The sequence below is a fragment of the Dreissena polymorpha genome, chromosome 7 (genome assembly GCF_020536995.1).
Source record: "Dreissena polymorpha isolate Duluth1 chromosome 7, UMN_Dpol_1.0, whole genome shotgun sequence".
Classification (NCBI taxonomy): domain Eukaryota; kingdom Metazoa; phylum Mollusca; class Bivalvia; order Myida; family Dreissenidae; genus Dreissena; species Dreissena polymorpha.
In genome coordinates this window covers 35,849,683-35,993,861 of record NC_068361.1, presented here as the reverse complement: position 1 = coordinate 35,993,861, position 144,179 = coordinate 35,849,683, and the positions used below count along the sequence as shown (strand labels likewise).

The following is a 144,179-nucleotide window of genomic DNA, read 5'->3' as shown; positions in this document are numbered from 1 at the left end:
TTTAACAGAAGCACACATATTTTTAAAGAAAAGCGTTAAAACCCTTATATTTGTCATACCACTTGGAGAAAAAAAACAACAAAATATTCATATTGGCTTAAGAATATTCGTATAGAAGTACGCATTTTAATGATTCTACTATATACCAGTACCTATTTTAGCTAGTGAATCAAAACAACTTCTATCTATATCAGACCATGAGTTCTTAACCATTTTGTAACAACAAAACAACACACGTTGTCTTCATTTCGGGACCAATACTTCTACGAGATCTTTAGCTGTTTGAAATATGTTATTCACAAGGCCCTTTACCTTCTGGAGATCAATCATTCTGGATCAACATACGATTTGTTTCATAAATCAATCTCTGGGTTAATGGTCGCCATCTTTCGAACTCCTTTTAAACGTACAACAACAACAACAACAGTAGAAGACAATTTTTATTGCGAAAAGTTGAAAAATTGTGTACATATGTCACGAATGTTGAGTGGAATAGTGTTATTTTCATCTGTGTACGAAGCATTTGAACTGGTAGACGAATTGTTGGTGGAAATGGAATGAAGAAATATGTTTAAAAATTCATCATTGTGTAGAATTATCATCAGCATCATTTCTGTGGAACATTGTAATCTTCAAAATACAAGTGTTTCATAGTTATGGTGCTTTTGACATAGTTCACTTACCATCAAGACTGAAATGATTCCTGCAAACAGGTAAAGTAAATAATTTAATTTTTGCAGAATGTTTATTTTTGACAAATTATTATTCATTTTAACCGATTAATTTTAAATAGATTGCACTGAAACTCAAAGTCTAAAGCTTAGTACAACACTTAAGCCAGTTTCCTGAGTAGAAACAATACTTGTTCAGAGTATAGCAGGCTCATGCGGCCTCTGGTCTATTTGGCATCGGCCTTTAACCTGGGTCGCTTTGATTTCAGGTGTTTAGCCCCCATATCAACAAGGCATTCTCGACACCATCTGTACTTATCATAATATTCAAAAATTTTAAGAACCTTCACTCAGTGCCAGTGGGGATAAAACAGGGACCTTCTTATAGCTAGATGAACACATCCAATATGCCAGCAACACTTTATAATCAAGAACTATAATAATTGACGATTCTGTTCTTTTAACTACATCATTAATTTACCAAAACATAGTGAAACACATTTGTATGCCCCTGAAGGATGGCGTATAGTGATCACACTGTCCGTCCGTCAGTCTGCCTGTCCGTCACACTTTGCGTTTAGGTTTCGAAAAATGCTCATAACTTCTATCAAAGCGTTAATCGCGGTCATATGTCATACTATGGAGACAGCTCTTGTTTTTGCTATTGTCATCGGCAAAAACCATGATATACGGTATCTGCATACGCATCCAATCAAATCAGTAAAACTAACTGTAACTTAACTACAGTAACTTTGTTTCATGTAAACTTTTCAACACTACATATATATATATATATATATATATATATATATATATATATATATATATATATATATATATATATATATATATATATATAAATAAATATATAAAACAGATCCTGACAAAAACACACATCAAACTTCACATAGTTTTAGTAAATTATAGGCTTTAATTGGTATTGTGAAATTGACACCACTCATACAAGCGACTATACAATTATACACCTATGGGACACATTATTTATGAGAAATTCCAATACATCACCATATCATCTCAGATTTAAGGCACAAAATCTAGTGCTTTTTGCTGCCATTTTTACTTTTACACATTTTTCATTTTATGTTATGATGCTTTGACATTCTTCCTAAATTAACCAAGCAATCATGTTAAACTTTTGAGGAGAGATGTCTGATAAAAAAATGAAAATATAATTACTACAAAGTGAAAAAATGCCGTTTAATACTGTGATCAACGAAGATTTGCCAAAGAGCAATTCAGATCATGAATTAAATTAAATACAAGTAAGATGAAAGATGCCTATGGGATCCCAGTTAAGATATTTTTTTTCAAATCTGCACATTTGCCCTTGACCATGTAGAATTGAGGACTAAATACCATCAAGCCATGTTAAAAAGGAGCAGGGTGTAGCACGCTGCTATTAGTATTTATCTCTTGAGCTTTCATACGAATTTTACGTGTACTTTTCATATAACAAATGATATTGTTTAGTGTAATGATAAAGCATATGAGCACAAATTATATCTCTTACAGGTGTTATAACTTATAAGTGAAATAGACACGTGCATATAAAAACTGATATTACATCAAAACTTAATGTTTAATTTGATTTTTTAAATACTCAAAAAATGAAACCGTGTCCATGCTTGCATTAACACAGTTTATAAATGCTGTCAGAATGATAATGGGGTTACTGTACGAAAAAGTAGTCATACCCGGACATTTGAACATGGTATATGGCAACTGATTCTTAAAAACATTACAGTTAATGTAATTGGCGTTTACAGACCACAATCATTAGGGACTGAACATCAACTTTTTAACAGAATTTTTCGAATTCATGGAGGAAATTGTTCCCAACTATTCAAATCTTATGACTCTTGAGGATTTCAACTTGCGTGTCAACAAAACTAACAGTGGTGTAACTGAATTTAATAATTCTCTTGTAGCAATGGGTTTAGAACAACATGTTTATTTCAGCACACACACAGAGGGAAATACACTCGGCCTAGTAATCTCTGAGGCTACAAATGGTAGTGAAATCAATTCGTGTGAACCAGGCTCTTTCTTTTCGGACCATTGTGTAGTAAAAGTCGTTACCAAAGCACAAAAAGAAAATATCAAAATTCAAACAATAAAATTTCGAAATTTTAAAAACATAGACCACTCAGCATTTACAAACGACCTCAATGAAATGTCAATTACAGCAGACAAATTAGATACTTTTGTAGAGCGATTTGAAGATGAAATCTGTAGAATTCTTGATAACACGCTCAATACATTGAGAAAAACAAAATTTATCGTGCACCAAAACCATGGTTTAATGAAAACATTATTGAACTAAAACGCAAAACACGCAAACTAGAACGCATGTGGAGAAAATACAAACAACCAGACCAATATGAACTTTTTAAAAATGCCAGAAATAAATACACTTTCGAGTTGAATGCAGAGAAGCAACAATCGCTTAGTGAAAAAGTAATTAATTGTCACGGAGATTCTAAACAACTCTACAAGTTTGTATCAGAATTAACTGGAAAACAACTGATAACCCTTTGCCGGAAGGTGAAAGCGACACCGCGATAGCTGAAAAATTTGCCGACCATTTCCTGGATAAAATTAACAAAATTCGAGATGCCCTTGCAAGTTTAAAAAATTTCACACCCGATCACAAGAAAGCTCCATGGTTCGGTATGTTCGAGGAGCTTAACCAAGATGAAGTGGAGAAGATCATCAATTATCTTCAAACAAAATCATGCGAACTAGATGCATTGCCAACAAGAGTACTAAAATCATTTTTAAACGAGTTACAACCGTTCGTGACAAAATTGGTTAATCAATCTCTCTGAGTCAATGAGTTGTTCCTTCAAAACTTAAACAGGAAATAGTAAGACCACTTCTTACGAAAATTGGACTAGACCTGAGTTATGCCAACAATTGACCAGTGTCGAAAGTGATTGAAAAGGCTGCTCTGTTTAGACTCAAAATACAAGTTAATGAAAACAATCTCCTTCCAAAAATCAGTCAGCCTACAGACAATTCCATTCTTGTGAATCTGCTTTACTTAGACTAGTCAATGATATACTCGAAGGTATGGAGGAACAAGAGATTACAGCACTTATTGCCATTGATTTGAGTGCTGCCATCGATACAGTCGATCATGACATAGTACAAGACGTGTTGCAAAAACAATACGGTGCATGTGGCACGGCACTAAACTGGACAGACTAGTATCTTCGTCCAAGAAGCTGTCGTATAAGTGTTAATTCAGCTTTATCGGCGGCACGTTCTTTGGAGTGTAGTGTCCCCCAGGGTAGTTGACTAAGTCCATGGCTCTACCTAACGTACGCTGGAACACTGTTTGATGTCGTTCCTCCCTCCATCACAGTCTACAGTTTTGCAGACGACCACACCGCAAACAAGCGATTCAAACCTACATCTTCTTCTGTTGAAAGAACTGCCATTCAAGAACTTGAAAGTTGTGCACTCGTTATTAATAACTGGATGAACGAGAATAAACTAAAATTGGACGCTTCAAAAACGGAATTCATTATGTTTGGTAGTAGACCCCAATTAAATAAATTTCAATATAAAGAAATAGATATTGCTGGTGACACTGTTAAAGCAGAAAAATGCATACGGTATTTGGGTGCATATTTAGACGAAACACTGAAGTTTAAAGAACACATCAAAATTAAGTGCCGTACAGCCATGTACAACTACTTTTAAATAAAAAACATAAGGAAATACTTAACAAAAGAAGCAACAGAAATACTCGTTTTGTCTTTGGTAATATCCCATCTGGATTATTGTAATCCCATCTTGTATTGAACAGCTCAATGCGAAAAAAACAACAAAATGCAACGTATCCAAAACATCTGTGCCAAATTGGTACTCGGCCAACAGAAATATGACAGTTCAAAAGATGCCTTGTATGAAACACACTGGCTACTAGTAAAGGCTAGAATAACATTCAAATTACGGACCTTCATGTATAATTGTGTTGTTTGTCACGCGCCAAAATACCTTACAGAACTTTTAAAAGAAAAAGAACCAGCACGTGACCTACGATCTACCGTCTCGTATGCCGGATGTTATGATGTAAAACGCACAAAGAGAAAAACTTTCATGGACAGGAGTTTCGGAGCTGTTGGTCCGAAACTGTGGAATGACCTACCAGCAAGCATTCGGACTTCTGACTCAATAGACATTTTCAAAAGGAATTTGAAAACATTTTATCTTCAGAGACTTTTACAACCTATTTTAATTTAAAAACCTATGATTTCAAAACAAATCAAGGCTCAGTTGTATGGGCTTATTTATCCAACAACCATGACTCGGAGGACTAAGAAATTAAAGAATTGTGCGGGCTTCTTTGCTCGAAATGGATATATATTGTACAAGTGACCGGTAACCAAAAATCATAAGGGCTTCTTTGCTCAATTATTAAATGACATCATCAAGCGGTCTTTTAGTCACGCTTAGCCCCTCTTATTGTGTCTTATAGTCACACTTGGTCAGTCTATTTGTGACTTGTAGTCACAATAGTTCAAATAAGGTTAAAACCCAAAAGAAGTGTCCGTAAGGGTGACAGGCGACCGGTAGCTGTGGGATCCGACAGCCAGAGTGCAGAAATATCCTTTCACGTATCCTTTCAGTAATGAAAAACAGTATCTTTATGTTGCCAAAACTTTGCTCATAATATCATTATGATTATTGTCTTAAACCTAGATATAACAATTTATTACATAATATTTTATTTTCCCCGTGTTTAATTCGTAGCCTGTATTGTTTTATTGCTTATGTTTTTTACAGCATTTTTATTTATATCACACCTTTTTAGATTATTAATCCATTAATTAATGCTGCATAAAAGTATCAATCACTCTTATTTTTATCAATTGTATGTATATTTATATGTTTTGTACAACGTCATTGAATATACTTATATAAATAGGCGTTTAATCAAATTAGCAAGTTTCAAGTTTCAATTGAAATATGCAATTATTATAAATACAAATGCCAGAGAAAAGTGCTTTTTGTACTAAAAAAATCAAATGAATATTACAATAATACATTCTTAATATATAATTAACAGTTTTGTCTGAGAAATACGTCAACAATATATATATTTATTCAAATTCTCATAAATAATATTTCAAAAACACAAAATTACTTCAAATCCTTTCACACAATACTAAAACAATTGCACAGTTTATGATTGTTATTGATTCTTTATTAATTAATACATGTATCATTTTTTAATCTTGACGTATCCTAAATTTAATTATACACATCTTAATCTGTTTAAATAATTATAATATAAAGATAAAGGCTGAATCAGTAAAATAATAATCCCTGATTTCTGCAGTACTTGCAGACAAACAAGGAATACTGCTGTGATATTAATTTATCTAATTGGATATTAATTTGGCTTCACTAGAAAAAAATCAAAGCATAAACATGTATATATATATTAGTTAAACTTAAATTGATTGACCATTGATAAAAAGATATTATAGTATATGTATAAATATACTTGTAAAACTAAAAATTAAATATGTATGTTTCTATTACATCATTTAGGACTTTTATTTTCAGACAAAGTAGAGTGAAGCTTAAAACAGTATCCAATTGTAACAGTCAATTGTGGGAAAATCAACCTTAGAATTATTGTCTGTGTTGGTCAATGTCATAATTGGTATAAAATGTATATTGAACTGGAAGTTTTCTTTATTTTAAATGATAAAATTTGCTTGGTCAGCCATAATTCAATATCAAGTGGTTCTTTTACACTGTAGTTTTCTCACTGACTGTGGGTTTGTTTTTAGAATAAGCCACACAAAGTATCATTGTGAAGATGAGTTGTCAATTTCATGATTATCAGTCTTTCATAATTCAGTATACCTGTAAAAAGTAAATTTGTCACTAATAATCACACAATATACACAATTAAAATTGTATGCATTTAGATTTATTTAGTACTGCACATTAATCATTTTCCAAAATTATGTAGCAACATTATATTATATAATGATGCAATACTAAAATAATCAAAGGATGCTGATGTGTTATGGATGTGGTGTCCACCTAATGATCTGGAGGTCACTGGTTTGATCCCCAGTGTGGGAGCATTCTTAAGAAATCACCAAGAGACAACCAAGTACTGGTTCTACGCCCAGGAAACGACTCAATAGCATTTCAAATACATGTACGTAGTTAGTACGTTAAATGCAATCGAACTAAAAAAAATAGTTAAAACTTAAAAATAAAAGCCTTATTTTGAATCAAGCAAATGTGGAAATTCTTTAATAATAATAAGTAAAATTTAAAAATTCTTCTTTGAAGTAATCATGATAATTTAAGATTTTTTCAATTTTAAGAATATTTAATGATGATAATGATACAATTCTTTATTACCTAAATGATAATAATTAAACACGAATCGTTAATTTATGAAAAAAACGTTTTAATTTATCAATATCATGGTATTTACAACTAGATACAGGCAATTATATCAGAAAAGTGCATTAATTAAATGATCAACCCAGACATTTGTATTGATTTATGGTCACTATTTTGATTAACGTTCTATACATGAACTGTCATCAATGGTATTTTTTAGCAAGTACATAAATCAGCAATGATAGTCTGTTTGCATACATATTCCATCGTCTATGATCGATTCGCTTCCTCAAACTGAACAAATATTTAATGTTTACATCGCGAAACGTAATGCATCCAGCTTCAATTTCGGTTTGGTTTATTTTGTAAACACCGTAATTTCATCTAAAAAATTTGATAAAAGGGTGATTAAATAATAATGGAAAAGTAAATCATCTGGATAATAGGTCAAAATGCAATACACCTGAACGTTAATAGTGCTCTTAATATCAAAGTTTTGGTAAAAAAGTTGGCGCTAGTTCAACGCGCATCGTATACAGCCTCATAACAATAGACTGATAACATTTTGGGTAGTAAAGTAGTAATACAAGGCAAGATGGCGACCGTAAGCCACGAGGCCTATCTTACGGAGGAATCCGAGATAGCCGATGTATCACGATCGGAGATCAATATCACTTCGCGATTATACACCTGTGCTTCATTTAAACCACGAACGAGTTTATATTAAGAGGGGCTGCTAGTTAAAAGTAGTTCATATACAGAACAGGACTATAACTTAAAATTGTTTCAGGTTTAATAACTCGTGAGAAACTTGCGAGAGTCTACCACTAGAATTCATTCGCGTCTCTGTCAGAAGTACAGTAGAACAAGAGGATAAGGAACACGTCGCCCCTGAAACATAGACACATTTACTCTATGTTTACAATTACTTGTTTATTATATCAAACGATACTTTGCATTTCATTTGTTTTCCGCTAAACCTTTTTATCTTGTTTGATGAATTACAAAACTCTTAAATAGCGTCATTTAACTGCTGTGATTGAACATTCCGTATCACACAAATGAGTTGCCTGTTTTAAAATTGAATGTTTCAATTAAATACCGACTTTAGTTATACTGCCACACTAAAATGTATTTTTGTTCTTCAAAATATATAAGTAGCAGTTCATTGTGTTGTCATTAAGAAATTTATCTCATACATAGAAAAGGTACATAATTTCTTAAATATGTTTTAAACGCTCGCGCGAATAGTATCGATAATGTTTCTTAATAAGTGTTGTATATTCATTCAATGCGACGCAATTTAAATATCAAACTAAATATGATTACTTCTATCAAGAATTAACATGGCATGATAGTTCATCATAGTTTTCATACTCTTTTTCATCTAAGGAAGTTTTCGTTTGATTCCACTCCGCACATTGCTGAAAGTATCAAACAAAAAGAGCAGGATTAGTATGCTTTCCCAATGTGAATGTTTAAAGAAGCCCTTGTGCAGGACACGTATTTATCAACCAATTCATAGTGTTCAGAATAAAGAATAGAAGTAGATTCAAGGTAAATATGTTCAGCGTTTGAATATATGCACATAGTTCCTATGTCATAAAACATTTGCTCTACAAAAATAATTGTGTAACAATAATGTTAAATTTGAATTCATAAAGAAATGTATCAAACTTTCACAACATTACAATTTTAATAACAGTTTGTTTTAAGACTTGAGTTTCTGAATTGTTTGGTTAATATGGGCTCAATGTCGTGTTGTGTTAACATGTTTAGATATACTAATGGAATTAAGAGATATCTACGAATGGGACTAGAGAAAAATACGAAGTGCGTTAAGAGATGAAAAAAGTGTATGTGCAGGTCATATAATGCAAATACAAAGGGGTTAGACGCATACAACGCATATTTTTGTTGAATCCAATCGAAGTCCTTAAATCATCTACTTTTTCGCGGCTTGCCTTCTATTCGTAAAAATGTGTCTGTCAGCAATTGTGTTAGTTTTTTTCTTAACTCGTCAAATGCAATAAATGCAAGTTAAAAAATGTGTATACATATCGTATGGATATATATTATTCAGACTCTAGTAAAATTCAGTAAAGGAACGACAGTAGGTTCAAAGACATGCCCGGTATAATGGTATAATAGATTCTGTGTGTGATTATCAATCAAACAAGGCGAAATAAAAATAATGCATTCTTCTTTTTGTTTCAATTTAAATTATCGGTATAACTCTTACAAAGAGTCTTTTATCTCAACTGACGTCGAAAGCTACGAACTTGAATACTGTCATGTGTGGAAGCCCGTTCAAGATAGAAAGTCAAACCGTCAACTGCAATTGCAACAATCGGGTTCCTGCCAAGCCATTCACATTCTTCCAAACTTATAATCATGAACGTTCACTATGTGTCTTTCATTAATCAGAAATATTCCAGCATTGATATTTAATATTAATACTATATGATGCTTAATATCGTGGCTATCGCATTCACCTAGAAAGGTAAGTGTATCCTACAAAGGTATTATTACTCGTTGAACATAATATTTCGTAGATTTCGTGGGTAGAACGATCCTCGATAATAAAATACCAACGAACAATTGACACTCGCCAGATAACCTATGATTTCGCCCACTTATTTACGTGGTCTCGAGAAACCCTACAACCGTAACACACGAAACTCATTTGAAGAATATTTGCCATTTATCGATAATAATAATGGAACATTCTACACACAAAATAAGGGGGACATTTAGTGAAATGAAATAACGTTCTATAACGAGGAATCGCTCGATGCCTTGAACTTATCATTCTGGATACTGTTTGAGTAGCACAAAGGCCATTACACAGGTGTTTATTTTCGTATTTTTCTTAACACAAACCCCATCTCTTTGACAAATAATTTCAACCTCGACATTAATTTTGTCGAGGAAAATGGCGTACATGCCAAAAGCAACTGGCTCTCATATTTATTGAAGGTTTTGACGTTGACTTTGTTACAAAACATTAGTAAAAAGGTAATTAAAAGAACCAGATTTTATTTGCATATGTCATATGGTAAATTTGTTGGAGTTGTTTAAATCTCGAATTCACTTGACTAGCTGGGCGGAGAAATCGGTGGTATATCGAGTGTTTAATTGTTCGCAGGTTTCTTTACATTGTAGATAGGTCTAGCTATGGGATCAGTGACAATTTATGTTACAATATTAATAATGAGTTTGTGGTACCTTTTTCAAAGTAAGCATTGATTGTAGCTAGTTCAGCCAGTTGAACTGTTGTTTAGTCTGTTGGATTTGAGACCAATGACGCCCCACTCCGGAGGTACATTTTTCTGCATGGCAATGAAAGCAAGTATGAAACGTTTATCTTTGTTAATAAACAACAATGTCTAACATCATTTGTTAAAACATCAAACATTTATTCACTACTACGTGTTTAAGACAATGTTTTCAAAATATATAAAATATCACTGATAGCTATGCGAATTAAGACTTTTTGTACTATGGAAAGTTGTGGAGAGCACTATTTCAAATGTACCTATGTTACGTTGTGCATGATTCATCCACATTTTATTTTGTAACAATGCATTAAATATATCTTAAGTTCAAGGGTATTGACATACTCACAAGCATGGCAACAAAATATTGACCAAATGTATACAGAAAGCAATTCACATGTTGAACGTATCAATTGTATTGTTTTTAATTCACGGGATCCGAATGAGCTGAACATGCAATATGAATACACACACTGATCCTATAAAATGTAAACCATATTTTATTTGCATATGTCATATGGTAATATTGTTGGAGTTTTTTAAATCTCGAAGTCACTTGGCTAGCTGGGCGGAGAAATCGGTGGTATATCGAGTGTTTAATTGTTCGCAGGTTTCTTTACATTGTAGATAGGTCTAGCTATGGGATCAGTGACAATTAATGTTACAAGATTAATAATGAGTTTGTGGTACCTTTTCCAAAGTAAGCATTGATTGTAGCTGGTTCAGCCAGTTGAACTGTTGCGCAGTCTGTTAGATTTGAGACCAATGACGCTCCACTCCGGAGGTACATTTTTCTGCATGGCAATGGAAGAAAGTTTCATTGCACACACTGATCCTATAAAATGTTAAATATAAACTCCATGTACTTTTCTAATTTTGCTTGTATTATAAAGTACATTATTTAACAACCTTTAAATATACTTTTATACAGAGACAATAACTAATTTCAATTTTGTTTAATATATGTATGTTCAACATACGCAAATACTTCTTAACGGCACAGAGAAAACTTTTTAAATTGTATGATGATTTCTTATAACGTTTTAAGGCCACCTTTCTTTACACTGCATTTGATTTCAATCAACCGATACACATTAAAAAACCACTTATACATCCACATACTTATCCACATACTTAAAATGTGTTACTATAATAATTCATGATTATATGCAAATGATACACACACTTGTGAGATAAAGAGTCATCTTTGGGGTATGAAAAAATAGGAGCCGTTTTAGTAACTCTCTCATCGATGAAACGGTGATTTATTTATTCAATGATATTGTTTTATATACAACAAGATGGACATCCAAACAAAACCTTGCGCACAAAAAAAAACTGAACTTTTGCAAAACACATACTTTGTAGACCGTTTTGAATGTTAATAGGGCAAGAACGTTTGTATTAATGCATTATACGGTGAGGGGGCACGGAATTTTCTTAAAAGGTAGGATAATACCTGCGTTATTTTTATTATCATGGGAACATGTATTTAAAATGCGTCATTTTAAGATGTTTTCAAAACTTCAATGATTTACATTCCCTACTGGCCTATTGAACAGCATTTCGAGAATAATAATTACGACAAAATCATATATAATTCACTAGCCTTTCACACTGGGTTATTATCGCCAGCCATAGGTGGAAGGATATTGTTTTGGCGTTGTCCGTCCGTCCGTTGGTCTTTCCGTCCGTCCTGCAATTTTGTGTCCGGAGCCATATTTTGGAAGATTTCATTGAAACTTGGACTGAGTTTATATATGGATAAGAGGATGATGCACACAAAATGGCATTGTACATCATCTGTTAATAACGGAGTTATGGCCGTTTGTATTTTGAAACAAGAGATGTGTTTGTCAGAAACACAATGTCCCCTATTGCGCCGCTTTTGAAATAAAATTTCAATATATCATTTGGCAGGTTAAGATATGATCTCCCTTTTAAAGCTTATTACTTCCCGTAGATTGTATTTTTTGACTTTTGACATTGAAGGACGACCTTGACCTTTCATTTTTCAAAATGTGCAGCTTCTTGAGATACACATGCATGCCAAATATCAAGTTGCTATCTTCAATATAGCAAAAGTTATTGCAAAACTTTAATGCATGGTCAAAGTTTTGAAACAGAATGACAGAGTGACAGAATGACATACCGACAGGCCAAAGACAATATACCCCCGATCATTCGATCCGAGGGCATACAAATGCATTTTAATATAAGCTTATAGCTTTTTCTCCATTAATAAATGAGCCAGAGCCATGAAACTTGCCATAGTTGTTCTCAATCATTTGGTGGTGCTTCACATTTAACACCAATAATCATAGGGGCTAACGTAAACGTACACATTGTGGTCAAAGATCACACATTTGATAAACTATTCATTATAAAGTCATTCCTTTATTATGCATCAAGGGATTCTGTAATAACTGTCAACAAATGTTCTCCATTATTTAGTTTAGTGTCAAATATAAGATCCAGAATGCTCAGGTCATGGTCAAAGTCATACACAAAGGTCAAAATCACACATTTTGATTAAATATGCCTTTTTGGATAATAATTCTACCAAACTAAAATGGATTCTCAAAATGGCCTGATGTTATTCTTCTCAATTTTCATGCAGTGCAAGTCAAGGTCACACATCAAAGGTCACACATTTGTAGAAATATTTATTATTTAGCCATTATTTTACTATGCATCAGTGGATTCTGTAATAACCTTCTATAATTCTTCTCCATCTTCTTCCTTGCTGTGTGTCATATGTTAGATTAATGGATAGGGTTAAGGTCATAATTATAATTTTATATACAAAAATACGATATGTTTATGACATATGCAATCAAAGCAGGCTGTGATTGAAACTATGCTTAACTATACAAAAGTGCACCCGCATGTGAAAAATCCCATGAGATAACCCTGCTTGAGATTACATTGCCGACACCAAAATGCTCGGATCCCCTTTTATCTTTATATTCTCTTGCTGAATGGATATCCCTACGCGGGGGTTTAGAAGAATTGCAATACATAATTCATTAAATGACACTGTGTTTATGTATGGAAAATGGGTATTAAATATGTAAATCTCCTATAATATTTGTGATGTGTTTTCGAACATTTTAAACTATGTTTTTAACCTTATAAAACATAATGAAACCACTCAAAGCACCTGATTACTTGACATGTGTATCTGTGTACACTTCACAATTTATCCTATTCGTTTAACTTTATAAATTCTCAACACGATTATTAGTAAACCCGATTTGCATTATGGCAAACATGCATGCGATGTATTGTCATATAAAGCTGAACAGTTCGAGGATCAAATACTGTCAGGCTAGTGTTGCGAAACCTGTGATTGTTTATCCTACTATGGACGAGAATATGCCTAGGTGGTTATCGATGGCAGCGCTTACGAATGCTGCTTTATGCATAGTGCAATATAATGGCGTATTTCTACTTACGATATAATCTTGCAAATATTCAAGGCACTTACAACTAATACGACACATGTCTCCCTAGCAAATAGATTTAATTCGGAACTCGCGCGCTGTGAGTTTTTCAGATTTCTGAGCGCGCGCGGGAGGTACAAACATTGTCATTTATACAATAATGACCAGTAACGTCGATATCCGATTTGCTTCCCATTCAGTAGTGTATAATAAGTATTTAAATGACAGTATTCTTTTAAGAAAATGTCAAATTTCAAGTCTTTGTTGTTATACCTTTTACTTACTATTATTAATAATAATTACACATAACAAATCTAATACTGATACACATGTATGTCATACGTTTAATACAGGATTAAAGTCTAAATACTTCGTGCAGATGTACAGTCGCCTATTCGAATGGGCCCAGTAGCTAACATCCTTAAAAGACAAATGAAAAACAGACTGTCAGCTGTATGGTTAGGAAGGAAAACTATACAAACGGCTTGACATATGCAATATTTGTTCTGAAAGCATTATTCATGTTCTTGTTTTTTCGGCATGCTTTATAAGTATAGGAAATTAAAGTCATGTATGAGAAAGCACGTTAGTGATGTGCCTTCTAATCTTAAGGTCTATAGCGAATAATTTTCTTTACTTTTCAGATTAAAAGCATCACGATAGAGCAATATCAATGGACATGTAAATATCCAACTGATATGGAACGATATATGAGTTCTAGTACTACGAATGGACTGAGGATAGTAAGTTTTTTTGTTTGGTACATGTCTATGTGCTTTTAAATATATTGAATAGTATAATATATAAACGATGGAGTCAATGTCTTGGTAATTTCGTTGACAAACTTCCGTTAAAACTGTATGTCCAGGCTTACGTACAGTTTATGCAATGACATAGTTACGCGACCGAAGCTTTTTACATGTACATGCAGCATTACATCGTATTACATAGTATTCTTACAAATTTAACACGATGGAGATTAGTTCATCTGAAGAAAAATGATTAAATCATGGTATTTTTATCAACTATAACGAACATTTGAGCAGAAAAAGTGGTGTTTACTATTCAGCGATAAGAGAAATTATTTATTCACTCTCTTTTAAAATATGCTAGTCAGCTTTTGTTTGTACCTACCGCGCGTGCTCAAATATCGGAAAAAACTCAGACTGGAGAGTTCCGAATAACAACTATTACTCAAAGCAAGCCGTGCAATTGCATAATTCAACAGGACATTATTGAATTATTAACTTAACATGTAGAGAAGGCATTTCCTGTCAATGCCCAGTATGCAAAGGCCAAAGTTACAATTTGACAACGAAATAATGCAACTTCTTAAATAATTACCAGCATTTTTGAAAATGGGCTTGATATTGTGCAGACGGACATCTATTTCATCATATATGCTACTGACATGTCTTATGTGTGTCTCTTTGATCGGATTGATTTCACTTATAGCGCTGCATACAGCAATCCAAAGAAAATATCTTTATCAATTATCAGTAGACTCTTTAAGTATTATCGTTTACAGATGCATTACATTACATGCATAACATTAAATTAATCAAATAATGTGTGCAGCAGAAAATACCATAAAGGATATCAACACAAATACTCATCAACATAAAACATAAACACCCTAATACTAAAAGATTGTCTAAGTTTAAAGCTCATTATTTGTTGAAACAAATCATCAATAAGTACCGCCATTCGATTTAAACGTAATACAATTTGAAACATTTCACAGCGGCCATTACTTTGCAGTGTGTCTTTTTTGCTAAATGAATTGTTTTTTTTCTGGCTTAAAATCGCTTCTAGACGAAGCTTGTGTGACATTAATTTGCAAATTGTTTTTAAATAAAAACGATTGGTTTAAAATTATGTTATGCATTTCATTTTCATACTATGAATTCATTCAGTTAATAAATGCACATTGCACATTAAGAATATTCGATTTTGAAGCGAGTGCGTTGAAAAAAACTATGTATTAAATGTATGCGTTTATTTCTTTCGGGTTTTCAGTAGCCGGGTAGACGCCTTGCATTCAAGCATAATAGCATGGTACAATTGTATATTTAAATAATACATCTTTTTGAGTATTTCAACATTTATTATATAACTTTTTTATAGTTTTAACTAGCAGTTTTCATGTCGGGTTATAAAACATAAATGGCGCATAGAGGTTCTGTTGACGGCATATTCATTGGTCACGGCATAGTTGGGTTTGTGACATATGAGATATTTTTTGTGTTGATATCTATTTGACGGAAGATCGAATTATCAAGGTGTTTTTGGACCACATTACCAACCACGCGAAAATGATTGTAGATGAATCATCATTAGTGTGATTCGGTTAATTTCGTCACCATACGCTTGAGATTAAATCGGGGTTATGCTAGTAAATATAACAATATGTATGTATATGTTAAACGTATAACATGCAAGTGCACGTTTATGCAGCTCTCTGAAAACGATGGTGTCAGAGCAATTTTAACGAGACACCTTTCACGATATCTACATATATAGATGCACGTGTCTATGTTTGGACAATATGAAGACATGCTTTTTTTTTTTTTTTTTTTTTTTTTTATCTTTTTTTTTTATTCAATATAATACATACAATGTATACATGTATATTATCATACAACATAGTGGTTGTACAAAGCAATTAAGTTTAGACATGTTATACAAGATATGCTAATATATATTTTTTTAAAAGAGAAAAAAAAAACAACAGAAGAATAGTTATGAAAAATGATGAGTTGTATAAAGTCGGAAGAAAGCATACTGGACTTGTGTGTTTTGTTGTATATTCACAATGATCTTATAAGATGGAAAAAATTATATACAAAAATATTTTAGAAATATAAACTAACATTAGAGTGAAATGTATATAAGTGGACAAACATTATAAGAATTTAATCCGATTCCATTTTTGTTCAAAGATTTGTAATGTGTCATTACTGAGGGCTATTTCTTTCTCAATCTGGATTTTTAGTTTAAGACTATTGACAAAACAATTAAAATTTGGTACTTGTTTTTTGTACTTCATGTTAAAGATAAAATATTTCATCAATATAAGAATGAAGACATGCTTGACTACAACCACGTCTATAAGTCCTAGGCGAGTATACCGAGTTGGGAAATACCAAATGCCTTTGTCATCATTTGTAGACGAATTTATTGTGGCAAGGGTAAGACCCCTCATACAACTATACGACTCTCAGTGTTTAAGTGAAGCCCATGCGGTATTGAGGTAAAGGCAGACAGAATGTTGTCTGTGAGTAGAGCAGTAGAGGCAGATAATGAGTTCAAATCATGACACAGTTTTACAAACGATGCTGAGCTGCAGCCAGTCGTATAAACCGTTTTTTAATAATAACTGTAGTAACATGATTACCGCAGAAATTGAAATTGTTATGCTATCGTCGTATATATATTGACGCGGGGGTCAATATGGTATGGGATCAACTTGTCTGTACCTATTTTGTATACAAATACATTTAGTGGAGTAAGCCGGTATTGAACAGTATTAATACCGTCTTTTCGTTTTTCACTTTTAACTCTACACACGAACACATTCGAACATCAACACATATACTTTTCTATTCCTATTTGCAATAACCCAAACTAATACAAAATACAGAAACAATTATTTCGTCAAGTTTTTTATTTGATGGACTAATTATGAAACAAAACACGCTCTTCCTAATAATTATCTTAATATTCAAATTAAAATGGTAATTAAATAGAATGCGTTCTAATTCCCTTTTATTATTGTTTAATTTGAGTAACAATGCTATGAGGTTACATGTTATTACACTTATATGTTTCATGAATATTGTCGGGCCAAGTGTTATGTTGAGCGCTCTTGAACCGGTTTAAACCCCCCAATGCTTTGGATTGACCGTTCCAATGCGGTGGTGACCCCAGCTTTATTCGTATATGTGTAAACGTTGTTTTGTATTGTGCTGTTTTGTTCTGTTTTGGCAATAAGTCACTTGCCTTAAATAAAGGATCAACTAATTGTATATACTGAGAGTGCAATACTGCTCCAGCAGCTGGAGTTTCACTTATTTACATTAAATAAAACGGAAAGACGACTAGTGATACTGTCGTATGAGTTGCATTTCTTTAACACAGGTACTTGAACGCAACAACAAATCCGTAGGCATGGCATTTTAAAAGTGTGTATGAAACGTGCCTTCGTATGTGTTGGGGTGTTACAGGAATGTTTAATTACACTAATTTTACATTGAACTAACAAGTTCGAAACGAGTATCTGGCCTTCATTACAGGAAAATGTTTGAACACAACCGCTTACAAACGAAGTCATTTTTATAATGTCCGTATAGTTAATTCTATGTCGATTATTTATGATGACTTAATGCACTCGATACAAACTATACCAGTTTATCAATTTCTTCAAAAGAATAGCGACTGACAACACGTTGACATGCTGCTTTGTTTTCATACACATGTGAAGTAATAAGGAATGGAAAATATACTTGTTTTATTAAAAAAATATTTTACATGTGTACAAGACATAACGTTAAAGGATATGTCAGGGTATGATATGTACTCATTAAAACGCATTACACATTCATGTATCGTAAACCGAAAAAAAGAAACATAAACAGATCTAAATAATAATAAGTATTATAGTATCGTTTTAAATTCATATGTTTATAATATTGTTTTTATTTTATTATTATTAAATTTGATTGATTAGATGAAACAATAGAAATAACTGGCTTACACTTATTGCATTCACATTCTTTATTAGTTTAATTAAACATTAAATTTAACTTGTATTAATTATAATATTAAACGACCCTCCGTTTTGTACGAAAATGATTTTTGCAAATGAAATCGCTCTATATTGTCCAATTTTCTTAAAGTTGCATTAAACGTTACTAGAAATAATTATTTAAATAAAAACGACAAATTTTCTGCCAATGTTATTTATTGTCAAACCATAACAACATGTGTATACTTGTCATTTTTTTCGAGCGTTAGTCTAGTTTCATGTCAGATACAATTACATTGCCGGCGAAATCGATTCTACAAATGCAATTATATTCCAACATTTCTCATTTATATATGTGTGGTATAAGAAATATACCAGTATAGACTAGCAAGCGTTATTTCTACAAACGTGTTGCTATATATCAATAATTAAACATTTCAATTGTATGAGACGTAAAAGATGTAATGAAATATTGATGATGTGCGCGGCGTCAACTCGTGAACTGAATAAATGAGCTGTGTTGAAAAGAAACATTAAACATATAAATCTTCCCTCAAAAACAAATAAAATAAAATGATGAGCTAACTTTAAGTGGTATGTTCTATCAGTGTTATTCAATCCACCTGATAATCGTTTCATAGTTACACATAGCATGTTTTACTTAATATAATGGTGGTATTATATCTTAATCGACTAAAACTATAGAAACCTAAACGGTAACGCACAAGCCTACCTTTATTTAAATATTTTGTTTGGTTTATATGGAAATATCATTCTTTATAACTAGTAATCACTGTATAATACATGGACGTATCAGTCAATTTTAGATGTGTGATGACAATACATAATTCGTAAAGCGATGAAAGAAAGACTGGAACACAAAAAACACTACACAAAGTTAAATGTGTAGCAGCGGAATAAATAACAATGACGTTGTAGCTGAAGCCGATCACGCAATTCCTTGCGCCGTAATCTCACAACTGCAAAACTATTTGCTGAGTAAGCTTTCATGAACTTTACCTTTGAAAAAGCTATTTTCAATACCAATGAACGAAATATCCATTAAAACCTGCTCTTATATAATAACATGTGTAATTATTATTTGCCTGTCGACAATACTTGTATTCGCCTTTGATTTGTTTCGGTTAAGATTAAATCATTCGGTTTCAATGCAAGGTTATTATATTTAATTTTAAATTTCGTACCGTATGTATAATTCAGTGGGTTAACCGTTAACCATGTTCTATAATAATAAGCTTTACAGTGGTTTAATATTTAAGTTTTAAGAAAGTTCGTTACGTTTCTTCGAAAAAGAAGCAGAAATCACGACTGCCCGGAGCAGACAGGCAATTTGACATCGGACGTCATTCAAACACCGAGCAAAACACGTAGACGCCAAAACGGCAAAAGCTAAATAAATGACAATATTATTTCATGTAAAAAAGGGAACACTTATATGCAATTCGAAACATCAGCGCATCTACTCCACGGAAGAAGACTGACTGGGCTTCCATATAGTGACGCTAAAGCCGTTGGTGATAGTTCATTCCCCAACGTTACACGTCGTGATATCACACAACGCGCACAGGCTCGCGTGCGCCTTATCGAACAGTACCGTCACCGATGGACTCATGAATATCTGACGTCACTGAGGGAATTCCAAACGAAAGGCGGCAACAATCATCAGACGATACGTTTGTGCGACGTTGTTATCGTGCAGGACGACTTCAAACCGCGACTTCAGTGGACCCTGGCTGTGGTAGACGAGCTTCTCACCGGAAATGATGGGTTGACGAGGGCCGCGCGCCTCCGTACATCAGGTGGAATCACCACGAGACCTATCGTCAATTTATACCCGCTAGAAGTACACTGTGACGACAACTGACTTTAATTGTGTGCAATCAAGTGTTGAACTCTTTTCTGATGTTATGGACATTTGAAGTTTTAAAAACATCAGTAGATTTAATTATTTTATTTAAATAAGCATATTTTGTAAGTGTATATTAACATTTCGCGGCCCGGAGAATGTTGGGAATTTAGCGCGCCGTCGTGTGACGCCGCCGTTGGCGCGCCGTTGTGTGACGCCGCCGAATAACGTCATATACATGCACGTTATCTGTTATTGTTGTTTCAGTTTATATATTGTTATGATTGAGAACGGACGACATTTAAACGTAAAACACAACGCTTTACTTATTTATTCAATTCAAGTAGACAACCATATACCGTGTTAAGTACAAGTAAGTTTATACATATCAAGATTAAGTGCATTTGGCATTTCTTACTATTTTACTGTTACTGTTGAAATTTGAAACTTGAAACTTGCTAATTTGATGAAACGCCTATTTGAATAATTATATTCAATGTCGTTGTACAAAACATATATATGTACATACAGTTGATAACAAATTAGAGTGATTGATTTTATTATGAAGCATTAGTAAAAGAATTAATAATCTAAAAGTGTGTGATATAAATAAAAATACTGTAAGAAACTTAAGCAATAAAACAATTATGTAATAAATTGATATAACTAGGGTTAAGACAATAATTATAATAAAATTATGAGCAATTTTTGGAAACATAAAGACACTGTTTTTCATAAACTGAAAGGGTGCGTGAAAGGATATTTCTGCACTCTGGCTGTCAGATCCCACAGCTACCGGTCACCAGTCACCCTTACGGACACTTCATTTGGGGTTTTACTGTTACTGGTTCTACAAAAGCCATTAAGAAAGAGAAATTAGTCCGAAATATCAAAAGAGAGAGTTATATTTCTTGATCTCTTCAGATGAAGTTTCATCTTAAACGATTGAAATGCAACTTATTGAAAGTGCATAAAGGGTAAAAACTCAATCACTCAATTAATATATAAGACAGAGTAATGGTAATTTCGCTTTGCACATATCATTAAAGCCTTTGATCAATGTTCAATTAAGTTGATTTCATACAATACTAGGCAAAAGACAATAAAGCAAAACATATAGAGAGCTCTGGCTATTAAACTGTGCATTTTCATTTGATGTCCTAGATCAATGTACATAGATTTTTAGTACCATCTATAGTAAATGAGTTATGCTCTACACAAGAACATCGTATTTCAGGCAATAATTATGTGTATCCTCACGAGATAATTATACTTCTTGTTTTGCAATATATTATCATTTGATGATTTATTTTAAACGTTCATTAAGGACGAATTAAACGATACTTTCACATGAAACCGATTAAAATGTGTAGTTCTTGTTATCGGCGCTTCCTCTTTATGTATTCCGGCAATGTCCATAGTCTTATGTAAATGCCTCTTATGCTTGAGGACTAATGCTTAGCCCAAACAATCAATGGGTGGAAATAACTACTGTATGCAAATCCTACAAAGATTGCACAAGACTATTCCTTTATGATTCGAAAAGTATATGAAGTTTAATTTAATAACCTATATTACTTTCCATATGATGTACTTTACAAGAAATGAATTATACAAACCAGCAAAGGGCAAGATCACCAAAAATTCTGATAGGAAACGTTTTGTTCTTGTTCTCTGCACATTCTCTAAATGCCCTCTACCAATGTGCATCACAATAAAATGGAATAAAGAGCAGTAGCTATATAACTCCTGATGCGAGGGTTATGGTACTTATAAACTGAACCTCCACATACTGGTATCTACTACTACTACTACCACTACCACTACCACTACCACTACTACTACTACTTTTACTACTACTACTACTACTACTACTACTACTACTACTACTACTACTACTACTACTACTACTACTACTACTACTACTACTACTACTACTACTACTTACTACTACTACTACTACTACTACTACTACTACTACTACTACTACTACTACTACTACTACTACTACTACTACTACTACTAATACTACTACTACTACTACTACTACTACTACTACTTCTACTACTACTACTACTACTACTACTACTACTACTTCTACTACTACTACTACTACTACTACTACTACTACTACTACTACTACTACTACTACTACTACTACTACTACTACTACTACCACTACTACTACTACTACTACTACTACTACTACTACTACTACTACTACTACTACTACTACTACTACTACTTCTACTACTACTACTACTACTACTACTACTACTACTATTATTATTTGCATATGGTTTCGAATTTGTTTGGATATGTCAGGATGTGGGAGGCAAACACGTAGTTAGATCAAATTGTAAGCAGTGTTATTGCTTATGATATAAACAAAAGCACGATGATGTTTCAACAATATCATTATTCAAAACGTTATGAAAGCCTACTTAATACATCAAAATACCTTAAACGTGATATAAAATAGAAACAAGCTTTAAAATACACATGTGGGCTATTGCATTACAGTGACGATGTATGCCACAATATTATCATTTGAAATCATTTGACTTTATGTGTGTTTGTATTGTGAATTATTTCGTTTAATTTGTATCTCCCCAGATCAAATGATCAAGGTGTATATTGTTTTTGCCAGTCTGTCTGTCTGTCTGTCTGTCTGTCTGTCTGTCTGTCTGTCTGTCTGTCTGTCTGTCTGTCTGTAATTGTATGTGTGTGTCGGTCCCAAACATTTAACCTTGCTCATAAAATAAAAACTCTTGGGTCTTTTTTCTTTAAACTTCAAATGTGTATGCCTCTCATTGAAATCTACAAATTAAACATGGTTTGACGTCACTAGGTCAAAGGTCAAGTTCACTGGTACCTTTACATTCAAAAGTTCACCTTGTTTTTAAAATGGCTGCCGTGCGGCTTTAAAGCGCAGTAGGGGATATTGTGTTTCACAAACACAGCCCTTGTTAATCACATGTGTTTCTTGACTCATCCTTTCTTTTAAAACCGTCATATAATACTATAAACGGTTTTACACACAATGAAGTATTATCGTACCTACTCGATAAAGTTGCTACAAAAGCAACTTAAGTTCAAGTACAATTTAAGTTTAAATTGAATGGGGACTGTTTAGATAGGAAAATTAAATTTAGCATGTTTACTGCTTTATTACCACAATATCGGAAAGATACGTGGAGAAGAAGACGCACTTGTGTTGATGTTATCCAGTTGTAATCAATTGATGGGGTGTTCGCGATGCACGTAAGATACATTAAGCATTACGTGAACTGGGACTGAACATTATCATTTGAAGATTAAGATGTAGCAATGTTTGCCTTTACGTTTTTATCTATATTTATTGGGTAACAATAACCCAACTAGGAAGTTTGTCTAACTCAGACGTTAATCGGACGGTTAACTCTATTGAATTAAAAAATAATATAATAAGGAATTATTTTTTAGATACCATGACAATCAATATTTCAAGGCAGGTGAGTGATTGTGTGTATAAGTAGACTTATTGGCGAGATTGTACATGACGGTCTTAAAAGTGTTTGATATTTTTTTTATATATTTTGTTATTATCTCATCTAATACTTAATATAGCAAAACAAGCTCATAGCCGAATAATCGTTCACAACCCTCAACCAATTCATCAATAGAATATTCCTCCGTGTGTTTGAACGCTTGCAGATAATGAGGTCAATCAATAAATCGTATAGGAAAAACAGCATGCCTATTGATTATCTTATAATAGATACTATAAAACGCATGCATACATATATACCATCATATATTTATTCTAGTGGATTGGATCTGTTAACACTCGCATCAAACACAAACACAGCTGTTACGTAATAAAACCCGTAATAAACAAGCTTTATGTTGATTAATTTAAACATTGGACTGAAACAAACTCCAGTAAAAAACAAGAATACAAAAAAAGGAAAAAAAAGTAACCCTCAACAAGGCTCGAACCACTGACCTCTGGAGTCCTGGAGTACAACGTCTCTCGCTGCGACCACTCGACAATCCGTCCTCATGCTATGAGCGGATGTATTTTTTTACTTATATAAGCAAACCTCTTAGTTTCCAAAAATATAACGACAACAACAGAACTTTCAAAATTCTTCAATCGTTTCGCGTTGCAACGCCATTTAATTTTCAGGTTTTCAAATCGTAAAAAGATGCATATAATGGATATTTTAGAGCATGGTTAATGTTCAGTATCACTATTTTCTCACAAATATCATGACTAAAACGAAAATTTGCGAACCTTACACAACTTTTTTCAATTTTGTCAATTTGCCAAAACGTGAAAAGGCCCCTTTAAAACTAGGATGTCAAATGTCAATATTTATGTGAATTGTTGATATTTTCATAGATTGTATGCTATTAAAGCATAACTGATTTATATGATAAAAGTAGTTAAATTTGCATAACAACCATTGTATTTTCTGGTAGAATAATTTCCATTTACTCGTATTGGTATTATCTAAATATCTTTTAACCAAACTGCATTTGGTTGCATTCAGGAATGAATCTATGTCCGTTAGTCTGATACCTCCATGTTCTACTGGTTGAATTAATTGAGTTCACTTAATTTTATCAGGTTTACCGTCCCATATGAAATTAAATATTTCTGATTTTATATCTTCAGTAATATCATTTGGTGGGTTTGGGAGGACTGTTAGTGGGTACATTAATTTAGGGAGCGCAAACGTTTTCAACACGGTGTTTTTTTTTCCCGATAAGTGTTAATAAACGATGCTGCCATAATTTTAAACAATTTTTTAATTTTTGTAATTTAAGCAATATGTTTTTTAGAATAGTTTCATGTTCATTGCTTGTAAAGATTATTCCTAACGTTGTTGCTTCATCTGATGTCCAATTAAATTTCATTTCTATTTGTAGATGAATATTACTTTGTTTAAATTTACCTACTCGTAGCACAGTGCATTTACTTTTGTTTAGTTTGAGACCCGATGCCATACCAAAAATGGTTAGCGATTCTATAAGATTATCGAATGAGTCACTACTGTCATTTAAAAAATAAGTTGCATCGTCAAAAAAGGGACTGTTTAATTTCTTCGCCAGGTTCTAGCGATATTCCCTTTATATGTTTATTTGAGTGGATATAGTGTAATAGATACTCGATGCATATTATAAATAGCGAGGATGAGAGTTGACATCCTTGTCTTACTCCTTGTTCGATGGAGTTCAATTGTTTGAAAAGCAGCCATTATTAATAATTATGCAGTTAATATCGATATAAAATAGTTTAACCCATTTTATTAGACTTTAACCGAAATTCATATTTTCTACGTTTCTTAATACATCTTTGGCAATCGCCAATGTTGGTAATCGTTAACAAATTAGTCGTTTGAAATTAATTATCGTATCAAGACATACTTTTGTATATTGTTGATCGTGTCATAATTGCATGACAAAATTCGTTCGATTTGGTCGATCAAATTCAATTGTGTGTGTGTTCATTCCTTAAGTAATATGAAAACCCGTACGCAACATAGTTTATTTTTAAATTACATAAATAATGTTTTAGTTCTGATTGAATCTATCGTTTTGTTAAGTAGACAGCAATATCATACATTTACACAATACTAACTTCATAGAAAAACTAGCATCTAAACCAATGCAAATAACTGTGTTAAATATAATTATATATGATCGAGTTATTAACTATTTCTTAAAACGTTTATTTTCAACGATTCATATACAAAAGCAATATATGTTTGTATAAAAAAATCACAAGGTGTTTGTGTTTTGTTATAATCAGAGTCAATGTATCGCTTAAAACTGTTTAATATGACTTTGTTTCTGCTACTGTTATGTCTAATATTGACAGTCACAATTTTGATCATTCAGACGAGGCTTAATACGTTTTCAATAATATACTTCGACATCAACCGCTCAGACCTAATTCATATGTGATCATTATTTGTTAACTTAAAGGAAATATAATATTGAATAAATTTTCGTTTTATGTAGCGTTACGAAAATAAGAAGCATATTTATAAAAGAACGAGCATGCTGGCAAGCGGAAAATTTCTAAGGCCGGTTAATTTTAATATCAAAATTTAATCAACCTTATATATGGGCGATATGTTAGGACATATTGTAGCTTAATAATGGTTAAACTAAGTCAACACTGACAAATATAAATATATATTTACAGATGTGCTGTTTCAAATGAAAATCATCATGATTATCACATGGGTGCTGATGCTGTCACCAGGTTAGGCATTTATTTATAATACTACTCTTCCATTCTAAGTGGCTGTACAAAAGATTCAAATTATGCAAGTTCGTGGATTATTGTCTTATATGTTACTGTTAATGTTTTAAGTGATGTTTGTTTCTAATGCGCATCTAACAACTACTATACTGAAGATAGGCATATGATAGAATGTGTGTAAACATACATTTCTAGTGCAGAGCGATGTAGCAGCATTCACAGCACCCTCTGCAGGTGACCAAATTAAAACTTGCACCGAGAACGCCCCGGGATCAACCATCATATGCAAAGTAGCACTATCTAGCTCAACTGGCTTTACCGTTATGATCAAGACACAAGATCCACCTTATCCTCCATTTCAATTAGTATCGGATAATAGATTGGGGTGGACCCTGAATTCTCCCGCGTCTGTAAAGATCGACCGGGAAACTACACGTAATTTTACGTTTGTGTTCAAGTAGGTAAAAATGAGTGTGTCTGTTGTCTGTTCCCATTGGATTTGAATATAATATTTGTATTATACATTAAATATTTTAGAAAGTAGTAAAAATCGCATCAACAACTGCGCAATCATATTTAATATATGTCCTTGTCTTCTTTTCTTGCTATTGTAGAATATATAATAAAATACTCAAAACTATAAAATCAAAATGTAAACCTTAAAACGGGCGAGCAAACAGCCCTTGCTCATCCAGAGTTATCACTGATAGCGTTTAAGATCCCAAGATAACATATCTCCTAGTATTACCTTCAAGTTAGCAATTTTGTTTTTGTTCAATAAAAACCGTCTAGTTCAGTTTAACTGCATGTTATAATTATATAGTTTAAGCGTCCTTTTTGAAAGGCTTTAGTAAAGCATTTTCGACATGTGAATGCAGCCCATGGTTCTTTTGCGCACTAGAGAGACAATTACACTGGAAATACATTTCTTAAACCATTATCAATTCCGATTAAAAACTATTCAGGGATAGAGCGAAGAACCCCTACTTTAAAAATTAAGATAAGTATCGTGATATTGCACATCAAAGTTCAAACTCTACCTTGACGGTAGACCTTTCTTGTGACACGGAGTTAATAATGATGCATGAACAAAGTATAAAGCGGACAAACCCTATTCTATCTCAATATACATAGATAGCTACGTTGCTCGTGCGCTCGAGACAGAGACAGTCTCATAAATATAATATATTTAAAACACCTTCAATAGCTCAAGTTATACATCGGACAAACTAAATTATCGACAATGCATTGCTTGATGTCATGGATAATGAGCTTTTGTCCTGAAAGTCTGTCTTGACCATGGGGGAACACTCAAAGTTTGTTGCGCGAAACACCGTCGCAAGTGTTGGTGGAGTTGTGTCAACGTATTACGAGAGTATTCTATGCATGAGGGGGCTACAGTCCAGACAAACGGTAATGTTTTACTATAAAATAAAACACAACAAACGACAAAGCCAATGAATGCATCGCATCTATTGCCAAAACAAAAACACATGATATTATCATTATAAAATTATAGTTTGGATGTTTTACTGCAAAAGCGGACTAAATAGTAAGTTTTAATATCATTCATATGTAAGAAAATTGAATTTGTAACAACTTGACAGACAAATATGACACAATTTGAAGGTTTGTTTTTATTGTCGAATAAATCACACACGTATTGAATGTACGCCCAATGACTTATACGGTTCAAAGAAAGAGTGTTTAAAAATATCGTCTCGTTCATACTTAATAGCGCTACAGACGGTGCTATTACATTTTCGAGCGTCACGTTGACTGTGATAATAACAGACGAAAACGACAACTTCCCCCACTTTACAAATGCTTTCTACACACATACAATATATGATACAGAGTCTCCAGGTACGTTATCACTTTCGTTTTAGAATTGTGTTTCCTTGCTTCCCGCTTTTTTGGTATAGATCTAATGTTGGCGGGTGTTATTAAGTTAATCTAATGTTGCGTTTTGATATTGAAATAAAAAACACGTAAAGCTCGGTTAAGACTATAGGGAAACATGAATATAATGTATACTTTGACTTTTTATAAACATAATAGACGCTTAGCACATATACATTATGCCGTGCGTTAGTACCAAGAACAGTAGTGTAAATGCATTATGGAATAGCCTAATGGCAAACTATTGATAGCTTACTAAACGACATTGAACATTCAAATTACGCATGAGAACACTTAAATAGAAACTTAAAATACTTGCTTCCAGATAGGGGTTTACTAGTGATACAAGCAACCGACGAAGATCTCTCTCCGAATATCACATATTCCATAATAGGTACAAAGGTTTCGTTGTTCAAATACATCAACATGTGGCATTACTTACAAATTCAATATGTAAAGTGCATGTCTGTTTTCTGCAAATATTTGTGTTGCTAAACCTCACCAGGTTTTTGATATGCACACTACACATTACTTCTAGCGATTAAGCTTTACTATCAGATAACACAATTCTGTTTTGATTGAAAAGGATATTTGGTAACTATTCAAGACTACCATATGTTATTATATTCAGATTATATATTTAGATATAAATCGTTCGCAGCCTGTTTGCGCTTTTTGGATTATATTTTATAAAACAAAATTATATTCACGATTACTATGAACATCCCCCCTCACTAATAATCGCTTTTAGGTGGAAACGAAGGCAACAAGTTTTCTATAGATCCAAACACGGGACAGCTTAATCTGACCACGCCAAACAATCTCAACGCGACCACCACACCCACATATAATCTCACTGTCCAAGCCGGTGACGGCACAAACGTCAATTACACGACCGTGATTATACACGTTGTAGGTATGTACGATAATAAGTGTACTCGTATCTATGTGATATTGGCTAATACCCATAAATATATGTCAATGCTTGATTGACCCGACAGTGAACAATTAAGTGTGTATATTATGAAGTCACTTCAATTTCACAAAACCATGAATTTAATCGTATGGAGTATAATAAAATTCGTATGCGAATGTATGTTTTGCAACGGGATGTAAAAAGTATTTTATATGATTATGTCCGACCGTGTTAATAGTCTTTCTAGTAATATCTCTGAAGTATAAAATGTTTTATCTATTTTAGATATGATTTCTGTCTTGTTTAATTTAAGAATGAACATAAAACGTTACATAATAACACATTAACATTAACACACATACACATACATTTTTGTATAAACTTGCAAATAGTGACCAATACAATTTTAGTTTCAACAAAGATGATATATTTTGATATCATTCAATATAGTAGGAAAACATTCCTTTACTTAAGACAACCCTTACAATCCTTACTTTTTAAGTATTAAAATGCTATAGTTCGACCTTGCGCCTTGACGCCTTATCTTAGAAAAATATATGTTGTTTGTGTCACATTGTCTGATTAACATCGGTGCCCAGTTATTTTGAAACCATTTAATCAATGTAGAATTTATCTCAGACAAGCTTTAATGTGATATGTGTTGAACATTTTATCTTGAAAATGACCTTATCTAAAAACACTTAACTGCCCCAATCACAAAACAAATCAGTACTTTATAAAAACATAGTCTCGAAATGCCACCTTGGGGGAAGGGGAGCAGCGTCTATAGTCAGCGCAAAGTCTTAATACATGCGTTACATTATTGTCATTCCACAATACTGCAGATGATCTGTGTAGTCCGTCGCCATGCGACAATAACGGAACGTGCAGTAGAAACCACACAAACTACACGTGTACGTGTGCAGCGGGTTGGCTAGGAGACAACTGTAAGACAGGTAAAGTGTTTGTTTTCGTCTGCATTTTGTTTACATCATAACTTTCATCTGCCTTTCTCGCCTTTTGCTTAACTAGAAAGGCCTTATAACAAACAAGCTTAGTCTATACTTGCTCGGAGAGGATATTTTTTATATCAGAATATTATAAATATAATAATGTAGCTAGTTGCACCTCTATCATTTAATGTCTTTGTAAAAAATAACTTCTTATAAAACATATGTTCTATTTAAAATCGATCTCGAATATGCATTACATGAATATATATTTATTTTAATTAATACCCTTTAAATAACTACAAATATTTATGCTAGTTGCATTTTTCGTTTGCTTTACATATATTTAGCGGATCCGTGTGTTTCTTCTCCGTGCCTGAACGGTACTTGTCATAGAAACGAAACCAGTTTCATGTGTTCGTGCAACATCGGTTGGTATGGAGTAAAATGTGACGAAGGTACTTGGTGTGTGTTTTATTAAGTAAGCTTTGAAATTTGACATAACTATACACTGCTTGCGTAGTTGCTTGCAAGTAACGTTTTTAGTGAATAAAGTATTGAAAAATATACATCCACAACGGTACTGATACCACGCAAATGGTAGATACAGACACAGAAAACATATGCTCTTTTATAACCAAATATATAATTAAATGAGATCAATCTTACAACTACGCTACAACTTGTTTATGGTCCCGCTATGATAACGGCGGAGGGGCTTTTTGTATTTCCCCTGTACGTGTTGGGATGCTTTTATGTCTGAGCTTTTGTGTGTGTATTGGCGTGTGTATTTGTGTGTGTTTATTTGATACAAATCCTGTGCTACTTATTTATGTGTCTTGCTATTCGGAATTTAAATGTGCATCGACACAATTCAACATTATTTCAAGACGACTTGTCTAGTAAAACAACCATTTCGATCGCTTAAAGGTCAATGTTACAATTATGTAAAAATACAACGTATCACGTTCAACCATAATGACATATGCTTAAACGTAAAGGTCGCGGTAGATACTTGAAAAATGCTTAATATTTAAAACGAGAGTTAATGTCCGTGTGCCGCAACTAACTGCTTCATGCGTTATGTGAATGTAAAATAAAATTAGCACATATATTATCAAATCAATAGGACTAATTGCGTGCAACAATCATGTCGCTTGCTTATATGTAAAGTCAAAGTCGACGCTTGAAGTGTGTGCAAATGCTTCTTACATGGTAATAATGATATTTAATGTTCATTTGACTGTTAGCCATTTTTCCTTATAGCGTATTGAAACATTATTTTATCATTTAAAGACGGCATGAAGTATGCACCTACTAAGGTCTTTAAAAAAAGTCAATGTCACAATTGTAAAAAGTTCTTTTAGGTGTTGCATACATGCCTCCTAATTGTTCACATAATGCGAATTGCACAGCACTTTGTCGAGTGAAACATAGAGGGGGGACATCCGTGTCTCTCGGCATATTTCTAGTATAAACATAGTTTGCAGTCAGTTCCGGAGGCGTCACGTGTCATAACAATAGCTAAAGCATGGTGTGTTTTTTTAATCGGAACAAGGGCGGTTAATTAAATCTTTGTAATACCTTGTAAACCAAACGCATTTCATTTACACAATGTTTGCATGTATACTATTTCAATTTACACATGAGGAATAGTCACTAATTGAAACGGCCTTTGACTCGTATACAACATACAATAAACCTCACTCTTTTGTTATTTGATTATACTGTTCTAAGCATAAGAACTAGTATTAAGGCTATATATATATATATATATATATATATATATGTGTGTGTGTGTGTGTGTGTGTGTGTGTCATAGGCTACAGAAATCAGTACAAACGAGGAAAAATCACATTTTCGTTTTTTGTCATTTTGTTAAAGATGAATGCAAGCATTAGTCAAATCCAAAATTTTAGGTTTCTATCTATAATAGTTTTTTAAATATTGAGTTTTGAACACATGCACCCCTTATACGATCTTATAGCTAAATAATGGTTTTCTATATCAATTGACATTGACAACAAACTCTTTTGTAAATACAGTATACATGTATTTACCGTATAGCATTCACACATAGATTCAATGCATTAGCTACACTGACCATGATTTTTACATTTTATGTGCGAACTAAAGCAATCATTTGAATACAGCGGTTGCTATGGTAACGAATTTACATAAAATACATTAAGTTCATTAAAATTGTTTAAAAATCAGATAAAAAACTAAATATTTACGTTTTTGTCAAATATATGATAAAACTGCTTTAAGTCAATGATCTTTATTTCAACATGGTGTTTATTTAATACATAGTAACAAAACGAATCTAAGAAAATAGGCTGAGTTAAAGTGCAACATGTCCTTTTTTTAGAAAAGATCCACATATTTTACAGTGTATTGATTTCAATCCATTTAAGACTTTGCACAACGTTAACATCATACATGTAATTAAATAGTGCCATACATATATGCTGGTAAAAATGTTAATGTACAGACATTTTGCTGATGGTAACCATGGTTCCCATGGTAACAAATAGATAAAATATCAATTTTTACTGTTTTGAACAGCAAAAAAAACTAATTTTATTAGTAAATTCTTTCCCATACATATCAAACATGAAAAAGAACAACATTATTTGACCAAACAATTTAACTACAATTTGTTTACGAAACCCACATAGTAAAAACCGCCATAAATAAACACAAATAATAACAACATGTACTTCTAATTCAGAACAATTAAAGATGAACATGTATTATTTTTAAGGCATTAAAAGATACCTTCTATATATCAGTTAAAATAAACATAATACCATTATCATATAAATAGAATTAATTCCATCAACAAATAAGTGAATGCCAAAATAATGTTTCCATAGCAACCATCATTCTTATTTTACATGTAAATGGGTTTCGCAATCATGGGTATGATGAGCTTCAACAAAACTTATATATTACCAACTGTCATAATAAATGAACACACATGGACTTTGGCTAAATGTTTTGACAAACTTTTTAAAACATGTTTCAAGACATGACATTTTACATTAATAGCATCACATCATAAGTTTCCATTTAGAAAATACCATGCCACAGGCCAATTTAATATTAAAATTTTCACACTAGTAATTGTTGCTGAAAAGTTCACCAAATGAACAGTTTATATGGTAAACAATAACCTATAACTTGGTAATCAAAACAAATAATCTAAGGCTATTTGACAAACAGGATCATACAATTTTCAACCTTAAAACAAACAAAGATAGGACAGGGCACATGTTTTTTGTAACTTCTGAGTTACACAGACAGTTTTTGTTTTTTTTCTTCGGCTTGGGACAGGTAGTTTGTCTACTGAGGTCTGATTTAAAAAAAACTGCCCTATTTTTTCATAAAGGTACCATTGTCATGGGATACTGAGTCAAGGTCCTTCAATTCAGGCTGGGCAAGACTGGCTAGACATTGATGGTAAGAGGTCAGCACTCTTTAAAATTTAACAAACAGTGAGTTTCAACTGTAGATTTTTTACTTGTTTTACAAAATACCAAGCCTGGTTTACCAGCATCAATGAGGAAATGTTGGTACTTTCAAATGTTCTTCAAGGGTATGAACAACTGGGCAAGAAAAGTTTTCCAATCGTATTGGTGCACAGGCTTCTCCAAATCACCAATCATGTGCGGCACATTAAGTCCAGACCTTGAGGAGGTGGATACAGTCTCAGCAACAGCCTCGATGGTCTCTGCATCACAAAGTCTGGAAAAGTGTGAGGCATGAACATTGGTTAAATATTGCAGAGCTTTATTTCCTTCTATGAGAATGGCAGTTTTTCAAACATTTGAAAAGCTTGTGACTTAAATGTTCATAATTTAACTATTGAACTCAACTATTGTTTCACAATTAAGAACAGTTCTCAGCTCATTTTTTTCACAAAATGAGGGGCCAAAGGCCACTTCACAAAAATGGGAAAAAGTCCATGTATTAAAAACATTTCTTATGAATACCGGAAGTAATAATTTTGCCAGTGCTAATCAGTATTTACTGATGAATATACCTTCACTTTGACTTCCATAATCCAAACTGCCAATCAGGCTAGAACTTGATGTAGCCGCAGTCACCATCATCGAGTTACTCATTCAAATGTGCAGCCCTAATTGAACATGGAAAGAATTTTAACATATCATTTTCACAATCTGTAAAAAAACTAATAAAACTTAAACACAAATATTATGTCTATTCTAAGCCCTTCTTATTTGTTAACCAAACAAAAATCATTCCCAAACATTTTTAATATCAAATATTCCATTGATTAATATGAAATCTATTTTAACATAATTATATGTAAATAAGGAGTGATTTTATTTTTTTTCTAAAATTTTATCCTTTTTGAGTTTAAGATGCAAAAATGGTACCAAGTTTTCATGCAATAACATTGCGTGCAACACTAACTCTCCACCATGCATACCAAAGTACACAGTTGTTCTTATTTTGTTCAGAAGTTGTCAAAGTAGAAAACTGCCTCTTCATCCCCTAGGCCATAGTGGTGAAGCTAGTAATGCACATAGCTAACAACAGTGTTGGCGCCTTTTCTTGGTGATTCACCCTCATCCGCTAAGTAAAACACCTGTTTTCCTGCAAAAGAACAAGAAATGAAAATAAGAGCAAACTGACTATAATTGTTATTTGATACAGAAATATGTATTTCATATTTCCCCTAAAATAATGACAGACACCAACACATTTTTGCATATTTAAGAACAATATGGGACATGTAACTGATCTAGAAATTAATAATCACACCTACCTGTACCTTCACAGCAAACACTTCACATTTTTTTGCAGTCTTGAAGTAGTTTGGTCCAACATAAGATATATTTAAGTTTTTAAAACAATTGTCAAGATTGAAAAGATAAATATATTTCACTTAACTTCATAGCAAAATAACAAAATAATGCAATAATAATAATCATCATTAATAATAATCATCATAATTAAGTGTCTTTAGGAGTTTCGTAAAGTCTGAGCGTAATCAAGTGGGCTTTTATTACTAAATCAAATTCATCACGAGTGAGTTCATGGCAGTATTGTCTAAAAGAGATTGCTTGTTGAAAGTCAATGGCATCGCTGCACGGATTGTTATGAAATGAATAACAGCCACGTGTTAGAATTTGGAATTTGTTTTGCTTTTCTTGTTCCTTTAATTGTTTAAATGAAACAAGGAATTCTCAATATGGACAGACACTCCATCTGTCTCATTTAGCACTGAATCCTGATAATTCTGTTTCTGAACAGTTTGACTCATAGTTAATGTCTTCATCAGAATCCGAAGAGGGTACATTTTCATTTTAATAGTTCTAATACATGGCTTGTAATATTATCATGTATAATGCTTGATGGTCTGTTTTGAAATCATTAATGTCAAGTTGTCAACCAAATTCAAATCTTTAATAAAAAATATTATCCTGGCCCTGTGAGATTTCATATGGGATCGTGCTTGCTGAACTTTCTTGTGACATATGTACAATTTAAATAAGAGCGCCATTACATTTTGTAACCAACAACAAAGTTTTCGTAGCGAAGTATTTTACTTCCGGGTTAACAGTTTCATTTTCAATGTTCTCGTAATAGGACCATTGCTTACCAAAATTAATGATTGTCAAGTTTATTAAAATATCTTACCTGATTTTAACTGCATTCCTTCAATTGAAGAAATTATTGTCAGGATTGATTGACAATTTATTCCAAAGGAACTCGCAAACAAACGGTGAACAACGCCAATGCGTAGGCTAATTACGACACGCCATTTTTAGCATTCGGTACCCCTCGCAGATTATCTTAATCGGACTCGGGAGAAATACGGGTTGAATGAAGTCCGCCCACGTGATACCATTCTAAGAATGTTACAACAACAAAAACAATAACAACGATGGCGTCCATAATTCCTGTAGAGTTTGTACTTGCTCTGGCATCAGAGCATAGAAAATCCCCATTTTCATCTTTGCAAAATGTAAACAACTCGCAAAACCGGCCATGTTTGTTTTTACTATGTAATTTTGATTTGCGTAGGCCCGCGTAGGTAGACCGCAATACCGCTTCCGAAATGTGTATTCATACTATCTCCTTCGAGGTACTTATCCGATGTTTGACGGAAAGGGCCGAGCATGTGCGATTGCATTTTTAGTAGACGTCGCTCAACAAAGCAACGGTTACTTCCAACCAAATAAAAATTATAAGTGTACATTGTCGATCAGAGCTCGGGGGCATTTCATTCTTCGAAAATATGCATATATCTCAAGTTTCAATAGGTTTTTTATAATATAATTATAACTTTATTTCCATGTTTATAACGCCGCGCTTCAATCACGCGTAGCTTTAAATAACGTCGACCGCGTTTGTACTGATTTCTGCTGACGACGTCACACACACACATATATATATATATTGTATATTGCGTTATTATGTATCAGAATATGTCGCAGACCCTTGCCTTTCAACGCCATGCTCGAACGGAACAACGTGCAAAAGAAGCGGAACAAATTACACATGCGATGGTTCCAGAGTTGGGCTAAAGAACGATAGTGAACTCGGTAACATTAATGTCGTACTAGAGCAGTAGTATACCAAAAAAGGCATACATATTAGTCGAGGCTCCCGATAAATCTTTGGCACAATAATTTCACTTATTTACATTTGTAAATTCGTTCTGTATCCTTGTTAATATGTTGTAAACGTGTTTTAAGACATCACTTTTAAAGTTTGCATTCAATTGTAATTTTAAGTAAAGGAAATATCACTTTTTGTTTTTTTCATGGCCAGTTCTTAGCACCAATTCATTTGTAGTTTCTCCGAATCTTTTGAATTATCAAGCAATAATATGTCCATCTCTTCATAGTGGTTCTGGAGTTACATTATTTCTCTGATTGGTATTTGTGTTTAAGCTGTTATGTCACATATGGCGAGGTAAGTATGTCAAGTGATGTCATTTACATGTTTGATGTCTCCAGAGTCTGAACATTTGGAACTGTGTTCGTGTGTAAACGGCAATATAAATGTTCTAGACGGTCTTTTAAATTCTAAAGTGTTTTACTTGATGTGTAACTCTACATCAAAAGTGTTAATGTTACCCGACGGTGGCATAGCAGCTTTAACATACGTGTCTTCATTCTGCACCGTTATATAATAATATACCATAGCTAACACCGTTTCTCATATCACTTCCCCGTGTTTGACATCAATATTTTAAACTCTAAAAATATACATCAACGCCATGTTTGAACGGCACAACGTGCGAAAGAACCGACACAAATTACACCTGCAGTAGTCCTAGTGATTTTCCAAAAAAACTACAGTGAACTTGGTAACATATATCCGCGTACTGTAACATTGTTTGTAAATCTCTTCTCCCCTTTCTTGGATTATTTAGTGTTTGCACGTCTGCAATGCGCAAAACGTCAACATGCCAACACGAAGGAATGCCACATTTAAAAATCTTATTTTAGCGCCTTTTAGACCCACTAACGTGAAAGAACGACGAATGTAAAATGAGAATAATTTTGTTCACGTTTGTTATCGTGTTTTCACTTTCATACCCGCACTAACAACATTTCGAGAAAGTAGAAGTCAACCGCCATAGGCATATTGTAGATTACCCAAAACGTCCCGCCCCTTATAAAGATAGTTCACATACTTGTGGAGGCGTTTAAACCTGTTGTTTCTGATGTCCATGGCAGATATGTATGATTGTAACTGAAATGATCATGTGAGGGCTCGAGATGGTATTCATTGAAAAACAAACCTGTGCCTTTTGTTAGCATAGTGTCATTTAACCTGCATTTGACAGAAAAAATGTTGTTATATGTGTAGCTATTTATTAAATCATGCAAGTTAATGTGGTAAACAATTACGTTAGAAATACTCTACCAAGGATTTCTCCGGTCTATACAAATTAATTAAGATAGCTCGGGTACGATTTCGGACACACCTTAAATGTACTCTGTTACATTTACGTTTAAATGCAAAGCAATTCCCTACCCTTCATTTGAAGGTGCAATCTAGCTTCACCAAAATGTGTTTACTAAACTGTGTAGAACCTTCCAATCGAACCACATTATTATATTGACAACTTTGTCGATGTGTCTGCTCTTAACAAACAAACGTGTTTAACAACGTGATACGCATCAATGTATTATTAATAATTATGAATACCTTGATTTTGTCGTTTTAAGCACATTTTGTGACTGAAAGCAGACAAATGTGTTGTACTGAAATAATACATATGTATTGCTTACAAAATACACGTGCACACGCTGTCTTAATTGAGTCGATAAAACAGAAAGTATACTAGACAACATTTGATTTAGCAAGACTTATGCGGTCGTTTCGGTCAAGCCTATTATGATTTCGACATGCTATGTGTATATGATTCTTTGCATGTGTGTTGAGTATACTTTTTGTGTATACTTATAATATTTCTCAACACAGTTACTTTTATTTTATGCTTTCCGGTGGTTTATAGAGAAATATCAGTGAATTTAAACTGATAATTTCACTGTTTCAAACAATGAAAATTATCAGTGAAAATTATCGATAATTTTCACAGTTAATGTTAAATGACGTGATTTTTGACGAAATGACGTCATTTTCCCAGCGAAATTCTTTAGTTAAACTCTTTAACAATGTAATCAAACTGTAAAAAAAGCATAAAATAAAAAAAATGGTTGGGTTCGGTGGATTATCGATTTTAATTCACTCGTGATCATATAAAATATATATTTTCTATGATCACTCGTGAATTAAAATTGATAATCCACCGAATCCAACAAACATCCTCTATGTAATCTTTAAACATTGGAATACGAATGCAGTTTAGCGACTAAAAGACTACTTTTATATTCAATTTCAGTTGGTTAGTTGAACCATGGAATATGTTTTAGTAACACGTTCAATCAATTGCAGATATTTTACAAAGCTCTCAAATAGTATGAATGTGCCTAAAGGGTTTTACACCTGAATTCACAACAGGGTTTCCATGGTGAACATCTAAAACCACATCATTTTCCCTTTAATTATACATGCACTTTGAAAAAAACGCTAAGGGTTACTTTGATCGGTGTTACTAGTATTGATGTCATTACTGTATGCATTATGTGCATTATGTTTATTTAAGACCGCTGTTTTGTTTCATTACAGTTGTTGATTTTCATGATCTGTTTTCATTCGTATTGCATGAATTAGACTGTGTGTGCATGACCTTTGTCCTTAGATGAGCCTCTGTCGACAATATGTTTTCCCATTCTCTTTCCTCTGCATAAATCATGTGTAAACAACTATAATAAAAATATATTAAATAACAGTCACCCAACATTCTTCGATTTCTGTTTAAAACAAATTCGAAACAGTTGTCCCTTGTGTGGTCATTTAGCGAATAAAACTAGTATTTGTAAATTAAAAATTAAAAAAATCTTTTGTTGGACATCAAATTTACTAATAAGGAATTTATGTTTTTAACAGAATACGTATGCATGTACGCTGTTCACTGCCTTGAACAGTGACTTCTTTGCATATATCTCGCCCTTTTAACTTATTTATTTTGAGCACATTTCTAAATTTGAGACTCAATCGACGATCTTGCTCTAGGCCAGCAAAGGTGTGTTACTGTAAACATATTTATACATCTAAAAAAATTAAAATATTAAATGCAACTAAGTTCCATATACATAATGATATACATCCTTTTTCTTGTCCTGATTTTTTATACATGTACTTGTCACTTATATTAAAAACCGCTTCAAACCATAATATTAGTTGGTGTGTTTTCTCACAGTTTAACTATCAATTGCAAATGTAATAGCATTATGGTCCGTGTATATACCGTCTTTTCCTTTTTCATTTAACATTCGAAACAACGAAACACTAAAATCAACGCATATAAGTTCATATTCCGATTTTCTAATAACCGAAACTTACACAAAATACGGAAACAAAATTAACTTCTTTATATCGTTTTTCGTTGTACTTATTATAAAACAAAAAAAGAAATTGATTTCCCTGTTCATATTTTGTTTCAATTCATATGACAAAAATAAATGTCTGAAAATTGGAACGGATTGTTTGATCTCGTTTACCGTTCTTGGTTTGAAAAAACGGTATACGAAAAACGAAAAACGAGTGGTGTTTGCGGGATATGCTGCTGTCTTGGGGAGGTAACTCTTTAGTGGCTTTTTGCGCGTATTTGTCTCCCTTACATAAGACTTAATCACTTAATTCCATCAGCATGACTTCCTACGTGTTTTTTTTCGTGGAGGTAAAGACACGCCCGTAAGAGACAGAGACGTGGATATTTTCAGTTGTCTTTCCAGGTATTGTATTTTTCCAATTTGAAATGATCATAATCTTGACATCGAACTGTTTTCCAACGTTCCGGTATTTCATGCCGATCCAGCCAATTAGATAGAGCAATAATTAGCCTCTTATGACACTTCTTGTTCTTTGCCCCTATGCTATGTAAATTCAGTACTTATTTTACAAAAAAAAAACCAATTCGTTTTAATCCTATTATCATTAGGGAGTTCCTTACATTTTAAGAGCTGCAATACCCCGTCCCCTGAGTCCCGTTTTTCTATTTGTATTACCCGTTAGACCTGCATGACAATTTAAGGACACAATAATCGGCGGCGGCTGCTAAAATGTTCATATGTTTTACTTTTAACGTCACCTTGCATAATAGAATAAATAAAAAAAAATGTTTTAATCTTATGGAACGGTAAAGTGCAAGGTGTCTAATATATAATGTCCAATTCGTTCGATTAATAACAAATACATGTTGCATTTAAAAACTACATTGTGATATGTCTAGTGATTTTAGCTCTTAAACAAGAGTTATAACCAAACACCTTATATGAAACCGCTTTGCACTTGAAGAAAATGAAATTAACTTAAATATAATTTATAAATGTGCCAATTTAATAACTTATTAAACAACATATTTACTGTTCCTGAAAGAGCGCCCAAGATATAGTTAATGCTAACAAGATATATACATTCCAATGATATTATAACGCCGCTTAATCTTTTTTCCTTTAAACGTTACGTTACTTAAAGAAGGCGAATATCATGCGTCACGCTTATAGAATCTACTTGCACTCGTTGAAATGTTCCGTTTAAGACCTTGGTTGTCTCCTAAAATGAAACTCAAACCATTATAGAAAAGTGTTTACATTTGTAACAATACGTGTATGATTTGCTGAGTCAATGATATATATGAGGAGCGCGCCATCAAGCTGTTAAAGTACATTTATTAGTCGAGAAGTGTATTATTTTATTCGTTTTATACACATTCAGTATATTTGAACAGTCCTTCAAAAATTGCACAAAATCTGTACGCCAAACAAAAACGTTATTAAAAATAAATAAATAAATTTGTAACAACGTCAGAGTTGTAACTTATAAAATAAAATCCATTGACATAATGTACTATACTTAGCGTTGATTTTTCTGTTATTTGAATGACGTGTTCTCGCAAAGAGTTTCAAATAATTTTACGATAGTTATAAGCAAATTTTTTTTATTCTATAAAGAGAGCACCATATATAATCATGCTGGTAAAATTTAAAAAGAACTCAGTGCGTGAACCGATAGCTTTATAACAACATAAATTAATACATTCAGGGCCAGTTTCGCAGCCTACATTTGCAACTTGTTGCAAATCACTGGTTGGATGCAAGAACTGCATGGACACCTGGAACGAGAGCCCACCGCCAGCCAGTTACCCGAAGTGTATGAGCCAGGACGGCACACGACGTGCCATGACAGGGCTTTATGAGGCCGTGCATGCTCTTAGGAATAATTCACCATACTAATTGAATGTACATGTGTATATGTTTAGCAATAATGTGGATTTTTTATTTCATTTCTTAAACAGATATGAGTACAGTGTAGTAAATAATTCGATTTTTGTTTATTACTTGAAGAGAAAGGCTACGCCGAACAAAGATATTTTATTGTGCAATGATTATTGTAATGCATGTTATACATTAAATCAAATCCAATGACTTGAAACAAAATCAGGCATGCATATTGGTATATAACTTTACTGTTGATCTATTCATTATTCCATTAGACTAGCCAAAAAGAGCTGTGCTAAGACTAGTCTATTCTTCCTCTATTATACATGTAATAGTGAACATTTTATTATTCAAAATAATAGTTTCAAAGGGAGGAAACTGCGCACTAAGATTAATCATGAGTTATCATCCAAAATAAAGCTGCGCAGCGCCCCTCGTTTTCCGTTTTCCGTGTATCATTTTATCAAATCAAGAACGATAAATTAAACAAGCGCTCTGTTTCAATTTTCAAATATTGATTTTTTTTAATTTAAATTAAAACGAAATAGAAATAGACATCCACGTTTCGTGTTTGGTTTTGTAATTAGTAAAACGAAAAACGATATAAATAAGTCGATTTGTTTTTTGTTTTTTGTATTTGTTTCGGTTATAAAAAAATCGGAATATGAACTAATATGCGTTTATTTTCGTGTTTCGTGTTGTCGAATGCAAAACAAAAAACAAAAGACGGTATATACACGGACCCATTATCCGATCTGAAACTGATTGTGTCCCATCAAATTAAAATTAAAATTAAGTCTACTAAATCAGTAGCATAATAGGTGTCTGCAAAACTGTAATGGAACGTTTGTCTCAGGAAATTGGTAAATTGTTTCAAACGAGTATTTCATAGGCTCATAAAACAGGCACCTTTTATTGTTGATTGGTTGAAAAGAAACCGATCTTTTTCAGCGGATTCATGTTCCTCTTACCCATGTAAGAACGGCGGGATGTGTGCGTTGAATGGGACGGCGTTCACATGCAGCTGTACATCAGATTTCCATGGATCCAATTGTAATTTAACCGACCCGACTACTAGTAAATCACAGGGTAAATCACGTTTAATATTCGAGTTAAATGATATAATACAGGCCTTATCGTGTATATAGTTCATAATTCCATGTGAATGTATCGCTTACACGTAAATGATGTAGTATCTTAATTGAAATCGAAATGTTTCTCTAATTAAAGTATAAATAAATAATTAAACTAGGTGTTTGCTCATAGTTTGTTGTGTTCAATACAATGTAGTTGCCTCTTCAAAAGATAACATTTCTGACTGAAAGTATGAAACATACCTGATTCTGCAAGATATTGGTTCATTAATTTCGAGAAATTAAAGAGAATGATTTGATTTTTGTCATAAATTCAATAAATATATATTACACGGATGCTCGGGGGGGGGGGGGGGCAAGAATGCGTTCAAAAATACTTTTTGCAATTGTTTATATATAAATATATATGTGTGCAGTCGAATACTTAATATTGTTAATAAAATGACCATATTGAGAGAGACTTGATCAGATAAAGACAATCTGTCAACTTTTCAGTGCACGATTGTTTGACTTCGTCGATGACGTTTTGTTTTCTCGATAACGGGTTACAAATAATAGCTTCAAGTGTGCATTGACGAGTGAAAAACTATATATAAAATATCCCCTTGGGGGCTATTGCACTTTACCGGTACGCAACACCTAACACATATCGCCTAACACCTCATAACTAACACATAACACCTAACACCTAACGCAACACCTTAAAATCCTTTTTTATCCTATATATTTCCTTAGTATCGGGGGTCACCGCCCCCAAACTTCTGCTTTGTTGATAGTGGTAAACAACTGCGTCTTTGTCGATAGTGGTAAACAACTGCGTACCGGTCAAGTGCAATCTAGCCATCCCCTTGTACTTAGGATAAAATACACCTTATTTTCCCCAAACCAATAGAGAATATCCCTCTATATGTGGTGTGAGATGGTTTAATGGAGTAGGTATTTGTTTTAACACGACATTTACGTGGTTTAACCCCATCAATCCCATTATGCCCTCTATTGACCGTTCCAAGTCGTTGATCTTAGCTTCAATATTTTGTAGGATAACGTCTTGTTGTATGTAATATCTTGTTTTGCGTTTCTGGAGTTTGATTCTAACTTTGTTTTCTTAATGCGGAAATAAACTATAATTTTATTAAGTACTGCGTTTTATCCTTCTTTAGTTTAATAATTAACTATGACGTATGGTGACAACGTATAAAATGAAAGATATTTCAAATCAGATACAAATAAAAAAGTGAATACATGCTACACTGGATGCTATGTTTGTTCTAATATATTTTTACCGTTTGTATTAAATTCATCCGTTTTTATTTGCCCTTGTGTTATTAATCCATTTATTATTTCAGGTGATTCGTGCATCGCTGAACCGTGTACAAACGGTGGAACTTGTATTGTTGTTGGAACATCGTTCGGTTGCCTATGTGTGTCTGGTATGACGGGATATACGTGCTCTACGATCGTCGCAACGCCAGTCTCACAGACCGATGCACACGATATAGGTCGATAAACGTATTTAATACAAACTATTTCACATTTTTTCACAAAACATAGCATTTACCTATGGACGATTTATATTAAGTAAAGTAAATTACATAGGACCTTATAGGTAACATAATGCATATTTCGTTGCTTTCGTGTTTCAGAGAGCAATACGGATAGTTCCAGCAATTTACTTGCACTTTACATCGTCGTTCCAGTGCTGACCACGGGCATGGTGGTCGCATCGATTGTTATTTATAAATATAAAAAGAGGTGAGTTTATATTTACAAATTAATGTAATGTGCATTATTATGTGTTTGATAATGTTTACCGTTGACATTTATTTTGCTTATTTAACTTAAACAACAAAGATAATAAAATTTAAGCTATTTATTTATGGACCAGAATGTTGTTGTATTTCACTTAAATTCATTTGGTTACTTTTACCATATTTGAAAGTTTAGCGCACGTGATATGAGTTGATGATACATACTTTCATTATGGATGCGCTTTTATCATTTATTGACAAAAGAACCATATGCCTTAACGACACGTTAAAAGTGCTACACGTGTTAAGTGCCAATGTTAACAGATCTATTAAAAAAATAACCTAATAGGTATCCACTTTGGGATCAGCTTCTAGTACGTGTGATCTTTTTCAGACAAAAGGTAGCCGATGGCGATGTAAGAGAGGGTCCACGCAACCAATGTTTTAAGAGTAGCGATGTACCCAACAATGGGCTAATAAGACACAATGGTCCACAATTTCCTCCTGTCAATAAATCCAATAAAATATTTCTTACTACACAATTATCGACCATTAATTATGCTAAGTAGTAAAGTGGCGTTGCGTGTTTAATCTTATATTTATGTGTGTTTTATGTCGTTGTTAATCCTTGATAAACATAGCCCGTTCCTTAATCCATGGAGCTTGTCATTGTTAAAAGGCATGTGCAAATATTTTCTAGCACATACTGACTGATCGGGATTTATCAATTTACAATATGTTCAAGCTTACCCCAAATAAAATAATAGGATAAACATTGGTGCGCAGGATAATATTGTTTTCCATGTGTTGTATATTTCTTTCACGGTGTTTTACTTAATCAAATATGCTAAGATTTAATCCGTCAAGCTAAGGCCTTCTTTAAAATATATAGTACCACACTTAATACCGTTTCTTGAATGTTATTATGATCATTAAAACTGTCAGGAAACTGTCGTATTGTTATTGTTTATATAATTCACACACTAGTGCGCTTACACTGAGGATTTTACTTGATCTGTATGACATTGGTTGATATCTTGCCGGTCGAACCCCGGGGTTCGTCTCTGTTATCAGCTTATTCCTTGGAAATTCATATGTTGTTGGTCACCTGGGCCCCTTAATAAGTTTATAAAATAAGCGAACCTCTTCGATCTGGTCAGTTTTAAGCCGTATGTCATTAAATGAATAAACCCTATCGATTCAAGTTGTTAAAAGAGTGTTACTATTTTTTTCTATTTATGGTATTATTATTCATCATTTGCTAAGTCTTTGAATTACTCACTAATTTAACGATTTGTTCCAACCAAGATAGTATAGTCGCACGTAGTATTTCTGCTAACATCATTCCCCATAAAACTTTTGTGGAACAAAAACACACCCATGGTTTGACATTTTAGAAAGTTATGAATATATGGGCACCATTTATTTTTTAGACTACGTCTTAGCTGTATGAATGTATGCCTCATTGTTGTAACAAAAGCCTCAACGTAGTAAGTATTTACTTTCTGATTTTGTATTTATTTTGTATGTGTTTTTCATAAACAAAACAGAAACATGTTATTGTTTAAGTCTTATCACTATGTATATCAACACTATCTTTAAACGAGATCTCATATGTTTGACCCGGTAACAACGCGTCGTGAACTGTTCCAATATATGGTCAGGTGCCCTCAGCACAAGAAGTGTTCCATAGTCATCTGAATCTGTTTCACACTTACACAGGTATTTAAAAGACAGTGGTGGGTTATTTGGTTACTGGTAATTGAACATTGTGTGTTTGCAACATAAATTGAATTACAATTAGTTCATGAACACCTTATTTGTCTATTATTCCACATATTGAATTTGTTTTAATTATCTTCTTGAATTCAACGAATGTGACGAGGCTAAACTACGAGCCTATTTCCAAATGGAAAGATTAAAATTTAACTTAATATATTGAATCAGTGCATTGCGTGGAAGGACGGAGTTAAGTTAAATAACGTTTTCTTCAAGTTTTACAAAGTTATTACCCATTGTAAATGTTCTTGTGCATTCTATAAATCCATCACAATTGAAGATATTTCAATAAAGCTTCGTGTGCGCTCTATAATTGCATGACAACTGAAGAGATGTAGATACAAATTCATTAATCAATAGAATTTTTTTTTAATGAAATGATGATTTGTTGCCGAAATGTTCATTTGCCACATTAAAGACAATATTTAACTGTTGTATGTATTTAAATTTCTTAGAAGTGAATTACCTCCTTATACAATTGGAAGATGTGGAATGCAAGTGTTTTTGTAAACCAATTATTTAAGATGTAACTTTAATTATAATGTTGTACTAGCAAAACCAATTTCATTTAATATGTCAGTTTATAAAACGACCTTGTCCAGGGAATGTTAAGGCAGGCGGCGGGAAACAATTTATGGAATGGTCACAATTTAGAGCAAAATGTCCAATTTTGCAAAAGTTCACAGCACTGTGTCCGGATCATACGTAAATACACTCTTGATATTTTGTAAAAGTATTACGTTCCGCGCACAAAACCAAATCATCTTTGTCCAAGGCCGAGGTCACAATGCGAGGTTAAGGATCCAATAATTGCATTTTTGTCTAGGCACCTTGTCATGAGCATAATTGTGTACAGCATGTATGTAATTTAATATTACTCGGTTGAAGTGCCAGGCTCAATGTGCCGATGGTCCCCAGCAAGAACTTTGTCCATAGGTTGCGATTCAATGTTTAAATTCTTATATGTAAATTAAGAAACATTAATCATACCAGTTTGTCTGAAGCATATATTTATCCAACATAAACGTATTTCAAATAACTGGTCTAAGGTTATTAGTATGATGAGGTGTTGTCTCATGCGTAATCTCCACAGTCTAGGTCGGAAGGTCATCGTAACACTTCCGGAAAAAATGTCAAATTAAGGTATATTTTCATGACTTGCCAATGTAATGTGCATAATACAAATGAGTGTACCACGCAATGCCTTAGGATCATAATGCAAAGATAAAACATTAGTCCTTAACTCTTTTTTCCAAAGCAACTTGGTAAAAGTGATAACGATACTGTAAGTCACGCGCAGGAATCACGTCCCATAATTTCATATCAATACAAAGGTCTTTAGTTAAATAAACGTATGTTCAATCACTTACGCAAGTGATATGTATGATAATATAATTGGTTATTGCGTCCGAAAAGAAGGTCGCTATGTCAAAGATGTTTATATGAACCCGCATCCCATGCGCTATTACATCTAATTAAATCATACGAGCCTTGCCATTAACAAATGTTTAATTACACCTCAGTCTTTGTGTTTGTCCTAATGTTATATGATTTTGTTATAATCGATTACACGCAATATTTAAACACGTTTAGTCTGTTTAAAGGGTTATTCACCCTTATCACAGCGGTCAGCTGAGAAAACTAGTACTGTGTGTGGATTGGTCATGAAATAAAACAGTACTGCAGAAATCTCACCGAATCAACAAAGCGTACAACCTGAAACCACGTTATCAAACACGACAATCATTTCAATAGCGTGTTCTGATTGATATGAACATTTTTTTCCTCTAATACATCTGGGTTTTTTTATATCAAAACATACATCGTAGATAAACATTTCAACGCATTATTATTCAGTGCTTTTGAGGAATAGTTTTGTTTTACCGCTTTAAGACATATAAACCTTCAATATTTATCAAGTTTTATCAAAATCATAAAATAAAACACTATACCCGAAGTAAATTATCAAACGTCCTAAAATGAATATATTTGTTTTGTTTAAAATTAAATTAAGTGTTCGTTATAAATTGTAGACATTTCATCTTTATCAGGCCTTTACTTCATACAGACAAGTCCGACATAAACTATCATAATCGCACTATATTATCGCCTTTTACAACTAGGTGAATTTCGTTTAAGTTAGTGTCCTTGTTTTTTGAAAGTACGTTCCGAAATCTTCCAATACGCAAATCAATGATCGCAAACCAATTATCGCGTCCTTGGCGTGTGACATAATTATGCTGCGTAAGTTTAAAATAAACACTTATTTAAAGTAAAGTACACCTTGATAACAGGTCATCCTAATCTCTAACGGTCTGATTTCAACCAATCATATTTGGAAGATAAGTGTACACAAACCTGCGCATGCAGCAACGTCGTGATTTAGAACATTATTGAACAGGATTTCATTAAGTTTGGACATTAAAGATGATAATGGCTTAAATACGAAATAAGTATGACAACTAAAGATTTTTTAGGTAAGTGTATTTCGATACATGGCGTGCCTGAAGAAGTAGGGGCGGATATTCTGCGCCAGCAAATCAATAATCAATATCGTTTCAATGCTGTTCGCATTGAAGAGATCCCAGGTGCGGAGGCCGACAGTACATGCAAGCGATGGATTCTAGAATTGGAGGGAGAACTTTGTAAGCGTAATGTGGTGTATGGTTTTATATTTAATTTTACAAATTATGTCTATGTTGTTACACTCAAACATTATATAAATTATGAAAATTTCAATTTTTGCGCAGCGCACTTTCGTTTTTGAAATCGAAAGAAAAAAGTTTCGAGACGAAATTAAACAATCTTATTCATAATTATTCTTTTTAATAAACTAATGACACACATACAGCAATAAACCTACAGCATCAACCCTCGCCCTTGATTTCGCATCTACATACATATTTTTTTCTCTTAATTGTGCATGTCATTCGTGTTTGCACGTCACACCCGTGCATCAGAAACAATTATATATTTTATACAATGTAATGTTTTGTCCTGATTTGAATTGTATTTTTGTGTGTGCTTTTTGTGTTTTTTTGTGTCGGGGTGATGGAAATCCACCACGTATACATGTAAGATCTTGTATATGCAAAAAAAGAACCTACTGATTGTTCTTAGATAATGATGCATTTCTTTTAAACCCCAGTTTAATCGGCTTATGTCAAAAATGTATTTTCAGATAAGTTAATAATTACTATGCGCACTTTCGTTTTTGAAATCGAAAGCATGGCTATTCCCTTAAAGTTCACAAGCAGTAATATGAAATGAGTGAAGCCAGCAGCCGGATATTATAAAACAGTAACATATACTGTCCAATACGCCTGCATGATGATACAATGTTTAAGTAAATTGTAAACAATCAGGTTGATTCTGCTAGTCATCTTTATACCCATTCGACAAAAATTCCTTCACTAGATGAAAGGTTGTTTATACATTATTTAAGTACCTGCGCCTTGTGTCATAATTAAATATGGCATCAATATAAACAAGTGCTTGAAAAAAAGTCGCCTGCTAGGCATGTTGGTCACAGCTTAGCATAAATATCCCACAGTCCAAGATTGCGAATCCATATAGAATATATGAAGGGGCCAACGGGTGCATATCGACTATCATACTAGCCATTACTTAATATAAGAATACTAGTTCGCGAGAAATAGTATTTATTATTATTATTATTATAATTATTATTATGATTTCACGTCAAAGGCGGAGGGATATATAATTGGCGTTGTCGGTACGTCCGTCAGCCTAGCCAGTTCGTCTGTCACAAACTGACAACAACTGAATAATATATCATCATGAAACGTCATAGGTGTATGTGCCATGTATAGGAACCATAACCATACACTTTCTTAAATAAAAGCTATTACCCTTGTTTGTTTACGATATAATTTTTCAGGCCTATATCTCGGATACCATGCATCACTTGAACACGAAACGTTATGGGTGTATTGATATTAATGATGAGAAGTACAATTCTTAAGAACCATACCCGCATACCATTTTAAATAAGAGCGATAGCCTTTTGTTGTTTTTGTATGACGCACTTTTAATGGGCTATATCTCAGAAACGATACACGATTTTAACATTGAACATGTTGGTGTGTAATGGGAAAAATTGCCTTGCACAAGAACAATAACACTATTCTTTCTTTACTAAGAGTTATTGCACTTTGTTGATTGTTATGGTGTACTCTATCAGGGCTTTATGTCAGATATGCTACAAGATTTTAATTTTACACTTGATGGGTGTAAATATATATCAATATAGCAATTCATAAGAACAAATACCCTTTACTCAATTACATACAATCTACTCTCGTTATCGCGACTTCGCATATCTCGATCTTCTCGATACGTCGAGGTAAGCTCAGTGTCCCAACTTTTTTCCTTTTTTATCTATACTTATAAACATCGCCTATTTCGATTATCATTATCTTGAATAATTCGATACCTCGATATTAAAATGTTGTATATGTGGGTTAACATAAACAGAGAACAGCGCAGTACGTTTGGTGGCTATTTTTATATATCATCGTATGACCAGTGGTGAGCATGCAGAAGTACATAGAGGGCGTGGCTATGATACACATGATTTAACATTAACCAATCAGAGTCATGATAAATACATAACAAAAAATGGGTCCCGAGTCCGGATGATTTTCATTTATTTACTGTGGTTTATCTCGAAGTGCGAATCACTGTCCCAGTGTCGGCAAAGGTGAGAAATTGTTTCTTTGATACTTTCCGTTCTGCTTCGATAAGCTGCTCCTGATACTGTACGGAAGATAATTGATCCGTTAATTGCATCAATTACCACACGTGATTAATGTTGTTAACCATTAACACTTGAATAAGGCCTGTCATTTTAACTGTAATTTTTTGCAATTAATACACAGCCTGACGAAAGGCCGAAAGACCAATTGTTTTTACAAACAACATTCCAAAATGCACTAATTTTTTTCCGTATATAAACCGTCGCAAATCTGCAGAACGTTTTTCTTTCATTGAACGTCAACATACATTATGATGGCTAACTTGAAAGATAATTATGAGTTGTCGGTCGAGCAATCCAGAGAAGCACCCGGTATCCAACCCAATACAATACAGTTTATGTACTAATAATCGATTGAACTTTGCATTTCAAACTATAAAATGTACATAAACAGTTCAGTATGTTTTTCAATTTTTCTTTAACATCAAAGAATTATAAGAAACGCGCATTGAATCACATACAGTTATTATTACGACGTTGATAGTATTATGCCACACGGTGACGGCTTTAGTTAGACCACTTAGCAGGTATTTAAAACGCTAACAATTCGATAATCTTTTGTTATTTAAGCGAATATGGAGAATCTGTAATGAAGCTTGCCATATTTACTGATGTTTACTTTGAAATTAATTCATTTAGACAGCAGGTCCCGATTAAAAAAAAATATTTATTAATATCTTGCTAAAGTTACAAATCGAAAAACACAACTTCTCAGAAGTCCTAGTGTATTTCAAACATGTGTTTCAACTGTTATTGTCTTATTGTTTTTCTTATAGCAGTTGTTTTTGTTCATAAATATCACCTTTGAGCAGATGCATTTTAAGAAATGAAAATACATATACAAACATCAAATTCGTTGTTTTTTCCCCAAATATTGTTAAGCGAACGTGACTGAACATCATCTTTAAGCACTGTAGTTGAGTGATCTTACCTGTATTCTTTATGTGTTGCCAGATGCCAAGCAACTGAAGGGTACTGATTTGAAGTTGGAATTCGATGAGGAATGTGTCACCGTCAAATGCATGGAACCAGCTGAATTTGAGTTGCCGCAAGTTTGGATCAGCCAATCGGTTCTGGTATGCTTTATAGTGCAAGGGTTTTGTTTCAAATCAATAATGTCCCTTTTTAACCAAATGTCATTTTAAATGTGGTTTAAAGGACTTGTTCACAATCAAGCAAAGTGAAAAGCTTCAATACATTTGTCATATAATTATTCAAAAACGAATAAATGCAGTATGTTCAAACAGGCTGACTAACACTCCTGACTGATCAACTCATTAAAAAATGTATGTTTGGTTATTGACAAACATCAATCCAAATCGAAACAAATGACTCGTTTTTAACGCTATTCATCGACAATGTAGCAACATCTAGCATTATCCACACAACTTTTAAAGCAGGGTCGTTGGTAATAGGGCGGCCTCCCCAATATTTCGGCTAGTCGTCGTTATATAAATAAAACGTAAAATCCCCCCAAAACGCCGCCCAAAAACCGGTATTTTTGTAATCACGCGCCGTCAGTGCAGAAGCAATGTGTCCCCTTTCGGTCTGCTCCGAGGTTGTCAATATCCCTTGTTAGGTGTCATAAACCAGGGGCCATGTTAAATGTAATTGCGTTTATTGTTTTATTGTGCTTTTTCGTGATTGCACTGTCGTTGTTTTGATACATTAGGACAGGCTATTCTTTTAATTTTTATTGATCGCATTAATTAAAAGGTAACTGCCACTTAAAACAATTTTGAGTAAATATACGCGTGAAAAACATTAATTTGATTTAAACTATTTGTTCACGCTACACAAATGCTACAGCCACAGCCACCACAACAGCGGACTATTGAACAAGGAAATTTACACACAACACAAACAATGAATGCCGGTACACACATTACAGCAGGTAATTTTGAATAGTTTTAAAACAGTTATTTTGAATATTTACAAAAAAACAGTATTTCAATATGCTGAAATAAATGAAAAGGTGCATCTAAGAAAACACGGCTTTATACTGTTTGTTATTACTTCTGCAGAAACTGCAATTGACGATTCACATACAGAAATTTTAGTGAAAGACATCCCAACCGGGTTAGATAAAGACAGTCTAGCGATAATGTTCACTTCTAAGAAACTTCGGTCATGTATAATTGAAGATATTGACTTTGATGAAGTTGAAATGAATGCTGTCATACGTTTTGGCAGTCCAGATGGTAAGTCTATCTTGATATTGTAGCTACTCGCTTAAGAAAAAATATAGTGTTTATTTAGTGTCAAAATACTTATGCGATTTCGCTAGCTCTACTCCAAGCAACACGTGTTGTTTACGTGTCATTAAAAACAAACATCACTTGAAAGAAATTACATAATTTTGTTGTTGCGACTTGCATCGATAGTAAGGCAATTTCTGAAATGAATTGAATCTGAATTTCGTCAAATTGATGTCCTAATCGGTCAACACACGAAATTCCTTCGAACAATTGAAAACTTATTTTCTATTTAATATACATGCTTTAGGAGAACAAAAAATTGTATTATTTATTGTTATATATTCATGTTTTTTAAAAAAAGTTATAAGTTTGTATCATCAAACAATAATTTCATGACGAGGATTGTTTTAGTAGAGTATACTATGTTGCAAGAACAGTTTTACTTATTGCATGATATACATTTTGATATTATAATTGTGCTTTCAACCTTGTTTATATGGCCGTAAAAGTACCGCAATACGTGTATTTTATATGTGAAAACTAAATGTAGACTTCATAGTTTCCTTTATAAATATAATATACACTTGTTTTAAATTTTAAAATCAATTCAATTGCCCATTGGTTACAGCAGTATATATATATATATGTGTATGTATGTTTAGCATTCAACAAAGTATTGTTTGTTTAAACAAAAGTGTTGCGCATTTTGCGTAATGTGTTTACCAAGGTTTAATATTATAACGTACATACGTTAAAAGCTTCTGAAGTAGTAAGTTTAATTTTGTAAGTTTAAGTCACATGCCATTTGCCCTGTGGAGAAATTAAGGATCACGTGTATTATTGTTTTCAAATGTAATGGATATACAGTGTATGTGATTTTTTTTTACCTTCGTTTCGTTCTTTCATTTTTTTGCGGATGAGATTGGCAAACACACAAATAACAAACCTTGAGCTCGATGTCTATATAAAAATTTCATTATTTTCTGCATTTTTAGCTCATCTGAGCACCACTTGCTCAAGGTGAGCTGTTGGGATCATCTTATGTTCGGCGTCAGTCGTTATGCGGTTTCCGGTATTTGGTGTCCGTTGTGTGGTGGGCGACTTCAACTTGTAAAGGTCGTTTTAACTCCACAGGCTACTTTTAAACCCAACCCTGATGCCACTTGGTTCAGCTAAACAATATCGAGGCAAAATTTGAATCTGGGTCGCTTGCGTCTGAAAGCTAGATCACCAGGTCAAATCTAATCAATTTACACAATCATTTTATGACCTCATCTTTAGTTTTAAATCTTGATATTAATCTTGACAATATCTTGGCCAAGTTCGGATATGTTCTGATGCGTTTAAAGGCTATGTCAACAGGTCAAATCTTTGATAAATCGTGTAACTACTTTCGAAATAAACATTTTCTGTCGATCTTGATAAAACGTATCAAAATGAGTTGAATGACATTTTCTTGGCTGAAAACGAATCTGGGTCACGGGCGTCCGAAGTAAATCATAAAAAATCTTGTTGCCACAATAGAGGCCACATGTATGACGCAATATTGATGACACTCAGTCAGAATGTTTATCTTGTCAAAATCTAGCCAGAGCTTGAACCTTCATCATGTCTTAAAAATTACAATAAACAATAAAGATAAGACCGACATGATTAGTTAAGCCCCTCAAACCTTCCAATTTGTGTTAAATCGTGTTGTTGTTGATAAATTTTAATAACATTCGCATGTTAAGGGTCGTATTGTTACAATTCTAGATGTGAGGACTGTGCTGAGTAATCGCCCAATTAAAATAAAACAGAAGGATGTATCAGTAGAAATTTACCATCCTACGAAGCAGTGTGAGATAATTGTTCGTGGACCAACGGATATCATGGAGGCGGAAAATGAAGATATTTTTGAATCTTATTTTGAAAATGAAAAAATATCAGGTGGAGGTGACGTGAAAGAAATAGTATTCCGGTCATCAGACAATGTATTCGTCGTAAAGTTTCAAGACGACATTGGTAATACTTTTAGTTACTTTGATGCAGTTTTTATGATAAATAAATATATATTTAATTTCATATGACTTGGGCATAAGTGTATAAGGTATGAGCTTGATTTACTTGAAAAGGTGTTGTGTTACATGGGTATTAAATGGAACATGTGTTAAATGTTAAATGTTAAATGGGTATTAAATGGAAAAGGTGTTAAATTTTAGAACATTGTACACTCTATTGAAAGAACGTGTTATTTTTTTCCAATGAACACTATTGTACATTATTTGTTTCCAATGAAAAACACATTTTTCATACTTGTCCTATCCGAACCGAGTTTAAAATATAGCTGAATGATTTACCATTTGTCGGTATAAGTGTATTTATACTGCCAAATCAATGTCAATATACGAAATGAAAGTCCCTTTTTTACATTAAAATAACTTGTATTTTATATTAATTGAGTTATTGTAATATAAGTGTTAACATAACTAAGTTCTACATAAATCTAGTTAAAATTATTGCATGCGTAACATTCATGTAATTATTAATCTTACGAATGCCCAAACGTATACGCAAACTAGTTACATTCATGTGTTAACGTAAGCATAAATAAACAACAGCGTCTCTAATAGTTTTGTTCGTCGTTGAAAAACTATATTTATAATACGCGGCAATAACAATTACATATTGGTTTCATTGAGAATATTTCATATATAACTGGTTTCAAAATAAAAGGTCATAACGGTGAAAAATTTATTTTATGCATATGTCTTATTTATGACCATTTTATAGTAAGTAAATGGCTGTTAATAATCAAGAAAATATACATAAAAATGAATATATTGCCTTTGTCAATGCTCGAATGCAGTTAAACAAGTCATTATAGAATATGTGTCACTTTTTTATTACTACGAGCGAAAAAATAACAACAATTACATCCACTATTTTAATGCAAACTGATACATATCTAGCGTTTAAGTAGTTGTTGGCAAACGTTTTGAAACGTTGAAACATTCAACAAAACAGCTGTTGCTTTTAGTTATAATCTAAGTATTAATTAAGAGCACACTTACTCCAATGTGATTTGTACTATTTTTAGAAACATTATATTTACAAGAATGTACGTCTGATATGCACTTTCAAAATAAGAAACGTTTTAACACGCTGTTAAATTACCGTTTTATTAATATACGTTTAAACACCAGCCTATGTTTTGCAATTAATCTTGAGTAAAATGTGGTATTATGTTTCACGTAAACAATCATGTTTACAGTGGCAAAAAGAGTTGTGGAAAGAGGTGGTCATCGAATATTGAGTAAAGTCGTTAATGTGGAGCTTTTAAAGCATAGCCGATCTACGAAATCGACGGAGTCAAACGACACTAGATGTAAAATAGATATTGCGGAAGCAGGCGTCCAACAATCGTCCTACGGTACACAAACGGAGATTTTGGTGGAAGATATCCCTCCTGGTGCGGATGATGACTCTCTGTGGCGCGTTTTTACTTCTCGGAAACTGAAATCCTGTACAATCGAGGAGATAGACTTTGACGAAGTGGAAATGAACGCTGTTATACGGTTCGAAAGTGCAGATAGTAAGTCGCTTTTGCTGATAACCCAGACAAACGTTTGCATTTTTAGGAAGTGGATTCGCGCGTTTGATTAATATGTAACCTTAATGAAGTAAAACGGTGCATACAACCGTCACATCCACAATGCATCTGCATGTTGGTTCCGTTGTGTGATAAAAACATTTTGTACCTTAAGCACGTTTTATATAATTTGAGTTACTTTAACTCAAGTGTATTTGGACGCATACGTTTACAAACATGATTCAGTATTGTTAGTTTTATGACGCCACCATATCTATTTGCGCAAGCATGGATTTCGCTTCATTGATAACATTCAATGGGCATCATTGAAAGGAATTGTTTTAATCTGTTTATCTTTTCACGCATGACGTGCGACTTATACTGTGCTCGAACATCAACGTTTTAATAAACTTATCGAAATTAGTTTATTCATCATAAATTTCATGTTCTTTTTTAATCACATTATTATTTTATAGTAAAAGTATTCTGAATGTGTTAAACTTGAGCTTGAGAATTGTGTACGCAAGCGGTCGATGGCGTCGCACGTACAATTGTGTTTGTCTTAACATTTTATTACAACTTTATGGTTAAAAATATACCTTTTTTCAACATAATCACTTCTGGCAAATATGATGATACCTGTGCAAAACGTTCACTCATGTTTATGTTCTTGAACATCATAAGCAGTTAAATCCTTGTTAAGAGTCAACGTAAATAAACGTCGTCATCGTCTACGTTTTTTTCTTTATTTATTCAAAATGAATGTGGTAAAAAGCAACGTAGATGTTTACAGGTGGTGGGTTTACGATTATTTTTTACCCTTAGAAACGTTTTCGATAAAATGCACTTCATTCTCAAAATCTAGAAAGAAAGGCCTTGGTATGGTATTAATTTAGTCGCCATATATTCACAATTAAATGTTTATTAAAAGTGCTAAGGCACTGCAACACTTTTACGCTACCTCAAAGCAATATTGTACAATTTGGAAAAATATGTATGATACCCGTACAAGTTTCTTTGTGTGTTTTAATAAGTCTATACAATGTTCACTGTAATTGTTTTAATAAACTTTATTCGAAAAAGACATGAAATACAAAGTCAATTAGATTCGAGTCCCATTACTACTTAAGCTAGCAATACTTGTGACGGTGTTTAATGTTGTCTTGTTGTTGATTAATTGATAGTAAATAAGCATTTTATTTATCGTATTGCTACACCTGATTTATTGTAGATGTGAAGACTGTGCTGAATAATCTTCCAATAACAATAAAACAGAAGGAGGTGTCTGTGCAAATATACGTTCCTAAGAAGCAGTGTATGATAATTGTGCGTGGGCCAGCGGATATCATGAAAGCGGAAAATGAAGATCGATTTGAATCATATTTTGAAAATGAAAAGAGATCAAGTGGAGGTGAAATTGCAGAAATAGAATTCCGGTCCAAAGACAATGTTTTCATCGTTACGTTTCAGGACGAAATAGGTAAGCGTTATTGCATTGAAAGTGTGCTGCATACTTTGTTATTAATTGGGATTTATTTATAGTTCATGTCCTATGATTTGAGAAACCGCCATTTTATAATCTAAAATCATTATTGTGTTTATTACTGTAATATATTGAGTGTCACAAATGGTCATCGGATATGAACTTAAAAAATACGAAACATGTATGTTGTATAATAACACATTCTATATAATAACGATTTACAACCAGACAATTTATTGTAAACTTATCTAAAATAATTTGTTGTATTATGTTTTATGTTAACAACAATGTATTGTGATTAAACACAGTGGCGCAAAGAGTTGTGAAAAGAGGTGGACCATCGCATTTTGAATAAAGACGTTAATGTGGAGCTGTTAAAACCCAGTCGATCAACAAAATCAACGGCTTCAAAAGACAGTAGAGGTACACAAGAGGGCGCGGGAAGAGAAGTCCAAAAATCGATTATAGTTGACGGTACACAGACTGAGATTTTGGTTGAAGACATTCCACCGGGCGTGAACAAGGAACAGCTAGAGGAAGTGTTTTCTTCTCGGAAACTGAAATCCTGCATGGTAGAAGAGATAGACCTTGATGAAGTTGAAATGAACGCTGTAATACGGTTTGAAAGTTCTGAGGGTAAGTATATGCTGCTTATATTCAATACAATAAAACACAAATATGTTTTGTTTAGAATTAATTCGCATCTTATTTTAATAAAGCGCCATCGCATGATTAAGATGTGCACACAGCCGTCATATCTTAATTTATTTTTAAATTACAATATATCGACTGTTGCTTTAAAAATTCCCTCTTTCTATTTTATTTCTAAGACGCAACTACTATTTCGTCCACAGGGATAATTTTCCGTCTGTGCATTAAATTCAATAAGATAAAAAAGCAGAATGGAAACAATGTTTGCCAATTTTCGTTTGCTCCTGTATAACATGCGATTTACCATGTGTAAGAACATCAACGTTTTCAACGACTGATATATTATTTGTGAAAGTTGTATCTATTTCATTTTAATTTTCAATTATGATATTACTTTCTAGACAAATGGGCATGAATGTGTGTAACCTCCACTCTTTCTCAACGTCAGCTGTCCATCGCGTCAAACGTGCAACTTAAGTTGTTTAATGTTTGTTGTAAATTTTATTTTACCAAAAACAACAGCTTTTTAAATAATTACTACTGATAATATATTAGCAAACCGTCAGCTGATTTTTATTTTAATGAACATCATATGCAGTCTTTTAATTGTACACATTGCACATATCACGACGTCGGCATCGTTTCTGTTTTTGTTCTGTATTTGTTACAATGGGACATGGTAATAAGTCTTGTCAGTGTTTTAAGTTGGTGGGTTTATGATCAGTTGTGACAATTATACAGTCCAAAGATACTTTTCTAGAAAGGGTCCCATTCCAAACACCGAGCAAAAAAATGTCAGGCATACTGTTAAATTAGTAGCCAAATATTTATGATTTACATTTAACGACGAATGTTACATACTTGTTTAACAGAGAAATAATCAATACCTTTATGAAGATTGACAAAACCAGAAGTTAGATCCGAACCTGATTAAGTGTTATGTTGTTCTTCAGTAACATCCAATGAGCAATATTGAAAGGATTTGTATTTATCTGTTTATCTTTTCCCACCTGAAATTAGTTTATTCATCATTAATTTCATGGTCATTTTAAATCACATTATTTCTTTATGTTAAAAATATTCTGAATGTGTGGAACTTGATCTTAACTTGAGAATTATGTACGCAAGCGATCGATTGCGTCGCACGTATGATTGTGTTTGTCTTAACATTTTTTACAACTTTATGGTAAAGAATATACAGCTTTTCAACATAATAACTTCTGGCAAATATGATGATACCTGTGCAAAACGTTCGCTAATGTTCATGTTCTTGAACATCATCAGCAGTTAAATCCTTGTTAAGAGTCCAAGTATATAAACGCCTTCATCGTCTAAGTGTTTTCTTTCTTTATTTAAAATGAATGTGGTAAAAAGCAACGTAGATGATTACTGGTGGTAGGGTCACCATCATTTTTACCCTTAGAAACGTTTTCGATACAAATACTCTATTCTTAAAATCTAGACAGAAGTGCCTAGTATGATATTAATTGAGTCGCCAAATAATTACAATAACATGTTTATAAAAAAAAAGTTAGGACACCACAACACTTTTACGCTACCTCTAGACAGTATTATACAATTTGGAAAAAATATGCAAGATACCCGTACAGATTTCTTTTTGTGTTCCATTAAGTCGATATAATGTTCACTGTAATTGTTTTAAGAGACTTTATTCGAGAATAACATGTAATACAAATTCAAAATTTATATTAGAGTCCCATTACTACTTAAGCTAGCAATACTTGTGACGGTGTTTTATGTTGTCTTGTTGTTGATTAATTGATAGTAAATAAGCATTTTATTTATCGTATTGCTACACCTGATTTATTGTAGATGTGAAGACTGTGCTGAATAATCTCCCAATAAAAATAAAACAGAAGGAGGTGTCTGTACAAATATACGTTCCTAAGAAGCAGTGTATGCTTATTGTGCGTGGACCAGCGGATATCATGACAGCGGAAAATGAAGATCGATTTGAATCATATTTTGAAAATGAAAAGAGATCAAGTGGAGGTGAAATTGCAAAAATAGAATTCCGGTCTAAAGACAATGTTTTCATCGTAACGTTTCAGGACGAAATAGGTAAGTGTTATTGCATTGTAATTGTGCTGCATACTGTGTTATTAATCGGGATTGATTGTATAGTTCATGTCCTATGATTTGAGAAACCGCCATTTAATAAGCTACACTCATTATTGTGTTTATTACTGTAATATATTGAGTATCACACATGGTCATCGGATATGAACTTAAAAAATACGAAACATGTATGTTGTATAATAACAAATTCTGTATAACTACGAATTAAAACCAGACTTTTTATTGTAAACGTATCTAAAATAATTTTTTTATTATGTTTTATGTTAACAACCATGTGTGTTGATTAAACACAGTGGCGCAAAGAGTTGTGAAAAGAGGTGGACATCGCATTTTGAATAAAGACGTAAATGTGGACCTGTTAAAACCCAGTCGATCAACAAAATCAACGGCATCAAAAGACAATAGAATTACAACAGAGGGCGCGATAAGAGGAGTCCAAAAATCGATTATAGTTGACGGTACACAGACTGAGATTTTGGTGGAAGACATTCCACCTGGTGTGGACAAGGAACAACTAGAGGACGTTTTTTCTTCTCGGAAACTGAAATCCTGCATGGTAGAAGAGATAGACCTTGATGAAGTTGAAATGAACGCTGTCATACGGTTTGAAAGTTCTGAGGGTAAGTATATGGTGCTTATGTTCAATACAATAAAAACAAATATGTGCAGTTTTGTTTAGAATTGAATTCGCATGTGTGTTTAAAAAAGCGCCATCGTATGATTTAGATGTGCACACAATCGTCATATCTTAATTTACTTAAAATTACAATATATTGACTATTTCCTTAACAATTCTCTCTCTCTATATATATATCTATATATATAATTTCTTAGACGCAACTATTATTGCGTCCACAGGCATAATTTTTCGTCTGTGCATTAAATTCAATAAGATGAAAAGAGAAACATCGAAAGAACGTTTGCCAGTTTTCGTTTGCTCCTGTATTAAATAATTATGGTAATAAATGTGTGAAACCTCCACTTGATCTCAACGTCAGCTGTCGATCGCGTCAAACGTACAACTTAAGTTGTTTAATGTTGTTTTGTAAATTTTATTTAACCCAAAACAACAGCTTTTTGAATAATTACTCCTGACAATATATTAACAAACCGTCAGCTGATTTTCATTTTAATGAACATCATCTGCAGTCTAATAATTGTACTTATGAACATATAACGACGTCGGCGTCGTTTCTGTTTTTGTTCTGTATTTTTTACAATGGAACATGGTAATAAGACTTGTTAGTGTTTTAAGTTGGCGGGTTTATGATCGGTTATGACAATTATACAGTCCAAAGATACTTTTCAAAAAGGGTCCCGTTCCAAACATTGGGCATTAAATGCCAGGCATACTGTTAAATTAGTAGCCAAATATTTATGATTAACATTTAACAATGAATGTTACATACTTGTTTAACAGAGAAATAAACAATACATATATGAGGATTTACACAACCAGAAGTTAGATCCGAACCTGATTAATTGTTGTGTTGTTCTTTAGCTCATAAAAGACACAATGATTTGTTATTCAACTTATATCGAGAATCATTTTTTTTCAAGCAATATAACATTAAGATACGAGCGACATTACTTACTAACAAACCTAAACAGGTGGGTTATGTTGTGTTGTTCTTAATAAATTGATATTAAATTAGCATTTGATGGGTCGCATAATTACACTATATTTATTGTAGATGTGAAGACTGTGATGAATAATCTTCCAATAAAAGTAAAACAGAAGGAGTTGTCTGTACAAATATACGTTCCTAAGAAGCATTGTGTGATAATTGTGCGTGGGCCATTGGATATCATGAAAGAGGAAAATGAAGATAGATTTGAAGCATATTTTGAAAATGAAAAGAAATCAGATGGCGGTGACATTACAGAAATAGTATTCCGGTCAACAGACAATGTTTTCGTCGTTACATTTCAAGACAACATTGGTGAGTAGTGTTAAAGTTTGGTCGTATATATATTTTTTTTAATTTGGCATCAATTGGATATTTCATGTCAGAAGATATTCGCAAACTCATATCGTATTACATCAAAGCATGAAATATTTGGAAATGTGCTGTACTATAATGGTCTTCCAGTTAAAAGGTGTTTCACATAAATGCAATCTACATGTTATTGCTACAGTTATTATGTCTGTGCGTAATATTTTACAAATAATTTTTCTGATATGCGATATTGTCTGGAATTTGTAACTGCTTTGTAAAACATGTTTTAATCGTGTCAAAAATAAAATTCAAATCCCAGTATAAATGTATCTCAATAATGTAATAGTTGTTGCCACACGTGTTTGCACGTGGTCAACTGACGGTCAATATATCAAATAACATTTAATTATATAACAAATATTTAAAAATGTATTACGGATTTATTGGATTTGTTTGGCTAGGTCTTGATCAATGGTAGTATATATGTTCTTCGTGAAGTTTTTTTATTATATAATATGTATATAGTATGTGTAATCTAATTATTCATCATGCGCATTTGCAAAATTATTAAGCACACACATATGCGGTTTTAATTGTTTTTACAATCTCTGAACATTAAACCAAAACTTTTGTCAGAAACATGTTCGATAAGAAATCACTCATACTTAAGAATAAGTCGAGGTATGAAGTAATGATTTTCATTTTTAACGGATATTTGCTATATAACCGATATCGAAACTAATGCCAATACGGATGCGAATATAGTATATGAAAAGTTATTTCGTACGACCATTCTATTGTAACAATGACAATGCAATTATAAGGAACATATACATAATGTGTGATGTTTTTTTATTATTATATAAATGTATTTAACAATTGGTTGTAGAATTTTTGTTTTCTATGCTTACGAGCGAGTTTTTTTACATCAACGTTTTGAAAGCAAACTGTTTAAAGCGGTGTGTTTAACTTGTGAAATGTTGGCAAACTTATCAACTGGCACTAAACTGATGATTCTAGTTATTGTTTACATATATGAAATAGGGAAAATACGATTATGTTGCATATATTAATATCCCAATAATACTTGATTACAAGGATGGGCATATGACATGAGCATTCAAATTACAAGTGCTATCAAAATGTTGTTTGCTTACACATCATTTATGATTTTGATTTAACACCAGTCAATTTATTACAAATTAATCTTAATTAAAATGTGGTATTATGTTTCATTTAAACAACAATGTCTATTGATTAAACACAGTGGCAGAAAGGGTTGTGAAAAGAGGTGGTCATCGCATTTTGAGTAAAGACGTATATGTGGAGCTTTTAAAACCCAGTCGATCAACAAAATCAACGGCTTCAAAAGAAAGTAGAAGTACAAAAGATGGTAGAGAAATAGACGTCAAACAATCGCATATATTTGACGGTACACTGACCGAGATTTTGGTGGAAGACATCCCACCCGGTGTGGACGAGGACACACTTGAGAGGAGTTTCACCTCTAGGAAACTGAAATCATGTACAGTAGAGGAAATTGACTTCGATGCAGTTGAAATGAACGCTGTTATTCGGTTTGAAAAACCTGAAGGTAAGTCTATATCGGTTATATGAGTAACTATGAATTCGCGCGTTTGAATAAAAGTTACTTTTGTATGATTAAGATGTGCATTCAATTGTCGCATACGCAATATAGTTAAGAAAATGCAAACTGTGATTGGTTAAATCTATTTAGTTTGAGAAACATGGTAAATTAAAAAAATAAAACATTTATATACGAGCATCATAGATTCTTAAGCCATGCAAACGTTCACAGGTTTGCTCTGTTTTGGTGTTGTTGATTAATTGAAAGTAAATAGGCATTGTACCTATCGTATCGTTACAATTGATTTATTGTAGATGTGAAGACCGTGCTAAATAATCGTCCAATAAAAATAAAACAGAAGGAGGTTTCTGTACAAATATACGTTCCAAAGAAGAAGTGTATTATAATTGTGCGTGGACCAGCGGATATCATGAAAGCGGAAAATGAAGATCGATTTGAAGCATATTTTGAAAATGAAAGGAAATCAGGTGGAGGTGACATTACAGAAATAGTATTCCAGTCAACAGACAATGAACATGTATTAATCGTAACGTTTGAAGACGACATAGGTACGTTTTGGTTATATTTTAATTTTGCTTCATATTCCATTATTATTTGGGATCAAGTGTATATCATATTGTCTATGATTTGAGCATACAACTGTTTAAGTTGGACGTCTGAGTATGAACTACTTGAAATACGTTATGCTATATGGGTATTACAGTGAAACGGTACAATATTTTCCTTCAAGAAACATTGTATTGCTACGTTATATTCTTCACTGAATTTCTAAGATACGTGGTGTTCCGTGGATGGTTTTTTTCAATTTGTGAATCATATTTCATAATTGTCCCACAATGAAATAATACGCGTTTCCGCGTTTAACATCAATATCTAACATCACACCCATCACAAACATAGCTTAATTATTAAACAAGTTTAGAAATAAGCGTGGTGCTGTCAACTTATTGTTAATGTACCCAATGCCAGCAAACTATTTGTTAAATAATATACATTGGGTTGCAGATTAATTGGGATTGTTTGCTTGGGTTTTTGTTGTGTGAACGTACAAAAGTTCTTCATTATGCCTTCTAATCGGTAAAACTAGTTAAATTTAATGAATACGTCATTCACATATTTTTGAAAATAAATTAATCAACGCCACCATATGAAGTAATGTGTTGCGTGTATGTGGGATATTTCGTTACATACTCGATTTCCCAGCACGTTTCTATTATACCAGCGTAAAACACACCAGCTATGAGTCGATATATACAACTACATGGTGCCTATACCACGTGACTTTTTAAGATCTGTGTTGGGAGAATAAATTGCGACCCCGATATCATTTTTGAGGATGTCTTTTTAAATATTTCACCATTTTTAATGAAATACGGTGAAGAACCCGCTAATTCGTGACAGGTTTCTATAGGTATCATGCTTTTTTTAAACCTATAAATCTTTTTTCAGTAAAGTGCAACCGCGCGTTTGAACGGTTAGGAAATTGTTGGATCAGTGTGGGAACCTCATATCACAAACGCGCGGGCGATACTTAACGAATGAAATAAACGAAGATATAAATAATAGAGCTTCTTCAATCTTTATTGTCCTTATTAATTTAAGAATTTTATAACAAACTTTTCACAATTGTCATCCTATATACGACAGTAATAGTACTAAAATAATAGATAGCTACTTTAAGGTAATTTCAAAATTGCGAAAAGATCATACCAAATAACTCACATACTATTTATGTTTTGATTTGTTTTAAATGTCTTGTAGATCGGAGCATTTTGAAATATATTGCTGCAAAATCTTTACTATATTGACCTGTGTTTAATCCAATAAACCTTTGACTACATTTGCGACCAGAGTCATACTAACGTTAAAAAACAGCAACAACACGTCTGTGTTATCATAGCTCTAATATCTCCATTCCGTTATGTAAACTGAAATAACTTTGTCTATTATAAGTAATAAAAAGAATTTAAAAATGGTTATATTCATGGAAAAAGGTAATACTGTAAGGTAAACAATCAAAAAAGAGCATTTTATTTGTCATAATACTACATATAGTTAGACTTTCGATATAAATGTGGACAGATGCTTATCTCTATTATTTTAGATTTTGAGCACACACACCAACTGAATTACTTTCATATCAAAAGTCAAAGTCAATTCGTGTGAAATGCATTAATGATCTTATATTTCTAAACGCCGCAAACAATTACCATCATACACCTTTTAGGAAATTGTGTGATTCGGATGTCTATTGCTAAGTCACAGGCACATGTAAATATCTAGCATGGTAAAATATATTCTAATTGCTTTTCTATTTGAACTGCATACCCGTATTGGTCCTTTTGTGAATTCTGTGTTGAGCATTAATACAGGGTTTTGTTTAAATTCACAACGTGGGTGTGATAATCACCGTAATGCGACAATGTTTTTATAAAATGTTATAAGAAAAACACAGCTGAAATCAATTTTTAGAGTTTTTTCATGTGTAAGTTACTTCTGTTTTGCTCAACATGAACTTATAATTGAATTTGGGACTGACTGTAAACCATTTTGACAATAGGACATAACTTATAAGATTGAGCATTCGCGATGTTTCTATAATAAAGTCACACTCAATCAATATTGACAATGAAAAAACGTGCATTTGTCAATTTTCTGCAAACAATCCAGTTAAATAACTTTCAACAATTCTAAACAATGCGGGGAATCACGTGGTCATGTTTGAGAAAAAAATGGCCGCCGATGCCTCGATTCGATGGAAAAATTGAAACTTCAAACAGGTACATCTACCTTATTACTAAATTGTTTTTAATCGGATGACGCCTAACATAGGGCCAGTCGGAAGCGGTTTCAGCGAGTATCAACCGTTCTCCTCTGGTTTGTCTGAGTGTGGAGATAACTCATGGAATATTTCGCGATTTCCCTAACTGTCCAATACCATTGAACACGGACTAACAATTATATCACTGTTTTTACACTAATTAGCACTGTTTAAGTACCAGTTGTTCATTCGGATGCATTTTGGTTGACAAAAATGGATAACTTGAGTGCTCATGGCGTTATTTTCAAGGTAAAGTTGAATTTTGATTGATTTTGACGATTGGTATTGAGCACGCACGTGGCCCTTATACACGGACAACTTCTTGGACAACCTGATATTGAGGACGCATATGTCAAGGAATACCGTTTTCTCCATCCAATTAGTCTAAAACAACCTCGCATCGGCATGTTCTGGTACATGTAGCGATACATATTTTATGTAAAGGAACTGTAAATGTTAGTTTCGTACACGAAATTTTCTCTCTTGATCATAATTGTTTTATTTCAATAGGAATTTTATTGCTAGCCTGTTCCGATGTAGCTGCTTTTTGTTAAGGCTTGCGAGTATTTGAACATGTTGTTTTTCCTCCAGACAGTTTTATAAATATTTGTTTTAATGCTGATTTTTTGCTTGAAGAAATCCGTTCAGGATATTGTCATTTAAGTTTCACATTTCAATTCACAAGGTCACATTTGTAACCGGGATATTAAAAACTCTATTATGTCCTTTTAAGTAGTCAGGAAAGTAATCCTCTCGGTTAGGGTGGGTTCTTGGTAAGTCCTTAGTGATTTATGAAGCAACACGGTTACAATTTATGTTGCTATTTAATATGGTTTACAATAAGCACGCATCTTTAAAGTACACAAGATGAACAATCCTTACAATCATGTAATATACATAATTGATACATGTATACAAATACCTTTTACTTATATACTTCATAATATGCATCTCTTATTTATATCATATCAATATACGTCAAATATACCTTTCTGTGAAGGTTACCATAACTATTTGGCAAATATATTATATACACATTTACTTCAGGAAATGCATGTTCACAAGTACTGGTAATTCAAGTTATACTTTCACTTTCACTTTCAGTTTCAAATTCAGTTCACAATATAAATCAATCAAATCTATTATCGTCAATATACCTCATCAATTATATCAACCCAACTTCTCTTTATTCAAAGCAGTATTCTTTCCAATTACTTATCCCTTCAATCTATTGTTCATTCAACTGTTTCAAAACCAATAATCAGTTTCATCAATTTCAATATTTCAATATATCCGATGAACTGTTAATAATCATTCAGTAAGTTTGTTTCACTCGATAACACACTTATGCAAGTCAATTGCATTTATCATATTTATGAACACATATTATACAGATATTTGCTTTGTTTCAAAATATGACATTATACAAGTATTCAACAACATTGAAAAATCAATATCTTTCTATAATATCTTCAAATGCAAAATAATGATTTTATTTGCTTACTTGAAAAATTTACTTTTACTAACTGCTTTATGAAGTAACACAAGATAGACCAATTATAGGCTTTATAAAGAAATGTACTTTACTCTAACCAATCAAAGCCTATCTTTAATAGTTAATAATTTTTACTTTAAATAATCAAGATCTGCTTTACAAAAAAATATTTCAAACAGAAAACTGACTTGCTTTGCAAAACAAATAATCTATCAACGTTAAATACCAAGGGACTAATAACAAAGAACATTTATCTGTAATCAAATACTCTTAGATATATCAAGTCCTTGATTAAGTTTACGACCCAGTAAATGATCTATTGTATTATATTATTATAACAGACTTATTATTTCATTGAACTCAAAAAACCTTCACAGTTTACTGCTGCTTTTTACTATATCTATCTTTAGAATACTATGCAACTAAGTAACCATATCACATGACTGTCAAGTTGTCAGTTATGTTAAACAATCAGCCAAAGAAATTGGGAATCACCTCAGGTAAATTTAAATATGACAGGTAAAAATGATACATGACCAAACTAGTATAGCTATGAACAAAACACACTATAAAAAGGTTTATTGACCTAGATATATTCAGTACTGGAAGAAATACTGACCATTGAAAGATCAACTCAATATCAAATCAACAGGATTTGGTAAATTTATATATGGGGACTCTTAATACACAAATAACCTGGGGTCAATATTGAGACACTTGTCTCACAAAGTTTAAATTTAATAAACATAATTTAAATAAGCCTTAAAATTTCTCAAAATGGCAGTTTCAAATAAATATAGATATATAAGTTAGACTGTTTGTTATGAGAGATACTGATTAGAAATGAAGATCAGGATAAGAAGATAAGGAGATGGAAGAAAAGACTGATATGTTAACTGTGCAAAGTGAAATATCTTACTCACTGAAAATAAGGCATACTTATGAAATTGTATACACAATTGCAGTTATGCTGAATGCACAAACAATCTATTGTGCTAGCTATACTATGGAAAAGTGTTGAAAATGCAACACATAATTAATTGTTGAAGGCTTAACTGCACTTTTTGTATAGATTATATTTGTTCACTCACACTCAGACTTTACTGTAAAACTGTATCACACTGTCAAATGTCTTACTGTGCCGCTATCACACAACCAAATGTCTCAAAATGTTTATGTAATGTCTATTTAGATCCTTGTTAAAGGTTCTAAAATCACTTGATACACTAAATCCATTGTATCACACAGGTCTAATCACAAATTCACTGTTCTTGATGAACCACTATTTATTCATAGAGACTTAATGTAATGTTACTGTTCGGATCACTATTAAATGGATTGCTGTTTTTTACTTGAAGATAATCCTTCAGGATATTGTCATTGAAGTTGCACATTTCAATTCAAGGTAACTAGTTTACATTAACAATCATCAATAAGTTTTGATCCTGTAACTTAATTACAATGGCAATATAAAGTCTAGGCCAGCGTGACCGCAGGTAAGTTTTTCTGTAGTTCTTTACTAAAAAAGCTATTAAATTATGAATTAGTACTGCAAATAAGCCACATCAGACATACACAAACGTACATGTATAATCAAAACATTTTGGACACGACATTCATAGTCAAAATAGCAAGATGGTTTAAATGGACTAGTTAAGCTACATTGTAGTTACAGGATCGAAGCTTAGTGATGATTGTTGTTGTAAATTAGTTACCTTGTGAATTGAAATGTGTCTGGGTTGGTGTCTGTAGCTATAGTGTTCCATGCCCGCTTCGAGGTTATAAATACATGTACAGTCTGTCCTCTATCCTGCTTATGTAAAACGAGTACTGAAAAGAGACCAATGCAGCACAATCATTGTAATAACAATATTCTTGATAATACTTACCCGGTACAAAAAATGTTGATAACCTACATCATCAAATGTGTTCGCACGAAAAAAAAAAAAACTTTGTTTTACAAAAATACTCGATGAATTAATATTGAAAGCTTATAACACAGTACACATTCTGTAGGATATAAAATGCATTTTCAAGTTGTTTAAATAGATTCCCAATGTCAAAACTATTCATACTTCATGTTCGGGTCACAAACTGTATAGTAATCGGGTAAACTGTTAGCCTGTCCTTGTATGTACTTGTCCCTTATGCATGAGGATTTGGTCTGACAACAACTGGACATGCACTTGAAGGACACTATCCTGAAGGGATTTCTTCAAGCAAAACAAAAGCGTTCCAAAAATATTAATAAAACTGTCTGGAGGAAAAACAACATTTTTAAATACTCGAAAGCCATAGCAAAAAGCAGCTACACCGAAACAGGCTAGCAATAAAATTCCTATTGAAAATAAAATTTTGATGATCCATGTGGCCATTTTCGTATACGAAACTTACATTTACAGTTCCTTTACATTATATATGTATCGCTTCATGTACCAGAACATGCCAATGCGAGGTTGTTTTAAACTTATTAAGCGAAGAAAACGGTATTCCTTGACATGTGCGTGCTCAATATCAGGTTGTACAAGCAGTTGTCAGTGTATAAGGGCCATGTGCGTGCTCAATAGCAATCGTAAAAAACAATCGGAACTCAACTTTACCTTGAAAATAACGCCCTGAGCACTCGAGTTATCCAGTTTGTTGTCAACCAAAATGCATCCACATGAACAACTGGTACTTAAACAGTGCTAATTAGTATGAAAACAGTAATATTATTGTTAGTCCATGTTCAATGTAAAATTGACAGTTCAGGAAATCGCGAAATATTCCATGAGTTATCACCACACTCAGACCAACCCGAGGAAAACGGTTGATACTCGCTGAAACCGCTTCCGGCTGGCTCTATGATAGGCGTAATCCGATTAAAAACAATTAAATAATAAGGTTGATGTACCTGTTTGAAGACTCAATTTCTCCATCGAATCGAGGCATCGGCGGCCATTTTTCTCAAATCTGACCACGTGATTCCCCGCATTTCTAAAGAAGTACTTCGAAAAGTGCTACACATAGTATGCAGTCTTATATAAATAGAAATTGATAAAATATGTTTGCTTAACAGCGGAATGAATGGTATTGTTATGTATCAAAGTGTACCATTATCATTTGTGTTTGACTCCTGGTTTTAAACTCCTTTGGATCACATCAAAAAACACTTTTATGAGATAGATATTTATTTACACGTGTGTGTTTGGGAGTAATACTGGGCAAAGTGTTAGTTTCGGTTCGACATTATTTCGGTTTAAACCCAAAATGCGTTACATTAATCGTTCTTACACGGTGACCGAAGTTTTAATTTGTATGTGTAATGTTATGTTGTATGATGTTTTCTGTTTGTATACGGAATTGGTGATTTGTCTTAAATAAAGTACCAGCGGATGTTAATTTTTTTTCCAGAAAAGTGTTTTCTTATATTTACAGAGACTTTCCAAGTCGATGACCTTAGTTTTATTCAGAAACATGTGTGTGTGTCTAATGTTTATGTCCTGGTCGATATGTATCGCAATCAGTCATCTGCCTGACTATGTTATGAGCATAGCCCTGTGGATAGAGCAGGAATTTCTCTTTTTATTAGTGTAATGTCCTTCTGTTATTTTCCTGTTTTATTGCATGTAACAGTTGCTCAAAGAGTTGTGGAGAGAACTGGTCATCGCCTCTGTGGCAAAGACATTGACGTGCAGCTTTTAATTCCGAGCCGTTCAACAAAGACAACTGTATGTGAAAATAGAAAAACCATTAAGGGAAGTCACTGCGCAGTTAATATGAATGCTGATGAGCCCACACCAGTCACAACTATTCAAGTACGTGGCGTCAACAAATTGTCAAACAGAGAGTTAGTACAGTGGTATTTCGAGAACAAGAACAAGTCTGGCGGTGGTGACATAGAACAGCTGTCCACGGATGATGAGGATGACGATGTTAGATACATTCGGTTATAAAGATGAGTCAGGTGTGTGTATGTGTTCTTTAGTTCTAGAATTCTGAAACCAAGCAAATAGTGTATTATGTGTACGCAAAAACATAACTTGTTAGTACACTTATAAATAAAAACACGTCGATACATAGCAACGTTGATTAATAAAGACTTTCCTTTGTATGTAGTTGCCAAGGATGTCGCTGGAAGAGTACACACCATTGAAGGGCAGACGTTGGAAGTGACATTTTACACTCCACCGGTTCCTCCACCTAATTACCCAAACAAGCTGCTGATCAAAGGACTGAACCCCAAAACTTCATTTAGTTTTCTGGAACTATATATAGAAAGCAAAACAAAACGTGCCCTGGTGAAAGACTTACTGACTTACCATATTGATAATGATGATACTGTTCTTGTAACAGTTAATGGAGAAATAGGTATGTTTTGTTAAATGAAATAATTTGTTGTTAAAGTTTTGGTTTAAATGCGTCAACATGGCGTATTTAAATATAGGATCTTGCATAAGTGGTCGTTTTGTATTGGATTTATTAAACGAGTTATCTAAATAAAGAAATAAACGAGGCTTGCCGAGTTTTTACCTTTATTTAAATGACGAATTTAATACATTCAATACAAAATGACCACGAATCTAAGGTTCTATTTATAACATGACCAACAAATTTTCTTTTTCTTTTATGCTGTTTTCATCGTTAATTCACATTGTAAAAGAGTTCAACTGAAGAAATTCGCTGGAATAATATCGTCATTTCGTCAAAAAATGACGTCATTTCACAGTTATATAACTTGTGTAATAACACTCGTGTAACAAAACAAAATTGAGCATTACGTTATTTCAATCCTGGAGCGAAAGTCCTGTTATAAATATATATAAAGCACGATGAATATTACAGATATACATATATATTACAGATATACAGACAGTGCAAGAGGCATGCAAAACCGCCCCACTAGAAGGTTCTTTCTTAAAGATTCTTCAAGTTCCCATGTCCAAGATTGTACTCGTATCCAACATTAGCGAGGCTGTTACAGAAGATATGTTATCTTTGTATTTTGAAAGTGTACAAAGAAGCAATGGAGGTCCAGTCGAAAAAGTTGCGATGTTTTCCAAACAGAACTACTGCCTTGTACATTTCGTTGACTACAAAAGTAAGAAAAAGTGAATTGTATATTCGTTTTACAACTAATGTAATTTACCCGCAGTTATATTAAGATTTGAAATCGATTTTTATCTGAACAATTATGCTGATTCTGCAAATTACCTTCTGGTCTCAGAAAATGCACGTATGGTCTTAGAAGCCTTTTAAATCATACATATATGAAAAAAAGTATACTGTTTATTAAGGCATAACTGCAATCAGTATAGAGTTGTATGGATTATTGGGTAATTGTTGGTTCACATTAAATTTTAGCGAATTTGTTATGTTGGCACTTGCGTTATGAACCATGATTATAAAGCATTACTTTAGTAAGGAGAATGCAAAGAATAGGAGATATGCATAGTACGCATATGACTGATATTTTGTTTGGGATTCACATTAATTTGATGTAAGTAACATACACAGATTGACTAATGTAACTTATTCACTATTCATTGTATCATTTCTGAAGTCAATACATCGAAATGATATGTGCCTTTTGTGTCTAAGTAAGTCAAGCATTTTTCGAAATTGCGTTATATGTGTCATATGAAATGCAGAACTGTACATTATACAATTAAATAATGCAGGCGGGAGTCGTGTATTAACATCACCTAAAAGGTGTCATATAAAAATAACAACAACATATGTGACTCGTAAATATTTCAATAAACACAACACTGCGCGTATAACGTTAAAAAATATATCTGGTGTGTAAGGCGTCACATATTAAATTAGCTCAGTATTGCTTAGAGTACCACATAGGATGATCTGGTATTCAATGGCAGAACATATACTTGATCCGACTGCATCTCGGTCGATATGTATTTCAACCGATGGATATCCGATCAATTACACTGGGGCTGTGGTATATTATTGTGGTTTATTACTTGAATCACACAGTGTTAGGCGCAAGCTCGGTTTCTTGCCTGTATGAAAACCCATATTGTTTTCGTATTGTGTTGAAATATGTGACCCTATGATAATGCATTTCTCTTTATATTTGTTTGCTGTCTTTAATTTCCAAATTATTGTCTTCTATATGTTTATGTTACACTAAATATCCATAGAGTCGACACGTGCATCAATGCAATTTTTTTTACTGCTTAACAACGTTATTTCGCATATAAAAAATGATGTTTTATCATATTGCATGACGTTTGTCATTGACCAGTGGGCAACAATTAAAGTTTTCGTGTACATCCTAAGATTCGTTTTCGAAAAATAGAAAAACCACTATGAGTTAGTTAATTCTACGATAAGTCAACGGTTTTCTAAAATTTAAAGAGACATTTGGCATAAAATATATTGTAAACTACTGCATGACAATTGAATACTTTTCGTGTGTGTTTTACTAACAGGTGTTGATAATGTTCTGTCAAAAGAGCAGAAGCTTGACGGAAGACTGCTCGAAGTTAAGAGATACTTCCAATGCATAGGGCGGGCAGAAGGGGACACGGTTGATCGGAGATTGGCAAAAATACAGATTACTGACTTGACTGTTATTGAAATAAAAATGCTAATAGCAGACAAATTTGATCGTGAAATAGAAGAAAAATATACTGGTGCTAAAGTGACAATTAATCAAGAAAACCACGAAATAGAAATAGAAGGAGTTGATTCAGTGGTGAAAGACATTCGAGTGGAAATGTACCAAAGAAAAGATACTTACAAGAAAATACAAACAACAAGTCCGATTAAATTAGAACAAATATATAGGAGCAAGATTGTGGACGAATACATTGAACATAAACTTAAACAGGCCGATGTTATTGCGGTTTGGGAAGCAGAAAACGGCAAGCTGCACGTTATTAGCAAAAGTGGTGAAATGGTCGATAAAGCAGTTACTATTGTTCAAACGTCTGTGAAAATAGGCCCCCCAGTAAAATTAACAACTGAAAATAAATCATTAATTGAGACGACTCAATGGAAAGAATTTCTATCAAAATTAAGCACAGAACACACAGGCAAGTTGAACATCGACATTTCCGAAGAATAAGAAATAATTTTTCTTTCAACGGATGACATACACGATGAATTACTGGAAGACATCCATGATTTCCTAGATACAAATACAATATACGCCGTAATGTGGCGTGTTGAAGAAAATGTACTGCAACTTCTAATGCAACATCATAGGCTTGATGTACGGCAAATAACGAAGGGAACAAATGTCAAATGTAAAGATCAATCGTTTGGTTTTGAATTATCTGGAACAAAGAATGACCTCGAAAGTGCCAAACGAAAGCTTGATACCTTTGTCGCCCAAATAACGGAAGAACCATATTCGGTATCCAAACCCGGTATTTCTGAATTTTGGAAATCCGACAAAGGTCGTGGTATACAAAATTATGTTGAAACCGCACATCATGTTATTTTAAAATCATCATATGACAAAAGCAACGAGAGACAAGATGCATTCGATATAGGGGCTATATCGGGAGATCATCATTCAGGAAATTATGTAATGGCCTCATGCACCGTGTATGGAACAAAGATGATAAGTGTAACACGAGGTGATTTAACAGACCTAGATGTTGATGTTATTGTCTATTCTGCAAATCCAATGCTACAACTAAACAGTGGACTTGGGAAAGCAATCTTGACAAAAGGTAACTTTAAAAGTTATTTACACTTTAGTGTATGTATGTTTTTATTTGATTTGCCAAGGCTGTTATAATTGTACATGCAGAGATATGTTCATCGGTCATCACTTTCTTTATGCCAATGTTGACACACGCGTCTTTGCTTTTTTAACATGAAACAAGTATACCTTAATCCAATCCAAATGCCTTGATGTTTGCTTTTAAATTTTATCGTTATATCGTAAACAGGTTTAAATGAAATAGTTACTTGCAATCAAGAAATATACAATTATATGTTTAAATTGTTAATTTGTTGCAAACAATATAAAAATAGGCGGACAGTCCATGGACAACAAATTAAAAAAAACATGTATTGTACTTATTTATGAATGTAAAACAACTTTCGTTCTTTCCTGTTTGATTTCTATTTTAGAAATCACAATAGTGTTTATTAAAGTGTTTACAATATCACATAACTTTAGCAACATCCTTCATCATGATCTGTTTTGTGATTAGACACCTTGTAGGATGTATTCGCAAATTAACTGGTACATGCGTTCACGGTGTGCGCTTTGAACATACTTGTGTATTTCTTTCATATATAACCGTATTTGTTTACACCAGTTGCAAAATAAACTGTTTTTTAATAATTTGCTTCTCTGCTATTTGCGAAATAATGTGATAGAATTGCGCGGACTGTTCAGTTGACATAATGAAACCGATCGTTGAACGTGATTCCTTCACGCGCGGAAACACGTTAGTTGGGGCACTTAGAATGTAAAGATAAATACGTATGACAAAGTTAGCTATTTTACTGACACCGATGAAAAACAGAAATATACTACCCTGATCCTATCTGTACATTCATAGCAATTCAGGAACTATATTTTGAATAACATTAGTACATGTAATTATAACTGAATACTGCTTCCAAAACAAACGACACCGTGCTGTAACTACGTGGTAGCGTGGTGATTTAATTAAGGCATACTTATAACCATTATGTTTAAAATACAATACTCATAAAAGTAGTAAAATATATTTACTAATTATGCTTCTATCCGAGTGATTTTTGAAGGCAATAAAAACCCATCTACAATTTTGCAGGTGGCTCGTCAATAACGTCTGAGTGCGAGCAGTTTATAAAGACATATAAAACACTAGGCGAAGGAGACGTGTTTGTGTCAAAAGCAGGCACATTAAAGGCCAAGAGTATAGTTCACGTCGCAAGTCCTCAGTGGAGCAACGACGACGACGATAGCAAATTAATGAAGGTAGTAGTAAAGGCCATGTGTCAGGCATCCCAAAATGACCATAAGTCTCTGGCGATACCTGCTCTGAGTTGTGGAACTTATGGGTAAGATTTAAGAAATCATCGACGGGTAACCGTTGGTTATTGCGGTATTAACCAACGGTATGGAGTTCCGATGCATAGGAATTAAATCACGATGGCGTAGCCCGAGTGGTTTGATAACAAGCATCGGAACGAGATACCGTTGGTTAACACCGCAAAAACCAACGGTTACCCGTCGATTATTTCGATTCTAACACGATTTCATTAATAAGATATCCGCGATTTAAAGGTTATAAATTAGAATTATATTAACCGAACGTCCTCCACTTTTCCGCCAAAACGTTACGTCATCACAACAATTAAAATCAAATGACGTCGTCTTCATTCATAAACAGTGCGCGGACAATCAAAGTGAAGTCACTTTAAACAACCGTTGGTATATCGGGGTAATAGCCAACATTAGTTTTCCTTCTTTGCATATAGAAAACAAGTCACGTGCCATGGTAGAATGTTATATAAATAATTGGTGTACTTGCACCTTAAAATTTCAAGTTCACACATGTTTATTTGTACTTTCAAAAGTTATTTAATCCAATCGACAATCAAGAAATAAAACGTATTGAATTAAGTCACATGATAAATGGCAGGAAGTTTTACAGAGTGTTAATATTCACGCTAAAGCATGCGACCTTTTTGAAGTAAATCGAATAGGTAAACCCAGTTTGTACCAAACGCACTGTGTAGAATAGATGACATTCGCACAAAACTTTCAAACGTAATTGAATTTATGTTATACCTAAGAAATAGTTTTCATGGAACGGAATGTATGTCTGACAACAGGTATGTTTTGAGCACATAATGTTAATTTATCTTGAGTATATATGGTTCTTATGTTAGTTTTTTTTGTCCGGTAGATACCCGGTCGACAGAGCTACATGTGCTATCGTGGCGGCCGTCAATAATTTCTTCCGAGAAATGCCACATTCTGACCTGACAAGCATATACCTGTGTGACATGACTGAAGAAACTACCAATGGATTTATTAAAGGACTCGAAAGAGAATGGGGAGCACATAGTGTTCGCCGGTACAATCGACCAAAAATGCGAACAGGTAAGATTGTGATGTCAGATCGCAATGCATTACATATGCATCGAACCTTTCGGTTTTCATTCATAGTGATATTATATTGTTTGCATAATAAAATATACATATACAAAAGTAGTATAACTCCGGAAACATTTTTATGTTGAAAAAACAAACTTGTCCGCTAGTTTTTCATTTAAAGCAATCGATCCATTGTCTACAAAATACAAGACTACAAACTATATACATATACTAAAACATTTAACACACAACCATGATTAAAGCCGAGTTAACCTCATTGGATCGGTCAATCCAATGAATTGGGAGTATCTATCGGTTGAAGTGAGTTCAAACCTTAGACTTAGCCCAGCCATATTAAAAAACGTTTAACTGTAAATGCATAATAATCTCATAGCATCTGATTTCGAATTACACAACTTACTTCACATTTGAATAGCAATATAATATAGCATATTAATAACCCGAAAATCAACGGCATATTCTTTATTTGGAACAAAACGGGTTATGTTTTTCTACATTTCTATATAACATCTTCAAAGGTTTATGTATTTTTGATACTACAATGTACCAGGCTGTTAGCATCGTTTTAAACATTTTCAGATACAGTACATACCCCTGGAATGAGGTTTGCAATGGACAGGACGGGCAATGCTGACATTGGAACACAACGACTTAGCACTAAAAGCACTAAGGGTATTGGTAAGTTTTAATTACATGCATGCTATTATTTACACATTTATATCTGTGTGGATGTATATGTCCATTCAACCGGATGCACTCGTTTATTTCCTATAAAATATCAATTCGTTCATGTTGAATTAATACAATAAACTGTACTGATCACTAATCTTTAATCAAATTCCCAACTAATCTTATGTATATAGCAAAATCTTAAAGAAATGTGTCATTGCAATGCAGTCTTCAAACCAACCTCAGGTACACATATTCCCACATATCAAAGCAAAACATAACGAAACAGCTTCATTTACATTCATATATGTATTGGCGTAAAGTCTTGGAAATGACTATAGAATATTACAACATAATCAACTAATAAATGAATAAATTATACATCTAGGGAGTTATTACAATTCAATCATAACGTTCAGCCAACAACTCGCTTAGATATGTTTTTCGCTTCTATGTATTGTAGATGTTAGCTCTAGTCTTTTATAAATCAGGTAATATGACACTATACTCATGCCGATTTACAATTGGCCCCTTTAATAAAGATTGACATTAAAATATTTATCATGTTAAGCATTTTAAAAGACAGGTCGAACGTAATTATTGTTTACGCTGGATATTAATCTTATGACTCATGTTCATTCTCAAAGTTAATGGTACGGAAAATCTTACTTAATATATACAACAAAAATCTCATTAAACACAACTGTATACCTAATACGTTGCTTTACACGATAAGGCCGATCATCTGTTATTTTGAACGCAGTCCCTTTCAAAAAATACTCCGGATTTCAGGCAATATTGATTTAGTGAAAAACAAAACATATTCTCAAATTATATAATTTAAGAGAATGTTAATATAAAACATGAAGTTAAACATGAAGTTCTTTTATAAGTCATGTGTGGAGGATGGTCTTATTACTCGGAATCAACTATACAGTCATAATTGTTAGTAAAATCGAATCAGTTTCAATAAAACAAACAATTTGATACCAAGATGAAATATAATTTAAAAACAAAATGGAACGCAAACAGTAAAAACTTTTTTTTTAAATATTACGCCCGCATGCTCATGCCGTCATTATTAACACGTCATATGACAAAAGTCATATTCTTTCCCGCTAAATCTGCAGATTTTAAGCGATGTTTTCATTATTTCTTTAAATCGGGGTCGTAGTGGTATGATAAACAGAAACACAGGTCACTGCCTGATCGTTTTGTAATATATCAAGCTCGCCGTTATATTATTTTAAGCCTTGCCTGATACATTACAAAAAGATCAGACAGTAACCAGTTATGCTCTGTGTGTATTAACATTCTAAAATAATTTAATTGTTAAGCTTCTTGAAGCAGTTGTTTTTTAAGTCAGTTACCGCCTGTTGGCTTTAGGTCAGACTTGCATGTCAAAAGTGTCATTCTTTTATGCAGATTATAAGATATATTTAACCTTGCCCTAAATAACGTTTGTCCATCAATGGACATTTTCCATAAATAAAAAAATAAAAAAATATGAGAACATAAATAATCAAATGCTTCCGTTTTTGTTTTGACAATATGACTCGTGTAATCTTTTTTATACCAAATACTTTATGGATAACGTCGAATTAATGTAACTTCTAATATATAATTTTGTTATTGTATTATTTACTTTTTTATATAAATACATATATACATAAACCGAAATACTTATATTATGAGTGATGCAACAAAACCCATTTGCATTTACAATCAAGTCAGTGTTTCAAGAAGTATCAACGTTTGCATCTCAAACTAGACAACAGGCTATCGGATTAACTCAAACTTTGGCCGTTCTTAACAAAATATATATGTATGTATATATACATTTGTCCTAAAATATCCCTATCAATATTGCATGATTTGTATTATGAAAACATTTAACCGGTTACGCATTTCAACGGAATAGACATGAGGGCCAGGCTAAATAAAACCATCTTTCTGCGTTTGATAATGACAAGGAGGGGGTCACTACGGGTCAACATGTGCTACAGTCATGTTCCGGATGTACTCGTTGGTCTATGGCTCTTTGTAGGAGATGTGGAGAAGTCTTCATAGACACTTGTGTTCAAACGCCTGTATCCTGTGTGATAAGGCTAGCAGCCTTACAGTTGGATGGATAATACAAGGGACTTTTCGGACCTCAGCAATAGTGCTACCATTCTTGGACAGGGTTGCTTCAAAGTACAATATAGATGAAGCTGGTAATTTATTTCAGCTTCTTGCCGTTCATGTTGATGTCTGCACGGATGTTGTTCGTGCTGTTCACCATGATCTTTAAGGTCCGTGCATACATCCATCTTGTATGCTCATGCGCTTTCACAAAGTCTCTTGGTGAGGCATTCGAGTTCAATGTGAAAGTCACTCATGGGGTCAATGTCAATGTCATCAGCGAATTTCAAGTTAGATATCGGTCTGCAACCGATGGAGATGAAGTTGTGGTGGTCTTTCAGGGTTCACTCCCGGCAATTTACCAGCCTTTAAACTGATTGATGCCTCCTTTAGCTTTAGTATGGACGGGTTTTCGTTATCATCTTCTGGTCAGGGATCGTTATGAGACTGGGTCTGCACCTGGAAGTTGTAAAGGTCGCTGCAATATTCGGTCCACCTGTTCAGGACTACGGCACTCTTGGTCAGGCGGTTCCCGGTAGCGTCTGCTATTACACTGGCATTGGGTTGACTTGAGGGTTTTGGGGGTGCCCTAATCCTTCTTTCTGTTGTCTGTGGTCATCTGTTTGTCAATGTTGATAATACCTCTTCAATCCACTCCCTCTTGGCCTCTTGAGTCTTCTTCCTGACCTCCATGTTCGCTTTCTTGCACTCTGACTTAGTACTGGTGTAATTCTAATGCCTGAACTCTCTTCTTTTGACGCAGAGGTGGATGATCGCTGTCGGCAACCATTGCTTGTTCTTTCTTCTCTGTTTTTCATCAACGTCTTCGGTATATTACCAAAAGACTTTGTTGATGTTGTCAGTGAGGTTGTCAATGTCATCGTGTAAGATGTTCAGAGCTGCAAACTTGCAAACTATCTGTGCTTGAAATTCCTCTGCTATCTCTGGGATCTTTAAATTTTTCCCAAGTTTAATTTAATGTGAGGTTCTTGGTGATACGCTTTTTCGTAAGCTTCAGCTTGATGGTGTAAACTAAGTCATGGTTACAGCCGATGTCTGCGCCCGGAAACGCTCTTATGTTCGCCTTGTTGATCCTTGAATTGAACCGTGTTATCGCCAGTACCAATCTTGTTGTGTACTTGTCAATTTTGAGCATGCTAGGTCGCTGTTATGAATGGTTTGTATGGATGCATCGTGTTGGGTAGGTTGAGTTGGCGGTTTATTGCGAACTCAAGAAGTCTCAGCCCTCTTTCGTTCGTCTCTCCTTTACGAATTCTACTTACTGTCCCTAACTAGTCTTGGTAGGTGTTAGGTCAAATTTGTCGTTCAAGTCTTGGACAATGTGGATGTGTTTCTTCGGGAACATCGCTATGATGCGCACTGACTCTTATTAAAACTGCCCGATCTCCTCGTCTTTATAGTCTGATGTTGGTTCGTAGACCTGGATGACGGTGATGCTGTTAGGGCTCGCTGTAGTTGAGCCTGCAGGAGACAGGGGTGCAACAACTGATTACGTTGTTAATTACCTCTTCGTAACAATGAAAGCAATCCCGTTGCGATATTTGGAAACCTCCCCGCTGAACCACATCGTGTTTCCCTCGCCCATGCATATTTCTCCGAAGCCTAGTGACCTTACCTCGGCTAGTCAGAAGATGTATCAACGGTAGCGCATAAGCTCGTCTTTCAGTTCGTATATTTTTTCCGCATGCATTGTGTGTTTCTTACGTTACATATTCCTATGATGGTGCCCAATGTTGTCATAATTATCGCTTAATAAGCTCCAGTTGCTAACTTTTCGCATCCACCATGGATACTTGCAGTGGAGTGCGCTGTCATTGTTAATCCCAGCCCCGACTGATCCTTCTCGGTCTTCTGTAGTTGTGTCCTCATCATTTTCTTTCAGTGGGATGTTTGGTTGTTCCGTGAGATAGTACTTTGTCGCTTTGCAGCAGCTCCCTCGGTAGGACGGGAACCATTGTTTTACTTGACACTTAACTTTCACATCAGGTTCAGGGACCATGCTCCGATCACACCCTAATAACCGCTTCTGCTGGCGCACGAAATAAAGTTAGGAGTCTGGCATGTTGTGTACGAACAGCTGTAAGTTCTGAAAAAGGCAACTGGCTTCGCCAAGATTGACTAAAGCCCATTGAAAGTAAAAAGAGGACAAGCCTTAGTAAAATGTTCACATAAAGGCTCAAAAACACATGTAACAGTAAAATATTACGTTATTTCATTCGTCTTATTTTATATGTCGTTATAATTGACGATGCAATGTTTAATTATTTTTTTTATAACGTCCAGCACTTTTTAATATTCTCGCATGATCCAGGGGCGCATCGAGGGAAATCGCGGGAATCGCTGTGTGGGTTTCGGATAACTCGACCTATCACAATATATTGCTGCCAAAATCTGTTTTATGTATGTACGTATGTAAAATGGCCATGAGGTAAAAAAAATAAGAAACTAAAATCCGCCCATGGGTTTAAAATCCTCAAGACCCGAACTATCCGGACTTGCTTAAAGAAACGCCGAGTGGACTCACTAAATTTGTATGATAAATTATAAGATGTGATAACTAAACGCTAGGTATCATTTAACAACTTTGTTTAATCACTTCCTAAAGTAATGCCTTATACTTATAAGTGGATGGCTCAAGTAATACTCTATGAAGGTCCATTTATACAATACTATCTAGATCAATACCAATGACAACACACCGATAAATATTACACACTTTTTCAAAATCATCATTTTGTGAGGGCCTACTGCAAAACATACTAAAAAGCATAGCATTAGCATATTTCCTTTCACTTGTACACATAGTATGATGTTATTGTTGCTTTTTGAATCAATTCTATAAATAAACATTAGCTCCTTAAATAGAACTATCGCTTGTCTGTTAGAAAAGAGTTTGTTTCAGCTGGTTGGCCTTTGGTATAATGTATAACACGAATGGCGGAGTTTCGAGTGCCAAATAACGCAATACACGATACTTTTACATACTCTAAGAACAATCGATTTGCCCTTATATTCCTTTTTAGTATATACTTAGTTTTCGAATATGAGCTCATGTTTATTGTGGTTAAGAAGCTGATTATAATAATAGAATTTTTTTTTTTATTTCTGCTCTATGATGTTGCATGAAGTCATCAGACGCAGAAAATAGTAGTCCATCTAGCGTGATAATACTCGAGCGGAAAAAACACACGAGATGCATTTCTTTTCTATGGAAATGAGTTTCACGTATTGAACCAGTCTTAGGTTTACAAAAAGTGTACACAGGTTAATAATTAACTGTTATATAATATATTTTATGACAACTTATATAATCTTTACAATTCACAATTTAATTACTCGCCGCAGGCCCCACATTGCCAGTGAATAACCCGGGAATAGGTACTTCAGTCGTACTAGGAAACATTCGTGTATCCATGAAGAAAGCTGCACTTGCTGATCAAACCGTAAGTAATAAATGTGGTCCTTATAAAGATGTTTGTAAAATAGATTGTTTAACATTTAACGGAAGAATGAAGCATTGGCCTACAGTTACGGAAATAATGCACAAGTTTACTTAATTAAAAAAAGTATCAATTATCCTTTATATGTTTTTTCCAGCAGTTTTAATAGTATTATTAAGCTCTAAGTATTGCGAAAAAAATGGTATGTGATATATTCGCCTGATAGCGAAAATTAATCGTTTATCGAAAGCTTATAGAATGAATCGTTTATTATATATACATTATTATACAAACAGGTACGTAGTAAAGGGGTATACTGAAATCGTCATTGACATCTGTCCGTTTGTTTGTCCGCTTATTTAAACATGTACGGAGGCGTTCCCCGACCGACACTTTCTAATGTACAACTGTCAAACATTAATTTTTCCTAATGATAGTATGCATGTTATATCTTACGTTCAGTGTTACAACGTATATTTCCAGGTCTCAAATGTTTGTACTTAAATTTTGTCCGTAGCATAATTCTAAAACTAAAAGGGGAATCAATCTGAAACTTAAAAAGTAGACAGCATTGAGGGGAACTGCAGGACACAATTATCATTACTCTTGTTCGAAAAGTTTTAGAGTTATATCCCTTTTTTAACGTGTGTACTAAATAGTGTGCGGAGTGTATCTTAAAAACTTAAATAGTTATTACTTGAAACGTGTATCTCATTTAAACATTATACGATACACAAGAATTAAACCTGTTTTTTCTATATGTTAAGAGTTATAACCTGCTAACGATATATGTACGGATATCTGTGTCCGGATCATATGTTGAACGTTGTGAAATATATTAACTGTAAACTGAAAAGGTAAGTTTATCTCATAGTTGGATGTGAAGTTTAAAAGAAACACGACTATTATTTCAATTATTTTTGAGTTATTGCCCTTCATAATGTGTAATACCTAAATTTTGTTCGGAGCATATCTTTATAGGGTATAATTTGTAAATTTAATATGTTGGTAGGTCTCCAGGGGATGAAATGCATAAAAACCATAACACCTGCTTTCGTTATTTCTTAGAAATTGCCCGTGTGATGTTCATGCTGAAATTTTATCAATGGCATATAATTTGACCTTTAATAATCGGAATCAAGATAGAACTTCTTGGTAGAAAGCTTTACTTAACACCTGAAATGCCAATGCCCTCTGTAAAGTGGTACGAGAGGTATTTCAGACTTTACCGTTACAGTTCTAGTTGAAACTAAAACACATTAAAAAACGTCAATGTAACTGTATATTCCGGTGTATGGTGTGCACTTAGAAGCCCATTATGAGCATATACATATACCATGTTAAGAACATTTACTTGATCATTAATGTAACTGCTCTCAAATTCATATAAAATAAAACTTCAGCTGCATCAGTAGGGAAGTAAACCCGTATCACTATGCTGTCCTATATTTATGGCAAGGTAGTAATTTTAAAACAGTGGGACGAAAAATAATTGCACTAGACAAAAAATGCACGTACATAACAAACGCACATTGAGAAACAAAATCAATGCACCAGACAAGAAATACACGTACATAACAAACGCACATTGAGACTCAAATCCAATCCACCAGACAAGAAATACACGTACATAACCAGCGCACATTGAGACACAAAACAAATGAACAAGGCAATAAATACATGTATATAACAACGCACGTTGAGACATGAAACAAATGAACCAGACAAGAAATACACGTACATAACCAGCGCACAGTGAGACACAAAACACATGAACCAGACATGAAATAAACGTACATAACAAACGAACTTTGAGACACAAAACAAATGCACCATACAAGAAATACACGTACATAACAAACGCACATTGAGAAACAAAACAAATGAACCAGACAGGAAAGACATGTACATAACAAACGCACATTAAGAAACAAAACACATGAAGCAGACAAGAATTAAACGTACATAACCAGCGAACATTGAGACACAAAACATATGAACCAGACAAGAAATACACGTACATAACAAACGCACATTGAGACATAAAACACATGACCAGACAAGAAATACCTGTACATAACAAACGCAAATTGAGATTCAAAACAAATGCACCAGACAAGAAACACACCTACATAACCAGCGAATATGGAGACACAAAACACATGAACAAGACAAGAAATGCATGTAGATAACCAGCGAACAGTGAGACACAAAACACATGAACAAGACAAGAAATACCCGTACATAACAAACGCACATTGAGACTCAAAACAAATGCACCAGACAAGAAATACATGTTCATAATCAGCGCACAGTGAGACACAAAACACATGAACCAGAAAAGAAATACCCGTACATAACAAACGCACATTGAGACACAAAACAAATGCACCAGACAAGAAATACATGTACATAACAAACGCACATTGAGACATAAAACACATGAACCAGACAAGAAATACATGTTCATAATCAGCGCACAGTGAGACACAAAACACATGAACCAGAAAAGAAATACACGTACATAACCAGCGCACATTGAGACACAAATCACATGAACCAGACAAGAAATGCACGTATATAACAAACGCACATTGAGACACAAAACACATGAACCAGAAGAAAATTCACGTATATAACAAACGCAAATTGAGACACAAAACACATGAACCAGACAATAATAACACATATATAACAAACGCACATTGAGGCACAAAACAAATGCACTTGGCAAAAATATACGTACATAAAAAACGCACATTGAGACACAAAACAAATGCACCAGACAAGAAATACACGTACATACGCAGCGCACATTTAAACACAAAACACATGAACCAGACAACAAATACACGTACATAACCAGCGCACATTGAGGCACAAATCACACGAACCAAACAAGAAACACATGTACATAACAAACGCACAAAACACACGACAGACAAGAAGTACAAGTACATAACAGCGCATAGTGAGACACAAAACACATGAACCAGACAAGAAATATACGTACATAACCAGCGCACATTGAGACACAAAACAAATGCACCAGACAAGAAATACACGTACATACCCAGCGCACATTGACACACAAAATACATGAACCAGACAAGGAATACATGTACATAACAAACGCGCATTGAGACACTTAAATACATGAACCAAACAAGAAATACACGTACATAACCAGCGCACTGTGAAACACAAAACAGATGAACCATACAAGATATACACGTACATAAAAAAAGAATATTGAGACACAAAACAATTGCACGAGACAAGAAATACACGTACATAAAAAGCAAACATTGAGACACAAAACAAATGCACCATACCAGAAATACACGTACAAAAAAAGAACTATTGAGACACAAAAAATACACCAGACTAGAAATAGACGTACATAGAAAACGAATATTGGAACACAAAACAAATGCACCATACAAGAAATACACGTATATAAAAACTAACATTAAGGCACAAAACAAATGCGCCAAACAAGAAATACACGTACATAACACACGCACAGTGAGACACAAACCACTTGAACCAGACAAGAAATACACGTACATAACCAGCGCACAGTGAGACAAAACACATGAACCAGTCAAGAAATATACGTACATAACCAGCGCACATTAAAACACAAAACACATGAACCAGACAAGAAATACACGTACATAACCAGCGCTGGCTGAGACAAAAAACACATGGACCAGACAATAAATTCACGTACATAACCAGCGCACAGTTAGACACACAAAAACATGAACCAGACAAAATATACACGTACATGACAAACGCACATTAAGACACAAAACACATGAACCAAATGGGAAATACACGTACACAGCAAACACACAGAGAGACACAAAGCCAATGAACCTGACAAGAAATACACGAACATAACCAGCGCACATTGAGACACATAAAACATGAACCAGACAAGAAATACACGTACATAACAAACTCACAATGTAACACAAAACACATGCACCAGACAAGAAATACACGTACATAACAAGCGCACATTGAGACAAAAACTAATGAACCAGACATTACATACACTGTACATAACAAGCGCACATTGAGACACAGAATACACGAACCAGACAAAAAATACATGTACATAGCCAGCGCACATTGATACACAAAACACATGAACCAGACAATAAATACACGTACATAACCAGCGAACATTGAGACACAAAACAAATGCACCAGACAAGAAATACACGTACATAACCAGCGAACGTTGAGACATAAAACAAACGAACAATACAAGAAATACAAGTACATAACAAACGCCCATTGAGACACAAACCACATGAAACAGACCAAAACTACTTGTACATAAAAAACGAACATTGAGACACAAAACAATTGAACCAGACAAGAAATACACGTAAATAACCAGCGCACAGTGAGACACAATACAAATGCAATAGAAAGAAAAACACGTACATACACAAAGGCACATTGAGACACAAAACACATGAACAGGACAAAAAATACCCGTACATAACAAGCGCACATTGAGACATAAAACTAATGCAAAAGACAAGAAATACACGTACATAACAAGTGCACCTTGAGACACAAAACACATGAACCAGACAAGAAATACACGTACATAGCCAGCGCACAGTGAGACACAAAACACGGGAGCCAACCAGACAAGAAATACTCGTACATAACAAATGCAAATTGAGACACACAGCAAATGCACCAGACAAAAAATACAGGTACATTACAAGCGCACATTGAAACACAAAACACATGAACCTGAAAATATATAAACGTACATAACCAGCGCAAATTGAGACACAAAACAAATGAACCAGACAAGAAATACATGTTAATAAGAAGCGCACATTAAGACACAAAATAGATATACCAGACAAGAAATAAATGTACATTACAAACGCACAAAGAGTCACAAAACAGATGCACCAGACAAGAAATAAATGTACATAACAAAAGCACTTTGAGACACGAAACAAATGCAACGGACAAGAAATGCAGTTACATAAAATACGCACATTGAGACACAAAACATTTGAATCAGACAAGAAATACACGTACATAACAAGCGCACGTTGAGACACAAAACTAATGCAACAGACAAGAAATACACGTACATAACTAGCGCACTTTGAGACACAAAACACATGAACCAGAAAAAAATACACGTACATAACCAGCGCATAGTGAGACACAAAACACATGAACCAGACAAGAAATGCACGTACATAACAAACGCACATTGAGACACACAACAAATGCACCAGAAAGAAAAACTGGCACATAACACACGCACATTGAGACACTAAACACATGAACCAGACAATAAATACACGTACATAACCAGCGCACATTGAGACAAAAAACACATGAACCAGACAAGAAATACACATACATAACACACGCACATTGAGACACAAAACAAATGCACCAGACAAGAAATACATGTGCATTACAAACGCTCATGGAGACACAAAACAAATGCACCAGACAAGAAATGAATGTAAACAACAAACGCACATTGAGACACAAAACAAATGCACCATAAAAGAAATACACGTACATAACAAACGCACATTGAGACCCGAAACACATGAACCAGACAAGAAATACATGTACATAACCAGCGCACATTGAGACACAAAACACATGAACCAGACAAGAAATACAAGTACATGACAAACGCACATTGAGACACAAAACAAATGCACCAAACGAGAAATACACAAAACAAATGCACCTTAAAAGAAATACACGTACATAACAAACGCACATTGAGACCCGAAACACATGAACCAGACAAGAAATACATGTACATAACCAGTGTACATTGAGACACAAAACACATGCATCAGACAAGAAAGACAGGTAAATAACAAACGCACAATGAAACACAAAACACATGAACCCCACAATAAATACACGTTCATAACCAGCGCACATTTAGAAACAAAACAAATGAACCAGACAAGAAATACATATTAATAAGAAGACCACATTGAGACACAAAACACATGAACCATACAAGAAATACACGTACATATCAAACGCACAGAGAGACACAAAACAAATAAACCAGACTAGAAATATGCATACAATGCAAGCGCACATTGAGACACATAAAACATGAACAAGATCAGAAATACACGTACATAACAAACTCACAATGTGCCACAAAACACATGAACCAGACAAGAAATACACGCACATAACCACCGCTAATGAGAAAAAACAAAACAAATGAACCAGACAAGACATACACGTACATAACAAGCGCACATTGAGACAAAAAAAACATGATCCAGACAAAAAATACACGTACATAACCAGCGCACATTAAGACACAAAACACATGAAGCAGACAAGAAATACTCATACATAATCGGCGCACATTGAGACACAAAACAAATGAACCAGACAAGAAATGAACATACATAACCAGCGCACATTGAGACACAAAACACATGAACCAGACACGAAATTCAGGTACATAAAAACGAACATTGACACACAAAACACTTGAACCAAACAAGAAATGCACGTACATAACCAGCGCACATTAAGACACAAAACACATGCACCAGACAAGAAATACACGTATATAACAAACGTACATTTAAACACAAAACCAATGCACCAGACAAGAAATAAACGTACATAACCAGAGCCCAGTGACGCACAAAACAAATGCACCAGACAAGAATTACACGTACATAACCAGCGCGCATTAAAACACAATCCACATGAAACAGACCAAAAATACATGTGCATACAAAACGAACCTTGAGACACAAAACACATGAACCAGACAAGGAACACACTTACATAACCAGCGCACAGTGAGACACAAAACAAATACACGTAAAATAACGCACCTAGAGACACAACACATTGAACTATTCAAAAAATACTCGTACATATTCAACGCACATTGAGACATAAAAATAATGCAAAAGACAAGAAATACACGTGCATAACCAGCCCACTTTGAGACACAAAACACATGAACCATACATGAAATACACGTACATAACCAACGCACAGTGAGACACAAAACACAGGGAGCAGACAAGAAATACCCGTACATAACAAATGCAAATTGAAACACACAAGAAATGCACCAGACAAGAAATACAGGTAAATAACAGAACGCAAATTTAAACACAAAACACATGAACCTGACAATAAATACACGTACATTAATAGCGAACATTTAAACACAAAACAAATAAACCAGACAGGAAATAACTGTTCTTAAGAAACGTACATTGAGACACAAAACAAATGCACCAGGCAAAAAAATACATGTACATATCAAACGCTCAAAGAGACACAAAATAAATGCACCAAACAAGAAATAAATGTACATAACAAACGCACATTGAGACACAAAATAAATGCAACCGACAAGAAATACACTTACATATAAAACGCACATTGAGACACAAACATGAACCAGAAAAGAAATACACGAACATAACAAGCGCATATTGAGACACAAAAATAATGCAACAGACAAGAAATACACGTACATAACAAGCGCAATTTGAGACACAATATACATGAACCAGACAAGAAATGCACGAACATAACAAACGAACATTGAGACACACAACACATGCACCAAAAAGAAAAATAGGTACATCGCAAACGCTCATCGAGACACAAAACACATGAACCAGACAATAAATACACGTACATAACAGCGCACATTGAGACACAAAACACATGAACCAGGCAAGAAATATATGTGCATAACACACGCACATTGAGACACACAACAAATGCACCAGACAAGAAATACATGTACATAACAAACGCACATAGAGACACAAAACAAATGCACCAGACAAGAAATACACGTGCATTACAAACGCAAAGTGAGACACAAAACACATGAACCAGACAAGAAATACATGTACATACCCAGCGCACATTGAGGCACAAAACACATGAACCAGACAAGAAATACACGTACATAACCAGCGCATATTGAGATTCAAAACTCATGAACCAGACAATAAATGCACGTACATAACCAGCGCACATTGATACACAAAACACATGATCCAGACAAGAAATACACGTACATAACCAGCGCACATTGATACAACAAAACACATGAACCGTACAAGAGATACACATTCATAGCCAGCGCACATTGAGACACAGAACACATGAACCAGACAAGAAAAGCATGTACATAACAAACGAACATTGAGACAAAAAACACATGAAGCAGACTATAATACATGTACTTAACAAACGCGCATTGAGACACAAAACAAATGCACCAGACAAGAAATACATGTGCATTACAAACGCACACGGAGACACAAAACAAATGCACCAGGCAAGAAATTAATGTAAACAACAAACGCACATTGAGACACAAAACAAATGCACCATAATATAAATACACGTACATAACAAACGCACATTGAGACCCGAAACACATGAACCAGACAAGAAATACACGTACATAACCAGCGCACAGTGAGACACAAAACATATGAATCAGACAGGAAATAAACGTACATAAAAAAAGAACATTGAGACACAAAAACACGAACCTGACAAGAAATACATGAACATAATCAGCGCACAGTGAGACACAAAAGAAATGAACCAGACCAGAAATACACGTACATAAAAATACGCAAAGTGAGACAAAAACAAATGAACCACACAAGTAATGCACGTTCATAAAAAACGCTCAGTGAGACACAAAACCAAAGCACCAGACAAGGAATACACGTACATAACAAACGCACAGTGTGACAAAATAAGAAAGCACCAGACCAAAAATGCACTTATATAACTAGCGCTTAAACTAAATGAATATATTTTTGTTATAGATTCCGGTTTTAGTCAACACAACTGCAATAAACCTTAGTCTTTGTAATGGTGCCGTGTCCAAGACGATACTGAAGCAAGCTGGACCTGAAATACAACAGGAACTCAAACTAAATTATCCGAAAGGGCTATCTGACGGAGGGGTTGCGGTCACAAAGGGATACAACCTCAAATGCGCACATGTCATACATGGTTATATTGCCCCTTGGGACGGGCAGCAGAAAACGCTTACTGTAAGATTTACTTTTATTTGCTTTGTTTTGTGTTTCCCTTGAGCCCATTTTGGCAAAACGTAATACTCTACACGTATTTAGTTAATGTTCAATATATTGACTTAGCATTTTTGCTTAGTTTGAACCTACGGTAAATGTGTTTTACTGTATTGGGAAACGTCAGATTATTGTCTATAGAACATTCGTGTTCACAATATCTATAAGCATTATGTTCGCAAAGCAATTATTATTAGTTTTAAACCTTTAAAGATATAAGACACATCGACACTCATTTTAATAAGATGTAATTAGATACACTTGTATTGTTCCTCTCGCGATTTATTTTTGTTGAAACTGATAATAGTCGCAGATTTTTATTTTTTAACACTTCTTAGGCATTTATGTAGTACCATAGTAACTCACACGTGATAAATGATATCTTTGCAGAAATAAGTAACAATTCTTTGTAACAACCTTTTCAAAAATTATATATTTCGGAGAGATAATACAAATCACCAATAAGGTCTTTTAATTTGTGCTCCATGCCATTTAAGAGCTCAGCGAATTTTAGAATTGGAAAGTTTTCTTCCAGACTAAATATGTGTCCCTGTATATGTCCATTCTTTTAGTCCCATATTGGAACGTATATCGTACCTCTAATACAACAGTGGAATGTTGAGAAAGTCCACATCCACTAGAAATTGTTATCGTTAAAGACATTAACGACAAAGTATGTCGTCGAATAAAATAAGATAATTTACCCTTAGACAAAATGAAATATCTCATTTATTAAACGACGCGAGTAACTCCTCTTTCTTATTGATCGGACTAGTGCAATAATATCTTCACATTCCTGAAGTTTAAAACGGATAATACATTTACATAAAACTGCTTAATCATTTGCAAAACCACCTTGAATACTTGTAATGATGTTTTTAAAGGTCTTCTTAGAAAATTGGAAAGAAGCTTATGCAATGCCACTATTTGAAGAGGGATAACAGCTTAGAACATCCACCTTAAGGCGTGTTTCTTTACGTAAATACTTTCGAGCACGAAAATCTATATATGATGTTAATTGTTTATATCAACAAAGCCTTCGATCGAGTCTGGCACAAACGTCTCATATTTAAGTTTAAACAAATTGGGAACTGTGGCAGTTTTATAAATTTATAAGCATGCAATGAAAAAAAACAGAAACAAAACGCCTACATTGAATCTTCTTATTCACACTCAAAATTATTAGTGCGGGGTTACATCAAGGCTCTGTTTGCGATCCTACATTATTTGTATGTGACGGACCTTACATGCGTGCCTTTTCATTGAGCAAAACGTGAGAGTTTGTTCTAATGATAGCTCATTAGCCGTGTTATATACCGACAATAATGTTCCACAATCAACTCTCAATCACGAAATGTTAATTTTTAATCAGATAAATGCTATATTTTATTCTTACTACAAAAGCATCTTGCCGTCCGAAATTTAATAATATTTTACAATCTTGTGCGCACTCAACAAAGCGACCCTGTCTTACTTTAAATGAAGATAGAATTTTCTAAGAACATATTTATCCTATACAGAGACAATAATTTACTAGGTAGTGAAGTGCAACAATGAATTTTAAGCACTAACATAGTTAATAGATTACGCATTTTTCTGAATTATCTGGATTTGTGTATTGCCTGATGCATTTTTCCTAACGTTTTAGCTTTTTTGGAATATAGCGCAGTTATGCAATGAAATGTGTTTTGGTTATACGCGTTTAATTCTTCAGACAGAGGAGTTTTCTTATCGTTTTTTCTATGTTTATGTCCCGCGCCACTATAGTTGGGGACATATTGTTTGTGACCTGTCTGTTGGTTTGTTTGTGTGTTTGTTTGTTTGCCCCAACTTTAACACTTGCAATAGCCTTTGCAATATTGAAGATAGTAACTTGATTTGGCATGCATGTGTATATCATGTAGCTGCACTTTTTAAGTGGTGAAAGGTCAAGGTCAAGGTAATCCTTCAAGGTCAAAGGTCAAAAATATAGCTTCAAAACGGCACAAAAGGGGACATAGTGTTTCTGACAAAAACATATTTTGTTAATATTGTTTTTATGCATGTGCAACTCATTAAACTAGTTTTGGATTCGAACAAAAGCCCTCGGTTCATTGGTGCATACGTTCGCATCATTATAAAACTAACTACCGCAATTCAACAAATCAGCCAATTGCTAATGTTGATACAATTCGTGACACAACCCTTTTGCTTTTGTACAAATTATCTTGCTGTGACATGTCGTATTTTAATCTATTTAAAAGCAATAAAAACACTATTAAACTTAGAGAAGCACAGAATGTCCAAGAAAAGTTGGAGCTGCAATTCGAAGATGTTCTCTTCATATGCACAGCAAGTCGAGGAAGTGGTTCACTAAAAAAAATCAGCACGGAAGACAAAGGAATGAAACTTCCAAAGATAAGTTCTATTAGAGAGAGCCAGATAAATAGTGTATATATGCTTACAAACATAAGGGAAGACACGTCTGAGTATGATATTCAATACATTCTGATATGATCCCTTAATCAGGAACTCAAATGAGCAAACTACGCATCAAATTGATTACACAAAAATTGAAACGGAAAATCAGCCAAATGCTTTGAAGTGTTACCATTGTATCCAGGTATATGCAATCACTTATTTTTGTTGTCGTATCTGTACTAAACTATTGACAGCCTTCGATCTCCAGTGGGAAACTGGAAAAGGACATGCTATGTTTACAGCCAAAAGTTGAAATCAAAGACACATTTTGCATAGTCCTTGTTCGTAGAGTACTAAGAAAATCTCAACGGAAATCTAACGAAGCACTACTAGCGAACACGGAGAAGGATTCTTGAATAAAAAATCAATTCTGGACGCCGATGAGAACTGTGTAATGAGCAACTGCGACCTTCTTAACCAGTGGGAACACCTTTGCATTAGCGGATCCCGAAATACCATTCTACTTGCAAATAATTGCAAAATATAGAATGTCTAATCCGACAATTATAAACCAATGATTACAGACTAATAAACAACAGCTTATCGTGCGTTCGTCCATAACCACAATAAAGAATGGCGATTACAAATTACGAAGATCGCATTATAAACACACCGAGTATCAGTGTAAATGTCCTTATACGCGGGAGGTGTCAAGGGAATTACACAGTTATTATTAGTTAGTTATCTGGTACGGGAAGTAAGCGGCATATCGGGCTTGGAGGATGTCCATGGCAACTTTGCGCAGGACCGAGGATTCGACCACCCATCATCGACTTCGGAATCGGATTTTGACCAGACGAATCGTTGTACGATTTGCTAGCCATCTTAATAGCGCGAATTAGACAGTGACGTAGAAAACGTCTTTCCGCTAAAGGTGAACAGAACTGAGAATCACTTTGAGAAAGCTGTCAATATGATTCAGTGTTGATAAACATTTTAAGAATGCCCTATCGTGTTGGCATTACACGCACATTAAATGAAATGATTGGTCATAAAGCAAATGAGAAACAATGAAGAGTTCAAACATCTGGTATTTAGCAAAAACGGTTATGAATGCAATAAATTAAGAAATCAAAACGATGACAAAATCTTTTAGTTATAAAACCACTCAGCATTTTTGCTGTTGATCAGTTAGCGGAAACATAAAGTTTAGCTTTCTTTATAAGTCATAAGTTGTAATTCCCTTTTATTATTGTTTTACTTGAGTTGCAATGCTATGAGGTTATATTTTATTTACGCTTATATGTATCATGAATATTGCTGAGCCAAGTGTGACGTTGAGCGCTCTTAAACCGGTTTAAACCCCTAATGATTTGCATTGGCCGTTCCAAGGCGCTGACTCCAGCTTTATTCTTCTATGTGTGTATGTTGTTTTGTATTGTGCTGTTTCGTCCTATTTTTACAAGTGGTCACTTGCCTTTAATAAAGGACCAACTAATTGTTTATAATAAGAATGCAAAACTGCTCCAGCAGCTGGAGTTTCACTTCTTTATATTATAAACGTTACGGAGTTGGCCGTGTTTCCAAAATGCACAGCAAAACATAGAAAACAAGAACGAAATGAAAGTCATACTCTATTTTACTCCGACGGATAATCACGGGTATCACTCCCTTTTCTTTGAATCTAAATATAAATAGTTATTTTAGTCATAAAACCTCGTATTCATTTGCACAGGTTTTCTGAAAAAGCCTTGGTGATGGTGATTCAAATTAATTGATACTCGTATAAAGGATATGACTTTCAAGAGTATAACATGTGCATACATTCCACATATTTCATCTTATAATGTATACACAACAGTTACAGTATTGTTAATTTTGTAAATGTGCGTGTGTTTTTAAGGACCTTATACGCTTCGTTACACGTTGTTTGGAAGAAACACAGAAGCTGGGCCATGATGGAGTTGCAGTTCCAGCGATTGGCACTGGAGCGCTTGGCTACCCAAAAGACGTTGTGGCAACAGAAATGCTGACTGCTGTCTCAGAATTTGCAGCAAACAATTCAAACTCACTCATCAATCGTGTCGAATTTGTACTGTTTCCAACGGATTCGGACACTATTAAGGTACTTTCATGAAACTACAATGGTTTAAATTTGAAAGTTAAGGTTAGTTGTTTGCATTTTTGCGTATTTGACGAAGATCGCTTTGTACTTAAATGATTAAGACAAGTATGTCTCGGTAGAATCAAAGGCCCAGTATTATTGTGCAGATTTTCTAATTGTAGGGAAAACTAACTTGCAATGGTTTAATGTCAACAAATAACCGTTGCACACATTGGGATTACATTTTACAAAATTATCTGCATTAGTTGTTAATATAAAGAAATGAAACTCCAGCGGCTCAAGCAGTATTGCAATTTGTATAAAGCGATTTCGTGGTCCTTTTTTTCTTGCAAGTGACCTATTGTCAAAACAGTACAAAACAGCACAACACGAAACAGCATACAGACAAAGTAGAATAAAGATGGAGTCACCGTCTTGCAACGGGCAATGCAAACCACTAGGGGGTTTTACCGGTATTAGAGCGCTCAACCTCACACTTGGCCCAGCAATATCCATAATACATATACGTTTAAATAAAGTTTAACCTCATAGCATTGTAACTGAAATACAGCAATACTAAAAAGGGAATTAAAACGCACTCATTTTAATTAACATTTAATTACTCAATGGTATGAAGGAGACCAGAGAATCAGACAATCAACTTTTTGAGGAACAATTTAATGAAATTACGTGTCAACAGAATCCCTTATTTTGACAAACAGATTGAAGAATATCTAGCACCATGTAGAAATTTTTTCAGATCATGATCGTGCGAATACAGAACAAAGCAGCAATATTGAGTGTACAAAATCCATATTACATGGCTTGGTTGTTGATGTGTCAATAATATAATATAAAAATAAACGTAAAAGCAAATTAATGTAATACCTTTAAAGAAAAACCGTATCAAAACAAAAATTATACTATTAATGATGAAAAGATGCGTCAGCTATATACGCGTGTATTCAAAATAAATAAACCGAAGTTTAAACATAAATAAATCAAGAAACAACCGTCAGATAGAACATATTAATAAAGTTGAACGATGTAAACCCGATGACCTATGTATGTAGCTGAGACAGTGAAAAACGATCGGATGACGCTATTAAGAAGCGGTGACACGATGACGTCACCGGTAACGAAATACAAAATTATTAAAAATTTTAGAAGAACACATTTAAAAGGATTATTCCTTTAATTATTTCACATTTTCGGAGAAGAAAGATATAGTGAATCCAAAACAAACAAGCATGTGTTTTTAAGTACGTCAGCATTATATCCTTTTGATACAAATAAGTTAATTAAATTGAAAAATTTAATATTGACATTTGCTTCAAGATATTTAAATTTGCAAACACGCTTCAAAACATCTCCATAAAATGATAAGTGGGAAATTCCATAAGCCAAATGCGGTTTTCAAGAAATATATTTTGAAATTAAATCACAATACTTTGAGTGAAATTATGCGAATTTACGTCGTCGGTTATGATACAAAAACCCTTTTATAGCAATTTCTTTGTTAACACACTGTAACGATCATTTAAATCTTTAACACATTAACATGCTATGGCGTATAGTACTAACTGCGAAATGAAAACACCATAGGATTGACCTTTAGGGATGAAACCATCTTTTACAGGAAAATTAACAATTTCAAAGTTAAACCGTCCCGTTTTTCGTATAAACATGTCAATCATATTTATATTAAAATAATATATTATATTAAATTTATATTTATATTTAAATTAGATGTAAGTCTAAACATGTAACATATTGTAATAACATGATCTATTTAAGTCTATTTCTTTTGGGTAGATTTTGTAAATATATTTTTCAAAGTATGGCTTTTCTAAGTTTAATATGTCATTTATGATTCTACTAGTTAAGTTAAAACGTTGAATCAAATCTAGCTATATAGTTTTCGATATTTCTATCATAAAATCATTTTATAACAATAAAACAATAGATCAACTATAAGTGGCGCACAATAAGTACCCATAGGAGCACCAAAAATAAGTTTAAATATTTTACCATTAAATTCAGCAAAAAAGTTAATCAAAAGAAAAGTAAGTGCTGCACAAAAGTCAAGACAAGTCCTAATGTATGTATTTATCTAACATCTGATTAGTAAAACAAGCTGTTTTAGTGTTTAAAGCAAGATAAGAACACTTCTCTCTTGCAAATGTTTTTTTTTCAATCAGTGACACGAGTTTGGATTTTATTAAAGTGTGAGGAAGCGTTGTAAGTAGTATGGAAAAGTCAAACGTGCTTACTTTTGACACCTTAGATGTTTTATTTTCCGTTTTATCAATAACCTCTTAGGATTTTTGTATTTACCAAAATAAGTTTATATTAGTATTTTCATATAATTGTTGTTCCTTTTGAAGGGACCGAACACTCTGGGTCTGAGAGTCCTGTAACAAACAATTAGGCAGGGATGCATTATTGTAGGGCTAACTGCAACCTTTCTTAGTATGTCAATGTCGTTTGTATTGTTTAAGACTTTTCTTTTTTTCAAGAAAGAATTGTCTTAAGCTGGCCCACTGTTAATTGACATAAGTTTCATTTTCTTTTAATTGGGAGATGATAATCTCTCATGATAGAATACTATTTACGTATCTGTTGACCTGACGTAATAACATTAAATTATATGCAGCACAGCACCGTTATTTTCATACTCTTCATGTAAAGATATAACCAGCAATATACTTGAAATAAAATGTAAATATCCTTAACTCGAAAACTATATTTACTGATTCCCACGAACTACGATATCATATTACAAACTATATATATATATATATATATATATATATATATATATATATATATATATATATATATATATATCCATTGATATATATATTATAATTGCGTCAAGATATAAAATTCAAAGAGGAGCGAACTATGTTACAAATAACACCTGACATATATTATCAATGCGTCAAGATAAACAATTCAAAATGGAGCGAAATATGTTACAAATAATACCTGACACCGATTTTTACGAGGGATAACAATGCAATTAGCCATCTCGACGTCATACAGACGACACTGCACACATTTTACGTGCTGTTCGTTCATTAAACAGGGTGCATACAAAGACACAAACTGACTTATCTTCTATTTACTTATTTATCAGCATTATTAACTAAAAAATACGTGAATACGTGGAATCATTATGAATTCAATGAATTGAAATAAAATCGATAAAACTGAAATACATAGTGTGAATTAAGTAATTATTTAAATTTTATTATATTTATTATTATGACCACTTAAAATTGGGTTACTCTATAAAAATAACATATTACCTAATTTTCAGGCGTTTGAACTGGAATTTGCAAAATGGTCGATGGTTAGTCAACAAAATAGAGACCGGGACTACGATAACGTTGGAAATTCACGAACCAAAGGTATTTGGAATGCTTTGTTCAAAATGGCATATTTCTGTTGTTGTTGTTGATTTAGTCATTTCAACATGTACATAACTTTCCGTTAACCATGGTTCTTTACACAATTTAGGCAATCCAACAATTGTGAAATTGTTTGTTGAACCCGAAGAAATTGTGCGTTCCTTTTTTCATTATCATGCAGTAAACCTAGTTTGTTCGCTTTTATTTTGTATTGTTATGTTTGCTTTGTTTTTTTCATTTTTATTGAATTGGATATATTAATGCTCAAATTGTATATGCTTGTTTAGCCAACGGGATTTTAACGACTAATCCTTTTCGCTAAACTGAATATGCGATGATGCTTAAGTCAGTAACGTGTGTCATGTTGTGCGATTGCTTTCTGATATTTGATTGAGAATGTTAATAAGTGTTGTTATTCCATTAGTGATTTTGCCTTTGATTCATACCTTTTTTTAATCATTGCATCTTAATATTATCAATCAAGAAACAATTATACTGTTTTGCTTTACCAATTGGAATTAGATTAAACACTGTTATCGCTTTTCGTAAAAAAAATCTAAATTAGGAATGTTTGAGTTCAATTTAAGAACACAGTTAAACAATCTGAAGAAGATGTTAGCATTCTTTTGTCATGCAGAATTGCCATCAAATTCAAATTCCCGGAACTGTTCCAATCCATAATTATAACGGTGTAAGTAGTACAATAATTTACAATAAATAGATATGTGTCAATTTTCATCTCGCCATCATGTCATTATTTTCAAAAAATACACAATTCAGTGTTTCAAGACGGCGCCATACTTTGAAACTTTAGATAAGACGAGTGTTGCAGCAACTTTGGAACTATGTCGCGGCTGTAGATTCTAAACCAATTTCATTTCTGCGCAAGCCAATTATGCAATAAATATGATTTCTTCTCATGAAAAATTGTGATATATAGCGGACAGAGCAGACTGAATTTACTTATTTGGATGCACAAGCAAATTCTCATAGACAACATAGTTATTTCTCCAAATAATTTGTATTATAATTCAAATCGGTTCAATTTTATATTTTTATTTCCTGTCAATAAATATGTATTGCATTGTTATACGTACCATATGGTCGCTATTATATGATCTGCAAAAATAATCTTAGCTGGTTTATATGGAAAGGCACATGATATTTCTACCACGTATATTTATATATTTGTTCATGATGCGTCAATTGATAAAAGCTATTTGCGATTGTTTTAAATTGAATGTCCATCAGCATTCACACCAAGTTAAACATTGGTTAATAACTGTATATATGAATAAGACAACATGTTAAATATATTGCACACAACTTTGGCACCAACCTTTAGACTTATAATTCATAATATTCCAATTTTGATTAGTGAAATTGAAATGTATCAACACTTATTGTTTCAAATAATAACATCATGTTCATTTTGCTTTACGGCTTACACTTATAATTCACCATAATGTGTTCGATAAGCGCAATTTGTTACCAATAAATAACCTACATCACATCATGTTTCATCGCAGGAACTAGTATATGTTGTTCCAGATCAATGTATCACGCTTTTAGTTCAAAGGTCTTAATCGCGTCCGGAATAGAACAGTTCAATATGGTGCATGTGTTCATCATATGAAGACTGTGTGCCTCCGTGTGAATATATGATTTCATCTCTAAGATATCAAGCTAAATTTCACACTTGAAGTCAAAATGTATTTGTAGGTAATACAATGCATATTTTTGGCCTGTCCGTACTTGATTGTCATTGGCCAACTTAAACATAACGTGACTCTGTAATAAAGAAACAACAGACGATGATGTATCGCGCGCAAGAAACATAAATGTAACATAAAGAGCAATAGGGTAAATTCCTGTCCCGTAATAAATGTATGTCTATATAAACGAGTTAATTTTAATTTGGAACTAAGGTTTACCCTTATCAGAATATGCGTTAATGCTTAATTTGTTCAAGATCAATACAACCTGGAAGTTCAAATATTTCCACGAAATGAAAATTGGTAAAACTGAAGCAACATTTTCTTCTTGCCATATTATGCGTCCACGTAAATAGAGTCGTAACATAATACATTTGTTTCAAAAACATATTTCTATATATTATTGCTACCGACTTTTGTTGTTTTACTGCAGCTAAATTTGATGTTTTTTTGTTTAAATTGTGATGCCTTCATGAAGTAGGAAAAACGCTTGATCTTCAGCTATTAATTGCATTAGATATAAAAATATGTTTTGCATGTCGCATTTTGTCGTATACTGTTAAATTATATTCATATCAAAGTATTTGCTTGATGCTCGATTCGAATGAGGAACTTTAATTTTCTATACATGACTCGGACTATTTAAATATATAGTGCTGTGAATGAAATGATTTCTGAAACGAATTAAAGATGCAGTATTTGATGACTTCCCCGTTTTAAACGAACTGTATGCAAACACTTATATTATTGAGCACTTTTCTTTGCTGAAAACGTCTTTCGAATAACAATTATCATAAACATCAAGTGTTTCCAATGATGGGAAATTTACAAGAGTAATGCCACTTTGATAAACTCTTTATTATAAAAGATTGATAATGTGTAACCTTATACACATCACAGTTCATATCGGTAAAAATCGCAGGTAAGTTATCGGTCATTTTATTTTGATGATGTCTTATTATCGACCATGTTGTTAGTAACCTATCTGCCTGTCAATCCATTTATCAATTCATTCATTCACAAATGATTTAAATTTTACTCCGTTTGAATGTTCGCAAATGTGAAAACAATATTGAATATATTACATAACACACTTTGTAATATCATAGTTTCTAATAATATGAAATTATACATTAAACCTCAACCTTCCGACAAACATCAGCTCAGTAAAAACGAGTCCAATCCATGGATTGTCCCAGCTGGTAGGGACACGCAACCGACTTAATACACTTCAAAATCGAAACGTCAAGTACAAACCTAGATTTTCCAAGATAAACACCTCAGTAATTCAAATTCCTAATGACAATATGTATTTTTCTTTATCAAACAATAAATGCAGATCTGAATATATGCATTTTTTATAATTAAATAAGAATGCTTGATACTAAAATTCATTTATTGAAATTAAGAAATTGATTTTATTGAAATTAAAGCAAAATCTAGTCCAATTTCTGATAGCAGACTTTTCATTTTTTAGATAATGAATTTAAATATACAAATATTAACTATTCATGTAAATCATTTGAGTTATTAAAAGTACAAATAAGACCAAATATAAAGAAATACTTGCAATGCGTGACCGAATAAAATATTTACAAAAGACATTTTTTCATATACAACATCGAGATAAACACGTTATTAATATATTTAAAATGCATTAATTCCGTATTACTAACGGTTACTGTGAACTATGATTTATTTAAAATGATAACTTTGCGAGACTTCTACATAAGCTAGAAGTCGCGCAGTATTGCGCAAATATTTCTTTGCAAATATTGTGGGCGACATCAACATACGGATTTATTGCACAAAATTAAACACGCCGATGTGTTTGGAACACGTTATATGGGTCATAATGATTTGATTGTACTATTGTGCGCACGACTAATCTGGAAATAATTATCAAAAGCGGTTGGCTTTATTTTCCGACGTATTTCAAGAGAGAATTGTTGTTATCAAGAAATTATTTTCTTATATCATGAAATAAAAATATATTTCTATAAAAATATATTTCTTGATATCAAGAAATATTCAACAACAAGAGTAAAACAGCGTCCCATCACTGAGATATAATGTATTGTGCATAATGTCTTAAATATTTCCTTTTTAATATCAATTATAATTTCAAAGATGCGAAATACCAGTATACAATCATGTGGATCTACGATAGATTACAGAGTAGGAATATCATATCCGAGGTTCAAACTCGCGAAACATGAAGAACGTTATTAATTGCTCATGAAGTAACAACAACGCAACACTTCAGCATGCCTAATGGTAATTTTCGCCAGTGTAGGCTTTCGAGGAGTTTGTTAATGCTTCCGGAATATGCTTTAGGAGGTAATAAATTATTCGTTTATTTAGTATTTCAAATTATTTCATTTAATGTTCGTAACATGTTGTGTATCATTTAATAAACAAAACCATGCTAAATTACATTCTTAAATAAGATGTCGTCGCTGATGAACTTAAATACCAAAATCTTCAATAGTTTCTGCGTCACTGTCAACATAAAAAATATTGTGTTAAAAAGATGAATTTAAGTACACTGATTACGGCTTCATCTCTCGCGCTATTTTCAGCTAATACAATGCAATTAAGATACTATTTACATGATATATTTCAATTTCACCCACGGTCGGTGCCGAAAAGTATGTGATTGATAAATGTTGTTGTAAACTAAAGTTCACTACATTACTGAATTACTGCTTTATCATTCGAATAACTCATTTTTGAATAGACAATTTGGTGTGAATGCTACTGAAAAATCAGACAAACGAGTGTTCATGTAGATATTTGTAATATCATTTAGAAATGAATGCTCAGTTTAGAATAGACCAACGTCGAATATCTTCGGTCATCCTTATGATATATGAAACTGTCTTTATTGTTCAATATTCGCTTAACATTTGCGCACTGAACACTAAATCGTCTTGTCATTATGTAATGTGCACTTGTTTTTTTCAGCGACTTAAAGAGGACAGGGATATATCATTCGAAGTATTTGCGAGTATTTTGGACAGTTTCTATTAACTGGAACAGAAGTCAAGACTCTTGTTGTGCCCTTGTTGAGAAAATAAATGCATAGAATTAATACTGTTAAATATATTCAGATGTGGAAACAAGAAACTAACAGTGTGTAATGTGCATTATTGAAAAGGATGCCATCGGAACAATGTTATTTTGGACATTCTACGTATCTTCAAACCATCACTGAAAACGTATTTGTCTTTGTTTTTAAAATACGAGCACTGGACTCATATAACAGAAAAAAGCATAAAACATTTTTTTCTACATTTTAATATATCTCTATGTACGAAGTTTTAATATATCGATTTGTGTTATTAACAAAATTACTGAAGGTACGTGTATTTATTGTTTTCTATAAAATTGTTTTAAAATATACCTATGTTAATGTGTAGACGGAGGGTATACGAATCAATATCTGCCTCTTTAATAACTTTAGCTACACAAGTGAGTCAGTTGTGTTGTTTTATTATAAATCATTATATTTACGACGCTATTGTATGCGAGGCGTAATAAAATGTTTAAATTCCTTTTTTTACGTTAAATCAATCATGAAGATTTTTTTCATGAAGAATTAACATTTAAACAAATGTTTATTTAACAATGTGGTATTTAATTTACAAAAACATGTAGTAATAAATACTAACAAAATACACGTACATGAACGAAAATAACATATATTTGTTAAGCAATTATTACAGCAGTTATATGATAATTTTGATGATGATATGAATGATAACGATGACGTTGATAAAAGTTGTATTGTATGCGACGCGTGATAAATCAGTAACATTCCGTTTTTATATTGTTTACGTCAGATCAATCCTGTATACACTTTAATTTAAAATTATAGTAATACTTGTACATTTTTGCATTAAGAATCAACATTAAAAACATATATTTATTTTTAGCAATGTGGTCTTTAATTTACAAAAACACGTAGTGATGTTTACTAGAGATATACACGGAAATGAACGACAATCACATATGTATATGTGTTTAAGTAATTATCATTGTATTTATATGATAATTGTTATGATGATATGAATGATGACGATCAGGTTGATAATAGTTTTATTGTATGCGAAGCTTAATAAAATGGTTAACTTCCTTTTATTTCGTCAAATCAATCATTTATGCACTTTAATTTATAAAACTCATCATAATGAAAGTACCTTTTGTCTTGAAGAATTCACATTAAAACATATATTTATTTTGAACAAAGTGGTCTTAAATTTACACTAACAGCACTTGGTATAGCGGTTATATGATGATTTAGATGATGATTTCCATGATGCCAATAACTTTCATAATAGTTTACAATAATAATCATTATCAGTACAAATGTATTACTACAAGTGATTTCTTCCGGAGAATCAGATAAATATTATTGCAATAACTATGCTGTAAAAATAACTTCATGTAGTGATGTTATGCATTTGTCATATAGTTTATTTTGCAGCAACTCACTGAAAGTAATATTTTTGTTGGACTTATTTACAACTTTTCTATGCATAAATACTTGTCATTGACGTTCGCATTATATTGTTATTGCCATTTAATAAAACGTTTCAGCGTGTAGGTATTTTTCAGTAAATGCGACATTATAATCAACATAAAAAGACAACTTGGCGTTTTTAAAATGAAGTCGTTTGTATGAAGTTCATTTGGCCCATTGGACATTTGAGTTTAAACAATTACTCAATAGAAAACGCATTTCTCAAATGGATATTATGACGTAGATTTCGTGATGGGTCCATAATTCAATTGTGAATGATGAGATCTCAAACTAAATTTGCACATATTTGTCCACATGATCATCATATCAAGATACGTGCCTCGCAACATAATTATGTAACACGCTTAAAGGTATTACAAAAGTAGTATCACTTATAAGCCAGTGCAAACACGTGTTCAAATTACGTAATGTAGTTTAAGTATTTCGGAATCTGTATGTTTCCCAAGTGTTGTTTTCATGTACACGTCTAAAAGTATGCAAACTGCATCAAATATTTTTATGTTGCGCTTACATGAACGGTTTACAAGGCATTCAATCGACCGACAAATTGTCTACGTTGGCGGCGTGAGAATATGCTTTCTAATGAGTACGACTTGAGGAATATCAATGGTCAGTTAGGGACACATGCACGACTGTAGAACCACGGATCATGTTGCATGAATATCTGTAAATAAAATCATGCAATATTTGTTGAAAATCATATACACTCTGTATCGTTACCCTTAAATATGATAATCATAACAACAATTGCACATCATACTACTCTTTAGGCTAGATGTTAACATGGATTGTGCGGTAGTAAAAAACGTGTATGTATTCGTTTCTTTGAGGAGAAATCCATATGCGAGTCAAGTCAGCTATCTGAATGCTGACCTGTTTAAAGCCGTGATAACGATACTAACCACATTTGTTTTAACAAGATTTCTTGTTTGATGTTTTACTGAAGGATACTATAATAATAATATATTGAATGCCTTAACACACACTTTGCAAAGATGCACCTAAATAGTAAAATGTATTTTCAAACTAGTGCAATATGGAGATCAATACATGTGAACATTACAAATTATTGTTGACGTCGACGTTTCCGGATGTGTTCCGTTTCTTATTTAATGTATATTTGTATCTGGATGTTGCTCCGTATTTTTTAACATGTTGATTAAAACCTATATGAATGTTATTTATATATAGCAACCTACTGTAGCTTTTAATTATCATATAATGTGTTTGGTACTAATGTATATATTCTTATATAGGTTTATCATCCCTCGTACACATTTGTTTTTAACTTTTATAATTGTAAAACATGTCTCAGTTACATACCCTTAAAGAAGTTAAGGGGTTATACTTAAATAACCATTGACGCTTTACGTCCTTATTTCCTTCTGTTTAACTGTGTGTATGTCTTTTTACACAAACCTGTTCAAAGGCGTTCTCTTATACTGTTCAACGTATAATTGTAAAATATTGTAACTTGTGATACTACTGTTACAGTCAACAATCTACATGATGTTATCAGCAAAATAAATTCTTTTAAATTACCGGGTTAAAATCTGTTATATAATTATGGAATGTAATATCGCATAGTAATCATCTACAAAGTTTTGTTAAAGTATATCCGTATGATGAAAACTTGCAACGCCTTAGGGGTTACAATGTTATATAAATTTATATTGCAAACTAACATATATTCCCAAAAAACTTCAACGTGAATGTGTTTTATATTTGGTATGTAACATCATATTGTTGTCCTTTCCTCTTCATAAAGTGTTTATATCGTGCCCCGATCGGTCAAAACGTGCCACAATCTAGTTGTCACCTGATTTATAAAGTGTCCCTTTATATTTGATTTGAACCTTGCCTAAGTCGTAATAAATGGTCACGCCAACGGTTGAACCAACATGGAACACATTACGACATGCGGCGTGAGTGGGTATTTATGGTAACTACTGTGTAAATCTCTAGTGCTGGTCGAGGTTTATTAATAACAATATTTATTTTATGGACGCTGTTTACATCTTCTTAATGCTTGTTAGATCAGTGTTCGTGTTGTTTTGTCGGTAATGCAATTGTTCAATGTATGGTTTGTGTTTTAGGTTTAGTAATGTATTTCTTGCATGTGTGCACATGGGTTCGAAAATGTGAATAAATGATTTCAGTTTGAAACCAAATCAGTTTTAGTCGTGTTTAACATGAAGCAAATTTGTTTAGGTATGGTCTAAGACGATTTTCTTTGAAAAATTCCAGACTTGTGCAAGGCCATATCGATTCTAGTTCGCATTGTAAATTCAAACATTTCTAATAAAAGGACAATGTTGCACGATTAGCAAATACACAACGTTTCTTTAGATATATTTTTGTAGTTGATGAATAAAATTCATTTCGTGAATAGTATAACTGCAAGGCATTAAATACGATGTAAATGAATTATTTAGGCAAGACAGATTTCACTCATTTCATTTAAAGACATAGCAAGAAAAAAACAATATTCCTTCTGCAATGTAAATTACATTAGTTCAAATAACTTAAATATTTTCAATAGTTCATCAAATATAATGTACTAAAACATACAACAACATATATAACTAATATAGTCAAGTAAAAAAAAATCATTCCCCATATGGAGAGATACGAAGAAACGACACTATATATCGCCTTAGCAAATTGAGAGATCATGATGTGTAAATAATTCTGTCAAACATATAGATATACAGAATAATTTCAATAATGGCATCCAAATGTAAACATAAAAACGACAAACAAACAAGACCCATTTCGTATAATATTTTGTTCAGAACGTTTTTATTATTTGTCCAAACACTGGTTGTAAACTTTATTATATTCTGTAATTATTGATAGTCAATGTCTCATTTTTCAAATGACAAAGTCCCTTCAATTAAGCAGCTGTAAACGCGACAAACATACGACAAATACAGAACGTGTTTTCTTCTGATAGACGGCTATGAAGACCACATTTACGAAGAGTTGCCTGAATCGATGCCCGGAGAGTTTAGACATATTTTTGTTATTGGCAATGTTACTATAACGATCAAAGATGGTGACATCACTAAAGAAGATGCTGACTGCATTGTTAACAGCTCAAATGAGAATTTAGATCTTACAGCAGGTACGTTTTTGGTAGCATACATACACATGACATGATATACATAATTTCAATATGGAAGTTAAATGTTTTGAAACACAATATGAAGATGTAATAAAAAGATAACAAATTAATGTTTGTTTTTAAATGTTGTAGGACAAGTATCTAAAGCCCTTGTCAATCTCTGTGGGAAAAAGCTTGTGGAGGAGGCCAAAGCCAAGCGTATGTTTAATGTGTTAATTGTATTTAATTAATACTAAATGACATGAGATTGCAACACTAGTTGTTGTTTATTAACATAAAGATACCGATGATACCAAATCTTTACACAACGTGATCTAGGGTGACTTAACTGGCTTACTTATAGCAGCTGCACGTCATACTTTGTTCGAAGTTTACGATAGCTTTTAATAACTTCAAACTATCTAAGATCTCATTTTATCAAAAACTATAATAACAATGAACTAGAATGTTTCTCTTACACCCATTTCTTGAATTGGATAACTTTTTTTTCATCAAAATGTCCTCAAGTTAATTTACTATTAAATTTGCTCGAATCATATCTATTCGTTTAAAATATGGTCCTCAAACCGGTGGGGTTATTGTTTTGGTATACTAGAAAATCTTGAAAGTGTCCGTTCGTCTCACCGGACGCTTAATTAATTCTTCCCATCATAACAAATTAAATAGGATAAATGGGTTGTATAGTGAAGTCATTATGTCGGTTGGTAAGTAAGCTAGAATTAATCGTTTTTCGATTTAAATGAATGTTTTGATGTACAGTATATAACATTAAATAAGTGAAAAAAAATTGTAATGCAAAATTATCTGATTTATCGCAATACACATGAATCTCCATATTCAAACAAATGTTTAAGTGGGTGTCATATTTTGTTCGTTGATCAGGTCAATATGGTCAATGGCCGCCGTTTTTAAGTACATATAGAGCGCCATATGTCTTATTGTGTTCCGACATGATTAAGTAATGTTCTAATTTTCTTCAGTCAGCTTTTTGTGAAAAGTGATTTATTCACCTCATCGACGAGGAAAAGTGTGATGTTTGATTTATTTCAGAAACTTCTTGAAATAATGTTTAATGGAATTTTAACTCGTTATCCAATTTGTATTCGATTTTCAAGCAACTTTATATAAAAATTGAGTAAAGTACTTTATCACTTTCGTGTTGTTCAGAGTCAAAAAAGAAGATTGCCGATTAGGTGCCATGTCAGATTTCTTAAACCTTTGGGATATACTTATTGCCCCTCTTACAACTGGTTTACATAAAATAAAATAGCGTGTGTGATATAATTTTCGTTGAGAAACTAAATAGCAGAAGAAAGACGGCCGACATAGATTTGAATTTTGCTGACAGGAGATTATTTTCTCAAAAAGGAATACTGCTACGTCAATTTTTAAGCATGTTGAGTAATACTATATTATTTCTAAAATTGACAATCATATAAAAAGGAAGACACATTTATAAATGTGTCTTTGTATATTCTAGTCTGTATGTTGCATTTATTCACATACATTTAATAATGTAGAATAACTGCAAATGTTAATTTTTTGAGACAATGTGCAAGGTAAAAAATTGAGCGTCAAAATACGACACACATTCAATAACAATACAATGTTGTCAAAACTATGTGTGAGAGTTAATCCCTTTTAGTGATAGTTCAAGGAATGTAAATGTTTAATGCCAAATGTATTGATGTCAGTTTTCAATCGGTAACATTCCTCGTAAATTTGAATTACACAAATGCTCTAAAACGCATTTGAGAGACACAATAATATTATTTTATATTGATGTTTATGAACAGAAGGAGAAATGAAAAAGACAGGATTAGCGATTACCCAAGCGCCTGGACTTCCGTGTAGAAACATTATGCACGTTGTTGCCAAACATACAGCAGATGAGTGGAAACAAGTTGTTGGGCAATGTCTAATGAAGGCAAAAATTGATAACCATCGAAGCATTGCTTTTCCGGCATTAAGGACAGGTTTGCTTTATAATTTACTTCATTATAAACTAAAAGGTGTTAATTGTTTATGTTAATATAGACATTCAGTAGGAAATTATATATTTATGCCTATAACTTTTGGTACAGGTTTGACAATCCGTGGTGGCGATGCGGCCAATGCAATGTGCATGGCTGTTCACGAATTCGCAAAAGAAGGATGTGGATCGTTGACAGATATCAGATTTGTTATTTTCAAGACTGAGATGGTTGATAAGTTCCGCCAAGCCGCACAACGTACTCAGTGGTCGGAGGCAGGTACATGAAACGGATATAAAACATACGCACTACGTTGTTTAATGGTTGTGGTCGTTTTAAAACGACACATTCGGAAATTAACGTTATGAAATTTCCAAAATGATAATATACAGATGCAAGGTTAAAGACCCAGGTTGTAAAAACAAATATGATAGCTGAGATAAACATAATTGATACTTAAAATAGAATAGTTTATGTTTAAAAAAACGCTCAGTTACTCAATAGGAAATGGTGTTATTGTTATCAAACTTATTAGTAATGTATAGAAATTCAAGAACTTGCTTCGAAATACATACACTTTAGTTGATGTCACCAAAATAGAAATCATGAGACCTGGAAAACAAATTAACCTGTTACACAGTTTTGAAAATATAAGAAAATTATGCCATCTCAGTTTGCTGAAAATTTAATATAATTAGTTTTATTGACTCCAACTATACGCAATGCTTCGTGGTTTGGTTGTTGTGGTAGTTTCAAAAGAAAAAAAAACACAATTGTCAACCGAAATAAAGTTGAGCGCGCTGTTGAATGACAGCTCCATTCTAATCGCGGATAGTACAAATTATTAAAGATTTATAACTAAGAATATCTAAAATTAGATTAGTAATATATAGTTGTATATAGTGGTGTTGTGATTACTTAAATTACAATACACAAATATACACCATTTGAATATCATTCACATATCAATGGCATCATTAAGTGACATTTATGGAACATCTCCAAACGATGTTGATTGTAACATCATAATTTGAACAAATGGAGTATTCTAAAACGATGTCATTTAGAATATTCACACGCTAGTATTATGGTATCATTAGATTTCTTGCGATATGCTTTATTCTATGCACATTTCAAATATGTCGCTTGAAAAGCCTCTTTGTGTTTTTTTACCCTGCCCACAAGAAAGGCCACGGTTCTTACCCTTGCAGGCAAATAATTATATATTACTGTTTGTATACTAAACGATACTTGTCACTCATGCTAACATGTGTTGAAAAGTGAATTTAAGAAATATTTAATGTTACATGTTTTACCGATTTAGCCGTAAATACAATCCTTTAGCTGAACCTTACACTTTTAGGGTTGCATCTTATTTTTTAGGACTGACCAAGAAACCCACTGTCGATGTTGGTTCAACACGGGTTCAAGAAATGGCTGGCGATACCATTCACCTACGAGTGTACGCATTGGATGATTCAAACATCAAAAACGCTATCAAACAGTTGGACAGAATGATTGAGGGCGAGTTCATGGTGTCACAATTCACCGATCCCATCATAAAACGTTTAAACGAGACACAGGTACGACTTGAACATATGACTGATATTCCATATGTTTATATTTATTTTATATACATATATATATATGTTTTTGTTTTCGCTAATTTATTTCTGAAAGTACTCCAGTTCCACGACGATTTCATTGATTTATCTTTAAGAAACTTAAGTTCGATACGATAATATTTTATTCAATATATACATATATATATATATATATATATATATATATATATATATATATATATATATATATATATATATATATATATATATATATATATAGCATTTACTGTTTAAGGTACAACAAGTCACCTCTGTTGTCCTAATTTCAAGACGCTGAATAACATTTCGATCATCACAGGCAATTGATAAAACAAAGTGTATTAACATTCCTACAAACCTCAGATAAAACCAATAACGTCATTACCTCTCCCCCTGACATTATCCCGTATGCCAATAATCATTTCGTTATTTGATGGTAGTTGTTATCTAATAATATGACTGACACAAGAAAGTCGCCTGCACTGCACCAAAAATACGACTTTCCACTTTTAAACTTGATAAATTTTAATTTGCATAAAGATCGAATATTAAATTTTAAATTTCGGATTAAAATATTTGGCCATATTCAAATATTCGAAAATTTGTTTTAACAGTCCTCACAAATGCACACCCGTTAAGTCTTACTTTGTGAATATTTATGTTCATAATAGTGAACTTAATAATAACATGATTATGAGCAAAAAATGAAGTTTGACAACTTGGAAGGTCTCAAAAACCGTATTTGTTCGGTAATTTGTTCTTTAAATTTGATCTTTTTGCAAAATACCATAGCTATATCCAATCTGCAAAGAAAGAACAGAAAATCAAAATGTCGTATAGCAGTTCTAAAACTTTGACACAAACTTAATTTAACAATGTCAGAAAATAAAAGCAAACATATATCAATATTATTTTTTTAACGTCAAATAAAAAAAGCTTAAGTTATGTTGAACAAAATATTTGACGCGTTATTCGTTTTGAAACTTTCTGAATTCATATTAGAGTCCGGCAGAAAAACGATAATTAACGATGCTGCTTCAGCGAAGCAGCTCGTCTAAGTTATCATGCCGTGAACAAATTTCTTCACAATGGCGACCTATGTTAAAGACCGAGCCAGTCCGATTGAGTTAGTTAAATTTTCTAAATCGGCATACCTCGCTGATTATCTTTGATAAAAGTAAAGGCGGCTTGGTTCCCGTCTTCTTTCAAATTTATCGAGAGGTTCGGGACAGGAACCAGACATCCAAACTGTTTTTTCGTACCCAAAACTGTTCGAACCCAATTTTTTTCTTACCCATTTTTCGTACCAATTTTTCTTTCGTACCCATTCTTTATTTCGTACCCAATTTTTTTTCGTAACCAAATTTATTATTTCTAGCAATCTATGTACCGGTACTAAGGCTGATTGGGTTTAATTCCCCACGGGCACTACTTCCCCGTTCCCCGGATACTTTGAAGTATACTTCACCGTAAACCAATTTTCACAGGTACTTTTGGGTACCCCGGTATACTAACCGGTACCCCATCCTTTCTAACAAAAAAAAAGATTCAAACCCAATTTTTTTTGTAAGCAAACTTTTTCATACCCAATTTTTTTCGTACCCAATTTTGTTCTTATCCAAATTGTTTTTCGGACCCATATTGGTGTTCTTTTTTTTGTACCCAAATTATTTTGTGTACCCATTTTTTTGGGGCATTATTTGTTCGTACCCAAAATGTTCGTATCGAATTGTTTTTTCGTACCCAATAGTGTAGGACCTACATTATTCACATATGGGAACGAAAATTTAGGGAACGATAAAAAAATTGGGTACGAGCATTTTTGGAACGTAAAAAAATGTGCCAAAAAGCCTCTTGATCTTTTTAAAGTTTTACAAAGAACTGTGAATGTCTTAAAACCCATGTACAATGCAGCTATGCCAAATCTTAAATTAAGGATGCGGATAAATGACAAGCAATACAAATTACGTAATTGTGGTTTAAATTGATGCTTTTATATCCATCCTCTTTAAATGCATCGTCACACCAGTTCTGTCGGTACTTTGATTTTTCACTAGACCCAGTATTGATGTGTATATTAAATGTTAAAGGGTTTGGTTAGGGGATATGTATCTGATGAAGAATCTAAATGATTTCGGTCTCTCATCATTGAGGGTTTTGAGAAATTCAAGATGGCGTCCAAGATAGCTGCCATTTTCAGTCTTATTTGGTATAACGTATTTAAATGCATTTTTATATGTTAAAATGCCATTTTGATATTGTTATACATAAATACTTATGTGCTGAGAATAGTATAGCATGAATATACCGACCATATTTGAGAACAATATTTTATATTTGTGTACAACACCTTCGTCCTTTGTATGATTTGTTTAATGAAAACATACCGGTGAAATATCATTTAATGAATGTTTTCATAAACACAAGCGTAGACAGGTTAAAAGTTTTAAAAATGCTTCCGTGGTAAATGGCAAGCTTGCTCTTGCTAGCGATGGCAAAACTTACCCAACTTGCTTTTCCTTGCTGCCACAAGTTCAGTTTTGTAATAGACATTATCTATGTATCGGACTTTTTCACGCATGTTGTGACAAACCTGCGCGATTTCTTCACAACTTTGTTACACTAGCTATAATATCGCTCACTAGCTGATAACATTGCCTGCGCTCAGCATTTAAATAAATCTACCCTTACCGATACCAAAATACCCGGCCACTGTGTACAATCCAATGACGGCGTTAACAGAGAGCAAGTCTTCGCTATATTTATATTCTTTAGGGAAGTTTTGCGAATGTATTCGGGTTTTGTCTTATATAAGATTTTAAAGTATCAGTTAAGTCGTCATTCCGTCTAGGAGCCAGTGAATGACATACAGCAAAGCAGGATTATCTATTACGGAACATATGATTTGGTTATGAATTTGCCACTCAAGCACTTTTGCTTTGTATTGTTTCCTTATCACCGATTTGGTTGTTCTTAATCTGATTTTCTCCTTTTCAGTAGGTATTAGAGCCAATACATGGCTTAGTTTATGGTAAATGTCAACATTACTAGAAATAGCTTGCTAGCAAATAAATATTGAATAAATCAAAATGATGACACACACTTGGGTGTCTGCAATCCTAATCTGCTTTATAGACACAAAATCGTATTGGTCCATTTGATAAATTGACCCATACACATTGCCTGGCCATGCATTTTCGAATTATGTTGGTTTTACCAGTATCTATTGCCTGATCAACATAAGCACGTTTGGTGCTATTGTTCAAGCCTTAATGTTCACTAGATTGATTTGATGCTTGCTTGAATCCAACGGATCAATACAGTTTTTCAACTTTCTCCGAATACTTGCTGTATCCTTAGCATCTGCACTTATATTCCTCCGCGTTTCTTCCACAAATGTTATTTAAATCCTTCCTATGAGTTGAGAACTGACCTCTCTCTAGGGGTCACATTTTTGTAAAATGAAGTTAAATGATTAACAAAGATAATTAGAGCAAAATAACGTATACAATCATTTCAAATATGACAATGCCCTTAACTATAACTTAATGGTAGGAAACATCGGGTACTCGTCCTCTACTCAGTTTGTTTAGTTTATGCCGTCAAAACTAAATGTAAGGAAAGGTTCTCATGTATAATACGTATGAGATACATTTTCACATGTTTATAGATCTTCAGGGGCATCTTATAATTTCAGGGTCAGTAAATTTCAAGTGTGTATTGGGCACACAGTTATTTTTCTTCATCCATGTTTAATGAACCTTTACGCTTGTTAGCATGTAGAGACATCTGAAAACATACTAAATCAGTTATTGAGAGCGATTAGGGGGACACCGTGTAATTATGAATGTTTTTCTTTTCTGCAAAAGTATTAAAATGCCAACAATCGAATCCGCAGTAGTAGACCTTTTTCTAACACTGCTTGGTTATACCCTATCTATGTGTAAATCCTTTGTATACAGTGTATTTAAATACATTACATCTTTTATGTGCAATTAAAACAATACGATAATAATTTCGCGTACCAGTTTAATCACGTTTAGGACGAACAAAACAGTTACAGATAATTAATGATTTTATGGTAGATGCAGGCGATCGGGAATGTTGTAAAAAACAACCATGTTTGCCTGGAACACACCGACGGTCGACTAGAAATTTATGGGCTGTTAACAAATGTACACGCAGCAAGTACTGATATTAACAGGTAATGGTGTGTGCTGTCTTGTAAATGTAAATTACTGAAAAGTATTGTTCTCTTGATGCATTCGTTTAATATATGTTCGACTTTTTCACATGTGACATGCATTCGCGATTTTACCAACAGTAAATGTTTCAACTACGTACCAATTGGTCTTTTGCGGAATAAGTTTTGCAAAATGCTAGTTGTTTTATAAGAAAAAATACGCTTATGGTGATGAAGTCGCACGTTTTGCTGCTTTTTATGTTATTGCCTTTGTGACCAAGTATGATGCCTTAAAGGGAAATGTTCGCAAATTGTCATGTCTTTGAACGATGTCTTTTAATACAAAAACTATATTTTTATAATTGTTTTAAATAATTATTATCGCAAAGAGAATAATACAATAAAAAAATTCGCTTGCCCTGGTGTTAGATCAAGGGACATCTAGAAGCACAAAGTAAAGCGCTGCCACTACAGCGTGCACGCCACAAAATGTTAAGGGTAGCTAAAGCGATGTGTTGGTAAATCACGTTTTTGCTATGTATCGATGATAGCTTATTTTAGTTTTAATTGATAATTAGTAAGTAACCAATATATATTTGTGTCAACATGTTCTTGGTCAATTGTGCAATTTTGCTACTTTGAATTAATGTAATTCATACATTATGTGTTTATCTAAAACCTGTTTTGTTTATTATTTTTCGCAAAACAGTAAACGCATAACTTTAATAGAATGTTGTAAGCGTCGAACATGCCTTGATATAAACTTTGTTTGCTCTGTTGACATTAAAGAAATTGCCGTTGTACAGCGTATACATTTTTTAGTTCGCTATGAGATTGTCTTTTGTGAGCATTTTTTTTTTCAACAAAAGCATCCTGTCCCTTATAAGTAATACGTTATTTTATCAAGGGTATGTACATTTATTACATAAACTACCTACATTACCTACTATTGTGTTTATTTTTCATACAACTGCTTGGTTTTACGATTTAATGGTTCAATACGTCGTATTTGATAAATAAGAGTACAGTAACTGATAATACATGTTAACAATCAATATTGCGTTAAATCATATTACTTACCTCTCCATTCCATTGTTTTTTTTGTCTCCCTGCCAGATAATGTCTACAGAGTATATATTGAACCGACTACACATTGTATATGGCCTTCTTTGTACAACTTAATTTTACAATACATAGTATTTTTTAATCATATTGTCAGTATTTAATTACCATGATCATACCGCGTCGCGTTTTCTAGGCCACCTTTCTAAATCAGGTACGTTTTACTCTTCCACCATATTCCTTAGACAGTTTTACAATTTAAGGAGCATTAAACTAATTCATCTTGTTGACGAAAACATCCGTGTTTCCATTTTGTGACCGTGGCATCAACTTTCATTAAGCATTTACAGCATTAGGTTAATTGGTTTCTTATAAAGTCACGACACACAAACGGTAATGGTCGTTATCCCCGACTCAAATTACATTTGAAAACCATGGCAAATATTCATCAAAATCTAACACGACGCTCGGACGTAGCTTTTTCTAGCCCACTCACTATACATCTATCGGACAAGAGTTGGCGCTTAAAACGTTCAAAATGTTATTTATTTATAATTAATCATAAAATGATAACATTGACAGAAAATATGTTTGCCTTGAGATCATACCATGAAATAAATGGTCTCATTAGAAAAAATAAAAATGTTTACTATATAACATTTTTTAACAAATATCATTCTAGATATTACAACGACATCAAACAAATAGTTTATATGTTATCATTATCTTATGCATTATGTGCAATTTAGATCTTAATATTTTGAAACGGAATGTTTTAAAAGCAAAGAAAGCTGACGCGCTAACCACACGTTTATTTATTTCATTAACATATCCGCTTTGTATTTATAAAATATAAGCGATTTACTGCATTCAATCATTTCAGCTGAAAACAAGAATCAAACTTTACATATTTAACCGTAATTTGACCACGAAATGCCAACTGTGCTTTTTAATATATTTTGACTATTATTAAAAGTTTATTCTAACACGGCACGCGACTTATTTTCTATATCCAAAGAAGGAAATCTAGTGTGAGTTATTCTGTAATAAATAATGGGCGGAGCTTAATGTTTTGAAAATAGTTGCGAATAAATAAAGAAAATATTGCTGTAAAATGCACGTGCTAAAACCCGCTCTAGAAGAAATGTAATAAATGTAGCATGTGTATACATTTAACGAAACAACAAATTGTATATTTTGTGATAAGTGGCATAACCACGCCTGCAAAGAATGTTATTTGTTAAGACACAAATCGCTTCGCGATCGTGATTTAATTTCTACGCATCTATACTCCTTACTGCGGGTTATTCGACAACAAACCATGATAGAAAAATATTATTTCTTAAATAACGTCAGCGTAACTTCACGTTTTAGTAGCAACAGAGTTTTATCCGTGATATTACTACTTACATGATGCTGCCGATTGCTTTCTTATTACATCACGATTGCTGCTTATGAGTCGGTTGTGTTTTGTGTTAGAAAAGAAAACACATCCTGAATCTAACATGTAACCCAGAGATAGTAACCAAACACACACGTTAAAAATTTAAAAAATAGTCAAATACCGTTGTATATAAAATTACAAAAAAGCCATACAGGAGAAGAACAATTCTATTGAACTGCAAGCGAATTACCGTAAGGCAGATTTTTTACTGGAACACTTTTGTGAGTAATAATAAAACGAAGTAAATACATATGTCAGCTCAATCACTTATTGACGACAAAATTTCATCTTGAAGAACACATTCCATATCACTGTTAAACATTTTAATAGATTCTCGATTAAATTATCGGATGTATAATATACATATTTAAATAATCCACAAAACTGTTTAGATGTATGCCTTATTGGACGGTCCGAGTTTTACCGAGCATTTCAGATCAATACCGAGCATTTACTTCGCACACACGTACAAATAGAATATATGTGATGTTAAAACTATAACTAATGCCTGGAACACGTTGTTCAATAATAAATCCCACAAATAAAGATGCTTAAAAAACATTCTAAATATGAATTGAGAACATATTTATTAATTTGTTTCAAACAACGTCATAGAATGACGTAAACGCTCGTTCTCTGAACGTGTCTTACGCAAATAAAGAATGCTATAAGTATATAATAACAAGATTAATTAACAGAATTGTGTACAATAATGGGATTTATCTGTATTCGTACACATCTGACATACACACCTTAGTATCACAAATCGGCTTATCAATTATGGTATGTCAGCCCTGTGCTCGGCCAAACGTATCGCCGTTTTTTTAAGAACGAGGTTAAGTAATATATATTATGTTTATATTCATTACAATCGAAAGAAGTAGAATATTATACATATACGTATCACGACTATTGAAAAAAACAGACCGAAAATGAAAACCAATGATTCCGTGTAAATGCGCCATGTATGTTGTGAGTAACACTGAACGTGAAATAATACTTTGTGTACATTTGTTCTTGCCGTGTGCTGATTAAGCATATGTCAACGTATAAGAATATTCTGTATATCAATTACCTATGGTATCTTTCATGAAAATATTATTGAATGTTGTAAGAAGTTTAATGGCATGGTTCAACAATTATCAAGTGCTGTCAAGTTTAACCCTTTAATCCATGAAGGAATTTTATTAAAACTAATTTGGCATGCAACAGCCAATTTACATTAACGAATTGATAGATATGCATTGTAAAATGATAGAAGAGAACTCCCACTAACCAATAACAAGTTTAAGGTGACTATACCAAAATCTAAATATTGTATTGTTTGAGAAGCGTAAAACTCATACTATCACGTTCGTTAAAAATTCATTTACTCACGAAGAGGCACTGGCAGTGAGACACACTCGCCTAAACACTTTAATTTTATTTTTTAACGGCTATGTGCATTGTTTTACAGAATCATAAAAGATGCGATTCAGGTAGAAAACGAACATAAACTAGCTTCGATGTGTAAAGCGTTTGTCCAATGGTACTTCATCGAAGAAGTAAATGGAGAAGAAGTGTATAGCCGTTTTCAAGAAAAACTAAACTTTAAAATAGAACAGTCATACCAAAATAAAGAAGACATGTTCATATATCGGTAAGTATTTTGAATATGTATATCAAAATAACGATATGTTATATAAATTATTAATTGTATCCCCTATAACTTAAGACAATACACCAATCAAATAAATCAACTAAATGTACTTATATTAATTTCTTATTTTATACTTGTTATACCAATAAACTCGTTTTTATAATTTCAAAAACAATTATCAATATACTTGTGCAAGCCGAGAATTATTGCTTGAAGAGATTCGTTTTGTATATGCTTGTTAACTTCTAATGATACCAGCTATAATCATTTTCATGTTGTATGTCAAGTTGCATGTATTATGAACTAAGAATGTCTATACTGATATTGTTTATGGCGTTTCTTTACTCATATATTTAAGCATTCAATACTTAAATGACTCTGAGAAATTGAATCGGCTGTATATGTTATTTTACGATAACTGTAAAATCCAAAAATAATGCATATATTTTATTTTCTATGTTTTCATTAACTTATTTTGTACGCATATTTAAAGAGGTACGTTTTGTAAATAGAAGTAGACATGACAAGCTACATATAAGATAGATATTAATCAGACAGAGGGGAATTCTTCGTTTTAAACAATTGATCCTGCTATCAATTGTAGCGATTATTAGTTTTCTTTGGTTTGTAGTAGATACACGTATTATTGTATTGTTATTACAGGAGCAGTGACTTAGACATCGTCGTTGATTTCAAAACATTACACAAATATGAGAAGGGCGAAACCGATGATAGTAAAAAATTGCAATTAGTGCGAAAAGATTTAATTGAAGGTATAAAGTACATGTTAACAAATAATCATATTATTCCTTTGCAATATATATGTAGATCAAACATATATTAACAATTTGGTATCAAATGTTTTGCATATTCTGATGTATATGTAATTTTATTTCATTAATTATTCCCACGGTTATGATGTTTATATTGGTACAGACCAACAAATTGAAACTCCAAGCGAATGGAAGCAAAGTAAAGGAAACTGCTTTGTGAACGTCCTGCAGCGTACGGACCCTAAATTCGAAGAAATTGAAAGTACATTCAAGTTAACGTCTGGGCCTGGTTGGAATGTCCTAAAGGTACAACATCTATTTATATGAAGTTTTTTTGAAAACAGGATTTATACATATTATTTAGCTTGTCTTCACATGCTCGGTTGAGTATTTAATAAACCTATTTTAGAATGTCTTAAACATTTCAAGTCAAACTAACTAAATACTACGATAAGCGACATTGGGAATGGGTTTTAAACGACTCTACTCTGACAGCATATACGTGTATCTGTATATACAAATGTTAATTTCAAGTTAAGTTGCTGGTGTATGTTTTTTTGCGAATGAAAATGCAATCTTATCTGTCGGTCTAAGGGTTTTTATTGAAGTTTGTATCACCGGCTCCGGGAGGAAACGCGTCACTCATTTATTACAAAGTATACCTTCCCAGTTATCATGTAATATATCATAGATAGAAAAAGCAGTTAACATGCTTAGTCACTGGCATGATATGGGAAACATTTAAGCACCAACTGTTATGGATGATCTGTGTATTAATACAAATGTATGTAAACATTAGTAACTTATTTCGTACTAAGATCGAGGAGGTCCAGAACAAGTCCCTGTGGCGTCAATATCATGCAAAGAAGAAACAACTAGAAGAACAGAATCCGCCGGGAACAATAAACGAACGTTTCCTGTGGCATGGAACAACAGAGAGCACCGTGGATAGCGTCAATTTGCATGGCTTCAATCGCAGTTACTGTGGAAAGAATGGTATGTATTGAAAGCTTAATCTAAATATCAACGAAATAAAGTTTGTTAAGATGGTTTCAGTTGAAAATTGGTTGGACAGACTTGCGTTAACGTTTTCCTGCATAACAATGATATAAAATGTATGTTATGATAATTTATAAAGGACGGACTGAAAAAAATGGCTCGTACATACCTATACCGAGAGATATACGGTTTACCGCAGGGTTGCTTTTAAAATTCAGCACACAGTTGCACGCAATTGTTTTAAGACGGCTGCACATGAGCAATGACATGTGGATATATTACAGTTTCAAGATATGTATGACCTGTATGTAACAATATTTTGACATGAGCATGGCCGAGAAAAACTGCAAATGTTTAAATGAAGTTAATGCTATAGTTATATAAAACGGACTTTTTTCGTCTGGCGCCGATATGAGCACTCTGCTTAGCCTTAGCCGTTCCAATGTATTGTCCTCAGTTGTTGTTGTTTTCCGTTTGTTTTGTGGTTATTGCTTCTGTGCTGAGCAAGATATTTTGCGAATTTGTCACTTTTTATCCAAATTGTTGTTTTTATTGCGAGGTTATGATATTTATTTACACAATTGTGTTTTGTTGTAGCTTATGGGCTTTGATCAAGATTAGGTGTAATGATTATGGTGCATCTATACTCGCGTATTGTACAGGTGATTGGATACTGACCTAAAATTTAAGAAATTAAAGCACTTCTCTCTCGATAATATTTCTGGATTTTCAATTTCCTAAATAGACTAATATAATGAACGCACTCGGATACATTTGTCCGACACGGACCTTTATGCACGAATACAATATTATTATACATTAACTCGTGTTAGTACTAACTGTGTTTAATGGTCAGGAACATTTTATTGAAATACAAATTAGGCTATACACACTAAAAACCATGTACATAAACTTATTCATGGTCGTTGACGGTTAAAGTGAATGGCAAAAATCGAAACTTGTGACGAGTTTGTAATTCATCGCAAAACTATGCTGCAGCAACAATGTGTGTTCTAAACAACTGCAACACAAACATTCGTCACTGCAAACATGAAGTGTCGTTTTGATAATTATCTTTTGTTAAGGACACACATCGGGACCAGTTATATTTTATATAAACAACACTGCTTTAAATGAGAAATAAATTTTGCCATTTCGGATGTTTCGCCATCTGGCGTGTTTATCATACTTGTGTCATCCACGATCACTTTTTGGGATATGTTTATATCAATTCAGTTGTTTCTGACTTGCCGAAATAGCCTCAAGTTACCTGAATTTATACGGTTAAATCAAACATTGAACACATCTGGTATATTGTTTCAAACTAATAAAAAAAAACTCTCCTAGCAACGTAGGTAATGCCTTCACTCATTTATTGATAAATTAAGTGAATGGTTTTTGACGTGATGGTCACCACACAATTATTTGTGCGAGGTCGTTTTACATCCCTTTAGATCCCTTTAGATCTTTTAGCTAGTGCGTGTTGTGTAGAACTTGGTGTAATCAAAATTGCACACACCAAACATCCAAGTAGCCATTTAAAGAATTTAAGGACATTGGTAATGATCTCAATTGAAAATAATTTCATTCCTACCGAGTGTTTTTTCGTTGTTGATATTTTTGAAGTTTCTTTCGTGTTGGATATAATGTCATATTAACTTAAGTTTGAAAATAATTGAATAATTGACGAAATTCATTTGCAAAAAAAACGATTGGATACAAAATTGTGCTGGACATACCTTGTGGTTTTATAGAAAAAAAGTTTGCGAAGTAAAATTATTGACGAACGCAAGACATGGACTTAATACAGTAGCTTACTCTTGAGCAATCATGCTCAAGTTAGCTGAACACGCATTGAACATAATTAGTGTCGATGGTCCCAAGATTAAATGGTTATTCCAACATAAACATTAATTCAAAAACAAAAATACTGTTACGTTATTATATTTTATTCACATACACCATAATAAAGAAATATTTATTTGATCTAACTTTGCAACGCTGTGCGGATTCTGTTGATTATGAACTTGTTTAGCTTTAGAAACTTAAGCAAACATATCTTACTCTACAGACTAGTCACTAGACCTGTTCCGCTGTGGTCGTTGAAGCCAAACTCCTATCGACAGTCTGCAAGAGTCAAGGCAGATTTTATGTCAAGAAATAAATCAATAGCGTTTTCTTTTATGTATATCGCGGCATGAACATGCACATTTGTGCTGTTCGTTACCTATGGCGCGTTTTACAAATCGAAGTTTTCAGATGCAAATAATATTAGCGCAAACTGTCCACAGCATACATAAGCAATCAGGTCGCCATTGTTGTTTCGTTGCATGAGAGTTTCATTTGATTATTAAAGAAATTGATATTGACCGAATAATTTGAAAGTCATGCATTAGTTTGGTTTTATAACGACGGTTTTCCCATTATGCACATTGATTTATTATTTGACTGATTGATATATTGATTGATTTATTGATCGATCGATTGATCACTCGATCAATTGTTTGTGTACTTTTGAAACAGGCACCAGTGTTGATAATCTCGATTACATCACGAAAATATTCATTTTTAATGCCATGCTCTGTAACTAAAACAGATAAGAGTCATATGACACTTAAAAGCAGAAATATTATCATTTTATAAATGGATTTCAATGGGGTAATTTCCCCTTAGTGTTTGTAAACGAAACACATTTTTAGATGCGTTTAGGACAGTATTATTTTAATAGTATGCTTATAAGATGCAATCAATCTAGATAATTATGCTTCAAATTGTGTTAAGTCCTGCACTCTTGTTGAGACGACTGTTTGTTGACTGTAGACATCATCGATAAACCATATTAAAGACATGGTGGTCGAAAATTGAAGTAGCACTATTTACTGACAAACTTCGTATTTCAGAGAAATTTTAAATTGTAAAATATCAGTGATGATTACATGAAATCTTTACAATTTTAACTTGCTGTTTTAAACAGGCAGTGGCAAAGAGCTTGGATGCATTGTATGCATTTGCCTGTTAAAAACAAAGGTTAAAATGTAGATGTGTTCAGCAATAAACGTATTTGTATTAAACCTTTATGTATGATCGCTCATATGATTCTGTCATTTTTTCTAAGTATAACTGCTAATGTTATGTGAAAAAAACCGACATTGTTATTTTTTGCTTTCATAGAATGTAAAATTGTTAAAACGAAAATTTAAGGGGATGAAGATGGATTAATGTCAAATATTTAAAACGGTGTATATATTTAGAGAAATAACTTTAACAACGATTAACGCAAAAGCTCGCTCACGGATCGTGCAATAATGGAAAGAATCCAAATATTTTGAAACGTTTTATTGAAATATAATACCTGTTGTAAGCTTTAGTTGTAGCAAACTTACGTTAACAAGACGATGTAAAACAACACCTTCAATTCAGACTACTAACACAACACAAAAACTCCTTATATGAAATTAATATAGTATACCATTGAAACACAACTATACAACAATTAAAATAAAATGCAAATACTCTTTTTAGGTTGAACTTATCGTAAATTACTAGCGATGATAATATATTTACACAAATATAGTTTCACACGACCTTATTAAGCAACAAAAAGCAAAATAAAAATAAAGTTATTACCGTTAAAGCAAATATGCTTCACTTCAAAGCGTAGCCCGAGTACAAAGATTATGTATTATATGAGACCGAACAAAATACCTCTGCAAAATACCTCTTATTACAATTACATGACAAAAAAACAACGTATTATTCAAAGAAAATGTTAATGTGATTCAAATTAATGTTAAATCGAATGACACTATATGCAATCAAGTGTATTTTGTCAACAATATGTGTACCCAATAAGAACACAAAGAAACAAAACCTTAAGCTGTTTGCGCAGATTATGATTTATCAATTTTTGGTTTGGTCCTTTTCACAATTTGTTTTATACAAGTTTGGCTTTATCTATTTATCTTAACTCAGTGACGTATGCGGTATCGAACAATAAACGTTTAAATGACCTTTCAGAAGGATTGTATTACCTTTGAAAAAGTTTTCCTTAAAACGGGTCAATATAAACCACGCAAATCATGTAATAACAACGCTGGATATGCCCTTCTACGCCAGGTTTATAGTTTATTTAATGTCCGGCAGTCCTCAGTATGTCCGCACATTTTGGTTTCAACTCTGTAGCTCAACCAGTTATCATCTTAACTTCACACAACTTTCTTGAAATGTTTATTAGCATACAATGGAGGCTAAGTTCAATAACATGCCAAATCTCAATGTTTTAATGTACGGCTATTTGTTGATGCCCTCTCTCTAACTCAAACAGTTTACATATGAATATCACTTCACTTAAAATGTACAAAGGCTAAAATGCAGACCGAATACAATGACCAGCAAAATTTGAAGTTATCAACATCGGATGTTCTCATAATATAGTAACATTTGTCTATAATACAGTTTCAACATTCCTGTCTCTGCCATAATTGGCTTAAACAACAATTATCGTCCACAAGTAAGCCATATGTTTATGGATTTTAAAATTACAAATGCAAACAATCGTAAGGCGCCGCGCAGAGTGTAACACTAGTCTCCCTACCTCAAAGGTCAAAGCGACACTTTTAGGTCGAATGACAATTTTGGATATTAGGCAGTTTTTTAAAATGAATCTTTGTCATTTATCCTTAAAGCGGGTATATACGATTTTGTCAAATATTTATGAATTTATATAAACTGTGTAAGAAACGTATTATATATATATTTCAATATAAATTAAAATAAAAGTTAAGAAGAACATGTGTCGACAAATGCGACATAGGCCAGAGATTTAATTCTGAAATTGAAAACGGCTGAGCAGCCGAATTCGCCAGCATGTATACCATACATGTACGATGTGCATCTAAACTTACTTAACTCGTAGTTTAACGGTTTATAATACAAAGACGAATGCTTCGGTTATTGTAGGAAAATATGTACGTCACTATCGGCTCGGGGCGCTAATTTGTCTTTGCTGCATTTTATGAAATTCGGCTTAAATGTATAATTTTTCTTGCCTATTTTGTGTTATTGTTACATATTTTATCAATATATTACAATTAAACACATATAAAAAAATCGTATATACCCGCTTTAAGCTGTTTGAAATAACTTACAGCTAATGGCTCCAAATAGGAGACGGCATGTCCTGTGTTACACCTGTCTCCGTTCAACACAATTAAATGTAACATGTAATGTCAACGATCAAATTTAGCCATAAAGCAGCTTGTCCGGACTGTATTTTGTCATAAATCATGCAAATTCGAAATACTTTACTTCAAATGACACGATTAGGACCTCAATTGTCAAGCTCACACTTGAAAGTCTAAAGTCAAATTAGGCCACTATTAGTTTGATTTACATTAATGGACTTTTGACTCAAAATAAGACAGCCTTGCATTATAGACACACATTGTGTTGCAAATTATGTATTTTACTATTTGCCATATATATTTATTCTTAGAAATATATGGATTTATTGCCACTCATTTAGTACATTTAGTGTCAGATATATGTTTTTGTATGTGATGAACCATTTACTAATAGAAATCGCTGAAAAAAGAAAACATATTTACTTTGGTTTATTTGCTTAAGTTTGGTTTATCGACGTTTGAAGATTTGTAAACTTAAGTCAAGCTATAACTTTACGTTAAACAGTTGCCCAATAAATTAAAAGCGACATAATAAGTTATGGGAGCCAGAACAATACAATACATGTGTGATACCCGTTGTTTAAATATTTATTTAAATGTAGTCTTTAAATTTAGTTTACTTTGTTTTATTGTGTATTCTTTGAAATGTAAGCGTATCTTTGAACTTACACATCATACAGGAAGACAACGATTAATATACAGTTTGAATAAGTGTGTGCATGATTTCTATTACGAGTTCACAAATTTAAGTTTTAACTTTCAGCGACCTATTTCGGATACGGAGTCTACTTTGCGATCGAAGCAAAGTATTCTGCACGAGAAACATATTCCAGACAAGATGATAACGGTGTCAAGCGAATGTACTACTGCTCAGTTTTGACTGGAGAATATGCACAGGGTGACCCTGAAATGCGAGTACCGCCACCAAAACCGTCTGGTGGGAAAGATGCATTGTATGACTCGGTGACGAATTCTCTTGATTTACAAAAACAAGAGATGTTTATTATATTTAATGATACTCAGGCATACCCATTGTTTATTGTACATTTCAAGAAACAGCAGTGAATATGTATGCATCGTTTGTTATGGGCTGCCTTTATGAACAATGTTCAAGTACGTTTTGTCGTTTGTATTTTTTTATATGAAAACAGCATGACAATAACGAATCATATACACGTTTCTGAATATACAGCTATTTGTGTGCTATTGTAATGTTATAAACTACTTAAAGACTATTTGGTTCACATGGATAATCGTTGTTGCACTGTTTTTACCTTTTTTATTCCCATATAAATTCATGCATTGTTTGTTTAATGTATTCAATTTTATGTTTGCAACCTTCGTTACTGTGATTAGTTTGGTATATTTTTGTGATTTGATGGTGTAGTGTCGTAGCATGCATAATATTATTTAACGTTGAAAGTGTATCGGTTAACAGTTATTGTCTAATTTTACCAACTAAGCTCAAAAGTACAGTTCTTGGAAATTTTCTAAAATTAGTTTGATGCAAATTTATAATATACTGTAAATAATGAAGTAAATATGTTTAGAAAGAGATGAATGGATGACGGTCTTGTCCATCTGCTCCAAAATGCGATGCAAATCTGATCGAACACGATTCTTGAAAAAATAAAATTAGACTCGGCTTCGTGTTGTCTAACATTAATTGTGTTTCTATGCAGCGATTAGTACCGCTCGAACTGAGTTGAGATTTTTGTTTCAGAACTAAAGGGTATTTTTGTGTCCTTTATGTTGATTGAATTGCATACGTCGAAAAATATATGTTAATATGTTTAATTTATAGCCCACTCAGCAATACTATTAATAAAAAAAGTTTGTTTTAGGCATGTGAATATCAATCTTAGCCGCGACGTTTTATTATTACCGTTCGATCAATGGCCTTGAGAAAATGATGAACTTAGGTTTAACGTAATGGTTTTGAGGAAATATTCAACGTTAGTTTAGATGGTAACTTAAGTGTTAAGATAAAATATATATGAGTTAAAAACAACGATTCAGCACACATAATAAACATGTTTCAATCTTTACATACTTTACCGTAATACATTTTACACGCTAGGCGACATACTGGACCAACTAATACAGATCCATGGGGAGTATATCTACAATATCTAATATTGTCCGATCGCGAGCACAGTTTCAAATGCTTATCATGACTTTTCTATAATTTTCTCTGTTAAAAAGGAACACTTTCAGAAGTTGGCGAATTCCTTACCGGTAGTTAGGACAAAGGAACATGCGGTGGACGTTTTGATAACTTAATGGCTATGATTTGTACACGTTGTAATAATTGTAAACAGCTTTTTATAACAACAATGTAGTCAATATGAATTAGAATTGGTCAGTTGTCGGCGAATTTATTGCATCTGTGGTTCTATAATTATCTATGTATGGATACAATATACTATGATTCACGGAATATGTAGACATATTAACTTTTCTACCTGCATCAACGTGATTATCCATGCAATAAAGTCAAATTATGTGTTGAAATCTTCAGTATTTTGTGGTAAATAATATACCTATAAGGTCCCAAACTGTGTAAACAAATGGAATAATACTCAGATAGACAACATCAACACTGTCTTGGCAAATAATATATGTAAACTTCAAAATCTAAAATGACTTATAAAATTTCGAATCAAAATAGTTTTAATATTTCTAAATCACTGTAAGGTAAATATATATGTACACATATTAACTTTTTGACCTGCATCAACGTGATTATCCATGCAATCAAGTCAAATTATGTGTTGAAATCTGCAGCATTTTGTGGTGAATAATATACCTATAAATCAAACGCAAGCTTAATAAATATTGATAAAAATGACTGTATATTTATAAGAAAACGCGTTCTTAGTTAAAACTGAAACAAAAAACAATATATGACTTGTTTGACCGTTTCCATGCTTATATTTTTACTAAAGACTTGTAATGTTTTCGTCCAAATTGTCATTTATTCATATGACTTATTAGTTGTTAGTTTGATCCCAGCCCTTTGTTTCTGTTTTGCAGACGTATGTTCCTATGTATTGTATTCCGATATTGTTTTGTTAATTGTTGTGTCGTTTTTATGCCATGATGTTTCTTTTTATGTGCATTTCTGTCACAGTGTATGATTGAACGCGCAATACGAACAACTGTATGCAATATTATGTCTGTAAGGAAGAGCACAATAAGAATCGTTCTATTGTTTTTATTCCATTTTGTTGTGTCCCATCGTTATATCTTTGAGGATGCCAGTATGAATTTCGAAAACCAGAAAACGAAATTTACCCATGAGTCTCCAACTGTTTGAACATTGTTAAATCACATATTAGCATTACACACATTTACACAAGTAATTATTGATACATATGCGTGCTTAAATGTTTTTAAGTTTAACTTTTATAGTATCTTGTTAACATTTATTAAAACTATTGTATTGGCTGATATAAAGTAAATAAACATTTTGTGGAAGAAGCAATTAAATATGCATATTATCAATTTATTAAATGATACGAAGGGCTGCAACAATTCAGATGCTTGACTTGAGTTATTGTTTGTGACGATTTAAAGTTTACCACGCCACAATTTGAAGTTGTCTTTCGGAACATCTCATGGGGTAAAAACTGAAAACAATGCAAGGGTTTCGTGCTTGCATATACATTAACTTCAAAATAACCTTTAAATCATCTACGCTGAGACTTCAAGTCTTAGAATTTTTGTATTTGGTATCTAACATCAAATAGATGTCTTTTCAAAACAGATATTGCAATCGTGTCGCTGGGCTTAACAGGGGTAACGCTCCATGAATACCATATGAATATACTGTATTACCAATATTAATTAACCAACAAGTATTTTGATCTTTAGAAAACAATGTGAAAAGTTGATATCCAGCCTTGTATATTCCTCTACTACAAGGATTTTCAAATTATGTCCCTAGATTAAATATCACATTATCAGTATAATATGTTTAGCAAAATATTTTGATTCCTCCCTCATAACGCTAGGACAATAGATGTAATGTTTGGTAAGCAACAACAAATATGAGTCCTCTACGAGTTGTGTTCTAATCATTGCTTTAGGTGGACAATTAGCTATTCAAACTGTGGGTCACGTAATTATATATAGGCATACATATCAAAATTAATATGAACATCTTCTTAAAGACCAAAAGGCCCAGATTCTTGATATTTGGCTGTTGACATCATATATTTGGTATTTGCATAGGTTTAAAAAAATACACTGGGGTCAAAACTGGCATCGCACGTATATCAAATTCAAAAAAAGGACTTTAATTAGAAACAATTCACCCTTAGATGTGTTATAGTTGTATTCCACTACGTTTGTTAAAATCGTGTCACTGTGGTCATAACAAGCTCTGCCTCGATGTAAATCTGTTATGTATAGACTTTATATAAATTATATTTGTAAACATATCTAAAAAACAAACAACATGTGTGTTATTTACTGTATAAATAATAATTTATAAGTCCTCCACTTATTTTGTTCAAATGATACCCATGCGGTAAAACTGGTGTCCCGGAGGTTACATTGCTAATATAAATTGTATAGCAAAATGATACTTACTATTTTATTTTTTGTATATTCAAAGCCAATATTAAAAATAGTTTCGATATAACATAATATTTGTATTTGAAGTTAATTTCGTTTATATCTCGTTGGAGATGCTCTTGGGGTGGGCATATGGCTAAAATATACACTTTATACGCTTATTAACTTATTATAAACAAATATCGTCTACCGAAACAGGTAAGACGGGTGTTTAAGAAATACAAAAAAAGTTAAAATACACAAGTCATCCTGTTTTTCCATTTTTCAAATTAATTTAGTTGGTTACTTTTTCAAATCTATACGCATGATATTTTGTGCTGAATATCTCTGCAATTTTTACCGAAAGTTGTGTTGTTCGCAAGAAATTATCAAACAAGAAATTGCCCCTCAGAGCCAATGCATAAATTTTATAACATGTTAACAACATATTTGTGTCAAAGTTATCAGCAAAAATATGTGTATGTAATTAGATTTACAGATAAATGTAGCACAATTTAGAGCACAATTTGAAATATAGCGATATTTATTTTAACATGCGGTAATCAATCGGTAAACAACACAATTAAAATTGCATACACAGACAGCAGTCAAAACCCTTACTTTCGTTGTTCATATACTATTAGAGAAGAAAAATTGATTGCAAATTTCTAAGTACATTTAATTGCATGTATGTGTTTATGCAGATGATTGAATAAGGTAAATGGGGCCGTTTTATAAAATTGTTGTTCGCACGTTTTCTTACGTAAGAATACTTACAAACGTCGAACGAAAATCCGAGAGTTTCATAAACAACTGCTTACGCAACCACCTGCTACAATGCGTAAGTTCCAAATGTATAAGTTAGGAATTGATGTCGTAGCGTTTGCAAATATGGCCGCTTAATCGAGTGAACGTCTTCACAAAATTTATAAAACAAAAAAGGCGATTTTAAGTGCAATTGTTCTTTAAAAGACCCATGATTATTCTTTTGAAAATGAAAACGTCGGTAAATCTTTGCACATTTTAATGATTTATCTGTATGGAATATACATTAAAGAGAGCACAGTTGTTTCCCTTATTTGCGAAATCAGAAAACAAAGTCAAATGTAAAACACAGTTTAATTTCATGTTCTTTTTTAATAACCACTACTGCATTAACCGTGCTTTATAGATTTGGATAAGCATTTTATACATTCAAAAGATAGGATTATTACCAAAGCGACTCTTACTGTATATTATAAATGGTTAGTTAGATCTATGTCAAACTGGATGTACGGAGTAAAATGGAATACATGGGTGATTTATACAGACGACACGAACATGTTTATTGTGGAAACTACTTACGACGTTACAGTGTAACACAACCAAAGTTTCCTTCTAGGATTGAATTAACTAGAAGGTTATATTTGATTATGTTCAAAGCGTCAGTGAAATATTATTAATAGAATGTTCCAATCAGGAGATGAATAGCAACGATAGTTACATTTACAGATGTGTACGATACAGAATAGTTTCAGACAGATTTAAGGTTTGTAAACATTGTCTGTAGCTTTAATTCGATTGTTGAGATCTAAATTATTATCACAACTAAACATGTTTTACAATATTTAAATGCACAGTTTCATACTCTTATATATACAGATGTTGACGAAAATAAATAATAACAATTAAATTCATTGAGCAGTTCTTAAATCTGGCTAAATTTACATGTGAAACAAAACTTAAGGAGACAACCCTTTTTTAAGTGTCCTACCTTACCTTAAGGAAATAAAGTTATACTTGAAATATGTACATAAGGTTGATTCTATTCACATTTTTTTCTTGCAGGTTTCCTTATATTTATCGTTTTCAATAATCATGTTTGAATACAATTCAAATATCAAATGTAATATATTTAAATTCGTGATTTTTAAACATTGTGTAACTTGAGTTTTTTTTTTATTAGTACGTTGTGATTTTTAGCAAAAATCCACACTGTCTGGTCACAACTGAATGTGTGGTACATTTGCATAACTAGCATTATTTATATTATCTTAAAAATGGTCAGATGATTTCTTCTTGCAAGTCGCTCATCAAATACTTAAGTCTCATGATAATTAATACATCGTGTTAAAGTTTTTAACTGCAAAAGTTATTAAGCTCAAATTATAGTTTTGTGTCTATATAAATTGAGAATTCTGCATGAAAACTGAATTGTTGATCAAGATATAATAACTATAAAACTAATAATTTAGATATTTATTTAAGCCCATACCTTGCTTTGAAAATATATGTTAGGGTACATGTTAATGCTTGATTCACTGGATAGATCAAACGCTAAATTTTCTGAAATATGTAGAATAACTAAGAAACTAAATAGGTCTACAATTGTTTGTAAAAAAATCTTTTATTACTCCTATTAAGTTGAACATGTTCAAAGATGATTGAGAATGCCGTATACAAAAATATATGCTTAAATGTTCCCAATTGGATTAAAAAGGTCACTGTTAATATGGACTTATTCTGTATGGTTTGCTAATAAAGCTGCAGTGGCATATCTTGATATGGTACATTTGTATCATTGAGTTGTCAACTATTTGCTATATTGACCTCAGAAATCATAAAATAATATAGTGATATAAAAACAAACATCTCAATGATTTGCATTTATTTGAATTATATATTTGATAATCTCAGTAACTTAGTTCAAATATTGAATATTTTTTTATAAATTAATGTTTAAAGACATACACTGCATTGCGTAAATAAATAATACTGGTGTATTTATATAAGTTTATTATTTATGACACAATTTAAAAGTACATTTATGTGAATATTTTACAATAATATGGTTTGCACAATTTTGAAAGAAAACAATGATATTATTTAAATGACTTGGTTCAATTGTAGCAAATGCACTACACGACACAAAAGTGTATATTTCCATATGTTTTTTATTTTGAAACAGATAATGCATTTAACACTTAAACAAACTAAATTTACTTAATATAAATACGGCATTATTACTCATCATTACATTTCCTGACAAAAACGTAGTTAAATGTTAGAAAACATGATAAAAATCACAGAATTGATTTTCACAATTTGAGATAAAAATTAAAAGGCTTTGAAAGTTGTTCGGGCCTTAATTTTAACAAGTATTTAATCTCATTAATTAACTATTTAAATGGTCATATGCATTTCATTTACAAAACTAAGCTTAAAGTGGAGGGGAATTGTGCTAAGATTGCCAAAAGGACTATTTTCCAAATGTTAGTCGCATATACAAATTATAATGGAATACTGTAAATCAAGAAGCGAAATGCCAGTAATAATGTAGACTTCTTTTCTCATGAGTTATCATCATTTTTAATGAATACAATTATAAAGAGTTATGATTGAATAATTCTTAATCATCCTGTTGTTTCCTTTAAATTTGGTTCACATTTATACATTATAAAATGAAAGCTCAATATTATATTCAGGAGATGACCGAGTGGTAGTCAATTGAAATGTAATTTTTAGGTCCCCCATGGGGAATTACATTTTTCTGTTGTTGTGTTTTTTCTCCTTAAATGCTATGATGTTGTTAAACTCTGGCTATATAAGGCTTTTACTGATATAAGAAAAACATGCATCAATTTGTTAACAAATCTCGTAATTATTAAAATGATTTAGATGTCGGCATATTATTGATGTTACAATTATTATGATTACCATTACAAAAAAACAAAGCTTAGTTTATGTATTAAAAAGGTCAAACGCTCATTTTAATGCATCACTTTTAATATTTGAGGTTATAAATATGCTATATGTCATGGCATAAATACATGTTATAAGCACATTATGGGTACTCATAGTAAGATATAGGAAAAACATGTCCAATACATCAGGTCTATATATTGTTGTTATTAAAAGAGAGTTTATTTCTCTGAAGTTCATATACAAAATACTATAAAATTACTATAATGAAAATCTGTATGTTCAATAATTTCAGTTTTTACTCTGAAATTCCAGCATGTACATGAACATGTTTTCTACGTTATATTTCTAATGTTAATTTATACTATTAGAAAACATATTTACAGATGTTCTCAACAAAAACAGACATGGCAATCTTAATCCCTGACAATCTGTAGTGATTTATGTCTACATGGAGAGGAGACTGACACATAAATTCCCTTGATTGATTCCACATCCAGAATTCTGTCAAAAAAGATTGAACACAAATATAAAGTACCAGTTCAAAAATGTAATGAATTCTTCATTGATTTTGAATAACACAAAACTTTCAGTCATGGTTGAAACTGTTATGGCTGGTTATCATCGGGATGCACCAAACTTTAGTATGTACCAGTTACTTATTTATGAAATGTTTGTCTTATCAAAATGGATTCCCAAAACATGCAAATTCTAAATTAAAAGTTCCTATTAAAAGTTACAAAACATTCAAACCGAAAAATATGTTTATATTTGTACTTGTTATCAGTTTTAATGTACTGATATTTCTCTATAAACCTCCAGAAAGCATAAAATAAAAACGGTCAAGACATATTTCCATACATTTTTGGGCTGAAATTCAGCCCTAAACAAAAAGTTTTTGTATTTTTCACTAACTTGTAATAAAAAAAATCCCCTTGCATAACTACAACAAAATAATTTTATTATGCTGTCACTTGAGTGGAAATGATCTGATCCAACAGATAGAGCAGGTGCTGAGTGACTTGTCTGTAAACGTCATTGACCTTAATGCTCTTGAATAATTTGAACCTGACGACAAGAGCAGTTGTTAAAAGCCCATACACACTCAAAATCATCGAATAATTCATATAATATTTCGAAACATAAGTAAGCACATAAAAAACAGTATTCCTTAAAGCAATAGCCGAAATTTCAACGCTAGATGTGGTCTGGTAACATTAAAAAAGATACCAAATGCTCTTTGTGGGACAATATGTTCAACACAGGTTCATGTACCATGTAAGTTTTCATGTGTCATATGAATAAATATCGTTGTAGGAAATTAAAATGAAATATATTGTGCCACATAAAAATAAAAATGAGCATTTTGTATCTCGTGTATTTTATATAACTAACATTGAAACCATTTAGCCGCAGAGGTTTTTAGACATTGCCGGGTTTGGGGTGGCGACGTCAATGTCGGGACTCGCTTCATCTCTGTCTATGGCTTGGTTGCAGCATCACTAGCAGCTGCAACAACAATAATAAATGCAAGATATAATTGGATCAGAGTCTGGGAAAATAGCGCTTAATGCATGTGAGTTAAGTGTCTTCCCAGATTAGCTTTAACTTGTTTTTTGCAAAGAAGACACTTCATTTAAACAAAAAAAAACATAAATGCGGAAAGCGTTGTTCATGTGTAGCCTCTTCAGACTGCACATGCTAATCTGGGATGACACTTCATGCACATGCATAAAGGCATGTTTTTCCAGACCAAGGCTCATATAGTTCTATAAACCTTCTTCTGATCTTTGTGCGGAAAAACTGTGTACAAAGTGTGTTTTTAAATTGTCCAAAGTGGGTAAATAAATACCGTATATAACAGTTTGCATCAGACCAGCTTTAATCATACAAGGTGAGGGTATAGTTTTTCTCTGTTTTTTGGCGGAAATGCAGCAAATTAACGGGCGTTATATTGGAATTACCTTGGCCATATGTCTGTTACTTCTCATATGAATATGTGCATGAAGGTATGTTCATTATTACCCTGTTACAAATAACAGGGGGGGGGGGGTATATTAGAATCACCTTGGACATATGTCTGTCTGTCATTCAGTCTGTCGGTTCGTAAACACAAGCTTATCCACAGACATTCTTCTACTAATGATTCCATGTACAGCATTCAAACTGCTAGGCCTTGTAACTTCTCATGAAGTTGTGCATGTTGTGCATGTATCATAGCTGAGCTGTGGTCTTGGACCAGGACCTTGGGTTGAAGGCTCAACGAGCTCTACCCACAGGGTACGGCCTGTCGTATACTGGGGCTTCAAACTTCCCTGCTCAGGGGCCGAGAATACCTCATCCTCACGGTAGGTGATTATGCACAGTTATTCTAATAATTTTCAATAGTAAGGGATTTTTGTCCCCTATGAGGGTAATTCTGTATGTCCGTCCTTCCATCCGTCTGTCCCACTTTTTTGTGTTGCGTGTTACTCCAAAGTATTAGTTTTAAAGGGATGAAACTTTGCAATTCTATCAAACAGCATGTGAGCTTGTGCACCTCCATGTTTGATATCTTGCACGTAATCGGAGGCATGACCCATTATATTTTATAAATTGTGTCATACTTACTCAAAAACTATTGCTTCTAGATGGCAGAAACTTTGAATGCTCATGATGTCAGTCGGTCTGTGGGTGACATAATTGTTTCCAATTTTTTAGCCCCACTGGCCAAAGGCCAGCGAGGCTTATGTCATGGTCCTGTGTCCGTCGTGCGTGCGTGCGTCCGTCCGTGCGTTAACTTTTCCTTTAAACATCTTCCCCTCCTAAACTACTGGTCCAATTCTAATAAAATTTCTCAAAAATGTTCCTGGGGTGAACCTCTTTCAAATGTGTTCAGATTATGCCCCTTTCAAAACCTACTTGTCCATAAACATTGGGCATAGGACTATCATATTTGGTATGTAGAAACATCTAAAAGTCCTCTACCAAATTTGTTTAAATTATGCCCCTGGGGTCAAATTTGACCCTGCCCCGGGGGTCACACAATTTAGCATATGTTTATATAGGGTCTATTTTGTAAAAACTTTAAAAATCTTCTGTCAATAACCATTAGGCCTAGGGCTACCAAATTTGGTATGTAGTTGCATCTTATAGTCCTCTACCAAGTTGTATCAAATTTTTCCCCTGGGGTCAAGTTTGATTCTGCCCTGAAAGTCACAAAATAGAACATATGCTTATATAAAGCATTTTTTGTGAAAACTAAAAAAATTTCTTGTCCATAACCGTATGGCGTAGGGCTACCAAATTTGGTATGAAGTGACATGTAATAGGTCTCTTCTTAGTTTGTTCAAATTATGCCCCTGGGGTCAAATTTGAAACTGCCCCGGGTGTCACACAATTGAATGTATGCTTAAAAAGTGCTCATTTTGTGAAAACATTAAAAATGTCTTGTCCATATCCTTTGGGCCTAGGGCTACCAAATTTGGTATGTAGTGACATCTTATAGTCCTCTACCAAGTTTGTTCAAATTATGCCCCTAGGGTCAAGTTTGACCCTGTCCCGAGGGTCACAAAATTGAACATATGCTTATATAAGGCCTATTTTGTGAAAACTTTAAAAATTCTTATCCATAACTGTATGGCATAGGGCTACCAAATTTGGTATGTAGTAACATGTAATAGTTCTTGTCTTAGTTTGTTCCAATTATGCCCCTGGGGTCACAACATTGAATATATGCTTATAAAGGGCTAATTTTGTGAAAACTTTAAAAATCAACTTGTCCATAACCATTGGGCCTAGGGCTACCAAATGTGGTATGTAGTGACATCTTATAGTCCTCTACCAAGTTTGTTCAAATTATGCCCCTGGGATCAAATTTGACCCTGCCCTTGGGTTCACAAAATTGAACGTACCCTTATATAGGGTCTATTTTGTGAAAACATTAAAAATCTTCTTGTCCATAAACATTGGGCCTAGGGCTACCAAATTTTGTATGCAGTGACATCTTATAGTTCTCTACCAAGTTTGTTCAAATTATGCCTCTGGGGTCAAATTTGACCCTGCCCCGGGGGGTCACAAAATTGAAAATAGGCTTAAATAAGGCCTATTTTGTGAAAACTTTAGAAAACTTCTGTCCATAACCACCGGGCCTAGGGCTATCAAATTTGGTATGTAGTGACATCTGATAGTCCTCTACCAAAATTTGTCAAATTTTATCCCTGGGGTGAAATCCGACCCTGCCCCGGGGGGACACAAAATTGAACATATGCTTATATAAAGCCTATTTTGTAAAAACTTCAAAAATAACTTGTCCATAACCACCCGGCCTAGGGCTATCAAATTTGGTATGTAGTGACATCTAATAGTCCTCTACAAAATTTGTTCAAAGTTTATCCCTGGGGTTAAATTTGACCCTGCCCTGGGGGTCACAAAATTAAACATATGCTTATATAATGCCTATTTTGTGAAAATTTAAAAAATGTCTTGTCCATTACCATTTGGCCTAGGGCTACACAATTTGGTATGTAGTGACAGTGTATAGTCCTCTACTTAATTTGTTCAAAGTATTCCCCCAGGGATCAAATTGGACCCTGCCCTGGGGAACACAAAATCGATTATATGCTTCTATAGTGTCTATTTTGTGAAAACTTAAAAAACCGTGTCCTTAACCATAAGGCATAGGGCTACGAAATTTGGTACGTAGTAATTTCTAATAGTTCTCTACCAAGTTTGTTCAAATTATGCCCCTGGGGTCAAATTTGACCATG

At 33.1% G+C, this 144,179-nt stretch overlaps 3 protein-coding genes across 5 annotated transcripts; all 3 read left to right on the top strand.

Moving 5' to 3' along the window:
• Positions 1-23,760: 23,760 nt before the first annotated feature.
• On the top strand, positions 23,761-46,072 carry LOC127838475 (neurogenic locus notch homolog protein 1-like). Of its 3 annotated transcripts, XM_052366260.1 has the most exons (13): positions 23,761-23,908; positions 26,614-26,673; positions 26,869-27,130; positions 28,412-28,539; positions 28,901-28,969; positions 29,327-29,491; positions 30,337-30,447; positions 30,792-30,899; positions 36,903-37,022; positions 43,230-43,367; positions 44,719-44,871; positions 45,016-45,124; positions 45,515-46,072. In XM_052366260.1, the coding sequence occupies exons 2-13, from the start codon at positions 26,628-26,630 to the stop codon at positions 45,687-45,689; spliced, it is 1,584 nt and encodes a 527-aa protein (XP_052222220.1). In that variant the 5' UTR covers positions 23,761-23,908; positions 26,614-26,627; the 3' UTR covers positions 45,690-46,072. The 3 variants fall into 3 exon arrangements, with proteins under 3 accessions (XP_052222220.1, XP_052222222.1, XP_052222221.1); XM_052366262.1 differs by lacking the exon at positions 30,792-30,899 and having other exon boundaries at positions 23,762-23,908; positions 36,915-37,022; XM_052366261.1 differs by lacking the exon at positions 30,792-30,899 and having other exon boundaries at positions 23,763-23,908.
• Positions 46,073-51,930: 5,858 nt separating this feature from the next.
• On the top strand, positions 51,931-73,479 carry LOC127839627 (uncharacterized). Its single transcript, XM_052368013.1, has 8 exons — positions 51,931-51,988; positions 52,631-52,752; positions 53,486-53,570; positions 53,701-53,877; positions 55,630-55,878; positions 64,887-65,213; positions 65,522-65,776; positions 73,160-73,479. Exons 1-8 carry the CDS (start codon positions 51,931-51,933, stop codon positions 73,477-73,479), a joined length of 1,593 nt encoding a protein of 530 aa, XP_052223973.1.
• A 167-nt stretch (positions 73,480-73,646) lies between these two features.
• LOC127838473 (protein mono-ADP-ribosyltransferase PARP14-like) lies at positions 73,647-135,372 on the top strand. The gene is made up of 21 exons (XM_052366258.1): positions 73,647-73,894; positions 74,388-74,624; positions 75,976-77,226; positions 78,307-78,556; positions 79,408-79,604; positions 80,199-80,297; positions 85,779-85,876; positions 94,756-94,986; positions 99,326-99,547; positions 102,852-102,942; positions 112,160-112,330; positions 112,463-112,528; positions 114,127-114,306; positions 114,415-114,582; positions 115,687-115,886; positions 119,993-120,111; positions 124,053-124,235; positions 124,899-125,008; positions 125,172-125,314; positions 125,827-126,004; positions 131,954-135,372. The coding sequence occupies exons 3-21, from the start codon at positions 76,704-76,706 to the stop codon at positions 132,253-132,255; spliced, it is 3,531 nt and encodes a 1,176-aa protein (XP_052222218.1). The 5' UTR covers positions 73,647-73,894; positions 74,388-74,624; positions 75,976-76,703; the 3' UTR covers positions 132,256-135,372.
• The last annotated feature ends 8,807 nt before the right edge of the window (positions 135,373-144,179 follow it).

Bases quoted from the DNA above. Each gene is read 5' to 3' on its own strand.
- LOC127838475 (XM_052366260.1), top strand. From the start codon at position 26,628: ATGAAAATCATCATGATTATCACATGGGTGCTGATGCTGTCACCAG. The intron at 37,023-43,229 runs GTAACATTAATG...GATCTTTTTCAG, and splicing joins AAAGAACGATAGTGAACTCG to CGGATTCATGTTCCTCTTAC. The intron at 44,872-45,015 runs GTCGATAAACGT...TTCGTGTTTCAG, and splicing joins GACCGATGCACACGATATAG to AGAGCAATACGGATAGTTCC.
- LOC127839627 (XM_052368013.1), top strand. From the start codon at position 51,931: ATGGCTAACTTGAAAGATAATTATGAGTTGTCGGTCGAGCAATCCAGA. The intron at 53,878-55,629 runs GTAAGTCTATCT...TTACAATTCTAG, and splicing joins ACGTTTTGGCAGTCCAGATG to ATGTGAGGACTGTGCTGAGT. The intron at 65,214-65,521 runs GTAAGTCTATAT...GATTTATTGTAG, and splicing joins TCGGTTTGAAAAACCTGAAG to ATGTGAAGACCGTGCTAAAT.
- LOC127838473 (XM_052366258.1), top strand. From the start codon at position 76,704: ATGTGGCGTGTTGAAGAAAATGTACTGCAACTTCTAATGCAACATCAT. The intron at 79,605-80,198 runs GTAAGATTGTGA...AAACATTTTCAG, and splicing joins TCGACCAAAAATGCGAACAG to ATACAGTACATACCCCTGGA. The intron at 126,005-131,953 runs GTATGTATTGAA...TTTAACTTTCAG, and splicing joins CAGTTACTGTGGAAAGAATG to CGACCTATTTCGGATACGGA.